General features: G+C 36.0%; 2 protein-coding genes and 7 long non-coding RNA genes across 11 annotated transcripts; 7 read left to right on the top strand and 2 right to left on the bottom strand.

Moving 5' to 3' along the window:
- The first annotated feature begins 3882 nt into the window (after positions 1-3882).
- On the top strand, positions 3883-5379 carry LOC116404393. 3 transcript variants are annotated; one of them, XR_004217235.1, is made up of 4 exons: positions 3883-3978; positions 4063-4353; positions 4551-4613; positions 5042-5379. It is a non-coding gene; the product is annotated as an uncharacterized LOC116404393 (long non-coding RNA). The 3 variants fall into 3 exon arrangements; XR_004217236.1 differs by having other exon boundaries at positions 3961-4353; positions 5042-5202; positions 5282-5379; XR_004217234.1 differs by lacking the exon at positions 3883-3978 and having other exon boundaries at positions 3983-4353.
- A 21531-nt stretch (positions 5380-26910) lies between these two features.
- On the top strand, positions 26911-63827 carry LOC116404602. The gene is made up of 3 exons (XR_004217547.1): positions 26911-26924; positions 27048-27188; positions 63729-63827. It is a non-coding gene; the product is annotated as an uncharacterized LOC116404602 (long non-coding RNA).
- LOC116404603 lies at positions 27796-28536 on the top strand. The gene is made up of 2 exons (XR_004217548.1): positions 27796-27849; positions 28194-28536. It is a non-coding gene; the product is annotated as an uncharacterized LOC116404603 (long non-coding RNA).
- LOC116404601 lies at positions 31299-33730 on the bottom strand. Its single transcript, XR_004217546.1, has 2 exons — positions 33342-33730; positions 31299-31404 (listed from the first exon to the last, which is right to left on the bottom strand). It is a non-coding gene; the product is annotated as an uncharacterized LOC116404601 (long non-coding RNA).
- Positions 39485-50854, top strand: LOC116404604. Its single transcript, XR_004217549.1, has 3 exons — positions 39485-39693; positions 49755-49818; positions 49925-50854. It is a non-coding gene; the product is annotated as an uncharacterized LOC116404604 (long non-coding RNA).
- Positions 63828-86969: 23142 nt separating the features above from the next.
- LOC116404396 lies at positions 86970-88372 on the bottom strand. The gene is made up of 3 exons (XR_004217239.1): positions 88218-88372; positions 87372-87507; positions 86970-87300 (listed from the first exon to the last, which is right to left on the bottom strand). It is a non-coding gene; the product is annotated as an uncharacterized LOC116404396 (long non-coding RNA).
- Positions 88373-89123: 751 nt separating this feature from the next.
- On the top strand, positions 89124-95408 carry LOC116404377. The gene is made up of 3 exons (XM_031886705.1): positions 89124-89304; positions 93766-93880; positions 94976-95408. Exons 1-3 carry the CDS (start codon positions 89195-89197, stop codon positions 95114-95116), a joined length of 366 nt encoding a protein of 121 aa, XP_031742565.1. The 5' UTR covers positions 89124-89194; the 3' UTR covers positions 95117-95408.
- A 4784-nt stretch (positions 95409-100192) lies between these two features.
- Positions 100193-101003, top strand: LOC116404654. Its single transcript, XR_004217636.1, has 3 exons — positions 100193-100357; positions 100612-100721; positions 100945-101003. It is a non-coding gene; the product is annotated as an uncharacterized LOC116404654 (long non-coding RNA).
- An 808-nt stretch (positions 101004-101811) lies between these two features.
- On the top strand, positions 101812-103536 carry LOC116404454 (E3 ubiquitin-protein ligase UPL6-like). Its single transcript, XM_031886839.1, has 5 exons — positions 101812-101928; positions 102052-102192; positions 102380-102505; positions 102754-102852; positions 103194-103536. The coding sequence occupies exons 2-5, from the start codon at positions 102157-102159 to the stop codon at positions 103263-103265; spliced, it is 333 nt and encodes a 110-aa protein (XP_031742699.1). The 5' UTR covers positions 101812-101928; positions 102052-102156; the 3' UTR covers positions 103266-103536.
- The last annotated feature ends 10109 nt before the right edge of the window (positions 103537-113645 follow it).

Below are 113645 nucleotides of genomic sequence, written 5' to 3'. Positions count from 1 at the left end.
AGGGCAGACCACAGAGGGCAACTCAACCCGTGAATACCAATCTGGTATTACTTCATCAGACATTGGACGAAAGGGAGTGGACTACAGAGGCCCTTTCGAGCCTTCTTCTGGAGGTTCAAAGAATTTTCATACGCTTTTTTTTTTAGGCATCAAAATAGATCATTGAATCAATCTTTAGTAGGTTCTAATTTCTGTTGTCTGCTTTTTGTTATTAACATATTGGTATGTGGATTTAGTTTGGTAAGAAAATGTAATGGTAAATAGAGAGTTGATTTGGAAGATATGAAGAGGAAGTGGGCAGTGGGTTAATGGAGATTGGGGTTTAAAGGTAAAGAAGGAAAGTACCAAAGAGAGTGAAGAAATGAAATAGTGAATGATAAATATAAAAGGTAACTACAAATAAGAGAAAGGGAGAGATTTAGTTTAGCATTGTTTGGAAATTGGAACGTAATATTCACTTCTCTATTTTCCTCAATTTAATTTAGGATTAACTTTTGAGACATTTTTCACTGACTTCGTGTTATTAACATATTGGTATCTGGATTAGTTTGGTAAGAAAATGTAATGGTAAATAGAGAGTGTTGATTTGGAACTTATGGAGATGTAGTGAGAAGTGTGTTAATGGAGATTGAGGTTAATAGGGTGAAGACTAGATTTATATTAAGTGTGTTATAGGGACTGTAAGTTCATCTTTTGTTTTTAAACATATAATAATTATTTGTGTTTTATTTCTATTTCTCTAATCTTAAAATGTTCTTATTAATTCTTATACTTTAGTTTATGTAGTAGTAATCTTTGTTTATTTCAAGTTTGGAAATTTATTTGACAAAGGTTTAATGTTGGAGACTACACTTGTAACATCTCGAACTCTAGGGTACCTTATTATATATATGTGTGTATATATATCTTTTTTTTAGAAAAGAAGTTAAGGGAGAAAGAGATTTGGAAGGTTAAGATAATAATAATATACATTTAATAATATTGTTATAATTTTTTTTAAATCATTAAGTTAAATAAAGAAAAAGGAAATAAAAAAAAAAAGAAAAAAATCAAAGATTTTCTTTCTCTCTCTCTCTCTCTCTCTCGCACGTCCCTTCCCCGTTTTTCTTTTTCTTTCTTTTTCTCTTCCTCTTCCTCACATCTTCCAGCCGCCCCACCCCTCTTTTTCTTTTCATCTCCGATTCACGAAGCCGCCGACCGAGGTTCTTCCACCGTTCAGATCCACGACAGCCACCGCCTCCCTCTGATTATGCTTTTGGGGTTGAGATGTTTATTAAAAATGGGTTGAAACATTCAAAGATGTCGAACGTCATGACTTGTCCTTGTTTAAAATGCGTAAATGCAAAGACTTTAGATGTGAATACAATTAGAGATCAATTATTTTTTTAACGACATCGAGTGGGGAAGAAATTCTTGTACAAACCATCACGTTCTTATGCAACAGTTGCTACTTGTGGCAATTCATGGTATTTTATGAAACATGTAAGACTTGTAATTGTTCGACTATGCTTCTTCTTTAATGCTATATGTAAGAAGACAGTTGGTTCATCACAATTAAAAGGAATGCAAGAAGATGTTGTTGTCACTCTATGCCTATTAGAGAAGTATGTTCCACCATCATTTTTTACCATAATGGTACACCTTGTTGTGCATCTCATAAGAGAAATTGAGTTATGTGGACCTGTTCATCTAAGGTGGATGTATCCTTTTGAACGATACATGAAAGTTTTGAAAAATTATGTGTGAAACAGAAATCGACCAGAAGGATGTATGGTAGAAAATTATATTGTTGAAGAGGCTATAGAGTTCTGTTCAAAATTTATGGTGGGTGCTAGCACTATTGGACTAAACTCATCTGTAATAAAAGCAGATTCAAACGTGGATAGATCATTATCAGCTTCTTCTTTTATCAGACCGATTAAGGAGCAGTTAGATCAAGCTCATCTTTACGTTATTCAAAATGTAAACGAAGTTCTACCATACATTGAGTACGTTCTAAATCCCATCTATTCTCATTTTACATAAGTTGGTATGTAATTACCTAATAATTTTGTTATTTCTGACAGAAAAAATATGGAGAGTTTGTGTAAGCTTAACTCTGGTAAATATAGAAGTAAAAAATGGATTCAAGAAGAGCATAATCGAACATTCAGTCGGTGGTTGTCCACACGGGTAATTACTAGAACCATACACTTCCATGTTTATTTTAGATCTAAACTAATCAGATCCAATATATTTTGTAGGTTGCCCTCGCTCTCGAAGTTCCTAAAAATTCCATCACGCCTTCCTTAAGATGGATAGCTCATGGACCTTCTCCACATGTGGCTACATATTCTGATTACATGATCAATGGTTATTACTACCACACAAAAAGACGTCGATGATATTAGGAGAGTTCAAAATAGTGGAGTTAGTATAACAACCACTACAATGCAAGTGTCTAGTTCTAAAGACAAAAACCCAGTCATATCAGATATGACATTTTATGGCATAATACAAGAGATATGGGAGATTGATTACCATCAATTATCCTTTGTTTTATTTAAGTGTGATTGGGTTGATAATAGAAGTGGAGTCAAAGTGGACGAGCTTGAGTTTACCATTGTGGATCTCAAACGTATTGGACATAAATCAGACCCATTTGTTTTAGCCTCCCAAGCAAAACACATATTCTATGTGAAAGATTCTGCAAATCCTAAATGGTCAGTGGTTTTAACATCTCCACGTAGAACTATTGAAGAAGATTTCTTTGAAGATGAAATAGGAGATATGCTACTAGAGTGTGGTTATGGAGTTGTTCAAAAGATGCCCAATGTTGATACACCTCACGAGATTGATGATACAACTTCATCATATATTAGACATGATTGTGAGGGTAGATGGGTTGATAAGTAATAATTGTATAAATGTTTTATTAAGGTATGCCATTTACTTTCCTTTATAATAGATTTATGTTCAGAGATTGTAATTACTAAGCTTATTTTATGTCCTTACTTTGCTCACTAACGTGCTTACTAATACATATATGTTTTTTTTGCAGATTCATAGATGGAGGAGTCACATACTTAAGTGAGGATGAAAGAAAAATGATTCCCAAAGCAAGAAACAAATCATTCGCGCCATGTGGCCCAACGACTATGCCAGAGTTAGCATGTAAGAAACTGGGCAACGGTTGCCCGTTCAATTTAATGAACATGGGCAACTTGTAAGAGCTATATCTAAGAAAATTCAAAGTTACATTGGTGTGTGTGTTCGACAGCAGATTCCTATCACATACAAATCTTGGAAACAAGTTTCGAATGAGTTGAAAGATAAAATCTACGATTGTATATCGGTATGAATTCTATAATTACATTTTTCTTACAATGTAGTTTGATTTCCCTAAGTCTAAATATTTTTTTCTTTTTTCTTGTGTAGATGTCGTTTGAGTTACATCCCAATGTTAGACATTCTATCCTAATGTCTGCATCAAGAAAGTATCGAACTTTCAAAACTACGTTAACTCTTCTGTATATACTTCCGTTTAAGGATCAACCATCATGTTTGTAGTTTCCTCCTAAGATCTATTCTCATATTAATCAAGAAGATTGGAAATCCTTTGTGGACGCTAGACTGACTGAAGAATGTGAGGTAAATAAATTTAATTACATGTTAACTTTAATGTTGGTTTGGTATGTAACTACAAACTAATTTTTTGTATAGGATTATAGTCGTATTCAAAGGGAAAGAAGATCAAAATGCATATACAATCATCACATTGCTAGTAAGGGATATGAAAATCCTGCCGAAGAATTAGTAAGTATTTCTAATTGAATGAAATAATTTATCTTAATATGTTTATGCTAATTAAATATATATCTTTGGTTGCATAATATAACGTGTGATCTTTCCTATCGTTCAACTCTTTGGAAAGAAGCAAGAAAAGGAAAAAACAATGATTATTTTGATGATGCTACTCGAGATTGTGTCTCTCGAATCGTAAGTTTGCTTGCGATTTACTTATATACAATATTTAATCTTTTGTTAACTTAGTTAATGATGAATACTTGTATTGTTCTATAGGATGCATTAGCTGAAACACATAGAGATGAGGACATATTGACTGAGTCATTGGGCTCTAAGGAGCATGGTGGACGTGTACGTGGCATGGGTGGTTTTGTCTCTCAATCACTATATTTCAAGACAGTGAAAGGGAAAGAGAAAATTGCAAGTTCTCAAGTTGTAGAAGATGACTCAAAAAGCAAAAGTTACAAAAAGGGTCATAATCACTTGAGATCGTCCATCAGAAGTGTTAACATAGATCTCTATGCCGATGAGGATTTGGGCAACACACCTATGAACGAAGAAGTGAAGGTAATTAACTTTGTTGTCACTTTTAAAATTTTAATGTTTATAGGATAAATTGTTCTTAATGATGCTTTTAATACTTGTAAAGTAAACACCGTGCAAATTGGCTATAGGAACAATTAATAATATTGTTGCAATAGCAACCGTACTTGATGATAGCAATGGTGGTCCCAATGTTAAAATCTTGGTGGACTTGCTCACAGGAGGAGATTGTAGTTTACCTATTCCAGTGAAGGGCAAGATAGAGACTTTAAATCAAGCATTAGGTAATATTGTTGAATGACCTCGTTGACTTGTTTATGTGCTATTGAAGCTTTGATATTTATTTGTGATTGTATTTTAGGTTTTGATATTATTTTGTTTGTGCTTGGAGCATTCAACCCCAAAGGATGTTCTGTATTCTTCAAATTACATAAATGTTAATGGAACCATTAAGCTCTTATATGGACATGTCGTGAACAATATGAAGGATGTAGATATGGTTCGCATCCTAATGAACGAGCTAATATTCGGTAAAAACAAATTCATTTATTTAGCTCGTTAGGACTTGCTCCATTATTGCGGCATGGTAGAAATAGGCTATATGTGCATCCTAGCATACATTACGTAAGTAAACATCTTTTACTCATCTTTATGTCCAATACTATAGCTATAGTTATTTTGTTCCTTTTTAACTACGGTTGCTTTTACTTAGATATCTTTGGGATGAATGTGATTGTGGAAGCAAGTTTTTTGTTATGACCAAGCAAAAATAACATCACATATCAAGGATCGTGATCTCCGATCCAGAAATTTTGCCAACCAGTTAGAAGCGGCTACCTTGGAACAAATAGTTCTAATTCCGTATAATACTGGGTAAATAAATAAGATTAACACATTATTATGTTTTTCATTGAGGTTAAATGTATACTCACATTGAAGATGTTTATTGTAGTTTTCATTGGATGTTGCATGTCATCGATCTTCGAGAGAACTGTGTTTATGTTTTGGACTCTCTTCAAAGTAAAGTTAACGAAGACATCCATGGAGTCATAAATGTGACTTATGATTTACTTCTTATTTGACTTCATTGTCTTCTAATTCTAATGTTTCCAAATGTATAGAGGATTAAAAACATGGCAAGCTAAGCATGATTTACAACATTATCGGTCAAATCCGAAATGGAAACCTATAAAGGTAATTTGCATTGACACATAATTATTTTCAATGAAACATAAGAATAATTTGTATGTAATTTATATACATGCAGTGTCCTCGTCAATTGGATTCGGTTGGGTGTGGGTATTATGTCCAAAAGTATATACATGAAATCGTGCATATTTCTAGTACTCCCATCACTAGCCTTGTAAGTTTCTACTTTCACTTTTTATATGTTACAAATTACATAAATTATCTAAACTTATTCTTTTCATACCTTTCTTTTTACGTAGTTTAATACAAAAAAGTGCATATACGCAAGAGGAGATTGACGAGATTCGAACAAAATATGCAAGCTTTGTTAGCCGATTTGTGTAAGCTTTTACACTTTTTTTGTAGTATATAAGTTACTAGTACTAATACTAATTGTTTTAATATATAAGCTACGAGATTCTAGTACTACTTGTTGTACATACTTTAATTTTGAGGTTTTCTGCTTGTAGTAGTTTATGAATAAGTGTTGTATTGTAGTGTTTTAGGTGTTGACTTTAGAGTGTATTTGTTGTAGTACTATGTGGAAAGTGTGTATTAGTGGAGGAATTTGTTGTACACATACTTTAATACTTTACATATTATTTACTTGATTGATATGTGTATTTTTGTAGTATTATGAAAGTGTGGAAAAGTGTATTTTTGTAGTTTTCCATGGAAGTGTGGAAGTGTATGTGCTGGTTTTGTGGCCTCTTACCATGTTGAATTCTATAGCTAGAAATAGTATTAGTTTGCCATTGGATGTGTGGAAGTGTATGCTGGTTTTGTAGGGGTTGATCTTCCTTGTAGGTGAAATGGAAATATTGGTTTGCCATGGAAGTGTGGAAATGTATGTGTTGGTTTTGTAGGTTTCTTACATGTTGAATTCTATAGCTAGAAATAGTATTAGTTTGCCATTGGATGTGTGGAAATGTATGCTGTTTTGTAGGTGTTGATCTTCTTTCTTGTAGGTGAAATGGAAATATTGGTTTGCTATGGAAGTGTGGAAAAATGTATATATGTTGGGTTTTTAGGTGTTGAATTCTGTAGCTAGAATTGCTATCATGGGAGTAGATGTAGAGACAATATTTGGAAAAGTTCTTTTCAACCTTTTATGCTACTAGTGTGAGGAAGAAAATCTATGGCATCACACAAGGAAAGGATGAATCACTTTACGATTATTGGGGGAGATACTTGGCTCAGTGCCAAGTTTTTCATCATTAGGTACAGAACCATATGTTGATTCAATATTTATATGGGTGATTGTTGCAATGAGATAAAATGATTATTGATGTGGAGGCATGAGGTGCTCTTAAGGATAATATGACAACTAAAGTAAATAAATTGATTTCAACTATGGTAGCTAGCTCCCAACACTTTGAAATGTAAATTTATTAGGTCCCTTCCTAGTATGTAAAGGGTATTAAGGTTATTACATATTGACTGTAATTTGAAATGTTCATATTTACTTTGAAAATTAGTATAATGTATGGTGATATATTATAATATAAAATTTATCTTTTAATTGAACTTTATTATATAAATTTAATTTTGTATATGATTTAAAATTAATTTATGAAATAATAAATATTTGAATGAGTTCAAATATTAATTTAATATGAATTAAATTTGTAATAAAACTATAGATTAAAATTTAATACGTATATGATACAAATTCAAACAATAGGTTATGAGAGAAATTCTTATATGAGTATGATTCAAATCTATATTAAATCAAATATAAAATATTTAATTTAGAAATTAAATAATTGAAGAATTAATTAATAATTTAGTTTAATTCTATTTAATTAAATTCAAACTATTGGTTATGTGAGAGATATTCATTTAAATGTGATTTAAATAATTATTATATATTAACTAATTATTTTAGTGTTAATCAAATTTAAGTGGAATTTTCAAATATACTAATTAAATTGAAACTAATTAGCATAATAATTAAATTCTCTATAGCACATTTGAGTCTTTTTGTAAATAGTTTCAATTTTTTTGCTATATTTTGTAAATAGTTTTAACTTTTTTGCTATTTGTGATCATTAATTTAAATTAAGATAATAACTTCCATATGTGGGTGTTATTTAGAGAATGTGGGATGCTCCCGTATTCCTATATCCAAGTGGCGGTGATTTCCAATTAAATATTAATTAGATTAATTTAAGAGTAATTTACATAAATGTAGAAAAATCCAAAATATTTATGGTTCGTATAACAAAATAAGAAAAGTCCATGATGCGAGATTATTTTTTCACAAATTCCATAGACGTCCTTGCGATTTATATCTTCTTTGTGATTTATTAATAACGGGTCATCTCGATGCAATTAAGGTCGAGATCGAATAACTAAATGCAAAAAAATTTCATTTCGGAGCATCTCAATGTAATGTATGCCCAAGATTAAATAGAATAAAGACAGAATTCTTTCATCCCGAGCCATTTCAGTGCAATTAAGGCCTGAGATCGAATAACTAAAGGCAGAAGTCTTTCATAATGTAGCATCTTAGGACAATGTATGCTTGAGACTGAATAAAATAAATGTAAATTTGTTTCATCCCAGGCCATCTCTCGGTGCAATTAAGGTTCAAGATCGAATAACTAAAGATAGAAGTCGATCGCTCCGGTTATTGAGGTGTTGTTTCTCTTCAACAATCAGGACTTAGTGTTAGTAAATGGTGAATGAAAATTATACTCAATCTAGGCGATATATCACTAAGCATGTTAACTGCATGTGAATTGCTCACTAGACCTTCATATCGTGTGGCAACTAAGTCCTCTTGAGTACAAGTTTTCTTACTACTTGTCCAAGTGCAAGTGAAATGGTAGGTTTACTTGGGTGATCCCGGGTCGAACATAAGGAATTGATTCAAGATATTAATTTTAGGTATTACTTATTATCTAGGCAGTATAAAAGAATTAAAGAATAACGAATGGTATAAAAGAAATACAAGAACAAACTACCACTAGATATCTACGCTTAGAGATTCTATAAGAGGGAATATGGATGACAAAATAGAAATGGGAACTAACTTGTATGCAAGAAAGAGCAAAGGAATGTCTTTGCGTTATAATGCGATTAAGTAACACGACAACTTTAATAGGATATATCTCGCTCCATCAAAACTAATAATGAGATCTATACCAATTCAAAGCTGCTACATCAAAACTAACAATGGACACAATCATTTTCTCTGACTCACTCAGTTTGTGTATCTGAAAGTATCTCTCAGCCCTAAACAACCAAGAATCAGGATCATTTCCCACAAAAACTGGCATTTCAATTTTTTTAAATTTGCTTCGGTCGCCCGCAGAATCTTCACCCTCCAACTTGGTATGTTTTTCCTCATATTTTCCTCCCATCATCGTCCAATCACTGACATCAACCATGCTGTCAACTCACTTGATGATCCTTCTAGTACTTCTTCCATCGTTGTCTTCCCTTTGATCATTCCTTCAATATATTTCAACAGTGTTTCTGGTTGCTGTTGTTGCTTCTCAGCCTATACTCCTAACCTCTCAATACTCTTCGCCAAAGATGACACGTTTTTCTTGATTGTTGGCAGACCATGTAATTCTGCTCGAATGCCGGATATTTCTTGATCTACCATTTCCAACTTTTCCTCAATTCGCTTTTGAGCCATGATATAGAACTTCACAGATTCGATTTCTCCGATACCAAAATGATAGAACAAAATAGTGTGTTCTACTAATTTATTAATCAGCCAAACATGTTCTAACACAGTCTTGAAAACAAAGTACTCGACAATTTGGAAGACAGAAAGCCCTAGAAGAGTGAATATCACGCTTTGGAGAATGCGAAATGGACTATGAACTGTGCAGAAGTTTTGCAAATGAAACCTCCCTTTCTCAGTTTATCTCCTCATGTTTGTCCCTTGTGTTTGCATGCTTTAGAAGATTTACATCATATTTTCTTCTCCTGCCTACATGCAAAGAAGTGTTGGTTTTGGCTTACTTGGCTATCTTCATTTGAATTGGGTTTTCGACCATTCGCTGCTGTGCTTTCAGTAAATTGGCCTTCAAAACGCCCAAAATTTCATCTCTTTCTTTCATCAAATGGTCTACTTCATCATTCACCCGGCTCGAGCCCTTCACATATGGTAATATAGAGGGCCTCGAAGGGGGTCATCAATGTGGCTGTACGGACTGTTGTATTATAGCTCAATTCAGCCCAAGCTAGCCATTTAACCCATTGTTTAGGTGTGTTCATAGAAAAATACCCTAGATACGTCTCCCCCCTCGATTGACAACTTCCGTTTGACCATCTGTTTGGGGGTGGTAAGTGGTGCTTCGTCTCAACTGAGTTTCCAACAACCTCCACAACTCTTCCCATAATAGACTTGTGAAAATACGATCACGATCCGACACTATACTTCAGGGGCATCCATGCAAACGAATAATCTCTCGCAGAAAAACAGCAGCAACCACTTTTGCACCAAATGGATGTTTCAAGGGATGAAATGTGCATACTTGGAAAGAAGATCCGCAACTACCAATATAACATCATAACCCTCGGATTTGGGGAGGCCCTCAATAAAATCCATAACCCACACACGGTCCGGAATGGGTAATGCTTGAAGGAAACCAGCCGGAGTTAAAGACAAGTATTTGGCTTGTTGACACACGGAACATTCAGCAACATAGGTGCGGATATGGGCTTTCATACCTCGCCAATAGACCTCCCTTGCTAGCCTTTGATATGTTTTCAATGCACCATGATGTCCCCCTATCTGGCTGTTATGGAATTCAGCTAATAATAAAGTAATATCAGGTGAATCCTCCTCCTTGTAGCGAATATCCCTCTGGAGCTTGTTGTCCATTTATCAAGGATAGTCGAATATTGTTAAGAGATTCATATCCAGCCACTTGATCGATGAAAACTGAAGGGTTTAGCCCGCCCACAATACTTACGAGGCCCAATTCAAATACCGGTGGTAATCTCTATAAGGCTGGCCTATTTTCTCTTTCATGGAAAAGCTAAAAGGTCTGAAAGCCATACTAAAAAGCTGGAATAAGGAGACTTTTGGTAACATCTTCTCCCAAAAACAGGTGCTGATTGATAAGATTAACTCTTTTTGACTCACTTGAAGAGTCAAGCTGTCTCAACGAGGAAAATGTGAAGGAAAGAGAAAATTGTAGAGGAGCTCTGTTTGATTTGATTGTGAAAGAACAGAAGCTGTGGATTCAAAAATCGAAGCTTCACTCGCTTAGGGAGGGAGAGGAAAACTCAAGCTTCTTCCACAAATGGGTTTCGGCTCGTAAAAGTAAAAGTATTATTTCCTCCTTGGTTAGTATTGATGGGAAGACTCTTGTCACAGAGAAGGAGATTGTGGAAGAGATCCTCAACTTCTTTTCAATGTTATATGGCACAAGGATCTCCTCGCCGTTTATTTGTGACGGTCTTAATTGGAGAGGCCTTAGCTTACAGGATTCGAATTTACTTGAGGCTCCCTTTACCGAAAAAGAAATTAGAGAAGCTGTTTTTGATTTGGGTTGTCTCAAGTCCCCTGGCCCTGATGGCATGACTGGAGAGTTTTATAAAAAATCATGGAACATTCTGAAGCCCGACCTCGTAAGGGTGTTCCAAGATTTTTTTAAAAACGGAGTTATTAATAGAAGATGTAACGAGACTTATATTTGCCTCATCCCCAAAAAGAAAGAGGGGGCCGTGTCAGTGACTTCAGACCAATTAGCTTGATTACCTCCTTGTATAAAATTATCTCCAAGGTGCTTGCTTCAAGGCTTAAAAAAGTTCTTCCATCGATAATTAATGACTCTGAAATGGATTTTGTGGAGGGAAGGCAAATCCTTGATGCTATCTTAACTGCTTCCGAGGCTGTTGACGAATGGTCTTTAAGAGGCAGAAAAGGCGTGCTTTTGAAGCTCGACCTGGAGAAAGCTTATGATAAGGTGGATTGGTCTTTTCTTGATATGATCATGAAACTTAAAGGCTTTGGTAAGAGATGGAGGAAATGGATTTGGGGATGCTTGTCGATAACTAATTTCTCCATAATTGTCAATGGGAGGCCTAGAGGAAAAATTATTGCTAAAAAGGGCATTCGTCAAGGCGATCCTCTTGCTCCTTTTCTTTTACGATTATGGGAGATGCTCTTAGCTGCCTTATCCACTACTGTAATGAGAAAAGGGTTTTAAGAGGCTTTCATTTTGAGAACCTGGCAGAAGATTTAACCATCTTCAGTACGCAGACGACACGCTTCTTTTCTCCTCTTGGGAGGATGGAAATCTGGAGAACTGGTGGAAGGTGGTTAATATCTTCCTTATGGGAGCCGGTCTTTCCCTTAACAAAGCTAAAACCTCCCTGATCGGTATTAACCTTAGTAATGATGACTTAGCTCCCTTTAGTGAATCTACGGGATGCTCGATTGATAATCCTCCCTTTAAATATTTGGGTTTCTCTATTAGAAGGGGGCATAATAGAAAAGAGATGTGGAACAATCTTGAAGAGAGATTCAACACAAATTTGATAAGTGGAGGAATGTTTCCCTCTCCAAAGGGTAGACTAACTCTGCAATCATCAACACTCCCTTGTTATCTTCTTCCCCTTGCTCAAGCTCCAGTTGGCGTTAATAACTGGAACAGATGATCAGAAGTTTGGACAGGTGGATCTACGAATCCAATTGCTCATCTCGTCAATTGGAATGCACTTCCACCCCAACTTGTTACGGCGGTCTTGGCTCAAAAGAATATTGCTCTTCTCACTAAATGCTTTGGAGTTTAGTAAGGAAGAAATCTCATTATGGAGACGATTAATTGTGGCCATCTATGGTTTAGATGAGAATGGGTGGTCTACCAAAGATCCAAACAGGGGAAAATCTCATAGATTATGGGCTGGTATTTTAAAACATAAGGAGATATTCTTCAGTTTTTCTGCTTTTGTTTTGGGAGAAGGAACAAAAATCAAATTTTGGAAGGATAAATGGTGTGCCGCGGAAACACTTGCAGAAAAATTCCCTAACTTATTTTCTTTGGCGCTGAATAAGGAAGCTTTTGTGGCTGATTGCTGGTGTAATGCTACTCATTCTTGGAATTTGGGCCTTAGAAGAAATATGCTCGACAATGAGATTGCCAATGCGGCCTCAGCTTTAGAAATTCTTCACTCTTGGGCCCCCACTGAAAGGAAGGATAGTCTTAAATGGATTCCTAACATGAATGGCAATTTCACTACAAAATCTACTTTTCTTAACTTAACTAAGAGATCCCCCAACACTGCCGTCCCCTTGATTCGTCAGATTTGGAAGAATAAAATCCCGAAGAAGGTGAAGTTTTTCTTATGGTCGCTTGCTTACAGAAGCCTCAACACCCATGAGAAACTACAAAAAAAAATCCAGAACACATTGCTTAGCCCCTCGATGTGTTGTCTATGCGCTAAAGATGAGGAAACTTTGGATCACTTATTCCTACATTGTCCCTTCACAAGAAAAGCTTGGAACACGCTGTTTGGTATTTTCGACTTGGAGTTTTGCCTTCCTAGCAAGATTGATAGATGGATGTTTGAAGGTCTTAATATTAGAGGTTACAGCCCTAAAGGAAACATCTTATGGAAATGTGCGTCGCGTTCCCTTTTGTGGAGCATTTGGAAAGAAAGGAATAGTAGAATTTTTGAAGATAGATTTAATTCTTTTGATTCTTTTTGGACTGTGGTTCAACACACAGCCTCTTGGTGGAGTACGAATTACACCAAACACTTTTGTAATTATAGCCTTTCTATGATTTTCAACAATTGGAAGGCCATTATGTCCTAGCTCTTTAGCTTCTTCCGGGGAGGGCCCTCTTGTCCCTCGCCCTTAGGATGTTTGTTTTGTTATATGAATATACTTGTCTCTTATAAAAAAAAATCTCTATAAGGCATCGGCCGCTTTGTTTTCCAATCCTTTCTTGTACTCAATCACAAAATCATACCCCAATAGTTTAGCGATCCATCTCTGATATTCTCCCCCGATAGCCCGTTGTTCAAGAAGAAACTTCAAACTTTTCTGATCTGTACGCACCACAAAAGGCTTACCCAATAGATATGGTCGCCATTTTTGAACAGCCAGCACTATTGCCATAAGCTCCCGTTCATAAACAGCCTTAAACCTATGGGTAATAGGTAAAGCTTGACTGAAAAAGGCCACTGGTCGTTGATTTTGCATTAGGACAGCCCCAATACCCACACCCGAAGCATCAGTTTCCAGCACAAAACTTTGTGAAAAATCAGGAATACCTAGCATCGGGACAGACATCATTGCTGACTTTTAACTGCTGAAATGCGTTCTCGGTCGTCTCATTCCACTTAAAGTTACCTTTTTTTAACAGTTGTGTCAAGGGGGGCAGCACAATAGAACCGTAGTTTGCAACAAATTTCCGATAATACCCCGTTAGCCCCAAAAAACCCACCTAGCTCCTTCACGTTCTTGGGTGCTGGCCATTTAACCATCGCTTCTATTTTTGTTGGATCCGCTGCCACCCCCTCTGAAGAAATAACATGGCCCAAGTATTCAATTTTGTCAACCGCAAATTGGCATTTTTTAAAGTTGGCTACCAGTTGATGAGCTACTGGAGTTTCCAAAACCATTGCCAATTGGTGCAAATGCTCGTCCAAGGACTTGCTGTAAATTAAGATGTCATCAAAGAAAACCAAAACAAACTTGCGTAAATATGGGCGAAGAACATCACTCATGATTGATTGGAATGTTGCCGGAGCGTTTCAACCCAAACAGCATCACAAGGAATTCATAGGGCCCCTCGTGGGTTCGAAACGCTGTTTTGTGAACATCGGCTGCCCGCACCCGAATTTGCTGATAACCTAACTTTAAATCAATTTTGGAGAATATGGTTGCCCCAAATAATTTGTCTAACAGTTCATCAACAACAGGAATCAGATACTTATCTGGTATAGTGGCAAGATTCAGTGCTCGGTAATCAACGCAAAATCACCAGCTACCATCCTTTTTCTTAACAAGGAGCACTGAAAAGGAACTTTTGCTTGGCTGAATTATTCCGGCTAGCAGCATTTCCTTAACTAGTTTCTCTATCTCATCTTTCTAAAATTGGGATAACGATACGGGCGCACGTTCACTACACGAGCCCCTGGTTCTAATTCAATAGCATGATCATGATCGCGAGGTGGGGGTAATTGATTGCTTGGTTCAAACACAACGCGAAAGGATTGAAGAACTTTTTGAATTTCTGGTTGTAGTTTACTCAAGTAGTCTGCTATGTGTTCCCTTGCTTCGCCCACTCCCCACTGTACAACTGCACTTAATTCGATTGACACGCCTTGATCTTCCTTCTCAAAGGTTTTCATTATCGATTTCAATGACACTTGGGATCTTACTAAACTTCTATCCCCTTGAAGAATTACCACCCATTCACCCAGTGAGAATTCCATCTCCGAGAACTTGTAATAAAAAATTACTTTCCCTAACATTTCCAACCAAGTAACTCCTAATATAACGTCAGCACTCCCGAGTGGTAGAGGGAGAAAATCGTGAGTGATTGATAAATTGGCGATTGTCAGGTTTACATCCTTACACACACTGATTGCTTGGACTACGCCTCCGGTTCCCAGAACAACCCCATATGCATCCATGGTTTCTACTGAAATTTTTAGCTCTTTGACTACCTCTTCTGCAATAAAATTGTGCGTGGCTCCCCCATTGATCAGCATCACAACCTCACGTCCCCTTATTTCTCCTTTAATTTTTATGGTTTTCGGCGAATTGAAACCTACCAATGAATTTATCGACAGATTCACTATTTTTGTATTGACTTCCTCATTCCCGTTGGTTTCGATTTCTTCCCCCACTTGATCGGTTTTGTCACTTAAGTCTTCCCCTTCTTGTACAGCAATGATGTTCAATTCACGTCTTTTGCAGCGGTGCCCTAGACTAAACTTCTCGTCACATCTAAAACACAAACCTTTTTCCTTCTTAATCCGCACTTCGTTGTCAGTCATTCGACGGTATGGTTGAGACAACGTACTCTTCGCGCCCGATTCCTGCGATGAAGTAATCGTCGTGGACGAGTACGACGAATTTCGGCTAGGGTTAATTGTAATCGTTCGTGATGTAGCGACCCGATCTGAGGCCTTTGACCCAGTTTGACTTCTCGACCTGCTTGGCCCACTATTTGACATTTTAGTTGATAAATTAAGGTTTCCACTTGCCCCATGAATTCTCTTCAATTGAACCACTCGATCATCTTCTCAATTATTTGGGCCATTAACATTTTAGCCTCTAGGCCCACTGGATTCAATTTTCAGATCTCACTTTGAATCTCTTCCTTCAGCCCACACACAAACTTACTTTCTAGGGCTGCATCACTCATATCTTTAAGGCCGACCGAAAATTGTTCAAATCGCCGCCGGTAATCCCTCACCATGGTCTCCTGCTGTAATTTCATCAACCTTGCGTGTTTATCTCCTTGGTCGGACGCTTTGAATCTGGCCCACAGAAGCTATCGGAATTCTGTCCAGCTGCCGATTTTCTTTCTATCCTCCTTCCATTGATACCAGTCCAAAGCTTCCCCCTCCAAGCACAGGACCGCCGCATCCAACTTATCTCTCTCCGTCAGATATTCACCACAAAATAGCGCTCCACACGTTGTAGCTATCCATCCACATTCTCTTCTTCCTCCCCTTTAAATATCGACACCTCCATTTTTCGTAGCCTCATGTCAAAAAGGGGTATCTCACGGATATTTGGTGCACATGGTACTCCAACTCCCTCATCCACCACCGGGTTAGTTTTTTGTTCACTTTTTTCTTCTTGAACTTGTTCCTCATTCATTATTCCCTTTCCCTTGTCCGTAATCATTCTTTCACTAGATGTGGATCCTTTTGAAGCACTTCCCATCACTCCCATCCTGTGTATTAACAATTTCATATCCTCACTCAATTTTTACAGATTATCCTCAATCTTTTGTTCAGCCATTGTACTTCGAACTTCTGCTTCCGCAAATTGTTGATACCACACTTCGAACTTCTGCTTCCCTGGTATCACTTTTAGCTGATACCACACTTAGCCTGTTGATCAATGATCTAGATCAATCTAGTATCCTGGTAGAATCTTTTTCTCACTTCTTATCTTAAATTATGAAGGTGACATTCCTGAACTAGAGCTATATTTTGTTATTATAAACAATGAATATGGAAAGCAAATTGAAGAAGAGCTACTTCCTGGAGGAAAAAACCGTCGTGTCACCTGTGAAAATGTCATCACATTCATTCATCTTGTTGCCAATCATCGTTTGAACTTTCAGCATAGTTTGTCCCTTGTTTATCCAATGTGTCTCCCTACTCCAATGTTGATTGAAAACATGTCCTCCTCAGATACGAAAACAAAGTTCTCATTTTTTGAGAGGGATTCAGCAGCTTATACAGAAAGAATGGATCAACATGTTCAATGAGCATGAATTCCAGGTATCACTATACCTTTGAAGAAATTCTACCAGAGCTAAATAGCGATCAAATCGTTACGGTATTCTTCTACATTCGTTTTCTGTTTGATTGAGAAAAATCTTCCAACCAAAGTTCCTTCTCGAATTGATCGAAACTGTACAAGCATTCGTTCTTTCAGGGCAGCCCAATTCTTAAAAACTTCCAACTCTTCTTGTGCTTGGTACCAATCCAATGCCAGATCATCAAAACTAATAACGCCTGTGGTTAATTTCTGAATCGGTAAGATCATGTATCTTAAAGAAGCGATAGGCTCTAAATGTGAGACTCATTTCTAATTTGAGTAATGAAGTAAAATTTGCCTAGGTATTAAGAATTTGGCATTTGAATAAATCCATGAAAAGGATTAAGTGATAAAAAATTTTATGGTTAAGTATACGTTATTGTGATTCAGTGGGTAGTTCGCGAAGGAAGTTGTGCGACTCATTTCTAATTCGAGTAAGCAAGTAAAATTCGGCTAAGAATTAAGAAGTTGGTGTTCGAATAAATCCATGGAAAGATTAAGTGATATGATCTTTTACGGTTAAGTATACTTTTTTGCGATAAGTGGGTAGTTCGCGAAAGAAGTTGTGCGATAAGAAGCCAAAAAGTCTTTGCGTAAGTTAAGAAATGAAAGTTTTGAGTGTTAGACTAGGAGTTTTGGGTGGTCTTCGTGAGAAGAACCAAGTGTTTCGTGGAGAAGAAGTCTACGAGGAAGCCTTGGAGTTTAACTTCACGATAAGAGTTCTATGCGAGTAAAAGTTGGTTAGTTCACGTGGAACGTTTCTTATAATATGTTCAGAAGTGAGTAGATAGTTGAGGAAGTCCTATGTTCAAAAGTGAGTAGTTTAGGAGGGTCCTATGTTCAAAAGTTTGCTGGTGTGTATCTTTGTTGGCTCAACATGTTTTGAATACGTTTTAGGTTAGATTGAGTTTGTTGCACTTGGTTGTCATTTTTGGTCTTGAAATGCTTTTTTCAACCTTTTTGGTAGATTATGAGTTACGAACCTACATTTAGGATTTGCTAGGTCGTTTTGAAAACTCAAGTAATACCTAGACACGTTTTGAGCACGTTTTAGGTTGGTTTGAACTAAGTTTGTTACACTTACACACTTGGTAGCCATTTTGGGTCTTGTAGTGCTTTTTTCACACTATTGGAACTTTTTTCGTAGGTTATGAGTTACGAACCTACACGTAAGCTGTTTTAGGTCGTTTTGAAAGTTCAAGTGACACTTAGACACATTTTGTTCAAGTGATACTGTTTTAGGTCGTTTTCAAGTGAACTTTTTTCTTCTTGTATTGACTGTTTTACTATTTCTTCATGGTTTGTATTCATGGTATTTATTTTCGTAATGAATCTTTCATGTTCTGGTAAACATTGCAGAAACACATAATTTCAGCAATCTCAAAGAGTTGAAGGAGAAAACAGAAGTACTTAAAGGTCACATGAAGACCTAAAAGTTAGGTAATTTTTTGAAAACTTTTTTCTTCGTCTTGCTTAGTTTTAGTGGTATTTGTTAACAGGCTGAGACATACTCTTGTATGCCAAGGCTGGGTGGCCAATTCAATGGATGGCCTGAGACGGTGAAATGACGAGTGTAGAACAAAGTAGACAATCGAGCAGATTTACAAGTAGGAGGATGGTGTTTGGTCTTACTCTAAAGCTACTGCTAGAAAGGTGATTCTCCCTTTATTTACACATGTTATCTATATTTAATTACTGTTTTTATGTGATGGTGAATAAATATTTAAGTCGTTTCAAGTTTTTACATCATGCTTGAGTTAATACATTTCCCAACTCGCACTAATTTTAAAGTTGAGACTAAGTTTGTTGCACTTACACACTTGGTTGCCATTTTGGATTTTGGAGTGCTTTTTCTACATTTTTTGAACTTTTTGGTAGGTTATGAGTTATGAAGTAACACTAAAGCATTATTAGGTCGTTTTTAAAGTTCGAGTGATACTTAAACATTTTTTGAACACCCTTTAGGTTGCTACAAACTAAGTTAGTTTTACATACAGCCATGGTTGCCATTTTGAGTCTTGAAAGATTTTTTTTCACACTTTTTGAAATTTTTGGTAAGTTATGAGTTATAAACTTACACTTAAGCGGTGTTAGGGTGTTTGAAAACTTATACGTGTTTTCAATACTTGTTAGGTTTGTATAGAACTAAGTTCGTTGCACTTACACACTTGACATTTTGGGTTTTGGAGTGTCTTTTTCAAAAAATTTGAACTTTTTGCTAGGTTATGACTTATGAACTTGTATTGAATATTTGTTAGGTCGTTTTGAAAGTTCAAGTGAAACTTAGACACGTTTTGAACTCGTTTTAGGTTGGTTTGAAACTAAGTTTTACACACATTTGATTGACATGTTGGGTCTTGAAGTACTTTTTTCATACTTTTTGAAATTTTGGTAGGTTGTGAGTTACAAACTTACACTTAAGCATTGCTTGGTCGTTTTGAAAATTCAAGTGATACTTACACACGTTTTGAATACATTTTAGGTTAGATTGAGTTTGTTGCACTTGGTTGTCATTTTTGGTCTTGAAATGCTTTTTTCAACCTTTTTGGTAGATTATGAGTTACGAACTTACACTTAGGATTTGCTAGGTCGTTTTGAAAACTCAAGTAATACCTAGACACGTTTTGAGCACGTTTTAGGTTGGTTTGAATTAAGTTTGTTGCACTTACACACTTGGTTGCCATTTTGGGTCTTGTAGTGCTTTTTTCACAATGTTTAACTTTTTTCGTAGGTTATGAGTTACGAACCTACACGTAAGCTGTTTTAGGTCGTTTTGAAAGTTCAAGTGAAACTTAGACACGTTTTGAGCATGTTTTAGGTCGTTTTGAGTAAATGGTATGTATGTTGTGATTGTTTGATTGCATGTATGATACCTTATTGAGATGTGAATGCTTGATTGAGAAGCTGATAGAACACCAAGTAATGGTTCTTATTTGTTCATTAAGCAACCAAACTATTACAGAATACAATACTCAAACCAGTCTTGAAAACACAGAACAAATAAGTACTATTACAGACAATAACCAAGTACAAAATAAAACATTCAAACATCAAAAGTAGTTTACGATAATGGAAAACACTTTCTAAGATTAAAGTAACTGAACAACTTCTGTAATTCTGCTCTCCAGAAAATACAGCCCCTCCACTTCCAGAAACTGATTAACCAACCCCCATCTTTCCTTCCATCTCTCCCTTTTAACCTCCCCCCTGTAACTAACTGTTGTCCCCACTAAGGTGGTTTCCACTTCCTCCAATTCCATCACCTGTGCACGTGCAATTCCACTTGTCTTTCTTCTGCTATATTGTATTGCAATTGGTGGTCTATCATTACTCTCCCTCTCCAAAGACACCTTGTTCTCAAGGTGGGAAATGAGGAAGCTTTTGTGTAAAATCATCACAATTCTCCCATGTAGCCTCATGAGGTGGTATTCCTTTCCAACTAACAAGCACTTCCCACTTCTTTGTTGCTGGATTTTTAGGATAGCCAAAATTGTCTGCTGGTAGTAACTCTTGAAATGTAGGAACATCATCAATTCCATATAGTTCGGTAAATGTCATTCCTCCCTCCATAGCTCGACATTTTGTCAAGAAACCGTAATCAGATGGTGTCCATGTCTCCATCATGTGTTACAGACTCACTCTAGTCTTTGTCAAACTCGGGTCACCCCTTATAACAACATTCTTTTCATTTTGTATGAAAGTTAAAGTGAGTTTCCGCCAATCCACTTCAGTTACCCCAACGTGTGCAGCCATTGCATTCCAAGGATGACATCATGATAGAACACTGATGTAGTGTTTCTATTATATTGACAATTCAAACACAACTTACAACATAAGCAAACCGTGAACCTCAGAAAATGAGTCACGTTACATATAATTCACAAACATCAAACAAAGAAAACCTCCTAATCCAAAATTCCGAACAACAAAATACTAATAAGCAAACCAGAATATAGAACACCAATCTTCTGCTTCCCCTGTCTTTCAAGGAGTATTGCAGACCTTTTCCTTCACTCCGAAAACTCACTTTAACAAGAGGCAGCCACATTTTCAGGTACAGAAAATAAAGTAGGTAGTATGTAGGAAGGCTAACCAGAACTGAGTTGCATAAGGTTTGTCTTCCGCCTCTAGAGATGTTATATCTTTTCCAACTTTCAAGTTTCTTGTGAATTTGATCAATGACTGGTTGCCAAAAAGACTTTTGTCGAGGGTAGCCTCCCAAAGGGAGACCTAAATATATAATCGGAAGCTGGAATAAAAAGAGAAGAGTATCATCGACAAATTGAAGCAAAGGGAGGTGGATCAAGTCTTTGCCAACAAGGAAACCTTCAAACTGGCTGTTAATATGAAGCTTGTTTATGATTTCTCCTAAAACCTCACTTACTAGAGGAATAAAAAGGGGGAGAGGGGGTCCCCTGGCAGATACCTCTAGATGCTGTTATCCGGCCTCTAGGCTTACCATTGATGAAGACTGAATACTTTGGAATTTTTAGGCAGCCCATTATCCATGATATCCATTTTGAACTAAACTTTTTCAAAGATAAATTTTTTTCTAAAAAGTTCCAATTCACCCTATCGAAGGCTTTTTCCAAGTCAAGTTTTAAAATCCATCCTTTTTTCTGTTTTGCCCTATAATCTTCCACGGCCTCGTTAGCAATTAATATTGGGTCAAGAATTTGCCTACCTTCAATAAAGGCGCTTTGAGTGGGGCTTATAATTGCATCCATAACTTGTTTTAGACGTTCAAATAAAACCTTTGCAACGACCTTGTATGCTAACGTAGTAAGGCTGATTGGACGGAAATCCTTGACTAGAGTCACATTCTCTTTTTTCTGCACTAAACAAATAAAGTTTTCTTGGAATGCAAATATTGGGTGATTAAGAACTTGTTTTAGACATTCATTAGTCACAATCCTTGACTAGAGTCACATTCTCTTGTTTTAGACATTCATTAGTGATTTGAAGATATTCTTGAAAATAGACCATTGGTGATTAAGAACTTCACTGTGAAGCCATCCGGGCCTGAGCTTTATTGTTTACCAAGTGCCTTTAATGCCTTAAAAATCTCCTCCACTGAAAATTGGGTAACAAGAGCCTCATTCTGAATTGAGGAAACACAAGACCAATTACTGTTAATAGGGATGAATCTGTCCCCCGGAATTCTGGTATAAAGTGACTCAAAAAATTCCAGCACAAGCCTTTCAATGTCGCGGAATGAAGTCGAGACAACCCATCATCATTTTTTAATTCAGTTATGAGGTTCCTTCTTTTTTTCGCATTTAGAAAGCGGTGGAAGAAGCCCGTATTCTCATCACCCAAAGAAAGCAATTGAGTTTACTCTTCTGAATACAATTACGCTCTTCATTTGATAAATACTAAGTAATTCCGCTTGCAAAGCAGCTCTAGAATTCAACTCTTCTTGATTTAATCCAATCAACTCAGCCACAGAATCATATTTTTCTAATTTTGACATCAAGGATTTCTCTGTTTTTTTTTTTACCTTAGCTTGCGCAGCAATATTCCAAGCTTTTACTGCCAATTTAACTGATCTCAACTGCTCATGAAGAATGAAACCAGCCCATCCCTGGAAGTTAGAGTTGCTCACTGTTTCAAGAATAATCTGATTAGAATCACTGGACACCAACCAGCTGTTACAAAACCGAAAAGGAGAGGGACCCCAAAGAAAAGAACCAGCCTCCAAGAATAAAGGAAAGTGATCCGAGAAGATGCGTGCTTTTCGAGAAACCCGAGAATTTTCAAAACAAATATCCCACATCTGATTTATGAAGAATCAGTCTAATAATGATCTTCAAGGAGAATTACCGTCTCTAGACCAAGTGAACCTTCCATTTTGTAATGGAATTTCCATGAGAGAAGGGCCAAACGGTATGCAACGATCATAAATGAACCAATGAATCTTGGGCCAATTTGGAGTGCTTAAAACGGCTGAGAGAGGACTGTCGTAAGGGCGTAACTTCACATAAACCCAATCATGAACCTCAAACTGCACCTCCCGTCTTTTAGCATTAGCATATTTGACCATTCGCTGCTGTGCTTTCAGTAAATTGGCCTTCAAAACGCCCAAAATTTCATCTCTTTCTTTCATCAAATGGTCTACTTCATCATTCACCCGGCTCGAGCCCTTCACATATGGTAATATAGAGGGGGGTGGTCGCCCATAGAGGGCCTCGAAGGGGTCATCAATGTGGCTGTACGGACTGTTGTATTATAGCTCAATTCAGCCCAAGCTAGCCATTTAACCCATTGTTTAGGTGTGTTCATAGAAAAATACCCTAGATACGTCTCCACCCCTCGATTGACAACTTCCGTTTGACCATCTGTTTGGGGGTGGTAAGTGGTGCTTCGTCTCAACTGAGTTTCCAACAACCTCCACAACTCTTCCCATAATAGACTTGTGAAAATACGATCACGATCCGACACTATACTTCAGAGGCATCCATGCAAACGAATAATCTCTCGCATAAAAACAGCAGCAACCACTTTTGCACCAAATGGATGTTTCAAGGGATGAAATGTGCATACTTGGAAAGAAGATCCGCAACTACCAATATAACATCATAACCCTCGGATTTGGGAGGCCCTCAATAAAATCCATACTAATATCTTCCCACACACGGTCCGGAATGGGTAATGCTTGAAGAAAACCAGCCGGAGTTAAAGACAAGTATTTGGCTTGTTGACACACGGAACATTCAGCAACATAGGTGCGGATATGGGCTGTCATACCTCGCAATATACCCCCTTGCTAGCCTTTGATATGTTTTCAATGCACCATGATGTCCCCCTATCTGGCTGTTATGGAATTCAGCTAATAATAAAGTAATATCAGGTGAATCCTCCTCCTTGTAGCGAATATCCCTCTGGAGCTTGTTGTCCATTTATCAAGGATAGTCGAATATTGTTAAGAGATTCATTTCCAGCCACTTGATCGATGAAAACTGAAGGGTTTAGCCCGCCCACAATACTTACGAGGCCCAATTCAAATACCGGTGGTAATCTCTATAAGGCATCGGCTGCTTTGTTTTCCAATCCTTTCTTGTACTCAATCACAAAATCATACCCCAATAGTTTAGCGATCCATCTCTGATATTCTCCCCCGATAGCCCGTTGTTCAAGAAGAAACTTCAAACTTTTCTGATCTGTACGCACCACAAAAGGCTTACCCAATAGATATGGTCGCCATTTTTGAACAGCCAGCACTATTGCCATAAGCTCCCGTTCATAAACAGCCTTAAACCTATGGGTAATAGGTAAAGCTTGACTGAAAAAGGCCACTGGTCGTTGATTTTGCATTAGGACAGCCCCAATACCCACACCCGAAGCATCAGTTTCCAGCACAAAACTTTGTGAAAAATCAGGAATACCTAGCATCGGGACAGACATCATTGCTGACTTTTAACTGCTGAAATGCGTTCTCGGTCGTCTCATTCCACTTAAAGTTACCTTTTTTTAACAGTTGTGTCAAGGGGGGCAGCACAATAGAACCGTAGTTTGCAACAAATTTCTGATAATACCCCGTTAGCCCCAAAAAACCCACCTAGCTCCTTCACGTTCTTGGGTGCTTGCCATTTAACCATCGCTTCTATTTTGTTGGATCCGCTGCCACCCCCTCTGAAGAAATAACATGGCCCAAGTATTCAATTTTGTCAACCGCAAATTGGCATTTTTAAAGTTGGCTACCAGTTGATGAGCTACTGGAGTTTCCAAAACCATTGCCAATTGGTGCAAATGCTCGTCCAAGGACTTGCTGTAAATTAAGATGTCATCAAAGAAAACCAAAACAAACTTGCGTAAATATGGGCGAAGAACATCACTCATGATTGATTGGAATGTTGCCGGAGCGTTTCAACCCAAACAGCATCACAAGGAATTCATAGGGCCCCTCGTGGGTTCGAAACGCTGTTTTGTGAACATCGGCTGCCCGCACCCGAATTTGCTGATAACCTAACTTAAATCAATTTTGGAGAATATGGTTGCCCCAAATAATTTGTCTAACAGTTCATCAACAACGCAAAATCAACGCAAAATCACGTTTTGGCCCAAATAATTTGCTGATAACCTAACTTAGACACGTTTTGAGCATGTTTTAGGTCGTTTCGTTATGAGGTTCCTTCTTTTTTCGCATTTAGAAACCGGTGGAAGAAGCCCGTATTCTCATCATCCGAAGAAAGCCAATTGAGTTTACTCTTCTGAATAAATTACGCTCTTCGTTTTGATAAATACTAAGTAATTCCGCTTGCAAAGCAACTCTAGAATTCAACTCTTCTTGATTTAATCCAATCAACTCAGCCACAGAATCATATTTTTCTAATTTTGACATCAAGGATTTCTCTGTTTTTTTTTACCTTAGCTTGCGCAGCAATATTCCAAGCTTTTACTGCCAATTTAACTGATCTCAACTGCTCATGAAGAATGAAACCAGCCCATCCCTGGAAGTTAGAGTTGCTCACTGTTTCAACAATAATCTGATTAGAATCACTGGACACCAACCAGCTGTTACAAAACCGAAAAGGAGAGGGACCCCAAAGAAAAGAACCAGCCTCCAAGAATAAAGGAAAGTGATCCGAGAAGATGCGTGCTTTTCGAGAAACCCGAGAATTTTCACCCTCCAACTTGGTATGTTTTTCCTCATATTTTCCTCCCATCATCGTCCAATCACTGACATCAACCATGCTGTCAACTCACTTGATGATCCTTCTAGTACTTCTTCCATCGTTGTCTTCCCTTTGATCATTCCTTCAATATATTTCAACAGTGTTTCTGGTTGCTGTTGTTGCTTCTCAGCCTGTACTCCTAACCTCTCAATACTCTTCGCCAAAGATGACACGTTTTCCTTGATTGTTGGCAAATTATGTAATTCTGCTCGAATGCCGGATATTTCTTGATCTACCATTTCCAACTTTTCCTCAATTCGCTTTTGAGCCATGATATAGAACTTCACAGATTCGATTTCTCCGATACCAAAATGATAGAACACCAAATAGTGTGTTCTACTAATTTATTAATCAGCCAAACATGTTCTAACACAGTCTTGAAAACAAAGTACTCGACAATTTGGAAGACAGGAAAGCCCTAGAAGAGTGAATATCACGCTTTGGAGAATGCGAAATGGACTATGAACTGTGCAGAAGTTTTGCAAATGAAACCTCCCTTTCTCAGTTTATCTCCTCATGTTTGTCCCTTGTGTTTGCATGCTTTAGAAGATTTACATCATATTTTCTTCTCCTGCCTACATGCAAAGAAGTGTTGGTTTTGGCTTACTTGGCTATCTTCATTTGAATTGGGTTTTCGACTATAGATTTAGGAGAACGCGGTCCAGCTTATTTCATGTCCCATTCTCAAGAAGAAACCAAGATTGATTTGGTTAAATGCAGTAAAGGCCATTTTACCAGAAGAATTTTGTTTGAACATAATCAACTAACAATTTAACTGATCTCAACTGCTCATGAAGAATGAAACCAGCCCATCCCTGGAAGTTAGAGTTGCTCACTGTTTCAAATAATCTGATTAGAATCACTGGACACCAACCAGCTGTTACAAAACCGAAAAGGAGAGGGACCCCAAAGAAAAGAACCAGCCTCCAAGAATAAAGGAAAGTGATCCGAGAAGATGCGTGCTTTTCGAGAAACCCGAGAATTTTCAAAACAAATATCCCACATCTGATTTATGAAGAATCAGTCTAATAATGATCTTCAAGGAGAATTACCGTCTCTAGACCAAGTGAACCTTCCATTTTGTAATGGAATTTCCATGAGAGAAACCACTATCTGATCGTAATTCTAATTATTTACTTGGCCTTGTTTCTTTGTAGGCAGTGATAGAAAATACCAGAGCAAATGATATACACAAGCGAGTTCCCTTTTTAGTACCGTTTACTAGCAAGGTTAAGATTTTCACTGTAAGCAAGTTATTTTTTTGGTTTCCTTATCCACAATATTGAATTTCTTGGATGACTGTTAGTTATAGAAATATGTAAGATATTTTTTATTTATGGTTACTTTCTCTATAACTCATTTCACAGACACAACTAGCAGCAGCTAGGCAAAGGAATGGATCTCTTGCTGTTTTTGCCAGAAACCGGTTTAGAATTCGACGAAATCATATATTGGAAGATGCTTTCAGTCAGATGAGTGCATTGTCTGAAGTTGATCTTCGAGGATCGGTAATTTCAGACTTCCATGATTTATGAAAAATGAAATTGTTATCTTACTTTTTTCTATCTTTTTCTTTGCCCTCGTGAAAACGACCCCTTCCCTCTTCTGCATCCTATAGTTGCAGAGTTGCTTGTAATTGTTTATTAGTTTTTTCTTGTTTGTGTTGGGTCAATTGCTTCACTTTTCTGCATGCAGATACATGTGTCTTTTGTTAATGAATTTGGAGTTGAGGAGGCAGGAATTGATGGTGGTGGTATTTTTAAAGATGTCATGGAGAACATTACACGGGCAGCCTTTGACGTGCAGTATGGTTTATTTAAGGTTATCACGACATTCCTTATTATTAGCATGGCATGGCTTTGTTAATCCTGTAGTATTATTGGATAACATGAAGCGTGATGAGACAGCCATAGTTGTTTGAAATCGCTTTTCAAAATAAAAATAGTTGTGAGATCACATTTCAATATAAAAATTGGTTGCTTGAAATCTATTTCATAAAATTTCAGTAATATGTGGGTATGTATTGTTCATTTTTTCTAATATAAGTTATTTTCTGCTTGGTAATCCAGCAAATTGCTGACCATTTGCTCTACCCCAATCCTGGTTCGGGAATGAATACATGAGCAACATCTCCAGTTTTTCCATTTCCTCGAAGTTCTTTTGGCAAAGGTATGGCCATAATTCCCAATCATACATGGAATTTACTTTGGTTGATTAGTTTTTTCTTTTTCTGGATAAGGATATCCTGGTCTTGGCCTTATCATGGAAGATTCTTATATATCTTTCACCCCATACTTTGGTTGAATTTTGGAACATCAATGAATCGCCTGACATTCATAAATACAATGTCATAATTTGAAATCTGCTGTCTTCCTACATTATGCATGTTTTTCTGTTATTGAAGTTGCTGCCCGGTTGTGCTAAAAGTTCTCAAGCAGTCATGCTAAAAGATCTCAATCACATTAAATGATTTTTGACAGGATGTTGTTGTTGTCTTACCCTTCTTCCTGTAGGTCATGTTTGAAGGAATTCTTGTTGATATACTTTTTGCAACATTCTTCTTGAGCAAGTTAAAACAGAAGTAAGGTTTTTAAAGATTTACTGTCTTACTGTTTTGTATTTTGTGCTGATCCACTAATCGTAGTATTGATGGTCATGACAATGACTAGTTGCAAGTTACTTGAATTTTTAGGGTTCTAAAAATCTTACATTTTATTATGGGTGCACTGCCTACTAATGAGATTGTCAATTGCTAACTTCCAAATGTTGAATTTGGGATTTCCATGCTACATTCACTTTCTTGATCTGCAATTACAGAGCTACTCTATACTGGAATAAAGTCTCATCTGAACTGTACATTGCTTTTGATGCTGTAATTGCAAAGCTAGGAAATCTTTATGTATAATGCCTTTTTTTTTTATCATTTATTAATGAAAATGAGAAGCCTTTTTATAAGCTGGAGATTACAAGAGTTGTTAAACTAACTTGGGGTTGAGTTAGTTTACTTATAACTAACTCAAGATACAAATTGTTAATTCAAATAACTAATCCTAAACTATAAAAATGGTCATTCAAACACCTCCTCTAGGATAAAACTCAAGAAACATAAAGAAGGGGGATGTTCTACATTAGCTTTTGTCAAGGCTTTAGCCAAAATTTTATTTATCAAATGGTAAGGAAAAATCTGGCAGTGGTAAGATTGGGAGAGTCATTGTAGCCATCTTTAAATTCTCAAAAGCTTCAGCAGCTGCAACAGTCCATTCATATGCTCCTTTCTTCAATAATTGAGTCAAAGGAGCAGCCACACTTCCATAATTCATTACAAATCTTCGATAATATCCTGTCAACCCAAGAAATCCACGAACTTCACGGACATTAGTGGGCACGGGCCATTCTTTGATAGATCTAATTTTCTCGGGATCAACCTCTACACCCTTGCCCGAAATTATATGGCCAAGATACACCCTTGCCCGAGAGTCCATATTTGATTCAACACATACTCAAGCATGTGACAACCTTCTCTTATCGAATTTTATGTTGTTGTTGAATTTAAAGAAATCAAATAATTATCAATCAACTTTTAAAAAATTAAAAATTTGTTTCTAGACATCCATATTCTTACCGATTAAATTCAACTTACATATTCTCTTTTTTACTTAATATCTAAAATTTACATATACTTTAAAATTTATTGGTAGGGATGAATCCTTTCTTAGGAACGTTTTGGGGAGCATGGAGGCTGTTTATTTGAGTTGGAAGCCTGCTGCAAAATCTGTTTTGGAGTTTGTTCGATCTGTCCATGATGATACAAATTTGTTATGATCATACTGCATTTTGAAGTTTTGGGGTATTTTTCTTCCATTTCTTTTCTTCTTCCAATTTCTGCTTATCTTTTATTCTTTCTTCTGTATATTATTTTCTAATGGTCACTTGTTGTGCAATAGCTTTCTTTTAAGTCATTGGCTACTTGTTGTGAAATGGTGTCACTTCTTAGGAACGTTTTGGCGAGCATGGATGCTGTTTATTTTAGTTGGACGCCCACTGCAAAATCTGTTTTGGAGATTGTTCGATCTGTTCGTGATGATACCAATCTGTTATGATCCTATTGCACTTGCAACTTTTAGGGTATTTTTCTTCCATTTCTTTTCTACTTCCAGTTTCATTTTCAATTTCTGCAAATTTTTTAGTTTTTCATATGTATATTGTTTTCCAATGGTCATTTGGTTTCATTTTCAATTTCTGCAAATTTTTTAGTTTTTCATATGTATATTGTTTTCCAATGGTCATTTGTGTGGTGTCTTTCTTGTAAGTCATTGGTTACTTTGTAAAGAGAAACACATTATGCACTATGTCATCGTTCTACTCTTTCTGCAACATTTCCATAAAGAAGCAAGAAAATAGCTAGCAGGCAGATCAAACTTCCTTAAATATTCAATTGGCCATTTCGCCTTTTTGGATTTAACATTCTGCATTTGTGTCGTTACCCTTAAATCTCCTCACATCTCTTTGTTCTTCCAACAATCGTTAAGAAAAATTCCTGTAAACCGAACCCCATGTATTCCCTTTTCTCCTCACTCGCCAGAATTTTGCCCACTCTCCAAACAAAATCATTTCAGCCTTACTTTTGTTCACTACCCATTTCCAAAAATTTCATTTCCCTCTGAAAATCTTTGTCGATGGCCAAACCTGTGGCTGGAACCGAATGTTCTCGATCATGTCCAGTGCTGAACCTCCCGATGGACGGCAAGGATCAAGGGTTAAGGTTGGTTTTTCTATTTTTGTTGGTTAGAGTTCGTGTTCTGTTTTTTTTTACTTTGAGTTAAATCCTTTCTATTTGAAGAAATTAAAGTTATGGGGTGTGATGCATGTTGGCAGGGAGCTGATTCCTTAAAAGTTGGTTAGTGTTCTTGTTCTTTTTTTTTTTTTACCTTGAGTTAGTTACATTGTTTTTTGTAGGGAGCTGAATCCTTTCTTGGGAACGTTTTGGGGAGCATGGAGGCGGTTTATCTGAGTCGGAAGCCCGCTGCAAAATCTGTTTTGGAGTTTGTTCGATCTGTCCATGATGATACAAATTTGTTATGATCATACTGCATTTTGAAGTTGTGGGGTATTTTTTTTCCATTTCTTTTCTTCTTCCAATTTCCGCTTATCTTTTATTCTTTCTTCTGTTTATTATTTTCTAATGGTCACTTGTTGTGCAATATCTTTCTTTTAAGTCATTGGCTACTTGTTGTGAAATGGTGTCACTTCTTAGGAACGTTTTGGCGAGCATGGATGCTGTTTATTTTAGTTGGACGCCCACTGCAAAATCTGTTTTGGAGTTTGTTCAATCTGTTCGTGATGATACCAATCTGTTATGATCCTATTGCACTTGCAACTTTTAGGGTATTTTTCTTCCATTTCTTTTCTACTTCCAGTTTCATTTTCAATTTCTGTAATTTTTTTAGTTTTTCATATGTATATTGTTTTCCAATGGTCATTTGTTGTGTGGTGTCTTTCTTGTAAGTCATTGGTTACTTTGTAAAGAGAAACACATTATGCACTATGTCATCGTTCTACTCTTTCTGCAACATTTTGTAAGGATTCAACTTGCTTACTTCACTATTTCTCCCTTACAATGGCCAAAAACAGAGGTAGCCCTCTGCTATCTTTATTTATATATAGCCAAAATGAGTACAGAAAAACATAAAGATTCAAGAAAAACAAGGAATAATGAAGACAAACCTGTTGGAATTTTTTGTCCTAAAACTCGTAGTTTGTAAATCATATTCTATTCAATAAAGTTGTTATTGAGAAATTAAATATTATAATCTTAAATCCAATAAATCAAAGTTCCAAGGCTATTTTTTGAATAAACTTGAACTTTATGTGTAAACATAAACGTGGATCAAGTTCGAGTATATAGCCTAAATAGTCTATAGTATATGAAATAAAGGTTGGGCGCCTTATTTTGAGAGACTATGGATGCGGCCTACTTTGTAGTACAAACGATGTGATCCTAATCGTTCATGTAGAGACATGAAAGTGGGGGCATCCTATGTAAAATGTTTACATAAGACTGAACCATGAATTAGTCATTTTTACGTCTATAACACCGTTTACTGTTAAACTGACTATCTCAATTATTGATGACCTAGGTAACTTAGTCTTAATCCTGAGTTAACTATGAACTCCTGTTCATACGAGATTATCCTTAGATCTGCATAGGTGAGGGCAGCTCATCAGCGTTGGCCCAATAAGCCTCCCATTTCAGGGTAAGATCGCGGGTGGATAGCTGGGAACATAGGGTACAAGATGGAATTCACTCCTACCCGCTTTAGGGTTAGTAGATAGGTTGCTCTCTTAAGCACTGAATCCAAGTCTTGAACAAGGGGCCCCACCCTCTCATTGGCCCGAGAGGGATTAAGTTTATAGGTTGAACCTTAAACCAATTGTTCAATAGTGGATTAGTGGGACTTAAGGAACAAGATGTAATCTTGGGGGTAAAACGGTATTTGACCCAGCCAAGGTTACGAGCAACCTGTGAAGGATTAACTTACTGATTATGGTTTTATCAAATGGACACAAATATATCTATAGTGAGGGGAGTGCAACTACGGACTTTAGTGGAATGACCCGTTAGTTAACGAATGTTGATTAACTCGGTTTAAAAGAGTTTAGCTAGTTAATCTTGAATCGTGTTGGAGCCCATGATCTATAGGTCCATTAGGTTCCTCTGCTAGCTCATATGGATTAAACTTAGAACAGTGTGATGAAATAAGTCGAATTGTTCGAATAGGGAGAAGAAAGGACAACCGACATATACAGTGATATAATCGTCGGTCTTCTAATTAGAAATTAGAGCTTTATGTTTTACATACTATAAGTATGAATGCGGATTCATAACTAAGAAGCTCGGAATTGGTCAAAAATAGTAAAAAGTCAAAATGTTGACTTTTGACTTTGAAAAGTCAAACTTTGACCGGCCTTATATTCAAATGTGATTTGAATTTTGGAAAAATGAATGCGGATTCATGCTCGCGGAGGTTGGAATTAGTCAAAGACGGACAAAATGGTAAAAAGTCAAAAATATTGACTTTTGACTTAGAAAAGTCAAAGTTTGACTTTTGACTAGAAAAATCTAATGACCATTTTACCCTTGGACTAAGTTAGTGGGAAAATCCAACATTTTGTTGGATAATCCCACTAACTCTTAGTGGGATATGTGGCTATATGAGATATAGACACCTAGCCCACTAAAGTTCCACTAATTGTTAGTGGAATATTAGTGTTGAGATTTGGCAATTGAATTGCATGCATTTTTGCATGTAATTAGGCTATAAATAGAGATGTTTTCAAATGTTGAAGAACTTTTGCCTCTTTTATCATTTTTCATAATCTCAACAAAAGAAAAAAGAAAGCTTCCAATCTCATTTTATCTCCATTACTTTCTACACCAAAATTGGGTCCCACAACCCGGTTCTTTGTCTAGAGGATAACAGTTGAGTACTAGTGGTGGTCTCGGGTAGAATTGGTAAGAAGACATCAAACCTTTTGAAAGCTTCAAAGGTAATACTTCTTAAAACCCTAATTTGATTAGTTTATGGTTACATGTTAATTGTGGCAATTAGGGTAGAAAATCGATTCTTTTTCCGCTGTGCACGACTTAGTTCTATCAAAACCCAGCTTCCTCTAGGGAAAGACTGGATATTCCTCTAGGCTAAGCAGCCGCCAACTTCAGGATAAAAATAAAAGCTACCTCCCCTAGACCTAAAAAACCTATTTATATTCCTTCTCTCATCTTTCTCTTATTTCTGTGCCTGGGCCCCACCTGCACGATCTCCTCCTCTTTTTCCTTCCTCATTATTAATTTGTCCAATTACTTTTCTGCCCCTCCTTTGATATGTATGAATAATTGGAGGTCTTACAATACCCCGAGGCTCCAAGTTCACCTTGTCCTCAAGGTGAAACTGAGGGAACTGCTGATTCAATAGGTAAACTGATTCCCACGTTGCTTCACTGTCTGGTAAGTTCTTCCATTTGATCAGCCACTCATTGCCTCCTTAGCTCCTTGTTCCACCTTATTCCCAGCACGTTTTTCGGCCACAATTGTAGTTCAAAATCCTCAGTTAGTATAGGCTGTTGTTGCTGGACTACATGTTGTTTTCCCAACTTCAGTTTCAGTTGAGACACGTGAAAGACATTGTGAATGGCGGCCTCGGGCGGTAGTTGCAATCGATAAGCGACCTCTCCTATCTCTTCAATAACCTCATACGGCCCATAAAATTTTGGGGATAGCTTTTCACATTTCTTCCGAGCTAGTGATCTTTGTCGATAGGGTCGTAGTTTCAAATACACTTCATCCCCAATTTTGAATTTGAGCTCCCTGCGGTTTCGGTCTGCCATTTTCTTCATTCTATTTTGAGCTATGCATAGGTTTTCCTTCAGTGCATTGAGTGCTAAATCTCTCTCCTTCAACATGACTTCTACGTCATTGTTAGGAGATTGCTTCCATCCATATGACAGCAGTGGCGGGGGAGTTCTTCCAAAAACAGATTGGTAAGGAGTAGTTTTGGTGGATGCGTGGAAGGTTGTGTTATACCATAATTCCGCCCAAGGGATCAGTTTATCCCATTTCTTCGGTTGTTCATTGCAAAAGCATCTCAAATAGGTCTCTAGGCATCTGTTTACCCTCTCGGATTTGTCCATCGGTTTGGGGATGGAATGTCGTGCTTCTCTTCAAAATGGTGCCCATGGTAGTGAACAACTCCTTCCAGAAATTGCTAAGGAAGATCTTATCACGGTCGGTAATAATGGACTTGGGTATTCCATGTTTGCTGACCACTTTTTCCAAAAAAATTGAAGCCACTTGCTTGGCTGTGTACGGGTGTTTCAGAGACAAGAAGTAGGAGTACTTACTTAGGCGGTCGACGACTACCATAATCACGTTGTAACCTCCTGCTATTGGCAGCCCTTCAATAAAATCCATGGTCCAATCCTCCAATATCTTGTCGGGGATAGGAATGGGTTGCAGAACTCCCGCAGGCTTTGTAGCTTCGAACTTATTACGTTGACAAGTGTCACATTCTTCTACATATCTCTTGATATCAGCCTTCATTCCTTTCCAAAATAGTTCCCCACTCATTCTTTTATAGGTTCTCAAGAATCCCGAGTGCCCTCCTAATATGGAATCATGGAACGTGTGTAGAAGACTCGGAATGAGGGAGGAATTTCGCGGCAGCACCATCCTTCCTTTATATAGCAGCCTGCCATTGTTCCACTGGTATTTCCCACCTTGATCCACCTCTCCCTTAAGTTCGGCAATAATTTTCTGAAGTTATTGATCCATTTCAACTTCCTTCGCTATTATCTCTATATCAACTATGCCTGTGGTTGTCATTGTATTTAACTCCACCGAATGGTCCTTCCTTGAGAGAGCATCCGCCACCTTATTCTGCAGACCCGGCTGGTATAAGATCTCAAAGTCATACCCCAAAAGTTTTGTGAGCCACTTTTGGAATTGAGGCTGAACTTCCCTCTGTTCTAACAGAAATTTCAGAGCCTTCTGATCTGAAACAATTGTGAACTTTCTGCCCAGGAGATAATGTCTCCATTTTTGCACCGAAAGGACAACCGCCATCAATTCCCTTTCATAGATCGACTTACCCTGGGCTCTTGGGGACAGTTTCTTGCTGAAGAATGCGATGGGATGACCATTCTGTGATAAAACTGCACCTAAACCTACTCCTGAAGCATCAGTTTCGATTGTGAAGGGCTGAGACCAATCCGGCAATGCTAATACCGGTAAGGTTGTCATTGCTAGCTTCAGCTGGTCAAACGCTATTGTAGCTTCCTTATTCCAATGGAATGCATTTTTCTGAAGTAATTTGGTTAAGGGTGCAGCTATTTCTCCATAGCTTTTCACAAATCTTCTATAATACCCAGTCAGTCCAAGGAATCCCCTCAGCCCAGTTATATCTTTCGGCCGTGGCCAATTTACCATACTGCGAATCTTGTCCTCATCAGCCTCCACTCCTCTGCTGGAAATCAGATGACCCAAATATTGAACTTGGGAATGAGCAATGACAAATTTAGACCTATTTGCAAACAATTCATGGTCCCTCAAGATAGCAAAAACCATTCCTAAATGTTTCATGTGCTCATCTATGTCCACACTATAAACTAGAATGTCATAAAAAAAAACCAGGACACACCTTCGAAGGAATGGTTTGAACACCTCGTTCATGAGAGATTGGAAGGTGGCAGGAGCATTCGTAAGGCCGAAAGGCATCACCAAGAACTCATAATGTCCTTCATGCGTGCGGAAAGCTATTTTCTCCACATCTTCCTCCCTCATCCTAATCTGGTGGTATCCAGATTTAAGGTCTAACTTTGAGAAAACTGTCGCACCATGAAGTTCATCTAAGAGTTCTTCGATCACGGGAATTGGAAATTTATCAGCCACCGTTACTTGATTGAGTTTCCTGTAATCTACACAAAATCTCCACCCTCCATCTTTTTTCTTCACTAAGAGGACCGGGCTCGAATATGGGCTGCGGCTTGGACGAATCACCCCAGCTTGTAACATTTCTAACACCAATTTTTCAATCTCTTCCTTTTGTACATGGCCATACTTATATGGTCTTACATTAATTGGTTTCTGATCGGCCACGGTCAGAATGCGATGGTCTATGGCTCTCCTTGGCGGTAAACCCGTGGGCAACCTAAAGACATCTGCATATTGCTCGAGCAATCGCTGAACCATGGGTAATCCTTCTTCCTTTCCCTTCAATTCAGCTTCTGTTTCCGATTCTCCTTCATAGTTTACTTCATAGTTTTCGAATTCCAAGAGGAATCCTTGGTCCCCGGATTGCCACGTTTTCTCTAAGGTTCTCAATGAACATTCTGACTTCGTTAGAGAAGGGTCACCTTTTAGGATTATTCTTCTACCCTTCATCCAAAACGTCATGGTTAGGGATGGCCAGTGAACCTTCATGGTTCCTGTCGAATCTAGCCATTGCATCCCAAGCACCAAGTCTAACCGTTCTCTAACTCTACCGCTAGGAAATCTGCTACGATTGTTAACTCTTTTAACTTCACCTTCACCCTCTTGCAAATCCCACTTCCTTCACATTGGTTGCCATTCCCAATGGTAACTCCAAAACGAGTTCCCGGATCGATGCTCAGCTGTAGTTCATCTACCAACACTTGGCTGATGAAGTTATTGGTCGCCCCGCTGTCAATCAGAATAACTACTTCCCTTCCGTTCACATGTCCTTTTAATTTCATCGTCCCTTTTGATGTAACTCCCGTGATCAACCTCAATTCAATAGGGTTATCCATATTCAATTCCAGATGATTCAGTTCTATTACTTCGCTTGCCTCATCCTCTGTATCCTCTTCCCTTTTGTGGTCTTCTTCCTCATTTAGTATAAGGAGCATCACTCTCTTTTTTCTCCCTTTACATCGATGGCCTGGGGCGTACTTTTCATTACATCTGAAACAAAGCCCCTTATCCAGCCTTGCTCTAAATTCCGTATCCGACAGCCGTTTAATTGGGGGATCTTTTTCTGGTAATCATTTTTCAATGGAATAGTTACCTGCTTCATCACAAACTCTGTCTTTTTACTTTCTGTCTTCTCATTTTTTCCTTGAAATTTGCTGCTGTTCTCATTCCTTTTGGGCTCAACTATATCCAACTCTTCCATCGCCAGTTTTAATGCTATATTCCTATCATTCACCAGCTGAGCTTCCTTCATACATTCCTCTAAAGTTTGAGGGTGTCTGCTGATTACTTCCGCTTGCAGTGAGGGTTTCCAGACCCGTTAAAAACGCATCCAGCAGAACACTTTCTGCCATGTCCGGGAGGGGGGCTGAGTATGTAACAAACTTCTTAACGTACTCGCTGTATGAGCCTTCTTGCTTAATACGGATTAATCTTGCCCCAAGCTCTGCTGTCCTGTATCATTAAAGAAATCAAACATCCTTTCCTTCAAGTCCTCCCAAGATTCCACCCTCTTTCTACGATTACTCCATCTAAACCAGTCTACCTCTTCCTGTCCAAAACTCACGACTGCTACTTTGACCTTCTCAGCTTCCGGTAAGTCATTTATATCAAAAAAATGTTCTGCTCGGTACGCCCAGGATTCAGGGTTCACCCTGTAAACAGTGGCATTTCTAATTTTTGTACTTACTTCGGTCTGCGCTGCTTCCACCCGACTCGACTGTGGTTCCGGCCTCTTCCAGTTTTCCCTTCAGTTTCAACCTGATGTCGTCCGTAGTCCCTGCTTCTTCTTTTTTCTTAGCACCATGGTTTTCTCTTAGCTCGTCTGTCATTCGATCCATCGATTTCTTCATTTCCAGCATCATCTCCTTCAGACTCATAATTTCCTTTTCAGTACCTTCTACCCGTTCTTCTATCTGTCTTTGAGCCATCAGACGCGTGATCACCCCCAGTGTGGAGGCTCTGATACCAATATGTAAGGATTCAACTTGCTTACTTCACTATTTCTCCCTTACAATGGCCAAAACAGAGGTAGCCCTCTGCTATCTTTATTTATATATAGCCAAAATGAGTACAGAAAAACATAAAGATTCAAGAAAAACAAGGAATAATGAAGACAACCCAGCTTCCTCTAGGGAAAGACTGGATATTCCTCTAGGCTAAGCAGCCGCCAACTTCAGGATAAAAATAAAACCTACCTCCCCTAGACCTAAAAAACCTATTTATATTCCTTCTCTCATCTTTCTCTTATTTCTGTGCCTGGGCCCCACCTGCACGATCTCCTCCTCTTTTTCCTTCCTCATTATTAATTTGTCCAATTACTTTTCTGCCCCTCCTTTGATATGTATGAATAATTGGAGGTCTTACACATTTCCATAAAGAAGCAAGAAAACAGCTAGCAGGCAGATCAAACTTCCTTAAATATTCAATTGGCCATTTTGCCTTTTTGGATTTAACATTCTGCATTTGTGTCGTTACCCTTAAATCTCTCTCACAATCTCTTTGTTCTTCCAACAATCATTAAGAAAAATCACTGTAAGCCGAACCCCACGTATTCCCTGTGCTACCAAGTTTACTTCCAATTTCAAGAGTGCCTTGATCCTTTGATTTACTTCCAATTTTTGGAGGCTGGTTTCAGCACAGGTGTGGTTTCCTTTTTATCATCATCACCTGACAATCTTTTCACGTTTTTTCCAGAAATAGATTTAGCTGATCCCTTCTTTCTCTTGACCTCTGATTGTTTTAAAGAACTCCCCCCACTCTTGCTGGTTCCATCACCCTTCCTAACAGACTGCTTCAATGTCTTAGTTTCAAAATCACTTGTAGTGTCATTAGTTTACATTTACATTTACGTTGAAGATATAATATTACATTTACGTCATTAGTTTTTGGATGAATTGGTGATTTAACATGCTCTAGAGTGGATAGTTTAGGAGGTCTGTTAGACCACCATTGTTATTTTACTTATAATAGAAGAAAGGAAAGTAAGGCACGTTAGTAATCAACACAGTTACTTATTCAAAAGGATGACAGTTATCTAAAACAGGAAGTTAAATGGATGAGAGGGAGATGGGAAAGGGCAGGCAGTTTTTAGTAAAAGGAAGGGCCTGCCAGAATTGTTCTGGTTTTAATTGTAGTATTTTGAATTGTGTTTATTTCTGTTTTGGATTAGGAGGGTTTCTTTGCTTGTTGTTTGTAATTTCTCTGTAATTTTCTTTCTATTGCAACTTTAAGTCTCAAATATCAATATAATAGAAAAGTACATAAGTGTTCTATCAAGGTTGTATGTTCAGAAGTGAGTAGATAGTTGGGGAAGTCCTATGTTCAAAAGTGAGTAGTTTAGGAGGGTCCTATGTTCAAAAGTTTGCTGGTGTGTATCTTTGTTGGCTCAACATGTTTTTAATTTATGATTGTTGTTGGTGGAGAGAGCGGAAGATGCCGGGGACAGTTTGGAGAAGATCAAGCGGCAGCTGGCCTCTGGGTCTGGTCGGAATTTGTTGCAGGGTCCCCTTCTAAAGCGATCTGAAACAGTAAACTAACGCATTGCAACTCTTTCTGTCTTTCCTGTTGTTTTGAATTGATGGTTACTGCTTAATTGCGCTGCCTTTAGGAATTTGGCAAGCATGGAGGCTGTTTATTTGAGTCGGAAGCCCACTGCAAAATCTGTTTTGGAGTTTGTTCGATCTGTTCATGATGATACAAATTTGTTATGATCATATTGCATTTTGAAGTTTTGGGGTATTTTTCTTCCATTTCTTTTCTGCTTACGTTGTATTCTTTCTTACGTATATTATTTTCTAATGGTCTTGTTGTGCAATGTCTTTCTTTTAAGTCATTGGCTACTTTGTAAAGAGAAAAACAAAGTGAACTATGTCATCGTTCTACTCTTTCTACCCCATTTCCGTAAAGAAGCAAGAAAACAGCTAACAGGCAAATCAATCTACTTAAACATTCAATTGGCCATTTAGTCTTTTGGGATTTAACATTCTGCCATTCTTGTCGTTGCCCTTAAATCTCCTCACAATCTCTTTGTTATTCCAACAATCCTTAAGAAAAATCCCTGAAACCGAGCCCTTTTCTCCACATCGGTCATAATTTTGTCCACTCTCCAAACAAAATCCTTTCAACCTTATTTTTCTTCACTACCCATTTCCAAAATTTTCATTTCCCTTGGAAAATCTTTGTCGATGTCGAAACTTGCGGCTGGGAACCGATAGTTCTCAATCATGTCCAGTGCTGTACCTCCCAATGGACGGCATGGATCAAGGGTTAAGGTGGATTTTTTTGTTATCGTTGGTTAGAATTCTTGTTCTGTTTTAGGACATAAATTCCAACACAAAGAATGTTTAAGTGTTAGCTTTCTCTACTCATAACCTACTCAAATATTAGAAAAAAGGACTTAACGACACAAATTGCATCCAAGTGTCCAGATGCAACACTATAGTGCCAAACAAACCTAACTAGTGTCCAAAATGTGCCTAAGATTTAAAGACAACCAAACGATGCTTAACTGTGAGCTTTTCCAATGCATAAGCTACCAAAAAGTGAGAAAAAAAGTCTGAACAACCTAAAATCGCAACCAAGTGCCCAAATGCAACTACTATAGTGCCAAATAAACCTAAGTAGTGTCCAAAAGGTGCCTAAGCTTTAAAGAAAACCAAAGAATGCTTAAATGTGAGCTTTCTAGACTCATAACCAACTAAAAAGTTAGAAAAAAATTTAACAACCCGGAATGACAACCAAATGCCAAGGTACAACAACTATAGTGCCAAACCAAGGTGCGTAAGCTGTAAAGGAAACAAAAGAATGCTTAAGTGTTAGCTTTCCCGACTCATAACCTAACAAAAGTTAGAAAAAAGGACTTAACAACCCGAAATTGCAACCAAGTGCCAAAGTGCAACAACTATGGTGCCAAAGAAACCTTATTAATGTCCAAAAGGTTCCTAAGGTTTAAAGACAGCAAAAAAAATGCTTAAGTGTGAGATTTTCCAAATCATAACTTTAAAAAATGTGAGAAAAAGGACTTAACGACCTGAAGTGGAAATCAAGTGTCCAAGTGCAACAGCTATAATGCCAAACCAACCTAGGTAGTGTCCAAAAGGTGCCTACGTTGTAAATGCAATCAAAGAATGCTTCAGTGTGAACTTTCTCTACTTATAACCTACCAAAATGTTAGAAAAAAGGACTTAACGACTCGAATTGCAACCAAGTGCCCAAGTGCAACAAATATAGTGCCAAACTAACCTAACTAGTGTCCAAAAGGTGCATAAGGCTTAAAATCAACCAAACAATGCTTAACTGTGAGCTTTTCCAACTCATAAGCTACGAAAAAATGAGAAAAAAATGACTTAACAACCCGAAATGGCAACCAAGTGCCCAAATTCAATAACTATAGTGTCAAACCAACCTAACTACTATCCAAACGGTGTTAAGTTGTAAAGGCAACCATTGAATGCTTAAGTGTGAGCTTTCTTAACTCATAAGCTACCAAAAAATCACAAAAAAGGACTTGATGAACAAAAATTTCAACCAAGTGCGTAAGTTAAACAAATATGCTGTTAAAACAACCTAATTAGTGTCTAAAAGGTGACTAAGGTTTAAAGACAACCAAAGAATGCTTAAGTGTGAGCTTTCCCGACTCATAACCTACCGATAAGTCAGAAAAAATGATTTAACGACTCGAAATGGCAAGCATGTGCCCAAGAGCAACAAATAAAATGTCAAACATACCTAAGTAGTATCCAAAAGTTGCGTAAGCTATAAACGCAACCAAATAATATTTAAGTGTGAGCTTTCTCGACTCATAACAAACAAAAATGTAAAAAAAAAAAGACTTAACGACCCCAATTGGCAACCAAGTGCCTAAGTGAAACAACTATAGTGCGAAACATACCTAAGTAGTGTCCAAAAAGTGCCTAAGCTGTAAATGCAACCCAAGAACTTGTAAGTGTGAGCTTTGTCGACTCATATCCTACCAAAATATCTGAAAAAATAACTTAACGACCCGAAATGGCAACCAAGTGCGCATGTGCAATAATTATAGTGCCAAACAAACCTAAGTAGTTTAAAAAACGTGCCTATTATATAAACACAACCAAAGAATGCTTAAGTGTGAGCTTTCTCAACTCAAAATCTACCAAAATGTCAGAAAAAAGGACTTAACGACCCAAAATGAAAATAAGTGCACAAAAGCAACAACTATAGTGCCAGACCAACCCAAGTAGTGTCCAAAAGGTGCCTAAGGTTTAAAGACAAACCAAGAATGTTTAACTGTGAGCATTCCTGATATGGATCAAGAAATCATGATTGAATCAAATGAAGAAGTTGAGTAGATGCAATGCTTGGAAGTTGAAGAGTTATTTTGGGCAACTCAAAAGTCATAAATTTAAATGTTTAAGAAATAATGTTTATGTGTTTTTAGTTATTATGTTAGTTGAAAGGTTATCAAATTAAATGTTTTGACCTTTCATTTCATATTTTAATTAGTATAAATAGGGTTGTAATTTTTCCACATTTAAAAAGAAGAATTTGGGATGAAAGAAATCTGAAAATTCTAGAATGTAGAATTTTGTTCTTGTCTGTTGTGATAGAATGCACAAACATTTGAAGCATTCAAGTGAGAATTGATCTACCTTACTTGTGGAGTGTTTTGAAGATTAAGGATTGATGGGAGTTTCTAATTTTGTTCGATCCTTGGTTTCTTAGATCATCTAAGCAATTTGTATGTAGCCTATCTTAGGGGTTGAAATCAAATTGGTTTTGCGGCTAGTGGGGTTGTGTTCTTTGAGTCTTGTTGTTTAACATGATTCTTAGATCCAATGCCTAGGGGTTTCTTATCAATTTCCAACACATAACCTACCAAAAAGTGACCAAAAAGGACTTAAGGACCTTAAATGGAAACCAAGTGTGCAAGTGCATCAACTATAGTGCCAACCAACCTATGTAGTGTCCAAGAGGTGCTTAGGCTGTAAAGACTATCAAACAATGCTTAAGTGTGAGCTTTCTTAACTCATAAACTACCAAAAATTGAAAAACAAAGAAGGAATTAACGACCAAAAATGGTAAATAAGACAAGAACTATAGTGCTAAACCAACCTAAGTGGTGTGCAAAAGGCGTCTATAGTGCAAATCATGTCATTTTAATTGATCAATTCATAAGTTAGTCCTAGAAGTTTTATGGTATAGTGCTTGATTTGGCAATGCATAGGTAAAGAAACCATAGTGACTAAAGTTCACAAATCAAATGTATAGTATTGTGTTTGAAATGACTTTATAAGTGAATAAAAACACTAGGAAAAAGAAATTGAGTCATATAAGGGATCATCTAGCAAACAGGTTTTTGTCAAGTTCCAAATGTAGTAACACTACAACAAAAATTATCTACTACGACAGTTGTTTATATCACAAAATGGAGGGAGGAAAAAAAATTATCACAAAAGGAAAAAAAACGCGCGGGAAAAGGCGAAACTTTTCGGATAATACTTTTCGCGACAGTTATTTGACGTCATAGTATTGTAATTGAAAAAAATTTAGAGGCCTAGAACCACAAATGAAAGTCACGAATGAACCATCATCATTCTTCTTAAATCGCCACTAATCTTAAAAGTGCAAGCATTGTATATATGTTTAATTTTTAAAATAAAAAAAAACAGTTCTAAAAAAGAAAATGGTTATCAATTCCTATCTGATGAGTTGTGGTAAAAATTATATCAATAAAATGAACAAGAAAAAAAGAAGTGTAAGGAAGGAAAAGTTGAATACCGTAGAACCCAACGAATTTTGACCTAATCGGCTTAACTCTCCTACATTCTACAGGCTATTGTTGCTTCGGCCGTGAGTGAATATTTTCCTACGCAAGTTCTGATATCGAAGGAACCCAACGCATTCTGACCTAATTGGCTTAACTCTTCTACTTTCAACTAGCTATTGTTGCTTCGGCCAAGAGTGAAGAGTTACCTATACAACTATCGATCCCGAAGGAACCCGACGCATTCTGACCTAACCACTTTAACTCTCCTACTTTCTACAGAAATTGATGCTTTGGCCAAGAGTAAAAAGTTCCCTATGTGAATTCTGATACGTAAAGAACTTGATACATTCCAACCTAACCAGCTTAACTCTCCTACTTTCTACCGGTTATTGTTGCTTCAGCCAAGAGTGAAGAGTTCTCTACGCAAGCTTTGATTCTGAAGGAACCTGACGTATTCTGACCTAACTAGCTTAACTATCCAACTTTCTACAGGCTATTGTTGCTTCAACCAAGAGTGAAGAGTTCCTTATGCAATTTAGGAACCCGATGCATTCTGACCTAACCGGCTTGACTTTCCTACTTTCTACGGCCTATTGTGGCTTCGGCGAAGTGAAAAGTTCTTTACGCAAGTTCTGAACTCAAAGGAACCCGATGGATTTTGACCTAACCCGCTTAACTCTCCTACTTTCTACCGGCTATAGTTACTACAACCAAAAGTGAAAAGTTCCCTACGCAAGTTTTGATCCCGTAGGAACCCGATGCATTGCGACCTAATCAACTTATCTCTCTAACTTTCTATGGGCTGTTATTGCTTCATCCAAGAGTGAAGAGTACCTAATGCACGTTCATGTCTCGAAGGAACCCGATGCACTCTGACCTAATCGATTTAACTCTCCTACTTTCTATGGGTTATTATGGCTTCGACAAAGATTGAAGAGTTCTCCACACAAGTTCTGATCTCGAAGGAACCCAACACATTCTGAACTAACCAGCTTAACTCTCCTACATGCTACGGGTTATTATGGCTTCGACCAAAGAGTGAAAAGTTCTCTACGCTAGTTTTGATCACGAAGGAACCCGATGCATTTTTGCCTAACCGACTTAACTCTCGTACTTTCTATGGGGTATTGTGGCTTTAGCCGAGAGTGAAGAGTTCCCGATAAAAGTTCTGATTCGGAAGGAACCTGACACACTTTGAGCTTTTCGGCTTAACTCTCCTACATTTTACGGGCTACTGTAGGTTCAGCCGAGAGTGAAGAGTTCACGAACAAGTTCTGATTCTAAAAGAACCCGATTCATTTTAATCAAACCAGCTTAACTCTTTTACTTTCTACGGGCTATTGTGGCTTCGGCCGAGAGTGAAGAGTTCCTCACACAAGTTCTAATCCCAAAGCAACTCGACGCATTCTAACCTAATCGGCTTAACTCTCCTACTTTCTACATGTTATTGTTGCTTCGACCATAAGTGAAGATTTCATTATGAAAGTTTTGATCCGGACGGAACCCTACGCACTCTGAGCTATCCGACTTAATTCTCCTACATTCTACAGGCTATTGTTGCTTGGTCGAGAGTGAAGAGTTCACCAACAAGTTCTGATCACGAAGGAACCAGACGCATTCTAACCTGATCGGCTTAACTCTCTTACTTTTTATGGGCTATTGTGGCTTCGGCCGTGAGTGAAGAGTTCCGGACACAAGTTCTGATCTCAAAGGAACTCTATACATTCTGACCTAATATGCTTAACTCTTCTACTTTTTATGGGCTATTGTTGCTTCGACCATGAGTGAAGATTTTCCTACGCAAGTTCTAATATCGAAAGAACCGAATGCATTTTGACCGAACTAGCTTAACTCTTCTACTTCCAACGACCTATTGTTGCCTCGACCAAGAGTTAAGAGTTCTATATGCAAGTTCTTATTCTGAAGGAACCGATGCATTCTGACCCAACCGTCTTAACTCCCCTACTTTCTACGGGCTATTGTGGCTTCGACCAAGAGTGAAGAGTTCTCTAAGCAAGTTCTGATCCTAAAGGAACCCGACGCATTCTGACCTAACCGATTTAACTCTCCTACTTTCTACGGGCTATTGTGGGTTTAGTCGAGAGTGAAGAGTTGTTGATGAAAGTACTGATCTCGAGGGAACTAGATGCATTTTAACCTATTCGGCTTAACTCTCCTACTTTCTATGGTCTATTGTGGCTTCAACCGAGGGTGAAAAGTTCCCAACACAAGTTCTGATCTGGAAGGAACCCGACGCATTTTAACCTATTTTGCTTAGCTCTCATACTTTCTATGGGCTATTGTGGCTTCAGCTAAGAGGGAAGAGTTCCTGACACAAGTTATGATACCAAAGGAACTCGATGCATTCTAACCTAACCAGCTTAACTCTATTACTTTCTACGAGCTATTATTGCTTTCACCATGAGTGAAGATTTTCCTATGCAAGTTCTGATATCGAAAGAACCAAATGCATTCTGACCCAACTGGCTTAACTTTTCTACTTCCAACGAGCTATTGTTGCTTCGGCCAATAGTAAAGAGTTCCCTACGAAAATTCTGATTTCAAAGGAACTCGATGCATTCTGACCTAACCGTCTTAATTCTCTTACTTTCTACAGGCTATTTTTGCTTCCACCAAGAGTTAAGAGTTCCCTACGAAAGTATTGGTCCCGATGGAACCCAATGAATTATGATTTAACCACTTTAACTCTCCTACTTTCTATAGTATTGCTTCGGCCAAGAGGGAAGAGTTCCCTATGGAAATTCTGATATTGAAGGAACCTGACACATTTTGACCTAACCAGCTTAACTCTCCTACTTTCTACAAGTTATTGTTGCTTCGGCCAAGAAAGCATTCCCTACGCAAATTTTGATCCTGAAGGAACCCGACGCATTCCGACCTAACCGGCTTAACTCTCAACCTTTTTATGGCTATTGTTGCTTCGACCAAGAGTTAAGAGTTCCCTATGCAAGTTCTAATATCGAAGGAACCAAATGCATTTTGACCTAACTGGCTTAACTCTCCTACTTTCTACAGGCTATTGTGGCTTTAGCCGAGAGTGAAGAGTTCCATGAAATTTCTGGTCAGGAAGGAACCCGATGCATTTTAACATATTCGGCTTAACTCTCCTACTTTCTATGGGCTATTGTGGCTTCAACTGAGAGTGAAGAGTTCCTGACACAAGTTCTGATCCCAAAGGAACTCGATGCAGTCTGACCTATCCGAGTTAATTCTCCTACTTCCTACGGGCTATTGTTGCGTCGACCATAAGTGAAGATTTCCCTACGCAAGTTCTTATATTGAAAGATCTAAACGCATTCTCACCTAACTGGCTTAACTCTTTTACTTCCAACGGGTTATTGAAGCTTCAACCAAGAGTGAAGAGTTCCCTACGAAAATTTTGATCCTGAAGGAAATCGACGCATTTCTGACCTAATTGGCTTAACTATCCGACTTTGTACAGGCTCTTTTTGCTTCAGCCAAGAGTTAAGGGTTCCTTACGCAAGTATGGATCCCGAAGGAACCCGACACATTCTGATCTAACCGCTTTAACTCTCCTACTTTCTATATGAAATTATTTCTTTGGCCAGGAGGGAAGAGTTCCCTACGAAAATTTTGATACGAAGTGAACCCGACGCATTCCGACCTAACCAGCTTAACTCTCCTACTTTCTACGGGCTATTGTTGCTTCAGCCAAAAGTGAAGAGTTCCCTAAGCAAATTTTGATTCCGAAGAAACCGATGCATACCGACCTAACCGGCTTAACTCCCCGACTTTCTATGCGTTATTGTTGCTTTGACTAAGAGTTAAGAGTTTCCTACGCAAGTTCTGATTCTCGAGGAACCCGATGCATTCTAACATAAATGGCTTAACTCCCGTACTTTCTACGGGCTATTGTGGCTTCGGCCGAGAGTGAAGAGTTGTCGAAGAAGTTATGATCCCAAAGAACCCGATGCATTTTAACCTAACCGGCTTAATTCTCCTACTTTCTACGAGCTATTGTGGCTTCAATCGAGAGTGAAGAGTTCCCGACACAAGTTCTGATCCCAAAGAAAGCCGACACATTCTGACCTAACCAGCTTAACTCTCCTACTTTCTACAGGTTATTGTTGCTTCGACCATGAGTGAAGATTTCCCTGTGCAAGTTCGGATATCTAAAGAACCAAACATGCATTCTGACCTAACTGGCTTAACTCTTCTACTTTCAACCGGCCATTGTTGCTTCGACCAAGAGTGAAGAGTTCCCTACGAAAATTTTGAACCCGAAGGAACTCGACACATTCTAAACTAATTGGCTTAAATCTTCGACTTTCTACGGGCTATTTTTGCTTCCACCAAGAGTTAAGAGTTCCCTACGCAAGTATTGATCCCGAAGGAACCCATCGCATTATGATCTAATCGCTTCAACTCACCTTCTTTCTACAGGAAATTGTTGCTTTCACCAAGAGTGAAGAGTTCCCTACGCAAATACTAATACGGAAGGAACCCGACGCATTTTGACCTGACCAACTTATCTTTCCTACTTTCTACAAGTTATTGTGGCTTCGTCGAGAGTGAAGAGTTTCCTACGAAAGTTTGATCCTGAAAGAACCCAATGCATTATGACTTAATAGGCTTACCTCTCCTACTTTCTACCAGCTATTGTAGCTTCGACCGTGAGTGAAGAGTTCTGATGCAAGTTTTGATCCCAAACGAACCCGACGCATTCTAACCTAACAAGCTTAACTCTCCTACTTTCTACGGGCTATTGTAGCTTCAGGCAAGAGTGAAAAGTTCTCTACTTTCTATGGGCTTTTTATTATAAGTGTAAAGAAATAGGTGTATGAATTGGATTGATGAACATATTTTTGAATTTTTTTTAAGCTTAAAAGGATATTTATGGAACTTTCAATAATTCATCAATATTTTTTAAACAGAACTTTTCAATAGTTGATGATTATTTTTTAAACAAAACTTTAGCGACTTTCATCTAAAACCAAAGACAATGGTATTTTTGAACCGTTTTCGAAAGTTTAAGGGCATCTTTCAACTTTTAAAAGGAGACTTTTTTGACACAAACCACTAGGGGTATTCTAACACTGACAACACTAACAACCCAGACTACCCATCCCAAATTTCGAGTATTATTACAAAATATGTTTTTTAACTTATGGATATGTTGAATTTTGATATTATGAAATTTTAGTAATTGATATGTGTGGTAAAAAAATTTAAGTGTTTAAGTTAATCAAGAATACACTCCATTTACAAGGAGTACAAGTAAGATATTAGTTGTGTTTGAAAAATTATGAAAAAAAGTCCTATTTTAAAAAAAAGTACAATCAAGTGAAATGTTACATAAACTTCACAACATAGTTAATAAGATAACACAATATTACAAGATTTTGTTTACACGTATACATACATATACTAGTGGTTAAAGTAAGATTAGATTTGAATGTATATTTAAACGAAAGTTATGCCATTCAACTAGAGTAATAAAATAACTAAAGAGCTCAATAAATTACAACAAATGTGATGGTACTTTGACACCAGAAGCTCAACCATTTGAAGGAAAGTTCAAACAATGGATAAAAGGAAGCATACTAAAACACAAGTAAAACAAGAGGATTATTTTTATTGTCTTCCATTATCTGAGAGTGGAATGCAAACAAAGCAATGCAAAAGCACCATTCAAGACATCTGACTGATTTATACAAAGTGTAAATAAGACACCAATACAATGCTGAACATTCTCCAAAACAAGATGCAACATACACATCATTCATTTGGCTATTCAACGGGAATATGTCACGTTTTTTGCCATAATTATTCTTGTTTCATGTTTGCCCACGATGGCAGGACAAGACTTTTAGGTAAAGCAAATCCTGGTTTTCCAATGTCAAAAGGCCTTGGCCGCTTGCAGGTAATACTTAGTTTTCCATTTTTAACCTTAAGGTTGCACCTTATGTTTAAATTGTCCATCCGAACATCTTTTTTTTTCTTTTTCTTCTTTCCTTCGGGTAATAAAGAATAGTGACCTTGAAGAATTAAGAGAATTGGGGTCCGGCACCTTTGGCACTTTTTACCATGGAAAATGGAGGGGACTGATGTTGCTATAAAACGAATCAATGATAGGTGTTTTGCTGGGAAGCCTTCTAAACAAGATCGCAAGGTTGTTCATTTTAAGCAACTGGCTTTTCTTTTCTTTTGTTATTCGTGTATTTTTCTTTTTGTTCCTTGACTCAAGTCCTTTTTGTTGTTTTATATTGTACCAGTGAGAAGATTTTTAGAATGAAGCAATTAAGTTTGCTGATTTGCACCACCCAAACGTGGTACTTTTTATGGTGTCGTGCTTGATGGGCTTGGGAGATCTGTGGCCACAGTAACAGAATATATGGCCAATGGTTCGCTCAAAAATGCTTTGTTGAAGAATGAAAAGTAACAATTGTTCTCATTTTTCATACGTTTAATTTAATTTGTTAGAAGTTAGTTGCAGTATAATGTATCTTCACCCTTAGATTAAGCATAAATACAATTGATGCAGGAGTCTTGAAAAGTGGAAGCGCCTCTTGATTGCTATGGATGCAGCTTTTAGAATGGAACACCTGCACAGAAAGAATATTGTGCACTTTGATTTTGAAAGTGATAATCTACTGGTCAATCTTCGAGATCCTCATCACTCAATATGCAAGGTTTGTGTATTACTGATAATAGCAGAATCATCATTGTAGTGCATTCCATTTAGTTAAACTCTTGATTTGATTTTTAAACAAAACAGGATGATAACCAATTTTTATAGTTATTGTTGTAATTAACACAATTAATTGTCAAATAAAAAATGTATTTGACTATTAACATTTTTTTGTTTGACTAATTATAGTATGTTTTAAGAAGAAAATAAGCTTGGTTTGTCTTAGATATACGGGATAAAGTAATGTTTTTAACTAACAAATGCCTTAAACCAGCAATGGTCTCAATCTCCTCCAAGACCTCTCAAAACCCTTACTCTCTAATCAAATGTTCCATTAAAAAAAATATAGTGAGATATTTCACAACCTTGATCGCATTAGACAACAATCTCTATTTCAAACCAAACTAACTCTAAAGGGCTCGACAAAAGTTGAAAATCAAGGTAGCAAACTGTGATCTCTAAAGGATACGATGTGATCTAAAGGAATGCTCCTGTGCTATAAATGCATGGGTGCAGTCCAAACACAAAGGAAGATTGTCCCTATATATAATAACTTTTTATAGGAAGTATTTTTGAAGTGTTAACTCATCTATTTCCAACGGGCTATTCCTACTTCGACCAAGAGTGAAGAGTTCCTTACGAAAATTCTGATTCCGAAGGAACTCGACGCATTTTGACCTAACCGACTTAACTTTTTGAGTTTCTACATGTTATTTTTGCTTCCTCCAAGAGTTAAGAGTTTCCTACGCAAGTATTGATTCTGAAGGAACCCGACGCATTCTTATCTAACTGGTTTAACTCTTCTACTTTCTATTGGAAATTGTTGCTTCAACCAAGAGGGAAGAGTTTCCTACGCAAATTCTGATACCGAAGGAACCCGATGCATTCTGATCTAACCAGCTTTACTCTTCTACTTTCTACATGCTATTGTTGCTTCAGCCAAGAGTGAAGATTCCCTATGCAACTTTTGATCCTGAACGAACCCGACGCATTCGGAGGTAGGGAGCTGATTCCTAAGAAGTTGGTTAGTGTTCTTGTTCTGATTTTTTTACCTTCAGTTAACTACGTTGTTTCTGAAGAAATTAAAGTTATGGGATGTGATGCATGTTGGTAGGGAGCTGAATCCTTTCTTAGGAACGTTTTGGTGAGCATGGAGGCTGTTTATTTGAGTCGGAAGCCCACTGCAAAATCTGTTTTGGAGTTTGGTCGATCTGTTCATGATGATACAAATTTGTTATGATCATATTGCATTTTGAAGTTTTGGGGTATTTTTCTTCCATTTCTTTTCTACTTCCAATTTCATTTTCAATTTCTGCTTATTTTTTATTCTTTCTTATGTATATTATTTTCTAATGGTCACAAGTTGTGCAATGTCTTTCTTTTAAGTCATTGGCTACTTTGTAAAGAGAAAAACAAAGTTAACTATATCATCATTCTACTCTTTCTACCCCATTTCCATAAGTCATTGGCTACTTTGTTTTCTAATGGTCATTTGTGGTGCAATGTCTTTGATTTAAGTCAATGGTTATTTTGTACGTAAAGAAACAAAGTGAACTATGTCATCGTTCTACTCTTTCTACAACATTTCCATAAAGTAGCAAGAAAACAGCTAAAGATCAAACTGCCTAAAACATTCGATTGACCATTTAGTCTTTTGGGATTTAGCATTCTGCCATTCTTGTGGTTACCCTTAAATCTCCTCACAAACCTCTTTGTTCTTCCAGCAATTATTAAGAAAAATCCCTGTAAACCGAACCCCATGTCTTCCCTTTTCTCCCCACCGGCCAAAATTTTTCCTTCCATTATTTGTTATGATCATATTGCTTTTAGAACTTTTGGGGTATTTTTCTTCCTTCCATTTTTTCTACTTTCAACTTCATTTTTATTTTATGGATTCATCATTCAATTTCAGCAAACCCACTGTTATGGTCAAAAGCATATTTAAGTTGACAATGGTTAGAAGATATAATATTACATTTACCTCATAAGTTTTTGGATGAATTGGTGATTTAACATGGTCTAGAGTGAATAGTTTAGGAGGTCTGTTAGGCCACCATTGTTATTTACTTATAATAGAAGAAAGAAAAATAAGGCACTTTAGGAACTAACAATAGTTACTTAAAAAAGATGACAGTTATCTAAAACAGGAAGTTAAATGAACGAGAGGGAGATGGGAAAGGGCAGGCAGTTTTTAGTAAAAGGAAGGGCCTGCAATACTCCATGAGAGATAGGGAAGCAGAAGGCTCATGATCCTTTTTGGTTTTAATTGTAGTATTTTTAATTGTGTTTATTTGTGTTTCGGAGTAGGAGGGTTTCTTTGTTTGTTGTTTGTAATTTCTATGTAATTTTCTTTTTATTGTAACATTGAGTTTCAAATATCAATATAATAGAAACACCACATCTGTGTTCTATCAAGGTTGTATGTTCAAAAGTGAGTAGATAGTTGAGGAGGTCCTTTTGTTCAAAAGTGAAGTGAATTCTAGGTGATACAATATAAAATTTATCTTAACCCATCAGCTTAAGCTTTTGGGTGATTAAATGGTTTAACAATAATATGATTCCAAAGTAGAAATCAAGTGGAGAGGACACAAAGGCTAGTATTTTAGGTAAAGGTGAACAAAGGTTCTTTATTCAATTTCTAATGCTGGGCTGTAGAACATAATTATGGTTGAAGTTGTAATAGTACTCTACTTCATTTGTACAATGTACTCTACTTCATTTGTACAATGTACTCTACTTCATTTGTACAATGCCTTCTACTTCTATTGTACAATGCATACTAATTAAGTTGAGTCAACATTGTTAAATAAAAAAAGCTGCTTGATGTTGGTTGAGTCAACAATCAATTCTTTACTGTAACTAATGTTGAAGTTGTGTTTGTATTCTGTGATGAACTAGATGGATGGGCGTGGGATTGACTCATTAGCAAGATTTTACCTGTATTTTGGATATACTCAAAAGAAGAATTATCATTCCCAGCCAAAAAGTTGAAAGCATTTTGGTTTTCACCTCCCTCCATTTCTAATGCTGCTGATGATGGTGATGGAGTCAATGGACCTCTGCCAAGAGTGTTCATATCACAAATTCTCGTGGACTAGTTGAGTAAATAAACTCAAGGTGCGTTTCACCAAATTCTCGATATGCAAAAATCTGAATATATTTTTTTCCTGAAATTTGGCTACAACCTGTATCTTGGTGCTGCAGTAAGTGTATTGTTTTTTTTTAAACACAAACTACTAGCATTTTTATTATTGAACTGATGAACAAAAATTCAGACAAACTAATCATTTACCTCATTTTTCCCTCCTCTCAAAATACATCATGGAAAGAATAAAACAAACACAAAATCAATAACATGAGGCAAACCACAGTTTGAACCATGCACAATGCTCTCTCTTTCTAGACTTTTAATGCACGGTCATTCTGTTTTCCGGCACTGGTTGTAAAGCAGTTCTCACTTTCACGCCACCTCCAACAACTTTTGTGTTGATGTTATTATTTTCCATCTTCTTATGGTTAAGTTGGAGTTTTTCCTTGAACAACTTCCTCAGCTGCCTTAGGCTAGTATTATCATTCTTCACCACTAACTGAATGAACTTTGCTTTGTTCTGTTCTTTTTCAGCTTCTTCTTCCTCAGCATCTGGGTTGTCCATTAGCAAACTAATGGTTTGTTCTTCAACGGGAGATTTGGCTTCTATTGTTGGCCTAGGGAATTGGTTTGCCAATGATTGAACTGCATTGTTGTTGGAGGATGTGATAGTGATTTCCACCAAAGCTTCCTCACATTGAACAATGGCATTTGGGATTTCTGGTTGTGAGTCGATAGCTTCGACAATTATGTCTTTAGGAAGAGTTTCTTCTTCCATTTTCCATTGGATCTTGACATCAACCAAATCATCAGAAACATTCTCGGGGAACTCCTCCGTGGACTTATTGATAATTGTATCATCTTCTTCAGCTTGAACGGAACTTTTCTCCATTTTTGTTTCCTTCTTGTCTCCTTCAATGTCAGCATCTGATGCTACATTTCCGGTTGTGGGATCTGATCATTTTCATCTTGATCGTCTTTCACTTCCAAAGATTCTTCATCACTGCTCAAGGCATCATCTCCATCAACTTCAGTTTCTTCTTCCACATTTTCGTGGGAAGAGACAGTTCTTCAGCAGAGTTATTCACGTGTGTTTTCTTCTTCAACATCTTCTTCAATTTTATGTTCCAATTCACAGGTAGACTCATTTTGTTGAGATTCAAATTCCATACCAAATTCTTCTGCAATGCTCGATTTGTGAACTTCAGTAACATCCAAGTCTTCAGTAGGCAGAGAAGATTTGTCAGATTCATTGATTTCCTCAGCAGAAATCTCCACAAAATCATCATCTTTCGAAACTTCATTTACTTTTTCATCTTCAGAGAAGCATTGCACATCCGAGTTAGCATGAGGTGCCTCTGTTTTAGAATCATCAACGCTCTTTGCACTAATTACATTTTCATCAAAAGATTTTAACAGATCATCAAGAACCATTTCTGGTTCCTTCTCTGAGAGTGCAGTAAGTGTATTGTTAGCAATGTAGTAGGCATAAGGTAGGAACATGATGCATTTTGTGTTTTATCCATCTAAGTTTTTGGTTTATGCAACAAAACCTTAGCTTGAATTACAACTTCATATCATTTTTCCTACTGCATTCAGGACATAATCAGAAGATACACTGAATGTTCTTGCATTGGGAAGAAGCATGCTGCTTTGGCTGGTTCTTTGGGTTCCTTCACATGGGAAAAGCCTTCACATTCAGAGTTTGAGCAATTAGCAAGGCTATTATTCTCCCATGACTCTGAAACTTATGTTATTTAGTTCACCATATTATCGTCGATAATGAACCAAATTTCATTTCTGAATTGCGATTTGACCAAGAATTTGAAAACAAAAATGCATATTGTTTTCTTTTTTATTCTTTTCTATTGCGTATCATTTTCTATTGGTCATTTGTTGTGCAATGTCTTCTTCTTAAGTCATTGGTTACTTTGTAAAGAGAAAAACAAAGTGATTTATTTCATCGTTCTACTCTTTCTACAACATTTCCGTACAAAAACAAGAACACTGCTAACAGGTAGATCAAACTTCGCTAAAATTCGTTTCCCTTCTTGGAAGATATTCGTCCATGCCTAAACCTGCAGCTGGAAACTGATTGTTCTCGATCATGTCCAGTGTTGAACCCCCAAATGGATTGGAAGGATCAAGGGTGAAGGTTTATTTTCTTCTTATCGTTGGTTAGAGTTTTTCTTTCGTTTTCTTCTGCTTTGAGTCAATTCCATTGTTTTTTAAGAATTTAAAGTTATGGGTGTGATGATCCTTTGTTAGGAACGTTTTGGCAAGACTGGAGACTGCTTATCTGAGTCGGAATCCCACTGCAAAATCATTTTGGAGCTTATTCGATCAGTTCATGTTGATACAAATTTCTCTTGATCGTAATGCATTTGGAACTTTTGGAGTATTTTTCTTCCTTCCATTTATTTTCAACTTTCAATTTCATTTTCAATTTCTGCGTATTTTTTATTCTTTCTTATGTATATTGTTTTCTAATGGTCATTTGTGGTGCAAATTCTTTCCTTTTAAGTCAATGGTTATTTTGTAAATAGAAAAACAAAGTGAACCATGTCATCGTTCTACTCTTTCTACAACATTTCCATAAAGAAGCAAGAAAACAATAGTCTTTTGTGATTTAACATTCTGCCATTCGTGACGATACCCTTAAATCTCCTCACAATCTCTTTGTTCTTCCAACAATCATTAAGAAAAATCCCTAGAAATCGAACTCCATGTCTTCCCTTTTCTCCCAACCGGCCATAATTTTTCTCACTCTCCAAACAAAATCGTTTCAACCTTATTTTACTTCACTACCCATTTCCAAAATTTTCATTTCCCTCGGAAATTCTTTGTCGATGTTGAAACCTGCAGCTGGGAATCGATTGTTCTCGATCTTGTCGAGTGCCGGTTCTAATGGATTGCAAGGATCAAGGGTTAAGGTTTATTTTTTAGTTGTTGTTGTTTAGAGTTGTTGTTCTGTTTTTTTCTGCTCTAATTTCATTGCATTGTTTTTGAAGAATTTAAAAGATATGGGTTGTGATAATCGTTGATAGGGAGCTGAATCCTTTGTTAGGAATGTTTTGGTGAGCATGGAGGCAGTTTATCTGAGTGGGAATCCCACTGCCCATCTTTTTTGGGGCTTGTTCGTTCGGTTCATAATGATACAAAGAACTTTTTGGGTATTTTTCTTCCTTCCATTTTTTTTCTACTTCCAATTTCATTTTCAATTTCTTGATTGAGCATTCAATTTCAGGAAATTTCAGTTGGCAAGTGGTTTGGAATATCAGAAAAAAGTAATTGTATAGTTTATAAGGTAATTTTGAGGTGATTTAAGAAAAATTGGTTGTTCGGCAATCAATTTTTCTACATTACCTTGACTCTACCTTAATAGAGGACATGTGTGTCTTCTAGTTTCACATTAGTTGGGTCTTTCTTTTCTATTGCATATTATTTTATGTTGGTGATTCGTTGTGGAATGTGTTTGTTTTAAGTCATTGGTTACTTTGTAAAGAGAAATACAAAGTGAATTATTTCATCGTGTACTCTTTCTACAACATTTCCGTAAATAAGCAAGAAAACTGCAAACAGGGAGGTGAAACTTTCTTTAAAATTCAATTGGCCATTTCTTCATTTTTGATTTAATATTTGTGTCATGACCCTTAAATCTCCTCACAATCTCTTTGTTCTTCCAACAATCATTAAGAAAAATCCCTCGAATCTGAACCCCATGTCTTTTCTTTTCTCCTCACCAGCTAGAATTTTGCCCACTCTCCAAACAAAATCTTTTCAACCTTATTTTTCTTTACTACCCATTTCCAAAAATTTGATTTCCCTCCTCGAAAAATCTTCGTCCATGCAGAAACCCGCGGCTGGGAGCTGATTGTTCTCGATCAAGTCCAGTGCTGAACCCCCAAATGGATTGCAAGGATCAAAGGTTAAGGTTTATTTTTTTGTTATCGTTGGTTAGAGTTTTTGTCTTTTTTTTTCTGCTTTGAGTTAATTCCATTGTTTTTGAAGAATTTAAAGTTGTGGGTTGTGCTGATTCTTTCTTAGGAACATTTTGGAAAACCTGGAGACTGCAAATCTGAGACGGAATTCTACTCAAAATCCGTTTTGGAGCTTGTTCTATCTGTTCATGGTGAATCAAGTCCGTTTTATTCTGCTTGCATTTCATTTTGAATTTTTGCATATTTTTTGTTCTTTTCGATGTATATTGTTTTCTAATGGGCATTTAGTGTGCAATGTCTTTCTTTTAAGTCATTGGTTGCTTTGTAAAGAGGAAAAAAAGTGAACTATGTCCTCGTTCTACTCTTTCTACAACAGTTCCATAAAGAAGCAAGAAAACTGCTAAAACAGGCTGATCAAACTTCCCTAAACATTCAATTGGTCATTTAGTCTTTTGGGATTTAACATTTTTCCATTCTTTTTGTTTCCCTTAAATCTCTTCATGATCTTTTTGTTCTTCCAACAATCATTAAGAAAAATCCCCGTAAGTCGAACCCCATGTGTTCCCTTTTCTCCTCACCGGCCAGAACTTTGCCCACTCTACAAACAAAATCATTTCAACCTTATTTTTCTTCACTACCCACTTCCAAAATTTTCATTTCCCTATGAAAATATTTTCCGATGCCGAAACTTGCGGTTGGGAACCGATTATTCTCTATCATGTCCAATGTTGAACCTCCCAATGGATGGCAAGGATCAAGAGTTAAGGTTGATCTTTTTGTGATTGTTGGTTAGAGTTCTTGTTCTGTTTTTTCTGTCTTGATTTAATTTCGTTGTTTTTGAAGAATTTAAAGTTATGGGTTGTGATGATCGTTCCTGCGTGTGCGAACATGTTGATATTTTTTAGTGATGAGATTCTTCCAATTTTAAAATAATAATTTCGTTATCTTGATGTTTAAGCCATTAATGTTATTTTGAGATAAAAATAGCGAACAAGTTGATATTTTTTAATTTTGAATTCAATTAAGGTTATTTTGATACAAAATCTATGTTGAGATTCTCAAATTCTGAAAAATAATAATTTTGTTATTTTGAAATTCAAATTCAATTGGGTTATTTTGAAATTAGTAAGATTGAATAAAGTTATTAAAATATTGAATCAATTAGTTGAGTCCCAAGATATTAAAAAAAAGTTGCAATATGGATTGATGTATATTTTTCAAGTAAAAATTAATTAAAAGCTGATAAATGACATAAATTAATTACAACGTAGAAACTAAATAATTACAGTTGGAGAAGGTGGATATTTTGTAAAATACCATGCACGTGCAAAAAATGTTATTTGCTAAAATTCAAAAGAAAAAATAGTTTTTCCATTTTTTAAAATAACCCATAGAAAAGTTGTTATATCTCTTAGGACAAAGAGTGTGGATCTACAGGTCCATATTCGACTTATTTTTTGTTGGTAAAATTGCATAAAACCGCATTATATTGAAATAATGACACTCTTAAACCAATATTGATAGAAATTATAATTTAATTAATGTTTTTAAGTCAAATGAACATGATTTTTACTCCTAAACATAATTATTGTAATTGTTTTTTAATCTTAATTCATTTACACATCTTTGTGCATATGTGTGCGTGCGCGTGTGCGTGTGGGTGAGTGTGCGTGTACGCTAGCGTGTGCATGTGTATGCGCGTGTGTTTGTGCGTGTGTCCGTGTGTGCGCATGTGCACGTGTGTGTGTGTCTGTGTGTGCTCGTGTGCGCGTGTGCTTGTATACGAACAAGTTGATATTTCTTAATGTTGAGTTTCTTTCAATTTTAAAATAATAATTTAATTATTTTGATATTCAAGTCATTAATATTATTTTGAGATAAAGATAGTGAACAAGTTGATATATTTTAATTTTGAAATTCAATAACATAATTGAGATTATGAAATTCTGAAAAAATAATAATTTTGTTATTTTGAAATTCAATTTGGCTATTTTGAAATTCAAATTCAATTATGTTATTTTAAAATTCAAATTCAACATGCGTGCGTTCGTGCGTTTGTCCATGTGTGTGTGCGTGTGTGTGAGTGTGCGTGCGTGCGTGCGTGTGTGTGTGCGTTCCTACATGTGGGTGTGTGTTCGTGTGTGCGAACAAGTTGATATTTTTTAATGTTGAGATTCTCTCAGTTTTAAAATAATAATTTAGTTTTCTTGATATTCAAGCCATTAATATTATTTTGAGATAAAGATATCGAACAAGTTGATATTTTTTAATTTTGAAATTCAATTAAGGTTATTTTGATACAAAATCTATCGTTGAGATTCTCAAATACTATTAAATTATAATTTTGTTATTTTGAAATTCAAATTCAATTTGGTTATTTTGAAGTTAGTAAGATTGAATAAAATTATTAAAATGTTGATTCTCAAATTATATAAATTTGGTTACACTAGAAGAAATTTGCCATTCAATATCGGTTTAAAATCGACATTAATGATCTTTGGTGTCAGTTCGGAACGACATTAATGATCTTTGGTGTCAGTTCGAACTGACATCTATGCTAGCGTTATTAAAGGCCTTTAATGTCGTTTTTGCTTTGATGTCGGTTTAAAAACGATATCAAATGCATCAGTAATGTCGGTATGGTCATTGATGTTGGTTTAAAACCGACATTTTTTATGGTGCTATTGTTGACCTTTAGTGTCGGTTTGCCTTTGATATCGTTTTTAAACCGACATTAAAGTCTTGTTTTTGGATCTATTTTTACAAAAAAAATATATAATTATTGCATTATTGTTCATTTTTTATAAACTGACATTAGATACGTGTAAATAAATATTTTTTTCTCACACCAACAAATCAATAAAATTAATATTATTTTAGGAACTACAATATTTTTCTTTTACATTTGTATATAGAAAATGAAATCTTAATATTGCGTTTGTATATACATTCTATAATAATACATGAAACTAGATCCTAATACAAGACTTAAATAAGAAATCTTAAACGCTTTCACAATCTTCAACTTCAACAATTGCTTCCATCTACTTAGCTTAGCTTGGCTGGCTATTTAAGACCAAAATACTTTACAACCTGGGGAAGATTAAATCTAGAATTTGCAAAATTAGTACATATTATTTAAAATCAAACTAAACAGACTGCAATCTAAAGGTGGAAAATTAAAAAATTACCAAAAGTTTCAGTAGAGTAAATAATTGTAGCAGCAACAAAGAAGACAATTGAAAATGGCAACCCAAAAGTGCTGCAAAAATAAAGAAGAAAATAAAGCTTTGATCAAACACTCATTAAGAAGAAGAAAATAACCTAATTTGTTCTTCAAGAATCTATAAGAAAAAGAGGAATACAACTAAAGAATAATATACCATCCTCGACTCTTACTTCAAAGCAAATTTTGAATGTTCAATTTAGCAATGCTAGTCTATAGGCTTCTTACTCTTAATTGTATAATATTTACCCATCAATAGCAACATTGTTTTTATAGAGAAAGTTAAACAATGGAGATGATAAATAATCTTACAAACTCCTATTGGATCGTTTTTTCTTTTCAAATGAAAATAGTTAATTTATTTCATTTATGGAAGGTGAAAATCTCAAATATATAGTAAAAGAACATGGAAATATAAGGAAGCCCATAAAAAGAAGAGACTCCACTAGCTAGGTATTGATCAAAGATAAATATGGATAAATAGATGCAACCTACAAATATATCAAAACAGACTAATACTCAAACTAAACTAAAGAAAACAAAAACATTTACTACTAAAAGATAAAATAAGACAAATTCAAAACAATTAATTACCAAGATTGATCTCAATCGAAAACCAAAACGCATCACATTATGAAGATATGTTCACATAACACTCCAAATAGCTATACCATAAATTACTTACTCTACATTTTCCATTTTGGCAAATCCCACCTACAAGAAATGGTATTACCAAGCTCATTTCTATGTCTTCTCTTCTTTCATTTTTCTAACAAAAGATAGTATGAATAAGGCTGCACATTTGAAAAAATAAAGACAATTAATAAAAATAATGCTACCTAGCAGTCACAAGTTAACAATCAAATGAAGAAACCCAAGGATTTTGCGGCGGAAGCACGATGAAGATTGGTTGCCGTTCGCGAATCTAGGGTCACAGATTGAGAAGAGAACAAAATTAGAAACCAACTTGGAGAGAAAGAAAAGAAAAATTGATAGGGAAAGAGTAGAGTAAGAAAGAGAAAAGTAAGAAAGAGAGGAAAAATTTAGTTTTTAAAACCTAACAATTTTTTAAAAAAATTAAAAATGGGGGTCATTAATGTCAGTTTTTTACAAAATACAAAAAATTAAAAAAAATATAAAACTGGTTGATCATTAATGTCGATTTAAAACGACATTAAACCCTTATCATTAATGTCGGTTTGATCCACCTTTTCAAAAACGACAATAAAGACAATTTTTCATTTTTTTCACCTGACACTACAACCCAGGTTTGTTTGTAGTGTTTTATGGGTTGATGTATCTTTTTCAGATAAAAAATGTTTATTTGCTAAAATTCAAAAGAAAAGTTGTTTTTGTCATTTTTTAAAATGACCCATAAAAACGTTATTATATCTCTTATGACAAAGAGTGTGGATTTACTAGTCCATATTTGACTTGTTTTTTGTTAGTAAAATTGGATAAGACCGCATTATATTGATATAATTACACTAATGACACTCTTAAATCAATATTAATATAAATTATAATTTAATTAATGTTATTAAGTTAAATGGAATATAGTTTAAAAGTCATTCTAAAACACAATTAATGTAATGTTTTTAAATTTAATTCATTTTCACATCTTTGTGCATATGTATGTGTGCGTGTGTGTGCATATGTGCGAGTGCGCGTTTGCCCGTGTGGGTTGATGTGCCGTGTGCGTATGTGTGTGTGCGTGTGTGCGTGTGTGCATGTGTGTGTAGATGTGTGTGTGCATGTGTGAATGTGTGCGTGCGTTCATGCGTGTGTTCGTGTGTGCATGCGCATGTGCTTGTGTGTGTGCGTGTGCTTGTGTGTGCGTGTGAGAGTGTGCGTGTGCCCATATGGGTGTGTTGCGTGTGCGTGTGTGACTGCACATGTGTCCGTGTGTGTGGATGTGCATGTGCGCGTGCGTGCATGTGTGTCGGTGGGTGTGTGCAAGTCCACATGTGCCCGTGTGGGTGATTGTGTGTGCGCGTGCGTGTGTGTGTGTAGATGTGTGTGTGCGTTCATGGCGTGTGTTCGTGTGTGTGCATTCACATGTGCGCATGTATGTGGGTGTGTACGTATGCGTGTGCGCGTGCGTTGCTGTGTGTGCGTGTGAAAGTGCGCAATGTGTCTGTGTGGGTGTGTGTGTGCTCGTGTGTGTGTCGTTGTAGTTGCAAGACTGGAACAATAGACGGGAGTTTACACCACCAGCGACTTCCATGCTGACGCGATGAATGATTATTTCATTTCTCAGGTAATTGTTCTCAATGAAATGTTTTGGTTCTAACGACCTGCTATCTGATCGTAATTCTAATTATTTACTTGGCCTGTTTCTTTGTAGGCAGTGATAGAAAATACCAGAGCAAATGATATACACAAGCGAGTTCCCTTTTTAGTACCGCTTACTAGCAGGGTTTAAGATTTCACTGTAAGCAAGTTATTTTTTTGGTTTCCTTATCTCACAATATTGAATTTCTTGGATGACTGTTAGTTATAGAAATATGTAAGATATTTTTTATTTATGGTTACTTTCTCTATAACTCATTTCACAAACACAACTAGCAGCAGCTAGGCAAATGAATGGATCTCTTGCTGTTTTTTGCCAGAAACCGGTTTAGAAATTCGACGAAATCATATATTGGAAGATGCTTTCAGTCAGATGAGTGCATTGTCTGAAGTTGATCTTCGAGATCGGTAATTTCAGACTTCCATGATTTATGAAAAATGACATTGTTATCTTACTTTTTTCTATCTTTTTCTTTGCCCTCGTGAAAACGACCCCATCCCTCTTCTGCATCCTATAGTTGCAGAGTTACTTGTAATTGTTTATTAGTTTTTTCTTGTTTGTGTTGGGTCAATTGCTTCACTTTTCTGCATGCAGATACGTGTGTCTTTTGTTAATGAATTTGGAGTTGAGGAGGCAGGAATTGATGGTGGTGGTATTTTTAAAGATGTCATGGAGAACATTACACAGGCAGCCTTTGACGTGCAGTATGGTTTTTTTAAGGTTATCACGACATTCCTTATTATTAGCATGGCATGGCTTTGTTAATCCTGTAGTATTATTGGATAACATGAAGCGTGATGAGACAGCCATAGTTGTTTGAAAATCGCTTTTCAAAATAAAAATAGTTGTGAGATCACATTTCAATATAAAAATTGGTTGCTTGGAATCTATTTCATAAAATTTCAGTAATATGTGGGTATGTATTGTTCATTTTTCTAATATAAGTTATTTTCTGCTTGTAATCCAGCAAATTGCTGACCATTTGCTCTACCCCAATCCTGGTTCGGGAATGATACATGAGCAACATCTCCAGTTTTTCCATTTCCTCGAAGTTCTTTGGCAAAGGTATGGCCATAATTCCCAATCATACATGGAATTTACTTTGGTTGATTAGTTTTTTCTTTTTTGGATAAGGATATCCTGGTCTTGGCCTTATCATGGAAGATTCTTATATATCTTTCACGCATACTTTGGTTGAATTTTGGAACATTAATGTATCGCCTGACATTCATAATACAATGTCATAATTTGAAATCTGCTGTCTTCCTACATTATGCATGTTTTTCTGTTATTGAAGTTGCTGCCCGGTTGTGCTAAAAGTTCTCAAGCAGTCATGCTAAAAGATCTCAATCACATTAAATGATTTTTGACAGATTTTGTTTTACCCTTGTTCTTGTAGTCATGTTTGAAGTAACTCTTGTTGATATACTTTTGCAACATTCTTCTTGAGCAAGTTAAAACAGAAGTAAGGTTTTTTAAAGATTTACTGTCTTACGTTTTGTATTTTGTGCTGATCCACTAATCGTAGTATTGATGGTCATGACAATGACTAGTTGCAAGTTACTTGAATTTTTAGGGTTCAAAAATCTTACATTTTATTATGGGTGCACTGCCTACTAATGAGATTGTCAATTGCTAACTTCCAAATGTTGAATTTGGGATTTCCATGCTACATTCACTTTCTTGATCTGCAATTACAGAGCTACTCTATACTGAATAGTCTCATCTGAACTGTACATTGCTTTTGATGCTGTAATTGCAAAGCTAGGAAATCTTTATGTATAATGCCTTTTTTTTTTATCATTTATTAATGAAAATGAGAAGCCTTTTATAAGCTGGAGATTACAAGAGTTGTTAAACTAACTTGGGGTTGAGTTAGTTTACTTATAACTAACTCAAGATACAAAATTGTTAATTCAAATAACTAATCCTAAACTATAAAAATGGTAATTCAAACAACTCCTCTAGGATAAAACTCAAGAACATAAGAAGGGGGATGTTCTACATTAGCTTTTGTCAAGGCTTTAGCCAAAATTTTATTTATCAACTGTGGGGGAGGATTTGAGAGCTCCCAATCTCTACACACTTCTCTAATGAGAGTCTATACCAACATCAAGATACCCATACCCTTCCACTCAAGAAACTTAAGTAATTGCTTAGAGAAATAACAAAATACTTGGCCCCACTCTAACAAACACATTCCTAAGGCCCACACAAATAGAAAAATACCAACTAACTCTAAATCATTCTTTCTTCTTCCTATTCTTGTCTCTACGGGAATACACATTTACTATGGAGGTCTATCATTACCCGCCCCCCAAATAGCCACCTTGTCCTCAAGGTGGAATTCAGGAAACTGTTTCTTGAATAAGAGCAGCTTGTTCCCACGTTGCACTTTCAAGTGTCCCCTCACTCGAACGGATCAAAACTTCTAAGTTTGTCCTCCTTTCTATTGTTTTGCGAACTCCCAATACTTCTACCGGAGACACTTGCATAGACAAATCAGCAGCCAAATCTTTTGAAATTGGGAATAATGGCCTGTTTGAACCCACGACCTTGCGAAGAACAGAAACATGAAAACCGGTGTATAAGTGATTCCTTGGGAAGGGCCAAACGGTATGCAACGAAACGAATTCGTGCCACGATCATAAATGAACCAATGAATCTTGGGGCTAATTTGGTGTGCTTAAAACGGCTGAGAGAGGACTGTCGTAAGGGCGTAACTTCACATAAACCCAATCATGAACCTCAAACTGCACCTCCCGTCTTTTAGCATTAGCATATTTGACCATTCGCTGCTGTGCTTTCAGTAAATTGGCCTTCAAAACGCCCAAAATTTCATCTCTTTCTTTCATCAAATGGTCTACTTCATCATTCACCCGGCTCGAGCCCTTCACATATGGTAATATAGAGGGGGTGGTTGCCCATAGAGGGCCTCGAAGGGGGCATCAATGTGGCTGTACGGACTGTTGTATTATAGCTTAATTCAGCCCAAGCTAGCCATTTAACCATTGTTTAGGTGTGTTCATAGAAAAACACCCTAGATACGTCTCCCCCTCGATTGACAACTTCCGTTTGACCATCTGTTTGGGGGTGGTAAGTGGTGCTTCATCTCAACTGAGTTTCCAACAACCTCCACAACTCTTCCCATAATAGACTTGTGAAAATACGATCACGATCCGACACTATACTTCAGGGGCATCCATGCAAACGAATAATCTCTCGCATAAAAACAGCAGCAACCACTTTTGCACCAAATGGATGTTTCAAGGGGATGAAATGTGCATACTTGGAAAGAAGATCCGCAACTACCAATATAACATCATAACCCTCGGATTTGGGAGGGCCCTCAATAAAATCCATACTAATATCTTCCCACACACGGTCCGGAATGGGTAATGCTTGAAGGAAACCAGCCGGAGTTAAAGACAAGTATTTGGCTTGCTGACACACGGAACATTCAGCAACATAGGTGCGGATATGGGCTTTCATACCTCGCCAATATACCTCCCTTGCTAGCCTTTGATATGTTTTCAATGCACCATGATGTCCCCCTATCGGGCTGTTATGGAACTCAGCTAATAATAAAGTAATATTAGGTGAATCCTCCTCCTTGTAGCAAATATCCATCTGGAGCTGGCTGTCCATTTATCAAGGATAATCGAATATTGTTAAGAGATTCATTTCCAGCCACTTGATCGATGAAAACCGAAGGGTTTAGCCCGCCCACAATACTTACGAGGCCCAATTCAAATACTGGTGGTAATCTCTATAAGGCATCGGCCGCTTTGTTTTCCAATCCTTTCTTGTACTCAATCACAAAATCATACCCCAATAGTTTAGCGATCCATCTCTGATATTCTCCCCCGATAGCCCGTTGTTCAAGAAGAAACTTCAAACTTTTCTGATCTGTACGCACCACAAAAGGCTTACCCAATAGATATGGTCGCCATTTTTGAACAGCCAGCACTTTTGCCATAAGCTCCCGTTCATAACAGCCCTTAAACCTATGGGTAATAGGTAAAGCTTGACTGAAAAAGGCCACTGGTCGTTGATTTTGCATTAGGACAGCCCAATACCCACACCCGAAGCATCAGTTTCCAGCACAAAACTTTGTGAAAAATCAGGAATACCTAGCATCGGGACAGACATCATTGCTGACTTTTAACTGCTGAAATGCGTTCTCGGTCGTCTCATTCCACTTAAAGTTACCTTTTTTTAACAGTTGTGTCAAGGGGGGCAGCACAATAGAACCGTAGTTTGCAATTGTTGACCTTATCCAATTGGTTGCCATTTTCGGTCTTGAAGTGCCGTTTTCACACTTTTTGAACTTTTTGGTAGGCTATGGGTTACCAACTTACACTTAAATTTGTTAGGTTGTTTGAAAGTCCAAGTGATACTTAGACACGCCTTGACCACTTTTTAGGTTGGTTTGGAACTAATTTTGTTGCAGTTGCGCACTTGGTTGCCATTTTGGGTCGTGTAGTGTTTCCTTTTTTTCCATACTTCTTGAACTTTTTGGTAGGTTATGAGTGACGAACTTACAAATAAACATTCTTAAGTCGTTCTGAAAGTTCAAGTGATACTTAAACACGGTTTGAAATTTTTTTAGATTTGTTTAAGACTAAGTTTGTTTCACTTGCATACTTGGTTGCCATGTTAGGTCTCAAAGTGCATTTTTCACGCATTTTGATTTTTTGTTAGTTTTGTGAGTTACGAGCTTACACTTAAGGATTGTTAGGTCGTTTTAAACACATTTTGCATTGGTTTGAAACTAAGTTTGTTGCACTTACACATTTGATTGAAATGTTGGGTCTTGAAGTACTTTTTTTCACACTTTTTGAAATTTTTTTAGGTTGTGAGTTACGAACTTACGCTTGAGTATTGTTTGGTCGGTTTGAAATCTTAGACATGTTTTAAACTCTTTTAGGATGGCTTGAAACGAAGTCCGTTGCACTTACATACTTCGTTGCCGTTTTGGGTCTTGAAGTGCTTTTTTTTACACTTTTTGAAATTTTGGTAGGTTGTGAGTTACAAACTTACACTTAAGCATTGTTTGGTCGTTTTGAAAGTTTAAGTGATACGTACACACGTTTTGAATACATTTTAGGTTAGATTGAGTTTGTTGCACTTGGTTGTCATTTTTGGTCTTGAAATGCTTTTTTCAACCTTTTTGGTAGATTATGAGTTACAAACCTACATTTAGGATTTGCTAGGTCGTTTTGAAAACTCAAGTAATACCTAGACACGTTTTGAGCACGTTTTAGGTTGGTTTGAACGAAGTTTGTTGCACTTACACACTTGGTTACCATTTTGGATCTTGTAGTGCTTTTTTCACTCTATTTGAACTTTTTTCGTAGGTTATGAGTTACGAACCTACATGTAAGCTGTTTTAGGTCGTTTTGAAAGTTCAAGTGATACTTAGACACATTTTGTTCAAGTGATACTGTTTTAGGTCGTTTTCAAGTGAACTTTTTTCTTCTTGTATTGACTGTTTTACTATTTCTTCATGCTTTGTATTCATGGTATTTATGTTCGTAATGAATCTTTCATGTTCTGGTAAACATTGCAGAAACACATAATTTCAGCAATCTGTCAAAGAGTTGAAGGAGAAGACAGAAGAACTTAAAAGTCACATGAAGACCTAAAAGTTAGGTAATTTTTTGAAAACTTTTTTCTTTGTCTTGCTTAGTTTTAGTGGTATTTGTTAACAGGCTGAGACATACTCTTGTATGCCAAGGCTGGGTGGCCAATTCAATGGATGGCCTGAGACGGTGAAATGACGAGTGTAGAACAAAGTAGACAATCGAGCAGATTTACAAGTAGGAGGATGGTGTTTGGTCTTACTCTAAAGCTACTGCTAGAAAGGTGATTCTCCCTTTATTTACACATGTTATCTATATTTAATTACTGTTTTTATGTGATGGTGAATAAATATTTAAGTCGTTTCAAGTTTGTACATCATGCTTGAGTTAATACATTTCCCAACTCGCACTAATTTTAAAGTTGGGACTAAGCTTGTTGCACTTACACACTTGGTTGCCATTTTGGATTTTGGAGTGCTTTTTCTACATTTTTTGAACTTTTTTGGTAGGTTATGAGTTATGAAGTAACACTAAAGCATTATTAGGTCATTTTTAAAGTTCGAGTGATACTTAAAACATTTTTTGAACACCTTTTAGGTTGTTACAAACTAAGTTAGTTTTGCATACAGCCATGGTTGCCATTTTGAGTCTTGAAAGATTTTTTTTCACACTTTTTGAAATTTTTGGTAAGTTATGAGTTATAAACTTACACTTAAGCGTTGTTAGGGTGTTCGAAAACTTATACGTGTTTTGAATACTTGTTAGGTTTGTATAGAACTAAGTTCGTTGCACTTACACACTTGACATTTTGGGTTTTGGAGTGTCTTTCTCAAAAATTTTGAACTTTTTTCTAGGTTATGACTTATGAACTTGTATTGAATATTTGTTAGGTCGTTTTGAAAGTTCAAGTGAAACTTAGACACGTTTTGAACTCGTTTTAGGTTGGTTTGAAACTAAGTTTTACACACATTTGATTGACATGTTGGGTCTTGAAGTACTTTTTTCATACTTTTTGAAATTTTGGTAGGTTGTGAGTTACAAACTTACACTGAAGCATTGCTTGGTCGTTTTGAAAATTCAAGTGATACTTACACACGTTTTGAATACATTTTAGGTTACATTGAGTTTGTTGCACTTGGTTGTCATTTTTGGTCTTGAAATGCTTTTTTCAACCTTTTTGGTAGATTATGAGTTTCAAACTTACACTTAGGATTTGCTAGGTCGTTTTGAAAACTCAAGTAATACCTAGACACGTTTTGAGCACATTTTAGGTTGGTTTGAACTAAGTTTGTTGCACTTACACACTTGGTTGCCATTTTGGGTCTTGTAGTGCTTTTTGCACAATATTTGAACTTTTTTCGTAGGTTATGAGTTACGAACCTACATGTAAGCTGTTTTAGGACATTTTAAAAGTTCAAGTGATACTTAGACACGTTTTTAACTCGGTTTAGGTTGGTTTGAAACTAAGTTTTTGACCTTATCCAATTGGTTGCCATTTTCGGTCTTGAAGTACCGTTTTCACACTTTTTTGAACTTTTTGGTAGGCTATGGGTTACCAACTTACACTTAAATTTTGTTAGGTTGTTTTGAAAGTCCAAGTGATACTTAGACACGCCTTGACCACTTTTTAGGTTGGTTTGGAACTAATTTTGTTGCAGTTGCGCACTTGGTTGCCATTTTGGGTCGTGTAGTGTTTCCTTTTTTTCCATACTTCTTGAACTTTTTGGTAGGTTATGAGTGACGAACTTACAAATAAACATTCTTAGGTCGTTTTGAAAGTTCAAGTGATACTTAAACACGGTTTGAAATTTTTTAGATTTGTTTAAGACTAAGTTTGTTTCACTTGCATACTTGGTTGCCATGTTAGGTCTCAAAGTGCATTTTTTCACGCATTTTGATTTTTTTGTTAGTTTGTGAGTTACGAGCTTACACTTAAGGATTGTTAGGTCGTTTTAAACACATTTTGCATTGGTTTGAAACTAAGTTTGTTGCACTTACACATTTGATTGAAATGTTGGGTCTTGAAGTACTTTTTTTCACACTTTTTGAAATTTTTTAGGTTGTGAGTTACGAACTTACGCTTGAGTATTGTTTGGTCGGTTTGAAATCTTAGACACGTTTTAAACTCTTTTTAGGATGGCTTGAAACGAAGTCCGTTGCACTTACATACTTCGTTGCCGTTTTGGGTCTTGAAGTGCTTTTTTTTACACTTTTTGAAATTTTGGTAGGTTGTGAGTTACAACTTACATTTAAGCATTGTTTGGTCGTTTTGAAAGTTTAAGTGATACGTACACAAGTTTTGAATACATTTTAGGTTAGATTGAGTTTGTTGCACTTGGTTGTCATTTTTGGTCTTGAAATGCTTTTTTCAACCTTTTTGGTAGATTATGAGTTACAAACCTACATTTAGGATTTGCTAGGTCGTTTTGAAAACTCAAGTAATACCTAGACACGTTTTGAGCACGTTTTAGGTTGGTTTGAACGAAGTTTGTTGCACTTACACACTTGGTTACCATTTTGGGTCTTGTAGTGCTTTTTTCACTCTATTTGAACTTTTTCGTAGGTTATGTGTTACGAACCTACACGTAAGCTGTTTTAGGTTGTTTTGAAAACTCAAGTAATATCTAGACACGTTTTGAGCACGTTTTAGGTTGGTTTGAACTAAGTTTGTTGCACTTACACACTTGGTTACCATTTTGGGTCTTGTAGTGCTTTTTTCACTCTATTTGAACTTTTTTCGTAGGTTATGAGTTACGAACCTACACGTAAGCTGTTTTAGGTCGTTTTGAAAGTTCAAGTGATACTTAGACACATTTTGTTCAAGTGATACTGTTTTAGGTCGTTTTCAAGTGAACTTTTTTCTTCTTGTATTGACTGTTTTACTATTTCTTCATGCTTTGTATTCATGGTATTTATGTTCATAATGAATCTTTCATGTTCTGGTAAACATTGCAGAAACAATAATTTCAGCAATCTGTCAAAGAGTTGAAGGAGAAGACAGAAGAACTTAAAAGTCACATGAAGACCTAAAAGTTAGGTAATTTTTTGAAAACTTTTTTCTTTGTCTTGCTTAGTTTTAGTGGTATTTGTTAACAGGCTGAGACATACTCTTGTATGCCAAGGCTGGGTGGCCAATTCAATGGATGGCCTGAGACGGTGAAATGACGAGTGTAGAACAAAGTAGACAATCGAGCAGATTTACAAGTAGGAGGATGGTGTTTGGTCTTACTCTAAAGCTACTGCTAGAAAGGTGATTCTCCCTTTATTTACACATGTTATCTATATTTAATTACTGTTTTTATGTGATGGTGAATAAATATTTAAGTCGTTTCAAGTTTGTACATCATGCTTGAGTTAATACATTTCCCAACTCGCACTAATTTTAAAGTTGGGACTAAGCTTGTTGCACTTACACACTTGGTTGCCATTTTGGATTTTGGAGTGCTTTTTCTACATTTTTTGAACTTTTTGGTAGGTTATGAGTTATGAAGTAACACTAAAGCATTATTAGGTCATTTTTAAAGTTCGAGTGATACTTAAAACATTTTTTGAACACCTTTTAGGTTGTTACAAACTAAGTTAGTTTTGCATACAGCCATGGTTGCCATTTTGAGTCTTGAAAGATTTTTTTTCACACTTTTTGAAATTTTTGGTAAGTTATGAGTTATAAACTTACACTTAAGCGTTGTTAGGGTGTTCGAAAACTTATACGTGTTTTGAATACTTGTTAGGTTTGTATAGAACTAAGTTCGTTGCACTTACACACTTGACATTTTGGGTTTTGGAGTGTCTTTCTCAAAAATTTTGAACTTTTTTCTAGGTTATGACTTATGAACTTGTATTGAATATTTGTTAGGTCATTTTGAAAGTTCAAGTGAAACTTAGACACGTTTTGAACTCGTTTTAGGTTGTTTGAAACTAAGTTTTACACACATTTGATTGACATGTTGGGTCTTGAAGTACTTTTTTCATACTTTTTGAAATTTTGGTAGGTTGTGAGTTACAAACTTACACTGAAGCATTGCTTGGTCGTTTTGAAAATTCAAGTGATACTTACACACGTTTTGAATACATTTTAGGTTAGATTGAGTTTGTTGCACTTGGTTGTCATTTTTGGTCTTGAAATGCTTTTTCAACCTTTTTGGTAGATTATGAGTTACTAACTTACACTTAGGATTTGCTAGATCGTTTTGAAAACTCAAGTAATACCTAGACACGTTTTGAGCATGTTTTAGGTTGGTTTGAACTAAGTTTGTTGCACTTACACACTTGGTTGCCATTTTGGGTCTTGTAGTGCTTTTTTCACTCTATTTGAACTTTTTTCGTAGGTTATGAGTTACGAACCTACACGTAAGCTTTTTTAGGTCGTTTTGAAAGTTCAAGTGATACTTAGACACGTTTTGAACTCGTTTTAGGTTGGTTTGACACTAAGTTTTAAACACATTTGATTGACATGTTGGGTCTTGAAGTACTTTTTTCACACTTTTTGAAATTTTGGTAGGTTGTGAGTTACAAACTTACACTTAAGCATTGCTGGGTCGTTTTGAAAATTCAAGTGATACTTACACACGTTTTGAATACATTTTAGGTTAGATTGAGTTTGTTGCACTTACACACATGGTTGTCATTTTTGGTCTTGAAATGCTTTTTTCAACCTTTTCGGTAGATTATGAGTTACGAACTTACCTTAGGATTTGCTAGGTCGTTTTGAAAACTCAAGTAATACCTAGACACGTTTTGAGCACGTTTTAGGTTGGTTTGAACTAAGTTTGTTGCACTTACACACTTGGTTGCCATTTTGGGTCTTGTAGTGCTTTTTTCACAATATTTGAACTTTTTTCGTAGGTTATGAGTTACGAACCTGCACGTAAGCTGTTTTAGGTCGTTTTGAAAGTTGCAGTGAAAGTTAGACACGTTTTGAGCACGTTTTAGGTCGTTTTGAGCATGTTTTAGGTCGTTTTGAGTAAATGGTATGTATGTTGTGATTGTTTGATTGCATGTATAATACCTTATTGAGATGTGTATGCTTGATTGAGAAGCTGATAGAACACCAAGTAATGGTTCTTATTTGTTCATTAAGCAACCAAACTATTATAGAATACAATACTCAAACCAGTCTTGAAAACACCGAACAAACAAGTACTATTACAGACAATAACCAAGTATAAAATAAAACATTCAAACATCAAAAGTAGTTTAGGATAATGGAAAACACTTTCTAAGATTAAAGTAACTGAACAACTTCTGTAATTCTGCTCTCCAGAAAATACAGCCCCTCCACTTCCAGAAACTGATTAACCAACCCCCATCTTTCCTTCCATCTCTCCCTTTTAACCTCCCCCTGTAACTAACTGTGGAGGCCCTCAATAAAATCCATACTAATATCTTCCACACACGGTCCGGAATGGGTAATGCTTGAAGGAAACCAGCCGGAGTTAAAGACAAGTATTTGGCTTGCTGACACACGGAACATTCAGCAACATAGGTGCGGATATGGGCTTTCATACCTCGCCAATTAGACCTCCCTTGCTAGCCTTTGATATGTTTTCAATGCACCATGATGTCCCCCTATCGGGCTGTTATGGAACTCAGCTAATAATAAAGTAATATTAGGTGAATCCTCCTCCTTGTAGCAAATATCCATCTGGAGCTGGCTGTCCATTTATCAAGGATAATCGAATATTGTTAAGAGATTCATTTCCAGCCACTTGATCGATGAAAACCGAAGGTTTAGCCCGCCCACAATACTTACGAGGCCCAATTCAAATACCGGTGGTAATCTCTATAAGGCATCGGCCGCTTTGTTTTCCAATCCTTTCTTGTACTCAATCACAAAATCATACCCCAATAGTTTAGCGATCCATCTCTGATATTCTCCCCCGATAGCCCGTTGTTCAAGAAGAAACTTCAAACTTTTCTGATCTGTACGCACCACAAAAGGCTTACCCAATAGATATGGTCGCCATTTTTGAACAGCCAGCACTTTGCCATAAGCTCCCGTTCATAAACAGCCTTAAACCTATGGGTAATAGGTAAAGCTTGACTGAAAAAGGCCACTGGTCGTTGATTTTGCATTAGGACAGCCCCAATACCCACACCCGAAGCATCAGTTTCCAGCACAAAACTTTGTGAAAAATCAGGAATACCTAGCATCGGACAGACATCATTGCTGACTTTTAACTGCTGAAATGCGTTCTCGGTCGTCTCATTCCACTTAAAGTTACCTTTTTTTAACAGTTGTGTCAAGGGGGGCAGCACAATAGAACCGTAGTTTGCAACAAATTTCCGATAATACCCGTTAGCCCCAAAAAACCCACCTAGCTCCTTCACGTTCTTGGGTGCTGGCCATTTAACCATCGCTTCTATTTTGTTGGATCCGCTGCCACCCCCTCTGAAGAAATAACATGGCCCAAGTATTCAATTTTGTCAACCGCAAATTGGCATTTTTTAAAGTTGGCTACCAGTTGATGAGCTACTAGAGTTTCCAAAACCATTGCCAATTGGTGCAAATGCTCGTCCAAGGACTTGCTGTAAATTAAGATGTCATCAAAGAAAACCAAAACAAACTTGCGTAAATATGGGCGAAGAACATCACTCATGATTGATTGGAATGTTGCCGGAGCGTTTCAACCCAAACAGCATCACAAGGAATTCATAGGGCCCCTCGTGGGTTCGAAACGCTGTTTTGTGAACATCGGCTGCCCGCACCCGAATTTGCTGATAACCTAACTTTAAATCAATTTTGGAGAATATGGTTGCCCCAAATAATTTGTCTAACAGTTCATCAACAACAGGAATCAGATACTTATCTGGTATAGTGGCAAGATTCAGTGCTCGGTAATCAACGCAAAATCGCCAGCTACCATCCTTTTTCTTAACAAGGAGCACTGAAAAGGCACTTTTGCTTGGCTGAATTATTCCGGCTAGCAGCATTTCCTTAACTAGTTTCTCTATCTCATCTTTCTAAAATTGGGGATAACGATACGGCGCACGTTCACTGCACGAGCCCCTGGTGGGGGTAATTGATTGCTTGGTTCAAACACAACGCTAAAGGACTGAAGAACTTTTTGAATTTCTGGTTGTAGTTTACTCAAGTAGTCCTGCTATGTGTTCCCTTGCTTCGCCCACTCCCCACTGTACAACTGCACTTAATTCGATTGACACGCCTTGATCTTCCTCTCTCAAAGGTTTTCATTATCGATTTCAGTGACACTTGGGATCTTACTAAACTTCTATCCCCTTGAAGAATTACCACCCATTCACCAGTGAGAATTCCATCTCCGACAACTTGTAATAAAAAACTTCTTTCCCTAACATTTCCAACAAGTAACTCCTAATATAACGTCGGCACTCAGACCGAGTGGTAGAGGGAGAAAATCGTGAGTGATTGATAAATTGGCCGATTGTCAGGTTTACATCCTTACACACACTGGTTGCTTGGACTACGCCTCCGGTTTCCCAGAACAACCCCATATGCATCCATGGTTTCTACTGAAATTTTTAGCTCTTTGACTGCCTCTTCTGCAATAAAATTGTGCGTGGCTCCCCATCGATCAGCACCACAACCTCACGTCCCCTTATTTCTCCTTTAATTTTTATGGTTTTTGGCGAATTGAAACCTACCAATGACTTCCTCATTCCCATTGGTTTCGATTTCTTCCCCCACTTGATCGGTTTTGTCACTTAAGTCTTCCCCTTTTGTACAGCAATGATGTTCAATTCACGTCTTTTGCAGCGGTGCCTAGACTAAACTTCTCGTCACATCTAAAACACAAACCTTTTTCCTTCTTAATCGCGCACTTCGTTGTCAGTCATTCGGCGGTATGGTCAGACAACGTACTCTTCGCGCCCGATTCCTGCGATGAAGTAATCGTCGTGGACGAGTACGACGAATTTCGGCTAGGGTTTAATCGTAATTGTTCGTGATGTGCGACCCGATCTGAGGCCTTTGACCCAGTTTGACTTCTCGACCTGCTTGGCCCACTATTTGACATTTTAATTGATAAATTAGGGTTTCCACTTGCCCCATGAATTCTCTTCAATTGAACCACTCGATCATCTTCTCAATTATTTGGGCATTAACATTTTAGCCTCTAGGCCCACTGGATTCAATTTTTAGATCTCACTTTGGATCTCTTCCTTCAGCCCAGACACAAACTTACTTTCTAGGGCTGCATCACTCATATCTTTAAGGCCGACCGAAAATTGTTCAAATCGCCGCCGGTAATCCTCACGGTGGTCTCCTGCTGTAATTTCATCAACCTTGCGTGTTTATCTCCTTGGTCGGACGCTTTGAATCTGGCCCATAGAAGCTATCGGAATTTTGTCCAGCTGCCGATTTTCTTTCTATCCTCCTTCCATTGATACCAGTCCAAAGCTTCCCCTCCAAGCACAGGACCGCCGCATCCAACTTATCTCTCTCCGTCAGATATTCACCACAAAATAGCACTCCAACACGTTGTAGCTATCCATCCACTTCTCTTCTTCCTCCCCTTTAAATATCGACACCTCCAGTTTTCGTAGCCTCATGTCAAAAAGGGGTATCTCACGGATATTTGGTGCACATGGTACTCCAACTCCCTCATCCACCACCGGGTTAGTTTTTTGTTCACTTTTTTCTTCTTGAACTTGTTCCTCATTCATTATTCCCTTTCCCTTGTCCGTAATCATTCTTTCACTAGACGTGGATTCCTTTTGAAGCACTTCCCATCACTCCCATCCTGTGTATTAACAATTTCATATCCTCACTCAATTTTTACAGATTGTGTGGAATAAATTAATTAAAGTTGTTTCTACCAAAGAAAACAAAAATAATAAATAAAATTATATGTTTTTCAGATTTTATTTTATGTTTCTAAAAGTTGGATGTATTCTGATCATAACCTTTTTGACATATTGTAAAAGGCATTGATAAATTAAAATTAAAAAAAAAAAGCATTTACAAAAATTGTTGAAATTCTTTTAAACATTTAGGTGTAAAAATGAAACAAATAGATTAATGCGATGGAAAAATGGTTAAAAATAGTAAAATAGAAAGAAAAAAAATGAAAAAAAGAAGGTCTCCTCATGTTGTATAAACATTAACTATATATTTCTATATAGATTTGAACTTTTTTGTTTAAGAATCTATTTAGATTCTTTCAACTCTAAAAAGTTTCAATTTTTATAATATGCTTATTTAGTTGTTTATCTTTAATATTTTTTAAAGTAAGGTTAATATGTTATAACTATTAGTCAAAAACTTTAATTCAGTCAACATTATTTATTTAATAAATCTATATAGTAAATACCCTATTAATATTGTTTATGCCATAAGCTACATTATTGGAATTTTATCCTAAGTTTGAGAAGAAGAAAAATAAAATCAAAAGTTATAACATAATCTCTATTTCTTCATTCTTCTCTAATTTGGAATTTGTTATAACTTCAACTATTCTCATTAGGATGTATTTGTGAGTAACAGTGGGAGTAGTAATTTTAGAAAAAAGATTTTAAGTAAAATTGATTTCTGAAAAATGATTTTCAAATGTTTAAAATTAATTTTGTTCCAAAAATGATTTTAGAATTACCGAATTATATTTATGTATCATATAAAATCAATATTTCAGGAATATTTGATCGGTATGGAGGTGGCAAATATATAATTGTATATTTAAAGTAGAGAAAGAAAATTAAAGATGGAAGAGAACATAGTCTCTTTCAAAATAATAATAATAATACAAGGACAATAAATAATATTGAAAAATATTTTTTTTAAAAAAATTATTAAATTATTATAAATATTATACTCGTAAGTATGGTCAGTGTCCATAGCCACATGTCCACCCTTAACTATGTAATTCACCTCATGCTTGTCAAATTACCTATAAATAGTTGGATTTTGTCAATTTTAATGGACACCGAGGAATTCCAATAACGTGTGGAGAAAGTGTGAAATTTTGAGATTTTCATCTTTTCTTTGTTATTTTCTTGTTGAATATTGTATTTCTGAGATAGGTGTTCCAATTAGTTTTTACAACAAAATCAATATCACATTTTTTTTAGAGATATCCACACATGAGTAGCATAACATAAAATTATAAAATTATGTTCCAAATATAACAACTTAAATAAAAACAAAAAAAGATGATAATTAAATTTATGCTATGTTTGTAAGGGAATAAAGTACTAGCATTTTGTTTTAAATTATAAAATTACGAAAATAATTATTTACAATTACACCAAAATATTATATTTTTTCTTTATCAGTGACAGACTATGACAGAGTTAGCGATCGTGTCACAGAAAGTAGTCTATTGTTCATCGACTGTTATATTTTGATATATTTGTAAAAAAGTTGTTCATTTTGTCATATTTGAAAACAACTCTTTTAGGAGAAAAATTAATGAAATAAAACATTGGAGCATTTTCAAAGGTTCAAAATGTAGGAAAGTTTTCAAACACAAATATTAAAAAATAATTATTTTTTTTTTAAATGAGAAATTGTTTATATAACTATATTTAAAATGTTAATTTTTATAAATGTAACAAAATACCAAAATATTTACGGTCCGTGTAACAAAAACAAAAAGTTCATAAAGTCGGTGAAATATTTTCATAAATTTCAAGTTTGTCTTTGATATTACGGACAATTTGTCATTTTTCTTTCTTATTCTTTGCAATATCCATATTTTCTTTTAGATTTCTTCGACTCTTTTTCCAAATTTTCTTCTACTTTATTCGTATTCTTTTCTTCTATTTTTTTCATCTTCTCTTTCTTCTAGATCCTCTTCCAAAACATCAAAGTCGTATGAATATCATTTTTATATGATCTAAACAATCTCTTACCTAGTCAACAAAATCGTATTTAGCATGGTCAACACAATCGTTTAGGTTTTAAATCATTTTTCCATCGTTTAAAAAAAACTATAAAATCATGTGGATATGATCTAAATGATTGTTTACATAGTCAACACGATCATAAAGTGTGGTCAACACATTCGTTTAGATTTGAAGCATTTTTATGTTCGTTAGAAAAAACTATACGATTGTATATCATTTTCTACGTGATTGCATATCAATGATCGTAGAAGAAAATTACACGCGAGTATGTGACTGACCAATTAATCACGTGTTTGACTGGGATATTTTTTGTATTTTCTATTGTGGGCTTGTAAGCTTTTTTCGTTTTCAAAATTGTCCAATACAGTGTAATATTTTGCTAGTTTATTAGATTTTTTAAAAAAGAAAACATATTTAAAATTTCATATGTGGATGGTAATTGAAAAAAAAAAAAAGTTAAGAATTCACTAAATTAGACTTTTATCTATGATTGTTACTTGAAAATTAGAAAATGACGAGGTCAATTATATAATTTACTCTAAACCCTATAAAATCCTACAAAAACCGATTATTTTGCAAGAAAAATTTTCAAATAAAAACATGATTTGAAATCATTTCAAATTTTAAAATCCTTCTCTTTTATGTGATAACAAACAACGAAATTTATTTGAAATCTGTTATAAAATAAAATCACTCAGAATTCTGAGGCTTCAAACAAAGCTTTAACGAGATGTTGATTGTGCATAGTTAAGTTAGGTTGGTAATTATTATTTGGAAAGTTAGAATGTCTGTGTTTGGATCTTTGGAGTAGTGAGTTGAGCTAAGTTAAAAGTTTGTGTAAAGTTATGTTGACGTATATGTGGTGCGTTTTTTCTAAAACATAATTGAGTTTGTATTGAGTTTTTTTTTTTTTTTTCCTCCAAATGTACACTACTTTTTCTATAAAAAAAAAAATTACTAAAAAATGCTTTTTTTTCTTCTATTCCTTCAAATCTAACAAAACTTCTACCAAGTAAACATATATCATACTTTGACACCTTATATTTCAATAAAATGAACATTTTTCTCTACTCCCTAACCTTCAATTTTGAACTCTCACTTAATTTTAACTCCATCATAAATGTTAGCTAAAAAGAGAACAATTCCAATCTTGTTTCGTTGTTTGTCCACTAGTTGGAGGAAATGTGCAAACGTCTATTTACGTGTTCACAAAAAATAGAGTTATCACTAACGGTCTCATTATAGGTGGCCTTCATCGAAGTTGGTCTCTTGATTATATGTTAGTGTTGGTTGCCAGAGATGGTTGTCATTGAAGTTGATCATCCAAAGTGATATTCATCGAAGTTTGTGGTTAGAGGTGGTTATTGGAGCCTAGAGTTGGTCACCTAAAGGTGGCTACTCAAAATATGTCAATGGAGTTGCTTGTGCAAAGGTAGTCATTAGAGTTAGTGACTAGGATTTTGGTCGGAGGTGGTTAGCGGAGCCCCAAGTTGGTTGATGAAATTGGCGACACGAAGGTAGAAGTCGAAGTATGTCACTGAAATTGCTTGTGTGAAGGTGATCATCAAAGTTGGTCATATAAGCTCAAAGTTGTCGGAGTATGTCACCGAAGTGTGGTAGTGGTAATTGTTAATGGAGGCCAATGGGGGAAACCATTTAAAACATTGAATGGACGAAGAATTGGAGAGAGTTGGAGTAAGTTGGTAAAATAACCAACTCAATTCCATCAACAAAATTAGCAAATTTAATTTTGTAAATATTTTATCAATTGCTATTTTTAAAGGCATCGAAAGCAAAATAATTGATTTTGAATAATATAAATTATTTTAAATGATATAACACTATAAATATTGTAAAAATATATATTTTTTTCAAGTATAGAGCATCAAGTGATAAACATATATATAACATAAATAAAACGTAGAACATCAAGTATTGAAGAGTGAGCATTAAAGCATCGAGTGAGCATCTAGTATCTAGTATCTAGTATCTAAAATATAACATAGAGAATATAATATAAAGCATAGAACATCAAGTATCGAGCATTAAGTACAATAGATCGTGCATCAATTAGCGTTTTTCAATTATAAGTGTACTGCAAATTTATAAGGATGAATTAGTAAATTCACAAGATGCTAGTGCAAGCAGAAGTTCATTTTTGAGTCACTTCTAAAACTCTAGTCATTTTTATTAGATAGGCATTCAAATGATGTTACATCCATATGAATCACTCCTCATATTCGTCTTCCATGAATTATTTTATAAAAAATAAAAAAAAAGCATTAAGCATTAACAACTACTCTAAATTGAAATGTTGATACTTCTATTTCTATTAAAAGCAATGATTGCAACACTAATAAAAATGGGTTTATGAGAGCTTAAAGAAGAAGTGTGTTAGATGATTATAGATAAAAGGTAAGATTAAAGTTGGATAGTTCAAAAATGAAATGGACAAAAAGTTAGGAGTGGAGGAGATATTATATATTTGTTGTACCAACATATTATTTGTCCTTTTGGCTCCCCATTCTAATAGCAATGATGCCAAAGCTATACTTTCAAACTTGAGCTATACTTTCAAACTTGAGCTATACTTTCAAACTTGTACTAAAGTCAATTTGTATGGACTTGTGGCATTCATGACTTCATCAATCACAACAATTACTTCCCTTTTCTTTTCTTTTTCTTTTGTGTAATAGAGATGTTTATAGGTGAGGATAGTGATTTCTTATCCTTTATCTCTCTTTTGTTAAATTATAAGTTTAACCAAAACCATTACATCCCATATCTATATATGATTATAAATATCATCTTTCACCTTATATGAAATAGGTTTTTTAACTTTTCAACAATGTCTAACATAGCATTGACACAATATTGAACATTGTTTCAAAGTTAACATATAATTGAACTTTGTGTTTTATATGTCAATATTAAGTAACTCTCTCTTTCTCTAAATTTAGCGCATTTTTAATTCATTATTATTTATTTACATTGTTATTATTTCTACCTTTCTTTTATGAATTTTGTTAGTGTTGTAAATTTAATTGCATTTATTGTCAAATAGTGATGAGAATGGTACAGTAACAAGAAGCAATGGTAATTTAATCTTCATATATTGAATTGGATGAGCTTTGTGAGATGATGATGAGAAAGGCACATCAATAAAGCTGCCTTTTTCTTTGTGTATTGCCATCACATACTTCCCATAATTGGTCCCTCAACCTCAACCTCAACCTCCCAACTTCCCAACTTCCTTTTTTTTTCTCTTTCTTTTTTCTAACAACTTGTACAAATCCTTTTTCTCTACTTTTATCATTTCAATTCTTTTACCTTTTTCTTTTTTCCCTTTTCCAAAACAAATTCTATTTCCCTTTCTCTAAACCTTGCTTGGTTTAGGGTAACATGAAGCACTAATATAATATATCAATATAAATAAGAAGAGGGAGATGAAAGACGAAAGGGTATTGACGTCGAGTCAAGAACAAATAGAAGAGTTTAGTTGTACATTGAAGTAGAAAAGGGAAGAGAAGAGGAGGGTGATTGAGTATTCACACATTTTTAAAATTTACGAGTATTTTTACAAGGAATTGCTAAAAACTTGGTGTCGTTTTAAAATTTGAACACTATTTTTAGGACTTTGAAAATTGACAAGGCATCAGAAAATTCTTCTATTACAATCAAACAAATAAAAGGTTTTGTATTCAAACCTTCACCAAAAAAACTTTCTTTTCTTTGTTACATTGTTGTTTATTTTTCACGGTGTTCGCCTTGGGATCTATTGTACTATCCAAAATACACACTTTTCTGCCTTTCTATTATTGTCTTTAGTCCCAAGCCGATCCACAAGTTTCTCAAGTTTTATCTCTTTGCGTTTATGTTTGAGATAATTTTTCAAATCTCTCCATGAGAGTGACAATTTTCAATTATTGTTGATACCTAAAAAGATTCACTTAAGGTCATATTCTCAGCATGGATTTACTTGGATTTCCTCAACCTGACTAGTTACAGTTCTTGAATCCACCAGTAATCCATAATTTTTTCCACCATTAATTTCTTTGAATCAACATAAATTTTCAATTTTTTGGCACGCATTACCCTCTACCAACAGAAGTTTCGGGTCCCAAATTGGCTAACTTTTCTGACGAAGATATGTCTATTTATTTTGGAGAATATGAGGCGCTAGAACTTATCCACAATGGTTCAAGAATTCAATGGCCTGCAAACCTTCAAAACCGATAAGCATGAACGCATGGTTGATATTAATGACTCATCATTCCTTCAGTCTTCCTATCTTGTAAGTATGCGCTGATGCTACTTATTATCTCGCTGTGGAAATGTTTGAATGTGCAATCATAGAGTCCATATCAGTTTCAAGAGTAGTTTGGCTTTTACCAAGATAACCTAAGATATAGAGGAAATGTCACTTGTGATTACACCAAATAACACATTATACGGTGGAGATATGCACGAGGTGCAAATCTTTATTTGGGTTGTTCTTGCTTGCCATACGTTAGAGTCTTGCAAGCATGTGACAACCACGATTTAGAAATTGGTGGACAACAAAGCACAAGACATATTTTAAGGATAATAGAACACCAATTTTGGTGAGCAACCCAAACTACTCAAGAATTGAGGGAGTAACCTAGGTGGTAAACATATTCATTTGGTTAAAGCAATGGCTCCTACCCTCCAAAAGGAGGCCAAGGAGCTTAGAGATGAAAGTGATGGTAGCAAAAGTGATCGTCATTGCAAGAGACCTTCGAAGAAAGCAAAGGCATTAGGTGATGATTTCTATGGAAAGGGTTTGAGTGCTCTGAAAATTCCTAAAGTTTCGACACTACTAGTTCACATATTTTTCTTTTCTTGTATTATTATTATTATTATTATTTATTATTATTATTATTATATTATTATTATTATTATTATTATTATTATTATTATTATTATTATTATTATTAATTATTATTATTATTATTATTGTTAGTGGATGATTTATTCATTACTTATTTCTATAGTCACCTTTAGATGATCATCTTCAAGAGCTTGAGCAATGCAACGATGAATCTTTGACACGGCCTCATGTTGTGGATTTGGCCATTAAAGAAGTTGGTACCTAAAAACTACTAGTTGCTGAACAAGCTGAACAATCATGTGCTCTCCTCGAGGAGAATCGACGTGGTAAGATGAAAGTGAATGAAAAAAATGTTAAAAATTTGAATCCTCCATCTAAAGGAAATGTCTGCCCCAAAGAAACTTCAGAGAATGTCATATCCACACATGCTCTTCTCCAGATTTCTAAGTTGTCTTTAAACACTTCCAAGAAGCAGATGGTAGGACACCCTGTGCCTTCTCATGGGTTGGTGAAAAGATAGTTTCAAACATACTTCAGAAAACGGCTTTATGCATGTGAGAGGACATTCAAGACAAGATCATGTGCACTCTTTTTAAATATATCTCAAGATTTAGACAAAATATAACGACGATACTTTCGAGAATTGCGAAGATAGGCAGACAACCTAACTCCTTGTTGAAGAATATTTAAACAACTATTTTAAGAGGGTAGACAATTTCAATGTTGTACAATCTTCGTATTTTGCGTAGTTGTCGTCTACAGACAAAGCTCATCAATTAGACAAGAAGCCTTAACTTTGATAAACCAATTACGAAAAGATGCCAAAGTTATTCAAGAGAGGGTTGCACAATTGGCTTTGGAAAAGATGGAACTAGAAAGCAGACTTCAAAGTATAAATACTGAGTCTAAACAGCTATCTATCTTATCTTGTGAGAAGAACGAAGACATAGACAAGAAAGAACTAGAAGTTGCAAAGATCCAGAATGAAGTCAACACTCCGGCTATCAAAGAAGAAGTCATCGAGGCTCTAGCTACAGTTCATAAGAGTATGGAGGCTACACACGAGGAATTTAAGAGCTTCATGTGGAAGATTTGACTTTGCTCCCCTTCCCTTTTTTTTATTCGTTTTCTTTTTTTAATTTCAGTAAATACAAAACTTTGCTTTAATGATAATGAAAATTTCTTATTTCATGTTGCTTACATACCATTTACTATGAGATTAAGTCATAATGTCGCTTACTAAACTTTTTTCTTGCACATATAACTGAACTTAAAGTTAACATTAAGCTGCCTACGTACCATTTTTATAACATTGAGATCAAATAGTTTGATTGGGTTTTTTTTTTTTTTTATCACTCACCTTTTAAGCTCGTGTGGGTTTGGAGATTATGCAGTTTAAGCTCTTGCGATAAAGAGCTTTTTACATAATGACGTTACACATAAAATGTCTTGAGAATCCTATCATTGATTGGGGCAACTTTTAATCTATCTCGATCAACAATCTTGTATACTTCATTTGTGTAAACTTCTTTGACAATGTAGGGTCTATTTCATTTCATTTAGGTGTGAACTTATTCCCTATATACCTTATCGTGATTATCGATCTTCTTATAGCAAGGGATTCCTTGATGACAATCCCAACTTTAGGAAACTCCATCAATTGCTTAAGAATGCTCTACGCAATGACAGAACCTTGATTCTGCTCCTGGATGATTTCCCTTGAACACTGTGGGTACAGGTCCTAGTCCTGTGTAACCGTCGCTTGCAATAGAAGATGTGCAAGTGTCGCTTATAGAAGATTTGGATTAAGCTTTCTTTATTGTCATTGGTTTGCTTGTAGATTTAGATGATGAGAGAGAGATAAGAGGTAGAGATATCCCATCGAACGTGTCAATTTGACCAAACAATATTTCTAATATTTGATCCTTTAATTTTCTCTCGATTGAATGTCTATATGTTTGATTTGAGGAAGCTACATCACATAATGTTTTTCTTCAATCTTGGAGGGTGGTCGACGAGAGTCTTCTTGTTCTTAGGAGAATTCTCTTTAAACTCGAGAGTCTTCTTGTTCTTGGGAGAATTCTCTTTAAACCCTATGGAGTAAAAATTTCTATCTCCACAGGTGAGGAGGACTCTTCTATTTATAGTCCTCTTATGGGCTTGGACTTTGTTGATCCATGGATCAGACTCATGGATCCAATCACATATATTTTTGTCATATTTAGCTCTCCAACTAAGTTAACCTTATTACATAAATTTTTGTCATATTTAGCTCTTAGGCTAAAATTGTACAAATAAATAATATTTAATTGAACCTAAAATAGTTAACTTTAACTTGAACCAACGATGAAAATGCGTGGCATCATCCTTATGTCAACACATGTCAACTTTTAATTAGTCCTAAAATTCAATTATTTGTACTTGGTCCAAAAATTCTTAAACCAAATATCATATCCAACATCATATTTGAAAAGCAACAACAAAATACTAAAATTACACACCTTTTTAGCTCACTTTTTCAAAAACCCTATACTCAAAAGATAAATATGATTGAATAATTGATAATTTTCTATCCAGGAAGAATAAATTAGTAACAAATAACAATTAAATGGTAATTCTATACCAAGGACATTGAACTTAACAAAACTATTTGCAAATAAATGTCTATAATCTAAGGTGTGAAACCATTGTTATCTTAGACAAGATGGGGGTTTCATATGCTACAAAAAGAGGGATACCACCATATGGGCGAGCCATGGCTGAAGAAGTTTAACCCAGTTCTGACCACCATGCCAGAGAGATCTCCTCCAAGTTGTTGCCTAAGACTTCAAACTCTGTATCCCGATTCCATGCTGCGAAAGAACTCCGTTTTCTCTACTGCTAATCCTATCTGACTATTCGACTATTCCTGCAACAGCAACAAACATCAAGACTGATCTTGTCCGCGGAAGTTTGTTAGATAGAGGGAGGTGTCCATACATGAAAAAACTTAACGAAACTCATCGTGGAAATCATAATCGTCCTCATCATCTTCGTTGAAAATGGCACTGTAAAATACGTAAGGATGATCGATCATTTCTGCCAAGGTGAGACGTCCATCTTTATCTGCATCAGCCTGTAAAATAAAGACAGAATGAAGATGTTAATCAACAGATGTAGTTGCTCCCTCTGGAAGATGAAAATATTTTCCAGGCCTAGTCTAATTCTAGATCTTATGCCTTATGGTAATGTTTTCTCATTTAGAAAACATTTGCAAGAAAGTTCTTCCATGTAAAATGATAAGATAAATGACGTCATACTATATCTTATGTTCTGAGGCTGATAGAGAACACTTGGTCTATCTTATTAAAATCAATGAGGACCATAATAACATTAACAATTATGCTACAGTTTATTGAGTTAAAAGTCAGATGCAATAGATTCATAATGAAATCTGATAAAGGAACTTCCAAGAGAATAACCATTCAGTCCACAAAGTGCAAACAGAAAACAATTGGTGTAATGACTGCGTTTTAATATGACCGATTTTACTACTCGTAAAATGAATTTTACACAATATTACTTATATGTGATGGGTGGTCGGTCAAGTAAAAATTAAAATAACTGTACAGAGTATAAAACAATCCATGGACAACCCAGCAAGCTCTCACTGATAGAGGAAAAGAAAGAGTAAATTGTTTCTACAACCATACATAAGAATCATGAGATGTTTGTTGATGACATTAATATGTGCCACAATATCCAAGCAATATCTCAATCGTAAAAGTAAAGCTAAAAAATTCATCGACTTGCATATGGGTTTTAAGATTCGTTATGGATGAGTACCTGCTGTATGATATATTCTGCCTGTTGTTTTGCATAGTAATGCTCTGATGGGTGAATTTTTCCAATTATAGGTAACAGCTCTTCATTAGACAGGTGTCTATGAAAAACAAAATACAACACACAAAATAATCCTTAAAGGTGTCAAATAGGATACAAAACTGTAGAATCATTGCTATAATCTTTTAATGAAACCAGACCCGTTCCTAGTAGATGGGTATATATTGGTTAGTAGGTGCCAATAGGTTCTCTCTAAGAATTATCTTTGGTTAGGATTAGGAGAGATGGGGAGCTCTTGAAATGTCTGTAGAATTGTTATTTATGTTCTTTTTAAAAATTACATTTTGTCAAACTGATTTTTATCAATTTTTTGTTTCTTTAATCTTTATTCAAAACCACAATTTCTTGGAGAGAAATGAAGAACATAGAAGGGCACTCAAGAGGATAGAAAAGAGAAAAAAAGAAGCCCAATCCCCGACAATAGAGATTCAACCCTTCCTACAATAAAGGACTCCAATCCAAAGAATGATCCCAAAAGATCAAGACAACATATAAATACAATTTGGTTTTACGATTTGGTATGGAAGCAAAATAAAAAAATGGGATTACAATGCCTGGTTATGTGAACAATCATTGGCAGTCTATCACATTCTTTTATTTACTCCTGGGACAACCTAGTAGGCCACTCATATTATTTCTAGACCTATTCCTAAAGCATGATTGGTGACATCATAATTTCCTGCAACTTTTCCATCATCGTGTCATAATTGACATTTTTTGTCACTTAGCTGGAATGACGGAGGTTATGAGATCTGCTTGCTCATTAAATATCTAAGTTACTAATTCTCCGAGTTTGGCATTTTAATCTTCAGCACCAATTAGTGCTTGTATTTGTGTTCTCAAAACATGCCTTTTCTTTTCTCTCTTTTCTTTTTCAGGTTGATAGTTTGGTTGAAGAGTTTGCAGATATAAATCGTAAAATGGAGAAAACAGGAACATTCACTATGGATAAGAAAAAGCTCCTTCAACTTGTTGGAAAGGCCAATTCAAATTTAGCAGATGTAATTCTCAAAGTTGGTCTTTTTGAGAGGTAAAACCCCGATAGTTGGTATTGGACTTATAGTATATTGGTCTAAACAGATAGCTGTCTTTTTATTTTATTTATTATTGTTTTGAAAAGGATACAATATAAAAAATGTTCATTAAGGAAATGCAAAGAGACTTGCAATGAAGAAACTAAAATGTTTGTCTCATGGCCAATCCAAGGGGTAATGGCAGCGGCATAGCTCTAGAAAGCGGCGGAATAAGAGACCACCCACAACGCAGGACATTCTTAAAAAGGAAGACCATCTGTCGTTAAGCATTCTTATACATCGTTTACTCGGAATTGTGCAGATATAGGAATAGTCTGGTTCCTCACAGTAAGAGACTTCCTTGCGGAAGTTTCCCATCACATAAGGAAATGAAAACAAGTTTCCCATCACGTAGGGAAATGAAAAGAGATATACTCAAAATACAAACCAATAAGCAAACAAAGTAGAAGAAAAAAGATCCTCAAAACAAATAAAGAGGCAAACAAAATCCAGTAAACATCGCTTGGAATTAAGACTTCATTGATTTATGCTAAAATAATATATTTCTTGTTTATTTCACAAATAGAAAGATTTTACTTAAATAAAACAACTCATTACAAAAAAGGAAAAAATAAATTTGGCAAATATTATACAACCAACACAATAAAATATAATACAATAAAGGAAATAATCAACATTTCCCCTCAAGCTGGTTTGAAGATATCAGTCATTGCTAGCTTGTCAATCAGTTTGTTGAATTGCCACTTTGGAAGGCCTTTAGTTAACACATCTGCAATTTGTTCTGTTGTCGGAAGGTAGGGTATGCATATTACTCCCACATTGGTCTTTTGCTTTATAAAGTGTTTATTGACTTCAGTATGTTACGTCTTGTTATAAAGGACTGAATTGTGGGCAATGGAAATTGCTGCCGTGATACTGCATGAGCATTGTTTGAGTGAATCCCAATTCTTCCAACAATCTTATTCATTTACACTCACAAATGCGTTGGGTTAAAGCTCTAAATTCTGCTTCTGCACTACTTCTTGCAACAGCACTCTGTTTTTTACTTTGCCAAGTAGCAAGATTTCCTCCAAGGAAGGGGCAGTAACCAGATCTCAGTCATGCAACCTGCCCAATTAGTATTAGTGTAAACGTTAACATTAGATGATCATGTCTTTGAAACAATGTGTCTTTTCCTCAAGTACCTTTCAAATACTTAGGATTCTATTCTATAAACGGCATAAAAGTGAGTTGGTCCAAGAGCATGCATGAACTGACTTTTGATACTAATTGCAAAAGCAATGTTAGGACGTGTGGGAAAGATATATGAGTCTTCCTACAAGTCTCTAGTACTTTTCTCTTTCCTTTATCTCATTCTTGGTTGCAACTTTCAATTTCAAATTCTGCTCAATGGGAGTTTCTGCTACCTTGCAACCAAGTAAACCTGTCTCTTTTAACAGATCAATAATATTCTTCCTTTGTTTGAAAAGAATGCCACTTTTGGACCTGGCAAACTTCATGCCTAGGAAGTACTTTAAAGTTCCTAGGTCCTTGATCTGGAAATCATCTGCCAACTTTTTCTTCACGAAAGTTTGTTCTGTCTCATCATTGCTTGTAAGAACGATATCATCAAATTAAACTATCAAAATCATAACCTTGTCATTTCCTGTATGTTTGTAGAATATCATATGATCGACTTGGCTTTGACTGAATCCATAGCCCGTGACTACTTTCTCGAATCAAATCAAGCTCTAGGAGACTGTTTGTTCCAAGGAATATACAAGCGTTCAAATCAAGCTCTAGGAGACTGTTTGAGACCGTATAATGATCTCTTTAACTTGCAAACTTTGTTAATCCCGAGATCTACCTTAAAACTAGGTGGCAAGTCCATAATTACCTCTTCTTTCAGTTCCCCATTGAGAAAGACATTCTTAACATCCAATTGATAAAGAGGCCAATCAAAGTTAGCTACAACAGACAACAAATTTCTAATAGAATTGATTTTGACAACTGTAGCAAATGTTTCTTGATAATCAACTCCATAGGTTTGAGTAAACCCCTCAGCAACCAATCCAACCTTGTACCTCTCGACACTACCATCAGCTTTACATTTTAGCGTAAACATCCACTTGCATCCAACTGTTTTCTTTTCTTTTCGTAGTTCAAGTATATCCCATGTAGAATTCATCTCTTCCATCACTGCTAATTTCCAATTCAATTCATTTGGGACCTCTTGTATATTCCTCGGAACAAACAGGTTGATTATTTTGGATGTAAAGGCTTTATGATTGTGAAAGTTTACGATAAGAAAGATAGTTTGCAATGAGATATTTGACAAATTTACTGGTACCTTTCCTGTTGGCAATTGTAATATCAAGATCAGAGACATTAGACAAGGAATTATGAGAAGAACGGGGAGAATTAGACGAAGTAAAAGGAGAATGTATGTTACCTGGATCTTCATAATCATTTATCGGGGTATTAGTTTGGTTTTGTGATAGATCATTCTCAATTCCTTCGAGTCAAGTTTCTTTTATTATAAAGCTGTAGTTCAGGTTTTTACTTGTCAAGTCAGTCTATAGTGGTTCTCCCCCTGAAGAACTCTCCACACTTGACGTCAAGAGTTAGCTCATAACTTTGGAATCAATGGTGTTTGGGATAGGTTAAGTGTCCCAAAAATTATCTTAAGGTTGGGGACTCCCTCTAAAGAGAATTTTGGCTAAAAAAAGGTTGATTTTCCAAAAACAGACATATCCATACTCTCAAAATACCTTTTAGTCGAAGTGTCAAAACATTTGTAAGCCTTCCTATAGGAGACAGCCTACAAAAATGCATTTAACAGCTTTAGGATCAAGTGAAGTACGAGTAGAGTTGGGATTATGAACATAAGTAGTGCAACCAAATAATTTAATTGGTAAGTCAGAGAAAAACCGAACAATAGGAAATCTTTTTTTAAAATTATTTAGAAGAGTTTTTAAATTCAAAACCTAAGAAGCACGAACACCGACACGAGATACGACACACCAGTTTTTTAACATATAGGATACAACATGCATAGGACACGACATGCAGAGGACACGTTCTTTTTTTAATTTTTTTGGTAGGTAGTTGGAGTAAAGGAGCCACTAACCTATCAAAACGGACTGCAATATTCCTCCACCACTGTTTCTTGCTTGATTATGAGAAATTGCCCACAAACTGAACCTTGGCATGATGAGCCAAATCGGATCAACAATCTTCGTTTCATATCATTCCAATTCAAAATTGGTTCTCGTTTGTCTGTGGCTTGGTACCAATTGAGAGCCGCTGCTTCGAAGCTAATGCTCCGCTGCTTTGAAGCTAATGACTGTCACTGTTAATTTTTTGGAATCAGTAAGTTTATGGATTTGTAAGTAACGATCGGATTCATTGAATACTGACATCTCAAACTTGTTTAATTTGCTATGATCCTGTTCACCCTCATTATTGTCTGAATGCATTGCTCCTATAGCCATAAATAGGTTCCACTGTGTTTGCCACTGTCGTATTCTTAATTTCCTCATTCGATTCCGAATTGGAAGGGCGATCTGACAATCCAACACCAGAAACTAGAGAAGCCAATAATGTTTGAGTGTCATCTGCATTCCTTCGTTGTTGTTCCAACTGTGCTATAAGGATAAAGCGTTGAACAATCTTAAGCAAGTGCAAGCAGCGTTTCTTCAATTTGTGGTAACTTCTGAACATCTACTTAAATCCTGGCAATTTCAAAATCAGTTACGCCTAACCGTTCTTCAATTTTCTTCTGTGCCACCTTTCCTATCATCCCCAGGTTGAGGGCTCTTATACCAGTATGATAGTTACTAAAGTAAAGTTCTTCTATTATAGATAATTTACTATTACATAGACCATTCCTCCCACACGAGAGAAACCCAAACACTTCAAACTAAAAGACTGTCTACCCATCTGCTAACTTAACTTCTTATTTAAACACATAACATAGCAACGGTAACATAACTTCCTTCATAACCAACTACTAACCACCTGAAGACTGAAACTAGTCAAGATAAATGCCCAAAACTACCCAAGATAATCATTCTTACTGTTGGATGATTCTCCCAACTCAATAATAACTACTTCTTTGCCCTTTTTGCCCCTGCGAGCATACTGATGTATAATCAGTGGCCTATCAAATACATTTTGCTTTTTATTTTATCTAGAGCCTCTTTAAAGCTTGGATTACGTCTTATGTGGTTTTCGCAGTACTTGGCGCCAGGATAATACTATTGTTCAGAAATGTATTTGACATCCTAACAGAACCAAGATCATAACATAGAAAAGTTTGCCTTTCAAGCTTGATATAAGTAAACAAAAATATATACATTCTTACCTTCTTATTATTATTAATATTCGTGCATAGAAAATTCGATCATAATATTGCTTTAATTGGTAGAATTTTGTTATCTTAGTGCTCTTTTATGTCTTTTTCCTTTGCCACTCAGATCAGAAATTGCGTGGAGGGATGCAAAATATGCTCAAATATATGAGTACCTTCGGGAAGAGTACGAGGTCACCCAGCGCTTTGGGAATCTAGATTTCAAATTGAAGTTTGTGGAGGTAATTTCATTCTATTCCATTCATTCCTTCAAAGTGGTTTTTTCCGTATAGTTGAGCCTCTTCTCTTGAACGTTCTTCTTAAATATCGTGGCAATAGCCAACTTGAAAGCAATATTATCTATTTTTGGTTATATGCAATGGAAAATGTGTTGAGAGGACGTGTAACCTCGTGAAAACTTTCGTATTTTCTTTAGTATTCTTTTTAAGGGAAAGAAAACCAATTTATACTAAATGTTGTATTAACTAAATCTCTCAACTTTCACAAGTGAATGAATTTAAATCCTTCATTCTTATTTCATTTTAAAATCGTTAAATCGTTAATGCATAATATTCACACATGTACAAGGCTTTAAATTCAAGGATTGGAACGTATTAAATCAAATGGATACTAGCAGCTTCTGATTAATTTTATTGGTTTTATCATATTCTTGTCCACTCTTTCTTCACTTATTTAGAAAAAGTTACATAACAACTTTTCCTACTGCTTCGGTAGAATTTTAGGAAAAGAATTTTTTTATTTAACAGTTTGGATGGTGGATATTATTTCGTGGGTATGAGCATTATTATCCCTGGACATTTAGATCCCAATGTTCAAGAATTAAATGTTTATTTTTTTTAAAGAAGAAGAATAAAAAAAATTAAAATATTGACATCAATATTCTAATCCGTGGTGAAGGGACGTGGTCCTATCAAAAGCTAGCTACTATTGTAGGAGAATCAATTCATAGTTCTTCAAGGAGTGAAGTTTTGAGGACTCTCTTTATTTAATTAGTTTAGAATGTTTCTTTAAGAAATTGGTTCTGCTAAATTGTTTCCAAGTGTTTGTGCTGTCCATCTGAAGTTTGTGTATTCTGAAGCTGACCCAAAATAATGCAAATGAAATCAGGGAGTGGGTGTGTTCCTTTTCCAAAAGCCGAGCTAAGGAAAAAATAATCAACATTCTCATTGTGATTTCCTTATTTAAATCTTTAACCTAGATTCTTCCACTTATATCATACTCACTGGAAGGAGGTTCTTTTACTTTTATGGAAATGATATTTCTTGAGATAGAACAGTGTTTAATTCTTCTCTAATAAATTTGCACCTTCCTTGCAGCATAACATTCATTTTCTTCAAGAAGTCCTCCAGAATAGGAAATCAGATCTCTTGGAATGGTGCATCATTGGCCTATTGAGCATTGAAAACATTATATCATTATATGAGATTGTTAAGGATTCAACTCCCATGCAACTCTGATTTGCCAGCGTCGCGGATGCAATTTTTGATCTGCAATTAGTAAAGTCTAATTTTTTTTGTTGTACTAATTATTTTCATAAAGATAATAATCTGATTTTCTTATATTTTTATTTGATCCTCCAGCTCTCCATATTACATTATGCTCATGTTGTCTTACATTATTGCATTATATATATAGATGCGCATAAACATACAACTATTGTAACTCGAACAAAATTCAGTTGGAGAAATTCATTACTATTTTACCTTCTAGTTTTCTTTTATGTAAATAACTATTGAAAAGTTTCCTAAAGTATGTTGATGTTGAGCCATAGCAAGTACTTTTAGAAGATGCAACTTATTCTCTCTAGGGAGAGATTCTTGAAACTGATCACAGATACAAAATTGTGTACATTTACAATAAGTTTAGGAATATTGTAATAGGTAGCAAAATAAGTTGAGATATTTTGCAAATGTGTCTTCCAGATTTCTACTATTGCAAATATGAGAAAGAATTCAAGTTATGATTTTGGTTATTTCTTTATATCCATTTATCTTCTTGATGAACCTAAACAAAGTTCCTACTTTCTCTTTTTTTTTTTTTTCCATTTGCATGCATGATCTTTTTCTCCTCTCAACATTTTTCTTCTTCGCAAGTGTGGTCTCAATCCTTATTTTCTTTGTCTTGACCATGATCAATAACTCAACTTTGAGGCGGTAGACGGTGTGGTGTTTGAGAAATTGTCAAGTGATTTTTATTATCTAATATGAAGTGTATGATAACATTCTTAGATCTATAAATTTACAAATTATTTACATCTGCAAACCTTTTATCAAAATAACAATGGACAGCAACAACGAGACAGTCAATTAATACATTATATAGCAAGTCTTCCATTTCGGGGAACAACTAACTATAGTCAAATTCATCACCATCTTCTCACAATTTCTGCCATTTTACAACAACTCCATAGGTCTTCCGCAACATTCCAAGTCAGTAGCTAATCTTAAGTACAAAAGTTCCTATGAGGGAGGCATAGTAGCTCTAAAATTTCTCATCCCCAAAAGTGTGTGTTGACGGACGATTAGAGAATTCGTCCAAGGAAAAGACTTAGAATTTTGAGGATTCATCTCAAGTTCAGTAGAGTAATTTTCCTGTATTTCATTTTATTTGATTGAATTTATTAATGAAATATTTCGTTTATAATCACTTTTTGGTTCACTGTGGTTTACACGAGATCTTTATAGAGAAATTTAATTTGTGAACTCCAACTTGTATTAATATGTATTTATGTTGATTTGATGCAATGAGTCATTTGATCTCCTGATTCTCTCTCACTTAGATGCTTATGCTTGATTTGAGGAAGCAGAGCACGTGTTCTTGAAGTTGAGTCTTGAAAGAAAGTTTGTATCTTCAAATGAAGCTCCAGTATCTATAGAGTTCTTTAGTGGCTTTTATGAACTTGAGTCTGGTTGATTTATGGACCAGAGCTAAATTAAATTTATTTTTTTGGCTCGATTGAATTTTAGTCTTAACCGAGTAAATAATATTAATTAAACTAAAATAATTAATTTGATCCAAACATGTGTATCATCCAAATTAACAAATTTATATTTTTTTTCAATTTTAATTTGGGACACATGTCAATTTTTAATTAGTCTTGAATTCAACGATAATGCGTGATTGATCTAAAATTTTTTATTCTACAACTATAATAGTATTGGGAATTGCCAAAAATAGGCCAAAAATGGGGTAGAAAAAGAGTTTTAGGATTGATTGTAAAAAAGTTGAGATTTAGGACAAATTTTGGGTAGAGGGATTTAAACCCGAGACCTCTTGGTTCTAAGTACATACATACAGGCGTTAGTTGAGCTTGGTTGACAATTTCTATACTTTTTTAAGTAACAAATAATTGGAGAAATTTTGTGGCTATATTTATGATTTTTCTCAAAGAACTTAAGGATCTTTATTTCCATTTCTATATATTGTGGGAATTTTTGCAGACATTGATATGGGTGAAACAAAGAAAGTAACCGAACAAACTAATATTGGACAGTTGGAGTTCAGCCCTGCACGACCTTTGACAAAGCCCTTCCCTCACTTCTAGCCACCATTGTCCATTGTTCATACCACCTAACACAACCTAGTGGTAGCATGTCACTTCCTCCTTGCCAGCCAGTTCACCCCAGCCTGTTCATAAAAGAAAAAAATCAATTTTTATGTTCTCCCCCAACCGACAGTGAGCTTCACGGTGACATCTATTCTAATCTACACTGACTTTCACCCTACTTCGACCACAACCAGACTTTCATAGTTAATAGGGTGGTAATTTTGCTGGTTTCGACATTATGTACATGCATGAGTTTAATCACCCCTCCCTCCTCTTTTCCTTTTCAGTTATGAGATTAAAGTGAGGGAATGACAAGAGAAGATCATGAACCAACGAAAATTACAGGTAATTATTGTTTTTCTTTTTTTCCTTAACTCTTTTTAGCCTTTTGAAATATTTTAGCAAAGAACTCATGTATGATCTGCATTGAGACTGTTCTTGAGTTGCTTTCATCAGACAAGTTTATGTTGTTTCAATTTTTCTGGGAAACTAAGAGTTGTTACTCTTGATTTTTTTTCGAGTATTTCTCAGTCTAAGAGTAATTTATCACTAAGCACATGATTTTGTTGGTAACATGCAAGATACAACCTGAATGGAATATCAAATACCATAATGTATTTGTCAGATCATGCAAGACAACTATACAAGCAGATAATTATGCTTATAGTAGCAATCGGCAATAAAATTATTTTTAAAATTTCAGTGTTCTAATTACCTTGTTATCCTAATTCCTATCTTCTTTCGCCTTGCAGATGTGTTGAAATTTGTCAGAATCTGTTTGAATGATGAACTTCATGCATACAATTGTTGTGGTTGTCACAACTGGAATCTATTAAACAAAATCAAATACTTGATAATAACTACCTCTCCACACTGTTATGTTTCTTGTTTTTTCGTTTTCAATAATTTGATCGGTTTTAGACTTTTGATTTATTTTCAATTAGAAGTAAATGAATGAAGGAAAAAGATAACAGAAAAAGTTGATTTTACTTTTACTATCATTTTCCTATGCTTTTTAGTTTATGGGGATAGATATTTGTTGGTGTTCCTTTTCTTAAGTTAGAAGAAAAAAGTTGGGGCATAACTTTACATGGACAATCAAGTCATTTTTTTTCTTAATTTGTGTCTTTTATAGCTAAAAGAAGAAAACTTAAGAATTACATATAAGTAGTATAAAGTCCTAATATAAGCTTGATAAAAAAATTTCCTTTAATTTTTACTCTGTTTATAAACTTATGAGGTTACAAATTGCAATATATTTTCTAATACCATATTATGAATAATTTGGATAGCTGGTTGTGTTTGAAAACTGTATCTTCTTCCATCGTCATTGGTTTATCGTTGCTTTCTTTTCATTTTTGTTAAATTTCAACAAATATCAAGTTGATGTGACTTTTATTGTAGGATATGGGTAATGTTTACAATTTCAAGGATTAGAACTTTTCGTTTATGTTGTTTATCAGACCTTCTATACATCTCTACAATTATATGATCTTTATGGTGAATACATTGTGCAAGGCCGTATATTATAAGATCAATACTGTTTTTTAAAGGAAAGAAAAATATATAATGTGCTACACACCAAATTTTCTTCAAAGAAAAAAAAACAAATTAAATATTTCCATACTTTCTTTTTGTAGTTTGTGATCCTAGCTAAACTCAGGTTAAAGAGTTATGTTTATATTTGTATATTTGAATGGAGTTAATTGCAAATACAACGATTAGATACAAAATATTTGCATATGTAACACATATTGTATTGCTAATATAAATATATCACTCATAGATTTTGCTATAATTATACTTGTTTAAACATACTAATACACACTTAATCTTCTTAGTTCAATAATGGTATGGAGTGGAACAAACTTCCTACGTTAGGATAAAAGGGTCACACAAATTACCTTCGTAGTAAACTTACTTTTGACATTATTCATTTAACTTAGGGTAAGTATAATGGATTAGCAATTTTATGAATAATAATTAAGTATATAACAATATCTTTTAAAAATTGTAAATGTAGCAAAATATATTTGTGATAGATTTATATCGTTAATAGACTCTTATGGCTTATAAGCGAATGACATATGTGATTTAAAATAACTGCAGCAATTAGTTTAAAATGTTGTTATATATCTACGAATTTCTTAATTGTTATATTCATTTGTCATTAGTTGTATTTAAAAGGGATGACCAGAAAAACATTAAAACAAGAGGTTTACTTTTGATAAAAGAAAATTTTAAATTTAAATTGCTAAAATAGCAAAATGTGCATGTCTAAGTGAAAATTATTCAACAATAATCACGGTCGAACTCAAACTCCCAAAAACAATGATTACATTTATTCCCTAATTTGCTAATTCATTTTGGATTAGGTTTTTTTTGACAACAATAAAAAAATTGAGGTGTGGAACAATGATATTATAAATGCCAAAGAGTAGTTAAGATGCAAAATATAAATTTATATTTGCAATATTAGGTCAAAATGAATGATAATTTAGTTAGATTTTTGTCAAATAAATAAAAATGTGAACCATACCAAAAGCAAATATAGATGCTTTTTTATTATTGAATTTTCATAGAATAAATAATAAAAAAAAGTAGAAAATATTTGCCTTTTAACTTTTTCTTTTTTAATTTTCATAGAAAATATTTAATCCAAAAATTAAATAACTCTCCTCCACGGTCAATTTTCTTTTCCCTCTTCTTCAACCTCAACGGTCTCTTTTATTTCAAATTTCTTTCCCCTTTTTCTTCTCCATCGGTTTACTCTGCCTCTCATCTCCCCTTCTCTTCTTCGTCTTCCTCAAACCCTGCGATTTCCTATCTCTCAAATTCCGTTTCGCTCTTCCTATACCTCCAAAATTTCGCTCTTCCTCTCTAACGTGAAGCAGCCAAGAAACTCTATCTTGCGACATACCCATCTCGTCGATCCACCACTTTCTTCTTCTTCTAGCCTTAACGGTGCCGAAATCAAGGGCGCAGACCCCCTCGGAAACCCAAGTCTTCCAAAGAAAATTCTCCACCGTCAGATCGGTTTTCGATTCCAAATCCTGAAGAGCCCGCTTCCACCTAGGCCTCCCTCTTCTAACCCGACCGTTCCTGAGAGTTCGCTATCACATACTGCTTTTACCTGCAATCCCGATCCAAGGTAATGCTAAAATAATGTTGCTAATATCTGGAATATGGTATTACTGAATTTAGTAAAAATAAATAAATAAATAAATAAAGAAGTATACCTGTAACAACTAACAGTTGTGAGCACTGTCGGAAAAAGGCAATGAATTTGTAAATCGAAGTGCAGATAGTTCTGTTGTTTAGGATGGAAAAGCATGAGTATCACGTTTCTATATTCAACGGACTGGTACTTGTAAAATTTAGGCTCATAATCATTTTATTGTGCAGAGACTGGCAGATGGTTTAAGTAGCTGGTTCCGGAGGCAGAAGCTAACAGGTGCAGCTGGGGAGCGCTTGAAGGAAGCACGCAATATCAACCGATCACTCTCACAACTCGGGTAACCGATCAAAACTATTGGGAGATATTTCAAATTTCATTTAAGCAGTGATCTTTCCAATGATTTTTTTCTTTATTTATTTTGTAATGTCAATTAGTTGGCTAATTATTTATCAGAATGCTTGTTGATATCGCTGCATGTTTTATTTTGTAATGTTTGTACTTTTTAGTTGTGATTTGTGAATATGCTAGGATTGATTTGATTTGCTCTTCTGACTGTTAAGATCGGAATGATGTTGCTCATCTGAAAGAAGGCAGCATCATGTGCTTGAAGACTTGTGGAGTATGGAGAGTGAATGGTCAAATTTGAGGAATCGTATCTGCTGGCTTTGTAGTCCAAACAGGTTGTCTGGCTAACTTTCTTTTTCTCATTTTCAACCAATTAGGATAGCTGTCATGTTTTTTGAATTCCTTGCCATTCTTGAGTAGTAACTTCGCATTTGTTTATTAAAAGGTTTTAATTAAGATTATGGTGTTCATAACTTTGTAGTGTCACACTAAATAACTTAAAAGAGTTAGTTTGACAGTTGACAAACATGATAGTAATGTGATAGTGAGTGCAAGGGTAAAAAGAGCTGCTTCTGTTGGGTTAAAGGGATGTTTGTGTTTTTTAGTGTGATGTGTTTTGTTTTCAAGTTCGTTAGTAGACGTATTACTTAATTGAGCATTTTGATACCATAGCCAGTGTAGGGGAAGATGAATGGAGGGTGCTATGAGACTAGTTAAGACTTATATGTATCCTAATTTTAGTAATATATAAAATTGAGAGAATTTCCTTTGATTTTCAGGAACAATGATGAATAATCAATGAAAAATGAATGAAAAGGTTTATCCATGCAAGCTTCAAACCAAAGTCAAGGATGTCGATCCTTCCAGGGGAGTCCAAAGTTCCAAGATTGTTTATCCATGCATCATTTTGTCGATCTACTAAGATTAAATTGTCTCGTTGTAGTTGCAAGACTGGAACAATAGACGGCAGTTTACACCACCCAGTGACTTCCATGCTGACGCGATGAATGATTATTTCATTTCAGGTAATTGTTCTCAATGAATGTTTTGGTTCTAACGACCTGCTATCTGATCGTAATTCTAATTATTTACTTGGCCTTGTTTCTTTGTAGGCAGTGATAGAAAATACCAGAGCAAATGATATACACAAGCGAGTTCCCTTTTTAGTACCGTTTACTAGCAGGGTTAAGATTTTCACTGTAAGCAAGTTATTTTTTTGGTTTCCTTATCCACAATATTGAATTTCTTGGATGACTGTTAGTTATAGAAATATGTAAGATATTTTTTATTTATGGTTACTTTCTCTATAACTCATTTCACAGACACAACTAGCAGCAGCTAGGCAAAGGAATGGATCTCTTGCTGTTTTTGCCAGAAACCGGTTTAGAATTCGACGAAATCATATATTGGAAGATGCTTTCAGTCAGATGAGTGCATTGTCTGAAGTTGATCTTCGAGGATCGGTAATTTCAGACTTCCATGATTTATGAAAAATGAAATTGTTATCTTACTTTTTTCTATCTTTTTCTTTGCCCTCGTGAAAACGACCCCTTCCCTCTTCTGCATCCTATAGTTGCAGAGTTACTTGTAATTGTTTATTAGTTTTTTCTTGTTTGTGTTGGGTCAATTGCTTCACTTTTCTGCATGCAGATACGTGTGTCTTTTGTTAATGAATTTGGAGTTGAGGAGGCAGGAATTGATGGTGGTGGTATTTTTAAAGATGTCATGGAGAACATTACACGGGCAGCCTTTGACGTGCAGTATGGTTTATTTAAGGTTATCACGACATTCCTTATTATTAGCATGGCATGGCTTTGTTAATCCTGTAGTATTATTGGATAACATGAAGCGTGATGAGACAGCCATAGTTGTTTGAAATCGCTTTTCAAAATAAAAATAGTTGTGAGATCACATTTCAATATAAAAATTGGTTGCTTGAAATCTATTTCATAAAATTTCAGTAATATGTGGGTATGTATTGTTCATTTTTTCTAATATAAGTTATTTTCTGCTTGGTAATCCAGCAAATTGCTGACCATTTGCTCTACCCCAATCCTGGTTCGGGAATGATACATGAGCAACATCTCCAGTTTTTCCATTTCCTCGAAGTTCTTTTGGCAAAGGTATGGCCATAATTCCCAATCATACATGGAATTTACTTTGGTTGATTAGTTTTTTCTTTTTTTGGATAAGGATATCCTGGTCTTGGCCTTATCATGGAAGATTCTTATATATCTTTCACCCCATACTTTGGTTGAATTTTGGAACATTAATGTATCGCCTGACATTCATAAATACAATGTCATAATTTGAAATCTGCTGTCTTCCTACATTATGCATGTTTTTCTGTTATTGAAGTTGCTGCCCGGTTGTGCTAAAAGTTCTCAAGCAGTCATGCTAAAAGATCTCAATCACATTAAATGATTTTTGACAGGATGTTGTTGTTTTACCCTTCTTCCTGTAGGTCATGTTTGAAGGAACTCTTGTTGATATACTTTTTGCAACATTCTTCTTGAGCAAGTTAAAACAGAAGTAAGGTTTTTAAAGATTTACTGTCTTACTGTTTTGTATTTTGTGCTGATCCACTAATCGTAGTATTGATGGTCATGACAATGACTAGTTGCAAGTTACTTGAATTTTTAGGGTTCTAAAAATCTTACATTTTATTATGGGTGCACTGCCTACTAATGAGATTGTCAATTGCTAACTTCCAAATGTTGAATTTGGGATTTCCATGCTACATTCACTTTCTTGATCTGCAATTACAGAGCTACTCTATACTGGAATAAAGTCTCATCTGAACTGTACATTGCTTTTGATGCTGTAATTGCAAAGCTAGGAAATCTTTATGTATAATGCCTTTTTTTTTATCATTTATTAATGAAAATGAGAAGCCTTTTTATAGGCTGGAGATTACAAGAGTTGTTAAACTAACTTGGGGTTGAGTTAGTTTACTTATAACTAACTCAAGATACAAAATTGTTAATTCAAATAACTAATCCTAAACTATAAAAATGGTAATTCAAACACCTCCTCTAGGATAAAACTCAAGAAACATAAAGAAGGGGGATGTTCTACATTAGCTTTTGTCAAGGCTTTAGCCAAAATTTTATTTATCAACTGTGGGGGAGGATTTGAGAGCTCCCCAATCTCTACACACTTCTCTAATGAGAGTCTATACCAAAATCAAGATACCCATACCCTTCCACTCAAGAAACTTAAGTAATTGCTTAGAGAAATAACAAAATACTTGGCCCCACTCTAACAAACACATTCCTAAGGGCCCACACAAATAGAAAAATACCAACTAACTCTCAATCATTCTTTCTTCTTCCTATTCTTGTCTCTACGGGAATACACCTTTACTATGGGAGGTCTATCATTACCCGCCCCCCAAATAGCCACCTTGTCCTCAAGGTGGAATTCAGGAAACTGTTTCTTGAATAAGAGCAGCTTGTTCCCACGTTGCACTTTCAAGTGTCCCCTCACTCGAACGGATCAAAACTTCTAAGTTGTCCTCCTTTTCTATTGTTTTGCGAACTCCCAATACTTCTACCGGAGACACTTGCATAGACAAATCAGCAGCCAAATCTTTTGAAATTGGGAATAATGGCCTGTTTGAACCCACGACCTTGCGAAGAACAGAAACATGAAAGACCGGGTGTATAAGCGATTCCTTGGGAAGGGCCAAACGGTATGCAACGAAACGAATTCGTGCCACGATCATAAATGAACCAATGAATCTTGGGGCTAATTTGGTGTGCTTAAAACGGCTGAGAGAGGACTGTCGGTAAGGGCGTAACTTCACATAAACCCAATCATGAACCTCAAACTGCACCTCCCGTCTTTTAGCATTAGCATATTTGACCATTCGCTGCTGTGCTTTCAGTAAATTGGCCTTCAAAACGCCCAAAATTTCATCTCTTTCTTTCATCAAATGGTCTACTTCATCATTCACCCGGCTCGAGCCCTTCACATATGGTAATATAGAGGGGGGTGGTTGCCCATAGAGGGCCTCGAAGGGGGTCATCAATGTGGCTGTACGGACTGTTGTATTATAGCTTAATTCAGCCCAAGCTAGCCATTTAACCCATTGTTTAGGTGTGTTCATAGAAAAACACCCGTCTAGATTGACAACTTCCGTTTGACCATCTGGGGTGGTAAGTGGTGCTTCATCTCAACTGAGTTTCCAACAACCTCCACAACTCTTCCCATAATAGACTTGTGAAAATACGATCACGATCCGACACTATACTTCAGGGGCATCCATGCAAACGAATAATCTCTCGCATAAAAACAGCAGCAACCACTTTTGCACCAAATGGATGTTTCAAGGGGATGAAATGTGCATACTTGGAAAGAAGATCCGCAACTACCAATATAACATCATAACCCTCGGATTTGGGGAGGCCCTCAATAAAATCCATACTAATATCTTCCCACACACGGTCCGGAATGGGTAATGCTTGAAGGAAACCAGCCGGAGTTAAAGACAAGTATTTGGCTTGCTGACACACGGAACATTCAGCAACATAGGTGCGGATATGGGCTTTCATACCTCGCCAATATACCTCCCTTGCTAGCCTTTGATATGTTTTCAATGCACCATGATGTCCCCCTATCGGGCTGTTATGGAACTCAGCTAATAATAAAGTAATATTAGGTGAATCCTCCTCCTTGTAGCAAATATCCATCTGGAGCTGGCTGTCCATTTATCAAGGATAATCGAATATTGTTAAGAGATTCATTTCCAGCCACTTGATCGATGAAAACCGAAGGGTTTAGCCCGCCCACAATACTTACGAGGCCCAATTCAAATACCGGTGGTAATCTCTATAAGGCATCGGCCGCTTTGTTTTCCAATCCTTTCTTGTACTCAATCACAAAATCATACCCCAATAGTTTAGCGATCCATCTCTGATATTCTCCCCCGATAGCCCGTTGTTCAAGAAGAAACTTCAAACTTTTCTGATCTGTACGCACCACAAAAGGCTTACCCAATAGATATGGTCGCCATTTTTGAACAGCCAGCACTATTGCCATAAGCTCCCGTTCATAAACAGCCTTAAACCTATGGGTAATAGGTAAAGCTTGACTGAAAAAGGCCACTGGTCGTTGATTTTGCATTAGGACAGCCCCAATACCCACACCCGAAGCATCAGTTTCCAGCACAAAACTTTGTGAAAAATCAGGAATACCTAGCATCGGGACAGACATCATTGCTGACTTTTAACTGCTGAAATGCGTTCTCGGTCGTCTCATTCCACTTAAAGTTACCTTTTTTTAACAGTTGTGTCAAGGGGGCAGCACAATAGAACCGTAGTTTGCAACGAATTTCCGATAATACCCCGTTAGCCCCAAAAAACCCACCTAGCTCCTTCACGTTCTTGGGTGCTGGCCATTTAACCATCGCTTCTATTTTTGTTGGATCCGCTGCCACCCCCTCTGAAGAAATAACATGGCCCAAGTATTCAATTTTGTCAACCGCAAATTGGCATTTTTTAAAGTTGGCTACCAGTTGATGAGCTACTAGAGTTTCCAAAACCATTGCCAATTGGTGCAAATGCTCGTCCAAGGACTTGCTGTAAATTAAGATGTCATCAAAGAAAACCAAAACAAACTTGCGTAAATATGGGCGAAGAACATCACTCATGATTGATTGGAATGTTGCCGAAGCGTTTCAACCCAAACAGCATCACAAGGAATTCATAGGGCCCCTCGTGGGTTCGAAACGCTGTTTTGTGAACATCGGCTGCCCGCACAAATAGAAAAATATCAGAATGCTTGTTTTTCTTTATTTATTTTGTAATGTCAATTAATTGGCTAATTATTTATCAGAATGCTTGTTGATATCGCTGCATGTTTTATTTTGTAATGTTTGTACTTTTTAGTTGTGATTTGTGAATATGCTAGGATTGATTTGATTTGCTCTTCTGACTGTTAAGATCGGAATGATGTTGCTCATCTGAAAGTAGGCAGCATCATGTGCTTGAAGACTTGTAGAGTATGGAGAGTGAATGGTCAAATTTGAGGAATCATATCTGCTGGCTTTGTAGTCCAAACAGGTTGTCTGGCTAACTTTCTTTTTCTCATTTTCAACCAATTAGGATAGCTGTCATGTTTTTTGAATTCCTTGCCATTCTTGAGTAGTAACTTCGCATTTATTTATTAAAAGGTTTTAATTAAGATTATGGTGTTCATAACTTTGTAGTCACACTAAATAACTTAAAAGAGTTAGTTTGATAGTTGACAAACATGATAGTAATGTGATAGTGAGTGCAAGGGTAAAAAGAGTTGCTTCTGTTGGGTTAAAGTGATGTTTGTGTTTTTTAGTGTGATGTGTTTTGTTTTCAAGTTCGTTAGTAGACGTATTACTTAATTGAAAATTTTGATACCATAGCCAGTGTAGGGGAAGATGAATGGAGGGTGCTATGAGACTAGTTAAGACTTATATGTATCCTAATTTTAGTAATATATAAAATTGAGAGAATTTCCTTTGATTTTCAGGAACAAGGATGAATAATCAATGAAAAAGGAATGAAAAGGTTTATCCATGCAAGCTTCAAACCAAAGTCATGGATGTCGATCCTTCCAGGGGAGTCCAAAGTTCCCCCCTTATTTTTCTCCATTTACTTTGATTTTCAAAAGCTTTTAGGACAGAAAAAGCAATTTTTTGAGTGGGTGTGGGTAATAGCTTGCTTAGCTTGCATGTTTAGTGTAAACTTGGGGGTTCAAATTTTGCCCAAATTTCAAAATTTTTCAGAATTCTTTCCATACAATAATGAGCATTATACCTTCTTAGCTTAATTAGATCTTGCATAAAAAGCATGATTGGCAACCCTTGAGCACTGAGCTCGGGTTTATGATGTGAAATTCTGAATTTTGATGAGTATATGTGCTGAAATTTGAGCATAAGCTGCTGTCTTTTTTGTTTTAAGCTCCTTTTAGCTATTTCTTATTGAGATGTGAATGCATGATTGAGAAAATGGTATGTGTGTTGTGAATGCTTGATTGAATGTATAATAAATAAGTGCATGGATACTTTTCTAGCTTTGTCTTCCTTTGTTGCTTTGTCGTGACTTACCTATGATGCACTTAGTCCAAACCTAGCCTAGATAGAGTAAAAAAGGATAGGAGGCTCTCTTTAGAAACTGGGATGGTTTTAACAAATTTGTCTTGTCAAACATGAGTTAGAAGCCTCTTGTCTAGCCACAATGAACTAAATCCCTTTAGAAAAGGGTCGACATTAACAAAACTTATTGTCACTTCAAAGGGAGCAATCAAACTTAATTAGTAACTAAATGTAGAACCATAGAAAGGTTAGCCCACCGATTCTAGCAAGGCCTAGTTACCACATTGCATACCAAAGAAAGAAAAGAGAGACTTGACAATGCAAAACATAAAACAGTAAGACAATCAAGAGCTATAAAAAAATCAAACAACATATCCAATATACATTAGAAAAAGCCCATAAAAAATGGGGGAAAACTTCACTTTTGGCCTAACCAAAACCAGACTACCTACTCTTAGCGTTCTAAACATAGCATCGAGTTTGATGAGGGCTTTGAAAAGAGGAGGAATCCTCCCCGATCCACATTAGGGGGAAAACAAGGCTTGTTGTCACTTCGAAGGGAGCAGTCAAACTTAGCATTGAGTTTGACGAGGGCTTTGAAAAGAGGAGGAATCCTCCCCGTTCCATAGTAGGGGGAAAACGAGGCTTGTTGTCACTCCGAAGGGAGCAGTCAAACTTAGAAACTAAGTTTAGAACCATAGAAAGGTTAGCCCACCGGTTCTAGCAAGACCTTGTTACCACATTGCATACCAAAGAAACAAAAGAGAGACTTGCAAATGCAAAACGTAAAAAGGTTAGACAATCAAGAGCTATAAAAAAACAAACAACACATGCAATATACATTAGAAAAATCCCATAAAAAAACAAAGATCCAACTTGGTTCGGTCAAGTAGAATGTGTTGAGTTCCCTAACTATCAGAGCTTTTAGCAGAAAACTTTACTTTTGGCCTAACCAAAACCAAACCACCTACTCTTAGCGTTCTAAACTTAGCATCGAGTTTGATGAGGGCTTTGAAAAGAGGAGGAATCCTCCCCGATCCACATTAGGGGGAAAACAAGGCTTGTTGTCACTCCGAAGGGAGCAGTCAAACTTAGCATTGAGTTTGACGAGGGCTTTGAAAAGAGGAGGAATCCTCCCCGTTCCATAGTAGGGGGAAAACGAGGCTTGTTGTCACTCCGAAGGGAGCAGTCAAACTTAGAAACTAAGTTTAGAACCATAGAAAGGTTAGCCCACCGGTTCTAGCAAGACCTTGTTACCACATTGCATACCAAAGAAACAAAAGAGAGACTTGCAAATGCAAAACGTAAAAAGGTTAGACAATCAAGAGCTATAAAAAAACAAACAACACATGCAATATACATTAGAAAAATCCCATAAAAAAACAAAGATCCAACTTGGTTCGGTCAAGTAGAATGTGTTGAGTTCCCTAACTATCAGAGCTTTTAGCAGAAAACTTTACTTTTGGCCTAACCAAAACCAAACCACCTACTCTTAGCGTTCTAAACTTAGCATCGAGTTTGATGAGGGCTTTGAAAAGAGGAGGAATCCTCCCCGATCCACATTAGGGGGAAAACAAGGCTTGTTGTCACTCCGAAGGGAGCAGTCAAACTTAGCATTGAGTTTGACGAGGGCTTTGAAATGAGGAGGAATCCTCCTCGTTCCATAGTAGGGGGAAAACGAGGCTTGTTATGAGGATTTTCCCTTGGGAAATTATTATAAAAGTGACAAATGAAAATATTGATTGGTTTCTGAACCACTGTGGTGCCCTTGTTTGTTAGTTTCCCTTATGTTGCTTTATGCTTGGTTTTCTAATTGATAATATCATCTTAAAGTGTTCTAATTGATAGCACATATCTCTTAGTGTTAGTACTTTCTTACCTTTCTCTCTCTTACATATATAGGGGATATGTTGAGCATTTTCGCTAGCAAGGATTATGTACTTAACAAGGCCTTAGTGGATTAGAGAGTTAAGAAATTTGCATATGCTTGCATCCAGACTGTACACCATAATAGGTAATTAGTTTTTTCCATTTCAACATTCCTTATTAAAAACTTATCCTTTTTAACGTTTTGAATGGAAAAACAGATGTTTGATCTATCATTGTTGATTTTGTTGGCTTTCTATGCTATGATCCTTTAATTGTATATGATATATTTCTTTTGTTGAAAAGTGATATATTTCTTAGATTTTGTTCAGATATATATAATTGACATAAAGGTTTTTTTACCTTCAGCTAACGAATTCAGACTAATCTTATTTATATATATGATAAGTTGTCTTTATTTTTCCTCTGAATTATTCTTACTTGATGTTGTTCTTGATAGAAACCAATTGAGGAATCAACTTTTGGCTGCACCTGTGAACTCTAACACACCTGCAACTCTATTGTTAGACACAATTATTTTCTTATTACAACCTGAACTCCCATGGGTTTGTAAAATTGTTGGTTACTTCCTGGAAAGAAATGCATATGCGTTGATTAGGGATATCACTTTGACAGGGAAGGTATAAATGTACTTCCTTTTTTTTCTACTTGCAAGTGGTTTTTTTTATAGACATTCTGTTTTGCCGTGGATTATCCTCTGCAGGTGTTTTCAGAGAACTAATTCACACTCAAACTATTGCAGGAAAGTGCAGATTCACATTCCAAGAGTTCATTGGCTTCTCTAGAACATCTGCTGTCTCTTTTGAGTTCTCATGTTGGTAAGAAGCCATGTTGTTGCCCACGTGTTGATCCCAATTGGAGTTTCTCCTCTCAAATTCTTACTCTTCCTTTACTGTGGCGGACATTCACATTTCACACCTCTCTCTACCCAATGGACAAAGTTGCATGTGTCATCCTCTACTAGGTTTGTGTACCTTGCTGTTTGGATATAATGGCGTTAGTAATGGTTTAAAGGTCATGTTTTCTCAATAACGAGAAACATAACATGCATGTACTTCATTTAAAAAAGAAAAAAAAAACTCTATAGATTTTTTTTGAAAAGATCTTTTTAAGTACAACTTGGTGTGGGACATAAAAAATTATGACTATTCTAGCATACAGAATGGAGTTAGTTCCAGTACTCTGGAGTTTTATTAAAAAGTGCCACGAGAATAAAAAATGGTCATCCTTTTCAGAGAAATTGGCTTATTTATCAGGAGATGCACCTGGTTGGCTATTACCTTTGGCTGTTTTTTGTCCTGTGTACAAGTAAGATTATCTTCTTTATTCCTGTTCCTCTACTTTTGAATTTCGCTTTAATTCCTCATCTGATGTTATATAATTATATGGTATGTTATAAGATTCGGCATGTCCTGATCACTTCTTTCCTTATCAATCAGGCACATGCTCATAATAATTGACAATGAGGAGTTTTATGAGCAGGAGAAGCCACTATCGTTAAAGGACATCAGATGCCTGATCGTTATTTTAAGACAGGTGAGCTCTTTAATTCCATCATATGTCCAAAAAGATACCCATACCCTCCCACTCAAGACACTTAAGTAATTGCTCAGAGAAATAACAAAATACTTGGCCCCACTCTAACAAACACATTCCTAAGGGCCCACACAAATAGAAAAATACCAACTAACTCTCAATCATTCTTTCTTCTTCCTATTCTTGTCTCTACGGGAATACACGTTTACTATGGGAGGTCTATCATTATCCGCCCCCCAAAGAGCCACCTTGTCCTCAAGGTGGAATTCAGGAAACTGTTCTTGAATAAGAGCAGCTTGTTCCCATGTTGCACTTTCAAGTGTCCCCTCACTCCAACGGATCAAAACTTCTAAGTTGTCCTCCTTTTCTATTGTTTTGCGAACTCCCAATACTTCTACTGGAGACACTTGCATAGACAAATCAGCAGCCAAATCTTTTGGAATTGGGAATAATGGCCTGTTTGAACCCACGACCTTGGTCGGACGCTTTGAATCTGGCCACAGAAGCTATCGGAATTCTGTCCAGCTGCCGATTTTCTTTCTATCCTCCTTCCATTGATACTAGTCCAAAGCTTCTTCCTCCAAGCACAGGACCGCCGCATCCAACTTATCTCTCTCCGTCAGATATTCACCACAAAATAGCGCTCCACACGTTGTAGCTATCCATCCACATTCTCTTCTTCCTCCCCTTTAAATATCGACACCTCCAGTTTTCGTAGCCTCATGTCAAAAAGGGGTATCTCACGGATATTTGGTGCACATGGTACTCCAACTCCCTCATCCACCACCGGGTTAGTTTTTTGTTCACTTTTTTCTTCTTGAACTTGTTCCTCATTCATTATTCCCTTTCCCTTGTCCGTAATCATTCTTTCACTAGATGTGGATCCTTTTGAAGCACTTCCCATCACTCCCATCCTGTGTATTAACAATTTCATATCCTCACTCAATTTTTACAGATTATCCTCAATCTTTTGTTCCATTGTACTTCGAACTTCTGCTTCCGCAAATTGTTTCTTCATCTTCCTTTCAAATGCTAATTGTCGTTCTTCCACTTGTAAAAATTTTGCTTCTACTCTACTTTCCATTTCAGTCGTCCCTGTGGTTACTCCCTCTAAACCTTCTTCCAGTTCAACTATCCTAGCTTCCATCTTACCAACCATACCAGGAGAAGATGGCTCCTGATACCAAAATTGTTAAGGCTTTAGCCACAATTTTATTTATCAACTGTGGGAAGGATTTTGAGAGCTCCCCAGTTTCTCCACGCTCTAATGAGAGTCTATACCAAAATCATATGTCCAAAAAGATACCCATACCCTCCCACGCAAGACGCTTAAGTAATTGCTCAGAGAAATAATAAAATACTTGGCCTCACTCTAACAAACACATTCCTAAGGGCCCACACAAATGGAAAAATACCAACTAACTCTCAATCATTCTTTCTTCTTCCTATTCTTGTCCCTACGGGAATACACCTTTACTATGGGAGGTCTATTAGCTTTCTATATAATTTATGAGACTTTAATATTGCATGGTTGCATGGTATAAAGATGGAATAATATTTAACCCAACATTGAATATTTCCAATGTTTATCATCACAACATGTATAACTATCTAAATGACTTGCCATCCTTGGATCCTGAATTGTATCGCCACCTTATTTTCTTAAAGGTGTGTATTCCTGGTATCACTTTTAGCTGATACCACACTTAGCCTGTTGATCAATGATCTAGATCAATCTAGTATCCTGGTAGAATCTTTTTCTCACTTCTTATCTTATAATTATGAAGGTGACATTCCTGAACTAGAGCTATATTTTGTTATTATAAACAATGAATATGGAAAGCAAATTGAAGAAGAGCTACTTCCTGGAGGAAAAAACCGTCGTGTCACCTGTTGAAAATGTCATCACATTCATTCATCTTGTTGCCAATCATCGTTTGAACTTTCAGCATAGTTTGTCCCTTGTTTATCCAATGTGTCTCCCTACTCCAATTTGATTGAAAACATGTCCTCCTCAGATACGACAACAAAGTTCTCATTTTTGAGAGGGATTCAGCAGCTTATACAGAAAGAATGGATCAACATGTTCAATGAGCATGAATTCCAGTATCACTAACTCACTGAATATAGTAAGTGGTTTGCATGAAAAGGCTGTTTTGCTGTTATATAATCTCTGATGACTCGTTTATCATTGCACATCAACTGCCTCATGTGCCTTGAATCCTGTTTCATGCTAGTATTAATTATACTATTTGGGAAAGAAGTATGTTAAAGAGGAACATTTTTTTCTCCTAGACCATACAAAGTCAGTAGGGTTAAGCACTTAGATTTGCATTTTTATTCTTCTTATTGTGTGGGTGTGGTGGGTGGGGAGGGGAGGGGGTTAGTAGTTTTGATAATGTGCCATTGTCGACCTTTAAT

This window comes from Cucumis sativus, chromosome 6 (assembly GCF_000004075.3).
Source record: "Cucumis sativus cultivar 9930 chromosome 6, Cucumber_9930_V3, whole genome shotgun sequence".
NCBI classification, from domain to species: domain Eukaryota; kingdom Viridiplantae; phylum Streptophyta; class Magnoliopsida; order Cucurbitales; family Cucurbitaceae; genus Cucumis; species Cucumis sativus.
This window is presented reverse-complemented; position numbering and strand designations above follow the sequence as displayed.

Coding starts and splice junctions, on each gene's coding strand:
- LOC116404454 (XM_031886839.1), top strand. CDS start 102,157: ATGAGTGCATTGTCTGAAGTTGATCTTCGAGGATCG. Junction 102,193..102,379: donor AAGTTGATCTTCGAGGATCG/GTAATTTCAGAC, acceptor TTCTGCATGCAG/ATACGTGTGTCTTTTGTTAA. Junction 102,853..103,193: donor TCGAAGTTCTTTTGGCAAAG/GTATGGCCATAA, acceptor TTCTTCCTGTAG/GTCATGTTTGAAGGAACTCT.
- LOC116404377 (XM_031886705.1), top strand. CDS start 89,195: ATGGAGAAAACAGGAACATTCACTATGGATAAGAAAAAGCTCCTTCAA. Junction 89,305..93,765: donor AAAGTTGGTCTTTTTGAGAG/GTAAAACCCCGA, acceptor TTTGCCACTCAG/ATCAGAAATTGCGTGGAGGG. Junction 93,881..94,975: donor TCAAATTGAAGTTTGTGGAG/GTAATTTCATTC, acceptor CCTTCCTTGCAG/CATAACATTCATTTTCTTCA.